General features: G+C 40.2%; 10 protein-coding genes across 22 annotated transcripts in view; 8 read left to right on the top strand and 2 right to left on the bottom strand.

Annotated features, from left to right (window-relative positions):
* The window catches only part of LOC119899641 (protein Wiz-like), a 7,874-nt gene extending 4,873 nt beyond the window's left edge, over positions 1–3,001 (top strand). For all 3 annotated transcript variants that reach the window (XM_038714276.1, XM_038714277.1, XM_038714278.1), the window contains 2 exons: positions 1–130; positions 1,480–3,001. The exon at positions 1–130 is cut by the window's left edge and continues 30 nt beyond it. In XM_038714276.1, the coding sequence (XP_038570204.1) occupies positions 1–130; positions 1,480–1,636 (287 nt within the window). In that variant the 3' untranslated portion in view covers positions 1,637–3,001. The remainder of the gene's footprint in view (positions 131–1,479) is intronic.
* A 27,378-nt stretch (positions 3,002–30,379) lies between these two features.
* Positions 30,380–36,312, top strand: ptger1a (prostaglandin E receptor 1a (subtype EP1)). The gene is made up of 3 exons (XM_038714275.1): positions 30,380–30,788; positions 31,923–32,833; positions 35,214–36,312. The coding sequence occupies exons 2-3, from the start codon at positions 31,964–31,966 to the stop codon at positions 35,481–35,483; spliced, it is 1,140 nt and encodes a 379-aa protein (XP_038570203.1). The 5' UTR covers positions 30,380–30,788; positions 31,923–31,963; the 3' UTR covers positions 35,484–36,312.
* A 1,504-nt stretch (positions 36,313–37,816) lies between these two features.
* On the top strand, positions 37,817–48,926 carry LOC119899638 (interleukin enhancer-binding factor 3-like). 4 transcript variants are annotated; one of them, XM_038714273.1, is made up of 20 exons: positions 37,817–37,967; positions 38,449–38,592; positions 39,309–39,420; positions 39,903–40,096; positions 40,180–40,348; positions 40,488–40,653; positions 43,176–43,267; positions 43,786–43,881; positions 44,020–44,131; positions 44,218–44,315; positions 44,400–44,508; positions 44,596–44,736; positions 45,375–45,553; positions 46,000–46,119; positions 46,265–46,396; positions 46,895–47,056; positions 47,225–47,351; positions 47,477–47,515; positions 47,900–48,235; positions 48,336–48,926. In XM_038714273.1, exons 2-20 carry the CDS (start codon positions 38,480–38,482, stop codon positions 48,443–48,445), a joined length of 2,607 nt encoding a protein of 868 aa, XP_038570201.1. In that variant the 5' UTR covers positions 37,817–37,967; positions 38,449–38,479; the 3' UTR covers positions 48,446–48,926. The 4 variants fall into 4 exon arrangements, with proteins under 4 accessions (XP_038570201.1, XP_038570199.1, XP_038570202.1 ...); XM_038714271.1 differs by having other exon boundaries at positions 45,375–45,565; XM_038714272.1 differs by lacking the exon at positions 37,817–37,967 and adding an exon at positions 38,172–38,325 and having other exon boundaries at positions 45,375–45,565.
* Positions 48,927–50,150: 1,224 nt separating this feature from the next.
* acp5a (acid phosphatase 5a, tartrate resistant) lies at positions 50,151–52,551 on the top strand. Of its 2 annotated transcripts, none has more exons than XM_038714269.1 (6): positions 50,151–50,288; positions 50,864–50,954; positions 51,045–51,244; positions 51,355–51,479; positions 51,571–51,916; positions 51,998–52,551. In XM_038714269.1, the coding sequence occupies exons 1-6, from the start codon at positions 50,166–50,168 to the stop codon at positions 52,235–52,237; spliced, it is 1,125 nt and encodes a 374-aa protein (XP_038570197.1). In that variant the 5' UTR covers positions 50,151–50,165; the 3' UTR covers positions 52,238–52,551. The 2 variants fall into 2 exon arrangements, with proteins under 2 accessions (XP_038570197.1, XP_038570198.1); XM_038714270.1 differs by lacking the exon at positions 50,151–50,288 and adding an exon at positions 50,662–50,715.
* Positions 52,552–61,397: 8,846 nt separating this feature from the next.
* syce2 (synaptonemal complex central element protein 2) lies at positions 61,398–62,876 on the top strand. The gene is made up of 5 exons (XM_038714749.1): positions 61,398–61,546; positions 61,716–61,806; positions 62,096–62,181; positions 62,348–62,462; positions 62,673–62,876. The coding sequence occupies exons 2-5, from the start codon at positions 61,732–61,734 to the stop codon at positions 62,874–62,876; spliced, it is 480 nt and encodes a 159-aa protein (XP_038570677.1). The 5' UTR covers positions 61,398–61,546; positions 61,716–61,731.
* On the bottom strand, positions 61,873–67,728 carry gcdha (glutaryl-CoA dehydrogenase a). The gene is made up of 12 exons (XM_038714268.1): positions 67,421–67,728; positions 66,820–66,929; positions 66,606–66,638; positions 66,338–66,478; positions 66,024–66,086; positions 65,637–65,807; positions 65,410–65,539; positions 64,616–64,832; positions 64,404–64,507; positions 64,095–64,220; positions 63,816–63,976; positions 61,873–63,477 (listed from the first exon to the last, which is right to left on the bottom strand). Exons 2-12 carry the CDS (start codon positions 66,920–66,922, stop codon positions 63,404–63,406), a joined length of 1,323 nt encoding a protein of 440 aa, XP_038570196.1. The 5' UTR covers positions 66,923–66,929; positions 67,421–67,728; the 3' UTR covers positions 61,873–63,403.
* A 1,960-nt stretch (positions 67,729–69,688) lies between these two features.
* On the top strand, positions 69,689–87,923 carry slc44a2 (solute carrier family 44 member 2). 4 transcript variants are annotated; one of them, XM_038714264.1, is made up of 22 exons: positions 69,689–69,843; positions 77,610–77,658; positions 77,731–77,804; positions 79,000–79,084; positions 79,249–79,333; positions 79,429–79,542; positions 79,658–79,718; positions 79,860–79,986; positions 80,791–80,874; positions 81,125–81,237; positions 81,321–81,452; positions 81,537–81,636; positions 81,757–81,849; positions 82,277–82,361; positions 82,548–82,810; positions 82,957–83,051; positions 83,606–83,709; positions 83,803–83,876; positions 84,024–84,094; positions 84,195–84,283; positions 84,377–84,461; positions 84,726–86,109. In XM_038714264.1, exons 1-22 carry the CDS (start codon positions 69,807–69,809, stop codon positions 85,205–85,207), a joined length of 2,502 nt encoding a protein of 833 aa, XP_038570192.1. In that variant the 5' UTR covers positions 69,689–69,806; the 3' UTR covers positions 85,208–86,109. The 4 variants fall into 4 exon arrangements, with proteins under 4 accessions (XP_038570192.1, XP_038570194.1, XP_038570191.1 ...); XM_038714266.1 differs by lacking the exon at positions 84,726–86,109 and adding an exon at positions 87,090–87,923 and having other exon boundaries at positions 69,690–69,843; XM_038714263.1 differs by lacking the exon at positions 69,689–69,843 and adding an exon at positions 75,745–76,080.
* A 161-nt stretch (positions 87,924–88,084) lies between these two features.
* On the top strand, positions 88,085–96,577 carry odad3 (outer dynein arm docking complex subunit 3). The gene is made up of 13 exons (XM_038714267.1): positions 88,085–88,703; positions 90,308–90,429; positions 90,542–90,619; positions 90,981–91,172; positions 91,308–91,409; positions 92,046–92,171; positions 92,875–92,997; positions 93,174–93,323; positions 93,453–93,613; positions 93,707–93,863; positions 94,051–94,200; positions 95,781–95,868; positions 95,974–96,577. Exons 1-13 carry the CDS (start codon positions 88,625–88,627, stop codon positions 96,096–96,098), a joined length of 1,653 nt encoding a protein of 550 aa, XP_038570195.1. The 5' UTR covers positions 88,085–88,624; the 3' UTR covers positions 96,099–96,577.
* Positions 96,578–98,600: 2,023 nt separating this feature from the next.
* rgl3a (ral guanine nucleotide dissociation stimulator-like 3a) lies at positions 98,601–117,173 on the top strand. Of its 4 annotated transcripts, XM_038714260.1 has the most exons (19): positions 98,601–98,715; positions 99,221–99,280; positions 100,096–100,351; positions 106,931–107,220; positions 108,703–108,747; positions 109,112–109,281; positions 109,764–109,924; positions 110,018–110,329; positions 110,450–110,553; positions 110,797–110,881; positions 111,889–111,963; positions 112,670–112,756; positions 112,875–112,907; positions 113,029–113,150; positions 113,268–113,351; positions 113,611–113,746; positions 113,945–114,211; positions 114,554–114,668; positions 115,143–117,173. In XM_038714260.1, the coding sequence occupies exons 3-19, from the start codon at positions 100,163–100,165 to the stop codon at positions 115,295–115,297; spliced, it is 2,430 nt and encodes an 809-aa protein (XP_038570188.1). In that variant the 5' UTR covers positions 98,601–98,715; positions 99,221–99,280; positions 100,096–100,162; the 3' UTR covers positions 115,298–117,173. The 4 variants fall into 4 exon arrangements, with proteins under 4 accessions (XP_038570188.1, XP_038570189.1, XP_038570187.1 ...); XM_038714261.1 differs by lacking the exon at positions 99,221–99,280 and having other exon boundaries at positions 98,621–98,715; XM_038714259.1 differs by lacking the exon at positions 98,601–98,715 and having other exon boundaries at positions 99,137–99,280.
* A 14,371-nt stretch (positions 117,174–131,544) lies between these two features.
* nfil3-5 (nuclear factor, interleukin 3 regulated, member 5) overlaps positions 131,545–136,179 on the bottom strand; it is a 9,773-nt gene continuing 5,138 nt past the window's right edge. The window contains exon 2 of the mRNA XM_038714257.1: positions 131,545–135,527. Within this exon, the coding sequence (XP_038570185.1) occupies positions 133,162–134,988 (1,827 nt within the window). The 5' untranslated portion in view covers positions 134,989–135,527 and the 3' untranslated portion in view covers positions 131,545–133,161. The remainder of the gene's footprint in view (positions 135,528–136,179) is intronic.

Genomic DNA, 136,179 nt, shown 5'->3' with positions numbered 1-136,179 from the left:
CACGGGGAAATAATCAGGACACCAATTCCCACCAACCATCACGGTCAGGCAGCATCCCGGCTATGCTGCCGAAGCCCCCACTAACACCACTGGTCAAACTGGTGGGCAAAATCTACTCCCTCAAGTGCAGGTCAGTCTAAAATATAAATTTACATAGATACTCATTAGGGTTTCGAATAACGGACCTTTACAGTTTATGTGTACAAAATAAAATGAATAAAAATACCTCAAACAAATCAAGTCAACTAATGTCCTTCATAATGGACGTATGTAATGCCAGTCATACTGTACCTACAGTACCATTTTCAGCAGCTTTCGTTGTCATGTATTCAAAAATCAATGTGTTTATGGCATTTTGACATTATTAAGTAGTAGTTGGTAGAGATGTGACAGGAAATGAGAGAAGAAAGACAGATAATCATTCTCAAATTAGCAAATTGCTTTGTGTTCATAACCACTGGTGGGTCGTTCTGTATTTTTGTCATTTAAGTTTTATTCATTTTAACACATTAACTTTGTACAACTGTACATAGTTAATATATATATATATATATATATACATATATATATAAAATCTGTATATCTATATCTGTCCAGGTTGCATAATACCAAACATAGACTTACTAAATACTAAAATAGTATTTAGCAGACAGAGATGTTATCTGGTATTACGTTACAAGACGTGGTGGATATTTTAAAAGCACAGACCAGGTAAAGCGAAAGTGAGTAAGTGAATACCACTGAAGATGTTATTGGGTACCACGTTGGATTTGATTGTTTCGATAGGCTGTGTCATTAACAAGCCTCCTACACATGCGGTGCACCACCTGCTGTAAGAGACCGGTTCTGTGTCTTTTTGGTGACTTAATTAAACATACTGCTTGTGGAGAAAGTCAGCAGAGCAGACACATAGAGACAGAGAGAGAGAATAAGAAATAGGTGGGGCAAGCCGGTATGTTTGCTGTAATTGTGCTTTTAGACCAAACGCGAATTTAATCCTTTGCGAGGCTTTCCTCGCGTGAGTACATTCGCTGCAAGTGTTCACACACAACACAAGAAGGCGATTTGAACCTGAAAAATTCGCTCGAGTTGGAAATTTTCAACTCACGTGAAGGCCTTCGCGTTGCTTTCGCGTCGCCGGCACCGCCCCCTTTGCGTCGCTTCGTGCCGCCCGACAGGAAATCGCGGCCCTAGGTGTCTTTGCATTGACTTCGTATGTAAACTTATCGCCACGAAAGCTCGCTTCGCTTTTGGTCTGAAAGCACAGTAAGAGACTAGAGGTGTAGCGTAGTGACAAGGGAGAACTGAAGGGAAAAGCAAGGTGAGCAGATTCAAGTACTGAGTAAACACGAAAATTAGGTGGAGAATGAAGAAGAATTGAAATGGTAAAATAAGAAACCTGCTAGAAATAGAAATATATCCCACTAACACAGTTAATGCAGCTGAGAACACACTCCCCTTCTCTGTCCTGCTGTTCAGGTTCTGTCAAGAAGTCTTTCATGGACCTCTGTCTGTTCAAGAGCAGTGGATCACACACCTGCAGAAACACATCCTGTCACTGGGCTACAAAGGCAAAGCATCTCCTCCAGCTGCACCAGTGGCTGCTCCAGCACTTGTCGACCCAGTAGCTGTCTAGTCCACGAAATCTTTTTGTAGTAAACATTAAAAAAGGTCGTCATTTTCCAGTGTCATGTCTGAGGATCGTCTTGATGTCTATTTTGAGGTGACAAATTGTGAGAAAATTTGATGTTCACTTTTTGTCCCAGAGAGGGCATACATGAGCCATATGAGGAAAGCAGCAGAACAAAATCCACTCAGGTAAAATCCAACAGAAACACTATATCACAATACTGATCACTTAGTTTTTTGGAAAGAATATCCAAAGACAGTTCATCTCTCATTTTGATGGTCAGTGCTTTTCTCCTCCTGCTCACAATTCCTTCCATTGTACCGATAATGTGTTGCTACGTGAGTCAGTGTTGGCGTTTCCCACACTGAGAGAACGTTCCTGGTCAGTGATTTTCACTTTTTATTTTAAATTTTAAATTTTTTTTGTCTTACTGAATAGACTGCCATGGTCGCCATTTTCACTGTGATATACTTTGTCTCCTTTATAAGCCTTTCAAGGGAGTCTTGTTTTATACGTTGCATATACAAGTGTTTTACTATAAATCAGGAAGGATTACATTTTCTTTTCACAAATGGTAATGTTTTTGAATGACACAACAATGATACCAGAAAGATGCATATAGTAATTTGAATCCAACTGGTGACAACTTGATTCAAACTAAGGCCATCGATAACATAAATGTCCTAAAAAGCATCAACCATCTTGAACACAGAGACATTGTGTTTCCGTTTGTTGCCATTTACTTCAGGTATAGCTACTAAACATGTACTGTTTTTCTGGTCTTTTTTACCTTTCTTTTTTAACACTTATTATGTAAATTAAAATATGTCTTATATATGGCCATATAGTGTGTGAAAGATTAAAATCAAAATCAATTTACTACAACCTGCGTTTCACCAGCAGCTGCGGCACTCACTGTGAGAATACAAATACAGTGTGTCCACATTGCAATTACATGTTACATGTCTATGAATATAATCCAATATATTGAGCAAGTTTCCATGTATTCTGCACAGTCTGTCACGTCTCCATTCACCAGCATTCATTGTTGTATCTCCTCATTTACATTGTGTTTTCCTTTTGCTGTGTCTGCTATCCCCTTTTATTTAAGATTTGTTTTTAAAGACATCTTTGGGGAGCTGACATAGATTTCTTTTACCACTTTTGTTTTTTTTTCTTCGCACCTGCTCATTAATAGCTCTCGTCTTTGGTCAATGTCTAGGCCACAAGAGCACCCTGTCAAATGTTTTTGTTGTTCAGCTTTGAGCTCTTGACAGCCATTGCAGTTGTGTCACACTCACCACTATATGTGTAAATTTAATTAATGTACAACAATAAATAAATTAGATGGCTTGTTTAGTCACAAAATGATTTTTCTTGCATCAGTTTGCTTTTGCTGGACATGTCAGCCGTCAGCACAGTGAAAATCAAAAAGAAACATGCAATTGTTGCGAAACGTTTGTTGTAAAAGTGAGTGTATCAATGATATTACATAACTGTCCACTTATGAGAAAACACTGCTGTCTCCATTTTCACTTGTCCTTTCCACTAAAAACTCATCATTGTATCTCAGGCTCGTTTAACATGTCAAGCTTTCATGCTTTGGCCTGCCAGGATGTAACTCCCTCTTTTGAAAGAATGTGGTGAGTATGTGTGAGTGTGTATTGTATCCACTGGATGTATTTCACAGTTTTCCATGCAGATTGCTTCTTTTCTGATGGTGCCTTTTTAAAAAGAAAAAGTTCCCGTGTTTACACAGTCCTTAAAACATCAAGGCCTAATGCCATTTTGTACTTAGTATCTCTCCTTTGTTTAAACAAACAATCTTCTGCTCGCAGTCATAAATAAGATTTTAGTTCTACACAGCACTGTAGTCTTACACGTATAAGAGTCATAAGGAGAAAAACTGCACATTCAGCATCAGAGTTCTACACACACACACACATTATGTTAAAAAATAATTTAATTGTTGAATAAAAAGATTTCAATATGTTTTTTTTTTTTTTAATATTCTTTATTACATAATATTACATTTCAACCCAGCGTATGTTACATCTAACCCAGACTATGGGCCGAATTGAAACGTTTTACTCTCTATGTTTGAAACTTAACCATGGATTTTCTGTCTGTGTTGCAGAGATAATTTTGAACACACTGGCCTAAAAGAGCTCCAAGATACAGACATAAATGTCAAAATGTTACAACCATGCCCTGTGTCCCCTAATATTATACAGGTCCATGAATAAAACAGCTGAGGTCAGATTGAAATGTACAAGACAGCTGAAGTGTGAGAATTTTTTTTTTTGTATTCAAAACAGGAAAATCCTTTTGTAAGTGTGATCTGAAGTATATACAGGTGCTGGTCATATAATTAGAATATCATCAAAAAGTTGATTTATTTCAGTAATTCCATTCAAAAAGTGAAACTTGGATATTATATTCATTCATTACACACAGACTGATATATTTCAAATGTTTATTTCATTTAATTGTGATGATTAAAACTGACAACTAATGAAAATCCCAAATTCAGTATCTCCGAAAATTTGAATATTACATAAGACCAATACAAATTTTTTTTTTAGAAATGTTGGCCAACTGAAAAGTATGAGCATGTACAGCACTCAATACTTAGTTGGGGCTCCTTTTGCCTGAATTACTGCAGCAATGTGGCGTGGCATGGAGTCGATCAGCCTGTGGCACTGCTCAGGTGTTATGAGAGCCCAGGTTGCTCTGATAGTGGCCTTCAGCTCTTCTGCATTGTTGGGTCTGGCGTATCGCATCTTCCTCTTCACAACACCCCATAGATTTTCTATAGGGTTACGGTCAGTCGAGTTTACTGGCCAATTAAGAACAGGGATACCATGGTCCTTAAACCAGGTACTGGTAGCTTTGGCACTGTGTGCAGGTGCCAAGTCCTGTTGGAAAATGAAATCTGTATCTCCATAAACTTGGTCAGCAGCAGGAAGCATGAAGTGCTCTAAAACTTCCTGGTAGACGGCTACGTTGACCTTGGACCTCAGAAAACACAGTGGACCAACACCAGCAGATGACATGGCGCCCCAAACCATCACTGACTGTGGAAAGATTTACACTGGACTTCAAGCAACGTGGATTCTGTGCCTCTCCTCTCTTCCTCCAGACCTTGATTTCCAAAGGAAATGCAAAATTTACTTTCATCAGAGAACATAACTTTGGACCACTCAGCAGCAGTCCAGTCCTTTTTGTCTTTAGCCCAGGCGAGACGCTTCTGACGCTGTGTCTTGTTCAAGAGTGGCTTGACACAAGGAATGCGACAGCTGAAACCCATGTCTTGCATACGTCTGTGCGTGGTGGTTTTTGAAGCACTGACTCCAGCTGCAGTCCACTCTTTGTGAATCTCCCCCACATTTTTGAATTGGTTTTGTTTCACAATCCTCTCCAGGGTGCGGTTATCCCTATTGCTTGTACACTTTTTTTCTACCACATCTTTTCTTTCCCTTCGCCTCTCTATTAATATGCTTGGACACAGAGCTCTGTGAACAGCCAGCCTCTTTAGCAATGACCTTTTGTGTCTCTTCCTTGTGCAAGGTGTCAATGGTCGTCTTTTGGACAGCTGTCAAGTCAGCAGTCTTCCCCATGATTGTATAGCCTACAGAACTAGACTGAGAGACCATTTAAAGGCCTTTTTGAGTTAATTAGCTGATTAGAGTGGCACCAGGTGTCTTCAATATTGAACCTTTTCACAATATTCTAATTTTCTGAGATACTGATTTTGGGGTTTTCATTAGTTGTCAGTTATAATCATCAAAATTAAAAGGAATGAACACTCGAAATATATCAGTCTGTGTAGAATGAATGTATACATTATACAAGTTTCACTTTTTGAATGGAATTACTGAAATAAATCAACTTTTTGATGATATTCTAATTATATGACCAGCACCTGTAGAATGGATGGATCCTCTGTTACCAGTGGTGGACATGTACACGTACTTTGCTACAGTCTTATCTTTTCGTGCCACTTTCTACTTCTACTCCACTATAATTCAGAAGGAAATATTGCACTTTTTACTGAACAATTCTTTGACAGCTTTAATTACAGCTGAAACAATTAGTCAATTAATCAATTAGCTGATTGATATTAATTACTATTATGTATGCGTGATTAATGAACAATTTTGATTGATTGATTTTGAATCATTTGAATCCCTTTTTTTATAAAAACTATATAATGAATGTATATTTAATGATATAACATATAAGGAAGTATTGCATTGAGTACTTCTATTTTTTCTGTTTCCTCCTCCACAATAGACAGTTTACTATATAGTCTCCACTTTCCTCTCTCAGTCTCCATCCCTGTACTATATATTCATATCACAATGATGATTCCTGCAGTCTCATTCTTTGCAATTCACTACCAGAGGGGGGCAGACAGTTTTTAAAGTCTGCCTTCAGCCACTGATGGCTAAACCTGATGTCTGCTCCTCTGTTGGTAAGCCAACTGCAAGGCATTTACAGAGAGATCCCACCTGACAGGATCTGAGCAGGCTGTTGCTCACAGCTATCAACACCGCACAAGACAGAAGGGACTTAGAGCAGCTATTTCAAAGCGTTCATTGAAGTGAGAGCCCAAATTAGCTATACATCTGTTTTCCAGGGCTGTGGGATTAGGAAGATCAGGTATAATAACGTTGTGTTTCTGACTGTGGTCTGTGGGTTTTAAAACTGGAAGCTGGACAGTCTCATTCAAATCATGTAGTCTATTACAATCCTTATTAGGCTGCTCTGGACCAGACTCCAGGCATGAATGTGGACTGAACAAATGAAAGGAGTTTTAAGACGGAAAACCTTATTTTTAAAAAACCTGAAAATACCATCATTTTCTCCCATTGATGATTTAATAAAAGTATATGGTTTTTTATGGGAAATTTGAGGAAATGAATAGATTCTAATTTCCTTTGGTTTTATAGGGGTTTTCATGGTTTAAAGGTTTTTAGCAGAGAAACCTCATGAAATTCATTATATTACATAATGTTTTAAAAAGGACCAGTGTGTAACATTTAGGATGATCTGCTGAAAATGTAATATAATGTACATAACTATGTTTTCAGTATTATATACAGACCTTACATAAAGAACCTTTGTGTTTTTATTACCTTAAAATGAGCCATTTCTATCTACATAGATCTCTTTACATGGAAGTCACCATGTTGCGTCGCCATGTTTCTACAGGAGCCCATGGACAGACTGCTCTACAGAGTGCGTTTCGTCACTACCAAGAAGAAGTAGTCTGGTTTATTAGAAGTAAGAAGAGAAGTGAAATTTGGACAAAAAGAGACCAACACAATTTATTTAGCACAAGCAGAGTGTGTCGGCCACCATAGCTTCTGCTGTGTGCTTGGAAAGGGAGGGGTGAACATTAAGTGAGAACACACTGAATCTTTAAATAATTGTAAAATTCAGGGGTCGGGGAAAACATAGATTGTAACCTGACTGCGTCTCCCTATACCTATTTGACATAGATCGTGGGAGCTTTGACCAGAATGAATGAATGAGGAATGTACAGATGTGTTGCCACTATATTGTTATTATTACGGCATTAGCCTACCACCTGAGGCACCAATTTAACTCGCAACACATTCTCATCTCAGTGCGTCAATTAGTGACGCTTTGAGACAGGCTAGTTCAAATGCGCCAAATAAACGTCCTCGTTGTGCGAACATTAGGTTTATATCTTGTGTGGTGTTTCGTAACACCGGCAGGAAAGGGGGGAGAAGACTGAAAGCAATCCTTGTGCACCTCTGTTTGAGGAGAGACCATAATTGTGTCCTTTTTTCAATGCATCTCTCAGTGCATTGGTTTGTTTCTGGTTTACACAGGAACCACCGAACTTCCTGTAAATAGTCTGAAAGTCGGAACCATCCAAAAAATGCTTTCACACTAGAAATGAACCGAACCATGGTTCAGTTTGATCCGGACTGAGACGACCTCTTTTTGTTGGATCAAATTTCGTCTGTTTGGTCCGGACCGTGGTCCGGGGGAGGTTTCACACCTGTAATTTTGGTTTGGATCAAACTGAAAAGTCCGGACCAGACAAGGAAGCTGTGAAAGCCCCCTAACACAGGACCAGTAACAGCTGGACTGTATTGCGTTAATTGCTGCAGCAGAGCCCTCTTAATATTACTGTCAAAATGCCTTATGCTAAAAATGGCTGTAGTTTTGTTTGGGAACAATAAGATAAATGCCAAAAGGGGGAAGTGATAGAGAAAGTTGAGGAACCACTGTTTTAGCTCATGGTTTTGGTTTTACAACCTGTATTTGCTGTGTGTTTCCATCTTACTGCTCTTATCAACACTATTTTCAGAAGCAGCAACAAACCGTTCTTGTAGCACTACCAAACGGACTATTACTCTACCTACTCAGCACCAACTAGGAAGCAAAGTTGACAAGGCGACAGAAGGTCAAGTTAAAAGTCAAATTAAAGGCAATGCAACTAGCTGCTACACCTAACAAGCTAAAGAACCAGAAGAATAGAGTTTAAAGGAGGGTGAGTGTGTGACTTAAATTTGTAAGGTAGCAGAGAAATATCATTATAGGTGTATGTTTGGATCTCAACTAGCAAGAAAGCTTGTTATCCAAAGAATGTAGGGACTATTAATTTAACCCTTATCCTGCTCCTCCTAATCTAACAATACTGGTGAGGGAGGTGGGGAACAGAACAAAAGTATTTGCTTAGCCACAATAGCTTTTTTACAATCCAGTGAAATTTCAAGGATTTGATTTGATCTTTAAACACCTGATAAATCACAGCATGCTAAGCAAACATATTAAGCATGAATTCCCTCATAATATCCAGTCATCAAGTGTAACACTGTGTTAAACAGTTTTGTCTTTCAGAGGTAAAGGCAGGAGTTTATTACTGTTGCTTGGGAGGAAGCAAGGGAGGGGATCAAGAAGGAATAAGGTTTTCTTTACTTCCTCGAGTTTGTCTATGACTCAGTGTCTTGGACTACATTCTTCCAGCATCTCCAGCATGATTTATAGTATGTTTTGGGGGCTTGGCAGAAGATGGAGTTTTATCACGCTACACACAACTTGTGTGTAGCAAACTTGTGGCCTTACAATCATGCCTCAGAGAGGGCCAATTCCCCAAGACTGTGCAACTCTGGCTGTGTATCTGTACTTTCCCTTTTCTGTTTTCTGGTTGTTTTTAGTTTTGTAGTTTGATATTTGCTGGTACTGCACATGGTCTGCACTACTGCATGTTTCAAAGATAGAAGTACACAATTTTCTTTCAGCACAGACCATATGTGCAAACATCATTGTATGCAAAAAGCCATCAGGTGTCATTTTCACACAGTGGGGTCATGATTAGGTCATCAGACCATACATGGCTGCAGTTGCAGTGTGTTGTTTTGCAACATTCAGACTCAAGTGACACTGGACACACGAGCAGAGACTTTGCCAGGGTTCTTGAGACTACTCAGATTATCTAGCATAACTTCTGTGTAGGGGTCACTACAGATCCTGAATCAGTCAAGCAGAATTTGAAACCTATTTGCCACAAGCAACTAATCACGCCAGCGATCTACAGTGGAACTACCTCTGACCCTCAGTAAAGAGCAGAGCAACATGAAAATAATGCAGTATGCACCATTGTCACACTGTTTTTGCAAGACAAGTGTCTCACAACATTATGGAAAGGAAACAGCCTCTATACCACTTGATTCAAAGACACCAGACTTTATTTTACATTTACAAAAGCAGTAATTTTACCTCTCTGGTCTACCGCTGCCTCGATCTGTCAGTTTGTTTGTGTTATCGTGTAACTTTGTTTGATTAACCCTTTAAAACACAGAATTAACATAATAACAAGAAAAAACAAAACACCAAAGCCGAAAGAAACAATAACACAAACAAACTAATAAAAAATAACTCTCGTCTTCTGCGAGGTAAAAGTACTGTTTTTTTCAAGGGAGTCTGGTGACTTTGAACAAAGCAATATAGTGGCTGTTTATGGTTAAAAAAAAAAAAATTCTCCTCGACTAACAATCTGACCAATTTCAAATAATGTTAGTCACATAGACACAAAAACATGGAAAAATAGGGTCCAACTCGAAAGATACCAAAGTTACCCTTTAACCTGGACATGATCCTGAAGATAGATAAAATAAATAAGCTAAAATATACTATACCCTATAATAATAATATTAAAAAAATTAAATGATAAAAAAAATCCTTCAAGAGTTCTTGCACCACCAGGGCCAATTTCACATACATTTCAAAATGATCTAAGAATACAACAATAAAAGTTATTTGAAGGGTAGCAGTTATTTCATACTAAACAACCTAATACCGGCAGGAAAGATTTATGATGCAGTTCAGTCTTACATTTTTCTTGGGATCACCCTGCTACTGAAAGTGCTCTTCCCAGACGCCTCTAAGGCATAAAGTGGGTGCATGTCATTGTTCATGATAACGTTAATTTTTCTCAGTATCCTCACCTCCGCCGCCTGCTCAACCCAGTCCTGCATTATGCCAATGATGGAGCTCACCTTTTTAATCAGTTTATTAAGTCTGTTCCTATCAGAAAGGCTAGTGCCCAACCCCCAGCACACCACACCAAAGAAAAGAGCACTGGCAACAACAGTCTTACAGAAGGTACTCCTAGATACTTATAGTTGGATATTAGCTCTACATCTGTTCCCTGAATGGAGTCTGGATTTGGTTTGGGCCTCTTCCTCCTAAAATCAATGACATGGTCTTTGTGATATTGAGCCTCAGGTGGTTATTCTTACTCCAGTCCACAAAGCCCCTGGTTGTGCCTCTGTATTCACCCTCACATTCTCTCCTGATGCAGCCCACAACAACTGAATCATGTATCTTAAATTCAATTTAAGAGAGGAAATATTTTCATCCTCTGTAGGTGACCTTTTATCATTATATCACTATGTTCGTTATATAAATGCTTTGTTTTGTCAAAATGTCAAAGGGGTATTCATATTCCAAAGTAACAAATTAGATACAGAGCTTGTTTATTTCATCCCTGCTTTCAATTTTCTACTGATGACTGATGCGTCATAATGATTGTTTCAGTGTTTTAGATCATTATTTTGCACCCAGACAGACCTGGCCATGAAAATATGTAGAGATTCAGAATAGATTGCCGTCACACTGCATTATGATTTCATGCAACTGCTTTGAGCCCTGTGTTTGTCTGGGTGGATACAGAGTGAAGCTCACATCTGGTCTGTGTACCTACAGGTGTTTGTGTGTGTAGTATTAGCCTATGTTTATGTGGATGCATATGTGTATATGTCTGTATGTCTGTGTCTGCGGGTCAGACAAATCTGTCCTGCCATGTGACGACAGTGTGTGTGTGTGAAGGCACACACCACTGCACGATCAACAAGCCAAACAAACACATAGCTGCACTGCAAGGAGGATTAGACCACCTTAAACACTGTTGATCTCCTATAGCACTCGATACAGCTATAGGAGATCAACAGAATCATCATCAGTCAATCAAAACTTTCCAGGTTAAAAAAAATAAAAATATTAATTATAGCCACTTCAAGAAAGAAAGGAGAATTCCTCTGCTGTAACAGGATTGACATGGGGCTAGGAGTTTCCCCTCACAATTTTACTGCAACATGAGTAAATCCCGTCACATCTTTCAACTCTGAAAAAATATCTCAAATCAAAAATAACCAGCGTCCCGTAAAGCAATGATGTAAAAAAACTAACTCTGCAGGAAAGTATGCTGGAAGTGTTATGCCCCCTTTATTTCCTGTTAGGAATGAATCACATGCATGAGTGCCAAATGACAACAAACCAAGGTGAGGATGAAAAGATTTGGCAGTGTAACAGCTTTCATCTGAGCAGCAGTGAGTTTTGCAGCAAGGCGAAATACCGTAAATGAAAATCGAAAGACAGGATTATGTGGCACGGGAGTGTATATGTTGCGTGCGACCGAGTGTAACTGGAATCTTTTAAGAATTGACTCAGTAGGAATGAAGGGGGACTAGTTACTGTCTATCCTACCTAGGTAGAAGAGACGGAGGAAAACAGGGCTGCAATTTTTATTATCTTGTCAGACAATACTCCTAATAACACCACATGCTATTTATAAAACTATTTGGCATTGACATAGTGGGCCATTTTAATCACTGGGCCATTTTAATCAATGCATATTTCTTTCAGGGAGTGGTTTTGGTTCCACAGATGAATTTTTTTGATTGATTTGTATTGACTTCAGTCCAATAACTGTTAACTGCCCATTTTCATTTAAGAGGAAACTATGTAAGTAATTGCAGTTGTCCCAGGTTGTTTCTCAGGAACACATGTCCACAGCTGAGGCTTTTGTCGCCATATTTCACTCACTGGAGATTATACTACTGAGCTAGCCACAGGGCACCAAAACAGAACTTCTTAAATTAGCTGCCATGCCTAAATAGCCCAAGGATGCTTTTCTGCTTTCAGTTTAGAACATGAACTTTATACCAGCACATTAATGTGCCAGTGAAATTATTTGCCCCACAGAATATTTCCTCTCTGTCAGAACTGGCCAGGGCTGATGTTGACTGTTTCACCATGCAAAGGCAAGAAAACATTTTGTGGCATTGAACTGGAAGCACGAGACGGAGCCAGGGCAGATTGCCAGTCTATCGCAACACTAACACAGATGGACAGTATGACTCACATATTCATACTCATATGGAATATAGAGAGAAGGGACGTGGCACAGCACCAAATTGCTTCTTTTAAGAAACAGGTGCTTGGTAAAAAAAATATATATTTGTCTAAATATAAAAAAATACCATAGAAAGGGGGACGCAGCAACTGAAGTGGTCTCAGGTGATTATGTGAAGTTGCTGTTTTCTAACATTTTTGTATATTTAAGGGGTATATAGAAACTCCAGTCCACCTGACTTTGTAGATTGATTGTAGATTGTGCAAGCCTTGTAGTTCTTGCTTTTGTTTAATACCTGTTGTGAGTGTCAAGTGGATCATGTAAACAAATGTGTTGCCAGAAATGCTGGGGCGCCCTGACAGCAGGTCTCAGCAGCTTTGACACAATGAATATCTTCTGCATAATCCCTGACATTTTCCAGGCCCCCTGTCCAGCTCTGAATCACAGACTCCTGATTTATTCATGGTTTTCCTCCCCTAACAGCACCCCATCACATTAACCATGCATGGAGTGAACGGGCCCAGGGAGAATACTACATTTCAGAATGAGCTGAGAGATCTTCGAAATTCAAAGCCAATCATCAATGGCCCTGAACTTCCATCCACTACCAATAGTTCAATGAAAAGTCCCCCCCCCCTCCCCCAACACATATAACCTTACATGAACCATTTTTAACTCAGTAAGATACTGTAACAGGACACAGGCAGACACTGCTCTCCTCATTACAGAGGAGCGCCTTGGCCAAAAAAAGTATGCTCCAAACCAGTGGCTCCTGTAATGTGGGACATTACAGTGTGTTATTAGGTATAAGCTATGCAAAATGGATATTTTACTACCAGTCCCAGAAACTGGAAGTCATGGGGTCTATTATTATTACTCTCATAGCAAACATGTATTTTGGGTTACTTTTCTTGATGTTTGGGGTCCTGCAGACTGTATTATTAATAGTAAAAATAATAATAATAATAATAAAGATTAGGACAGTGATTAAATGAAATGCTGCAGATTTGTTTTTTCCAGGTGTTTTTGTAGGTTGGCCTGTTCAGTAGTATTTATATCTGCGCTGACAGACAGATGGTGGCCACTATTTATACTTTTTAGATTCAAATCCACTGTGCACTGTGAAGTATCTGCCCGTAACTGATGCAAACTGAGCTGCTTTAACTCCACAGAACCAGTGAGGAATACACACTGACTCAACCAAGTGATGCAAGTAAATTGCAGGAAAGTCATACAGTACAGGGCAGTCGTCGGATGTGACTGTTTAAACCCTGAATGTTTTGCCTCTTTCAATCAACACTTCTGTATGGTTCATGCAAAAGTCTGCAGAGGGACATACAGACAGTTGAAGAAGTCCAGATGAAAAGATGAAACATGAGTCAGAAGGTGAACAAGTAACAAACACACATGTGCAAGGTATTCTGAGGTAAAGACCCAGCTTGAAATTTAATTGGTGTCTGATGTTCAACTTTGAAAATCAGCAGTCAAATATACAAGTCAAATATAACATTATCAGCATAGTGTTGTGATAAACACATTTTCTGTACATGCCGTATATACCAAAAATACATGCAGCACTATTTATAACACATCAGATAACAGCCGCCTCACGCAAAAGTAAGCATTACCCGTACTTTTGTGAATAATAACCTTGTGTGACATTTTTTGTAAGTCTCACATCATTTGCTGCAAAGAACAATGAAAGTATACATTTGGAGTTTGTACATAACATTCAGTGAGTCTTCGTTGTGTCACATAAACACATGACTCGTCCACGGGGCTCTGATGCTCAGCAGGGCAGCACAAGCTCCAAATATGGAACCAAAAATATTGGGGAGCGACCAAAATCTCTAAAAGCTTGCTGTATGATTTTATTTTGGTGGTGTTTATACTGATGCCTCCCTCAGCAGCTAATGTAGCCGCCTGATTCGTCTCGATCCCACGGAGGGAACAAGCAGAGTTTGGCTTCTGAACAGTGGTTGACTCATGTTGTTTCATAACGGATTGTTCACTCTCCTCTCCTCTTCGATTTGTCTCACCATGTTCCACTTCTGCTTTCTTGAGCTGAGAAGGAGACCCTTAAGAATTTATAACAGTTAAAAAGTTTACATGCAGTTTACATGCCCTAATTTGAGATTTAAACGTAAAAATAAGCTTTATATTTGATTTTTTCCCCCATTAATAGCTTTCACATACGTACCATTGCATGAGTAATTGTGCAGCATTGATGATACACATGTAAGAATAAACACACAGGGATTTATATCATAACTCACTGCCACCTACTAAATAAATTGTTTTTGAAGCCCCCTGAGGTTTCATGCAGACACTAATGACCTTTTCATGCTGAATCTTGTTTACTCCCATATGTGACAGATATATTGATAGACCTATTGAAGGAGTGTATGACGTGCTTCAGTGGCAGATGGTAAGAAACGGATCAATCTGAATGGACTTTGTATTAACTGTGTAGAAGGAACAAACAAATTGGCTAACATGTCAATTAGTCTTATTTTCTGTCAGTGTCCTCACACACTGTGCTGCCTGTATCTCTGTGTGAGGCATCTTTAGCTGCTACCCTTCAAATCTCTCATGAGCTGTTTATAGACGTCATGGAGGTCAGCCAGCAGACTCCACCCGCTCCCTTTGTGACTGGCTAACACCAGTCCGGTAATCCAGTGTCCTCTCCACCCAGTACATGGAGGTCAGTCAACGTGTCAGCGCTGAGGGTTTTTTATATCAATTCCTTGAGCTGGAAAGTACATCCACCCCATTTCTGGCTTGCATATAGTTTTTTGTGTATCCTAAATTTGTCTGTGAAGTTTCCCATAAATTCACACAATGGCCACTTAAGGACATCCCGACCTGTGAAGACTAAAAATATAGATGTGTAATGATTTAAAAAAACGGACCCACCCAGACCAATTCCGCTAGACAAAGAGAGAAAACATGATCTGACAGTACTGATCTCATGTGGATTGTTAAGAAACGGAATAGATAGTACAGCCAAAATGAATGTTCTAATCCGTGAACCTTTTTCAGCTTCACGCCCATTGGATCAACCCTGCATGTAGTTTCTTCATTTTCATCATCCCTTTTACCTCTTTGCTTTCCTCCCTCCACTGGGATCTGTGATTCATAGGTTCAAGCATTTCAGAAGCCCATGGAGCCGTTGTCTAAGGTAAAGTCATCGAAGTAGTTGAGCAATACGCTGCAGCGCTGCTGCCTCGTGGGGGAAATATTGTTGTTTAAATCGCAAAAGGACTGAAAATTCCCAGTAAGACAGAACAACGTACATTCCATCCTTGTTGCACCTGCTGCACACTTTCATGTGAGTTTAACTGGGGTTGGGATGCTTTCAGAAGGGGTTACGGATCTTAACTGACTGTTCGCTAAACCCTGCCCCCATCATTCACTTCCCAGGGCCCATGAAAACGCTGGCAGATCTTAACATCAAAATACATTGTTTTTTACAAATTCATCCACACACTCTTATTTGTTTGTATTTATTAAACAATGAGTCCTTGGTTTTAGACAGAGGTAGACATACGCAGGCTTCTCATTTCTAGCTGGACAGTCAATATCAGCTGTATCTAGCTGGCTAATTAAAGTAACATTACCTCGACATGTCCAGCTGACATGTTCCAAGCTGACTCATTTAAAACAGGAGTCCTGTCAAAAGGGGCCCCAAATATTCACTTTTTGGATTTGATATTGTGTTAAAAGACTATTTTTAGAATGATATGACCCTGCACTCTTTCTAATGGCCAGCAAGGGCGACTCAAAAAAGAGGTCAGATTGCATTGGAGTTAAGATGGCAACGGCTGAAGTGCCAAACTCGAGGCTTCAAAACGATAGTCCACAAACATCACAATGGCTACGTCTACTTTTTTTATACAGTTAAGATTCCACCCTCCAAACTCAAACACTGCAGAATACTGATCTTACTACAGCCACACTTCTTCAACATGTGGAGGAACTCAAAGCTGCAAGTCTGCCGTGCCCAGTTACAGTTTCTAAATTAGGATTAGACACATCTGGTAGAATGATTAACTTCTTCTTCTTTAAGTTCAGTCTCTAAGTTTGTCAACACAGCCACAAAGTGACAGTTGCTGTATATCAACAGGGATTTAACATCTAATTACATAAATATCTAATATAAATATCTAGTGGGTTTTCAAGGGTTTTGTAATAGTTTGGATATTTGGAAACCAACTACATTTCCTGATTGGGGGTAACTGCAAAGTTGGTTCATTCAGATCTCAAAATTAGCTTCATTTAGATTCCAGATTTGTAAATAAAACCAGACAGGCACAAGACCATACAAAAACAGCCATTAGCTGTACAGGTCATTTCCTGTTCTAACTGCTGATTTCTAGGAGGGTAATGGGTTTGCCCTCCAAGGCTTGTTTTTGTTTTTTAACACTAATTATTTCCAAAGTTGAACTTCCCAGCAACAAGATGGACATGCGTTCAAAGGAAAAAGAGAATCTGGTAGGAGAGTGCTGTAATGGTGTACAGATGCATATTACACAGCTGAGTTCAAAAGTCTGCTAAATGTCAGGGTCAACATTCACAGTCAGTTCTAGTTCTTATATTGAGTGTTTCTTTGGTATTTATTTCAACACTGCCCTGACAGCAACCACAGACATATTAAAGCCATCTTCTACTTCCCTGGCCTTCAATAATTTCTGTCTTCTCCATACGACTGGAGATGGACCCAAACTCAGAAACAGGCAATTGAAAGGAGTAACTTGCCAAAGCAGGTTCACTATACTACAAGTGATCAGAGACAAGCAAACAAATCCAGCAGAGAGTAGGCAAAAGATAAGGCAAAAAGAACAACAAGAAGAAGACAGACACAAGGAGCATGCTGGACCGCTAGACACAAGATACTGAGACGAAGTGCCACAGAGTAAGGGAAAACAGACAGAATAAATACACTAGAGTGGTGAGAATAACAGGTGCAACTGATCGACAAACAGGGGCAGTAAGTGTAGTGATCTGAAACGAGAGGAGGGGTGAGTGTGACGTAAAAACAGGAAACACAGACTGAATGAATGAGAAAGTGAAAACCTGACACACAGCCTGTCACATACTCTATCCAGCAGCATTTGAACAGCCACAGTGAATGACCATGCCAACACATTTAACAGGAACACTGGTTTGAACATCACAGAGAACTGCAGACTGACAGCTGGCACACAGGAACTGTTAAAAAACACACCACCAACATTCACCTAAGTGCTTTTACAAAACACATTAGCATTTAATGTGATTACACTAATGGCCGTCAATATTTCCCGGTTTTAGTTTGAAAGAGCACCTGACCATGTGCTCCAGGACGACCTTGTGGCTTAATGAAGCAATATAACCACACAGTTGGTTGGAATAACTCCTATTTATCTTACCTGTAAAGTTATTAATATACAGATTTAAGAATCATGATACATAATTGTGATGAATCCACATGGCATCTTATCCTATTTCTTGTTAACTTTCCCCCTAAGGTTAAGTGCAAAGAATGTCTCTGCATGTGAAGAAAAGCTTGAGCCCATATGATTTGGGCTGCATTCTTTTTCTATGATGTTTGTTGTTGCAAATATTTTCCTTCCGAAAACCATTTGGCCTTCAGCATGAACACATTTCAGACCAAATTCATTAAAAGTGCTAATTCAATAGTAGAGATGCTACAGGGCCATTTATTATCAGATTCTGGCAGAAAGTTGGCGCCTGTCAAGTCACTGGCCATATCTGGTTTAAACTACAACATCTGAGTCAGCAGTGCAGATGTGTGCTTTTCCTTTGTTCTTGTCCTTTTACAGCTTGTTTTAGACAAAGTTTTCATTTTTGTGAAGACAACCTTGATATTAGGTATATATTTCCTTTGTAACAAATTTTGCATCGGTTGGCTCATGAACTGCTTTTTAAAGTCTTTTTCCCCATTAGATAGCAACATTGAATTTTTGGCTAGGCATTAGGCAAATATAGTAACATAAACACAAACTTCAACAATAACTTTGCAATCTACCAATTTGATTAAATACGACCATTACTGACCATCTTAAAACCTATTCCCAAAACAATGGAGAATTGTAATCTCAATTCAATATCCATTTGTCTTACCCAAATCTCAAAACATCAATCTCTCTTCATCTCGTCCTTTTCTCCTAAGGGGTTTTAGGAGCAACAATTCAGATTGGAGTAATCTCAAAAAGATATACTATTGAGATCTTAGTGTTTTCTCAACAGTTAAAGAAAAGACCATTCTGAGCAAAAGATTTTTCTTCTGGGCAGTCTCCAGTCAAAACAGAGGAAGGTGAGGTTATCTCACACTAAGTTAAATAGCTACATGCTATCTTTTCACTTGAAATGCTGCCAAATGTTATACAGTATGCAGAGGACAAGGTAAAAGCCCTCTGATCACATGCATGTAAAAAAGAAGAAATGTAGGCCAACCTCTGGTGACCCTCATACAGTCATCTGATACACCATTTAGCTTCATCAGGGTTTATGAATCCAGAAAGTTGCCCAAGTTCATGTTTTGATTTTTGACCTTTCTGACTTTATTTGAACTGCTATCCATGCTAATATGTATTTGTAACTGACACCTGCTCACAGTATCTGTGAAATGTGAAAAATCTCAAATCTTGCCCAGATCTTGTAGGAAAAACGCACCATTATTTGTTCCAGATGTTTTGAAGTCTGGATCACCATTCTGTGCTTTGAACAACTTGGACCCGGACCTTTGTATGTTAAAAAAAACACTGGTTAGCCACTTACATGCTGTTTCTACCCTGATCTATAATGGGAAAATGTTAAAAACACTGGACAAATTCATTTGTTACACTAATACCATCTTATGACTAACAGCACAGTATTAAGCTTTGCTGAAACAACATCTTACCAACATAAAATGTGTCTTCGACTACCCCTATATGGATATAGCAGTGATTGGCTCAGAGTCTGGATGTGGTTTAGCTCTAGTGTGTGAGGATGCCAGGGTCCACCGAGATCCTGTAAGTTAATGTTAGTGAAATATGTATTCACTGATATTTTACTGAGGCAGAGTTAAGTTTGCTGTTTTGAGTTTGGAATATTAGAAAGACAAAATGACAGGATTCATTTGAATAATGTTTGTTTTGTGGGTAGCATAAAGGGAACTAAAAACTTAATCTTGTTATTCACCCACGTGTTGTAAAATAATAAATCTACCTTGTATAAAGTGCACAAAGTCAAATTACTCTTCTCTAAAATTTTTATTGCCAGTGGATCCACGTCTGGCCAGTTCACATCTGTTGAGTTTCTGTTGCACAAGTTGCAATAAATTTTTTATTCTGCAACAGAAGTGATTTTAAATGTAATGAAGTACCTTATTTATACTTCCTGATGTCTTGTCGTCACCGTGAGGTTACCAGGCAACCAGCCGAGACTCCACGAGACCTGCTGGTTGGTGGATTTTGTTGGACAGAGCCAGAGTTTGTTCTGGGCTAAGCTAACCAGCTGCTGAGTGTAGCTTCATATTTAAAGTAAAGATGTGTCAAACTATTTCTATAAAAAGTGCAAGTACATAAAAGTTACTAATTTACAAGAGGGACAGTTTCACCGTCACATGTAACACACACTCATGCACAAACACACACAAACGCATTTGATTGATTGATTCTTTATTAACTGTTTTTCAATCAAGCTCCAGCCCTTACACTATTATTATTGTAGTTATTTGGCATATGCTGCTTCAGGCCGCTACACAGAACTGGCTGCACTTTGCCAAAGTGATCATCACACACTGCAGCAAATTTACATCATTTTTTCTGTCAGACAAAGAAATGGAACAAATGTACTTTGAGCCACACTAAAGATCAATTAAACAATGTGTGTGGATGTTTGTGTCTGTGTGAATGAACATACTGGTGTGTGTTTGGTTCCCTGTACGAATGTGTGTGTATTTTAGAGAGCTTGCCAACAACAAAACATGTTTTGGTCATTAAAAATTAGGAGGTCTTAACGGATATTTCATAAAGGACTATAAAACAGGATTATGGGAAACAAATGATTTGTATTTTGGCATTTAGTGTCAACATTTTTAATGATGCCTAGATCTATTTACAGGTTAAATATTAGCGCTAATGTTTCATCATTCCTAATTCCATCATTCCCTGCATGACATAATGTTCCCGCTGTAAAACCTTTTATAGAAATGTCTAAGCACATTGTTTATCATCAGCTAAAGTGTCTCGTTTTGGCTCATAAAAACCTCTTTCATTATTAAGAAATGACGGGTTGCATAAGGAGCGTATGAAACTATAACTTATAAGTCGGAAATCTAAAGTAGACAAACAATGGCTTTACATTACATTTTAACAGCTCCATATTGTATCTACATTACAATTAACATAACAAAACTTAACATACAAATAAAACATGGGGCAATAAATAAATATAGAGCCAACAAAAATAAGATTAGAGTTTAATCACATCGCACCACATGTTATGAAGATGTTATTTAAAGGCATGTCATCTAAGGTAAATGAGACCAAAGCAGAAAGAACATCAGTGAAAGCGATGACAGCAACAGCAAACAAGTTAAACAGTTAAAATAAATTTCTTAAAATGTTCTGAGGATGGAATCAAGTGGAGCTTCAGACGATGTTGTTTCCAGTCTGTTGTACATAAAATACAGGGATCATGGAGCACTAACGAGTCTAGTAATAGTGGGTGGTGTAGTATTTTACTAGAAACATGATGGGAGGTAAGACAGCAATCTGGAAAACACATGGGTTTTCTGGAAACAGATGTGTCACAGTTCAGCTGTGATCCTCAAATCACACTTCAGACCACATTTATCTTTGAGATGCCATCACGCCACTTTGAGCCCGGACTGTAGAGATGCTGTCGGAAAAAGGCTCAGTGATGGGCCTTTGATCTTTTCATATAGCCTCAACCAGTCCTTGAAATAAGGGCAGCACACTGACTGATTCTGTTCCTGTCGATCTCGTACCCCATCCCAGCTGTTTGTCTTCCATCATCAATGACAGACTGAAACAGAGAGTACAAAACAGGATCCTTACGGCAATAACAGGGGAAACGATATCAGTACTCATTATTATGAACAATGCCCTCAGAATATTACTGACAAGACCTGTGTCCTTGGGCCCCAGAACATTAGGGGGATCCAGTTCTGTGTTTCCATTTTGCAGATTCCTAAATTGACTTGTGTTTAGCCAAATATACAGCAAACTTGGCACCAGGAATTCCATTAGATTTTATAAGCAGTGTATAAACACTTAATACAGTGCTTATAATACATTATGATGTATTTTTAAAACAGGTACAAGGACATTTTTAGTTTTATTTATATATTTTCAACAACTATAACTCCTCCTGTGAAGCAACCATAACCCATCTATAAACTATGTGACTACATCTATTAATGTATTAGTTAATAAATACTTGTTCTTCAATCTCCATAACAATTGAGCAAACATCTGCCAATAAAGGCCATGAGTGGCAGCTGACAGCAAATTACCTTGTTAAAAAGATTTGTCCATCAGTGTGTCAGTAGAGAGGGAATGTCAGATTGGTGGTAAACACAGTATGATTACTATGAGCCGTATTACCAAAATCAATGAGCTGGCATGTTACTTTCTCTGTGTCACCACAGTACAGTGTGTACCTTGGGGAGAACTATGCTGAGCAAGTCCAGTGTTGTGAACGCAGCAGAAGTTTTAAGGTCAGGCGTGTGAGTTATTTTGTCCATCTGCCTACACTGTCTCCCGTAGCGTCATGCAGCTGTGTGCGGCCTGTACTGAATCTGTCATACAGTACTGCACACTCATCCCTGCATAGCGGTTCAAGCTGAAGACAAATGCTGGGTAAGTAATGGGAGGCAAGTGTCCAGCGTCTTCTGAAAATCTTTTCCCAATCAGGCAAACCCCACTGGGCCATTTATTATAGAATATGAGGAACATGTTTAAGATTTTGCTGTTAGTGTTTGAGTTCAGTACCTTTTCACTACTAAACATTATGATGTATGATGAGAGCTACTACAAAAACACTTGAGTCCAGATGCATCTCATTGATTTCAGCCCTCAAGCCGCAGCATACTGCCACTGACATTTCATCAAGGCGGTGAGACTGATGATGAAATGGAAATGAAATGGAAGGAGGGAGGGAACTGGAGCAAAGAGATGGATGGCTACAAAATCCAAACCAACCCACAATTATAACTGCTCCTATTATTGTTGGTACTGTAAATCTCTTAAAGGAGAAACATCTACATCTAATTGTGGTCTTTGCTCCCTCAGTGTCTAAGGTTAAATGCTACCTAATCAATTCACCATCTGCCTGTCTCCAAACTGGTAACTTTTTTGTATCCGTGAACGGCAACCTGCCATTACAATCAATCTAACCTGTGCTAAAGACACACACAAAGATGGACAGCTGAATTTCTTTTTAGAAACAAGAACAAACATTAAAAATGTGTGATGCAAATGACCACAGTGCTGCACCAAATGAAAAAATGGTGGTGGAAAATTTTTTATTTATCAGTCTGGTCTGATATTTTCCATGGTTTGGTTTTGACAGATGAAAGATATGATGTGTGAGGGCATGAGTTGCCTTTTAGCCAGATAACAACTGTACACTATTTAGTGCCATTTAGCATGTCGTCTATGAAGATTCTCAGTCATCCAGGTCATAGTTATCCAACGAAGGTTAAAATGAAGGGCAACTGGACTTGGTTGAAGCTACTGGAAGACGTTTCGTCCCTTATCCAAAGGACTTCTTCAGTTCTGACTGACTGGCAGGGAAACTCAGCTATTTAACCTCAGTGGGGTCGTTATCTCGGGTCATCGATACCGCTGGTTCGTTAGTGTTCCTTGTTGCTGTGACGACAGTCGTTACAGTCGTTGAGACTGCCTGTGGCCAAGACTGAACGACCATCGTTGGTATCTTCACCTGAGGCCAATAGGTTACATTTGTTGAGTTTCCTGGGAAGTGATGAAAGGACAGCATTGTAAGTGGGGGATAAGTGGTGGCGTAGACCCCCTCCCCTGTTTAGCATGTCATTACAGGGTTTATGGGAGTTAAATGTTTCTCACTTGCTGTAGTGGCACAAGTCAGAAATAGACAGAAATAGAACAAAAATAGAGCCTATTGGATTTGTTTCATTTCCTGGTATAGCTCACTTCCATATGGCTCTGTGGATCAATTAATAGTATCATTGTTTCAGGCTAGATTCCGTTTGCATTCATTAGATGGTGTTTTATGTTCTCTGAGCTTCTCTTGCTGATTGTTCTGTGCTGATACAGTACCACTGTACCACTGCTTTAGGTAAATGTGAAGCTTGAGCAAGCAGATGAGTAGCTCAGCTTAGTTTAGCATACAACTAGCCTGTCCTCCAAAGGTAAAAAGAAGTCCACCTACCAGCACCTTTAAAGCTCACCAGTTGACATTTCTGTTTAATCATTGCTAAAACTGAAGTGTAAAAATGACAGTTTGCAGATTTATGTGATCAACTATTTTTTGGTTTTGTGCAGTTGCCAGGCAATATGGCAACAATGGTTCACAGCCCCACTTTAATTATCACTTCCCCTCTTTTATTCACACTTACAGGACCTCTCATTAATCACCACACAGAGGCGAGCCCATCAGTTTTATTACAGTTTTATTACGCAGACATCAGCAAAGCTACTACAGTAAGCACACGATCCATGGGAGCACTGTCATGGATCAAATATGTTGAGTCTCCTTACAAAATGTATGCATATTTATCTTCTCAACTCGCTAAATTGCATTGAAAATGTATTTGTCTTTATTCTTCCTTGACACAAATACAATTATGTCCCTAAACTCAGAATTTATGTTTTTCATTGCCATTCATGCATTTAAATTCTAATATCTATGCAACTAACCATCCAATTTAAACCATACCACAAGCCAAGCACATCAGCCAACACAGCCGGAGGCAGCAAGAGGCCCCTTATATATTTATTCAGATATTGACTAAACATTGGTTTAGTTTGGCCCAGGCAGTGTGCAGTGATACAGACCATTAAAAACTGATATGGAAAACGGTTTACTGGATTTCACCATAAAAACAAATGAGGAAAAAAAGAAACCACTTGTAAAGACATCAACAGGAAGAACGTTTGAAAAATGTCTCTTCTCAGAACTACATTTGGTTGAGAAACTGTCAGGAAATCCTGTACTGGATGTATTCCCTGGCACCTGCTGACTTTCAAGCTGTTGAATTACCTCATGACATTGGATTGAAGGTTAACTTTAAAAGGAAACACATCAAACATCTTTTCTGTCTTTAAGAAAAAGGTCACAGTTTCCTTCGTGTGAGCTTAAAGAGAATACACTGTATGATGATGAACCGAAATTAGAATAATTTGTTATTAGTGTGCTGTCATAACCAGTAACTAGTTTCATAAATGTTTAATACAAATAGAGCAGTTGTGGGAATGAGCGGAGGACATTTTAGAAGATGGTTTGTGACAGGAAAAGTGAAAGGGAAAAAGATGTTTGAGAAAATGAATGTCTAAAGCAAGCCAGACACTATGTTCAAAACAGCAGACATGTGTGCCTGGATAGCCACAGAGGTTGGGGTCGCAATCACTTTGATGTTTTTTCCTTTTTATACATTTATTTTATACATTTCATGACACCACTTCGTTACGCTGTCCTAACTGGAGTTCCCCGTGCCATCCAACTTCCTAAACTTCAATAATTAAATCCTGACAGATCGTACATTTTGACAAAACAATGAAGGATGTTCGTTTTGCTAATATCCAGTAACTGTGACATACTGCTCAATTTCAGAAAGCCTTTCTTACGGTGTCAGCCACTCTGGAGGCAGATAATGCTGATGCCTTGTCTTTGTCTTTGCTGTGCTGTTTTACTTTAGGGTCACACTATTTATGTATGTGGTGAAAGAAACAAAGATTAAGAAGGGACTTCATTATCCTGCATTACGGCCATATTTCAGAAAGACAAACACCAACATGCACATTTACATATTTCACTGTGCAGTGCAGTCACTGTCATTGGTTTGAAAACCTTTAACCACATGCATGTTGATGGACTTATAATAGAGGGAGAAACAGAATGGACGTCAATCAGTAAGACATTTTATTTGATTTTTTACACATTTGACAGCTGAGTACTGATGAAAAATTACATTGATTTGTTTATGAATATTGAGCCATGTGAACTTTATAACCATTCTCCATTTACATACAGTATTATATGATGTACCAGTATCAGACCACTGCTATAAACAGAGAGATGCGAATAACCAGAGAATCGTGCATCATCATTTCTATTTTGTGCTATTATGTTACAGGCAGTGATCAATAGAAACAGATGTCTGGCAGCCAAAGTGGTGTCTATCTCTTGTTTACATCTCTGATACAGAATAGATTCAACACAAGTCTACAGCCACATTAGCAGCTTGTGAGTCAATAACGCAGTGGTACTGTGAGCCAAATGCAATGCTAGCATGCTGGTGTTCAACAGGTAATGGCCACAATGTTAACCATCTTGGTTTAGCGTGTTAGCATGCTACTTTTTGCTAATTAGCATTAAACACAAAGAAGAACTGATGGGCTGATGTCATTCGTTTTGCAGGTATTCGACCATCCAACAGTCACTTCTGACCCGTTTACAAACTTTTGCGCAAACCTATAAATCAGATGTGAAGTATTTCACTGGATAAATGCAATTTTGACCTGATGATGCAAGATAAAAAAGGCACCAAAATCAGTGGGCTTCTTTCTCTATGGACCATGAATGACTATTAATGGCAATCCATGCAATAGATGTTGAGATATTTCAGTCTGGACCAAAGTGGTGGACCGACCGAACAAACAACATTGTCATCCATACAAAGTTGCTGTCAGGTCTGCAGTATAAATTATAGGAATGCACTGTATCTTTCTTCTTTTATATTAATTACAAACTCTTAATTTTGCATAAATGATCATTATTGTATTTCTCATTTAAATCCTTTATGAAAAAGACCGCAATTGTCTCAGCTCTAGATTTAAGATACATTTTTATGAATATCTTGGTAAATGTAGGCGTTTGGAGAAAGCGCAACACATCAAGGCCAAAGGTGAACAAGGCAACTGTTTTAGCACTGCAAGAGAAAATATTATGTCTGGACAAGCATCTGCAAGGTCTCAAAAAACAACTTGCAGAAAACACCCATTTGAAACTTGAAAGCCTTTTTTTTTTTTTTCATATTGTGTCACATCGGGGGGTTTCTCTGTGTTGCTGCGGAAATAGAGGCTGCAGTAGAGCAGTCCAATGAAGTTCTGCTGTCTAAACACTGTTTGTTCTGCTCAAACGCTCCAGCAATTATTCAGCTGTGTCAACACAGGACAGCTTATTAATACTGAAGGAACTATATCTGCTCATTTGGACTTCATTAAAGATAAAGTGTCTTCAATCAAGTCCAGTTGCTCTTGATTTAACCCTCCTTGGATAGCTATACCCGGAAGACTGAGAATCTTCACAGTCATCTGTGCTCATTTGGTTCTTTTTCCTCTCTAAAAATAAAGTGCAGTTTTATTGTATGAATCAAACTTCTTTTAGTTTGATGTTGAAAACACTGACAAGCTCCTTCCTCCTGAACAACCAATATTGTTCTCAGTCTTGTTTGCTTTGATTGAAAAGGCGTGTCATATCATTTCTAGCAAGTAGCTGTTGTACAATATTAATCAGTACTACGGAGGCGCAGCTATGTGTGAGAATACATATTCAGATGGCTCAGTGAGCACTCCCTTCCATTTTTGCAGAGTCTGAGACATACAGTAGGCTAAGTAACTGAATATTAGAAATGACCTCTGGGCTCCAGCTAGACAGTCAGACAGCAGTTTTCAAACAATTTGCACTACAAGGAGTGTGTGTTTCATCAGAGAAAAGGAGCTGAACTTGTTTCTGTCCCTGACAGCATGTTTGTCTCCTCTTCTCTCAGCTGAATATTCTCATGCAAACATTCCACTGTTTCATTTTTGGCCAGTTGCTTCTGAGGCGCCCAGACAAATAGCGTGTGGCTTTCCACTCATAATAGCCAGCATCTCCTTAAAATGTCAACATGGAATGCACAAGCACACGACCCCTTGGTTAGTATTGCCACACTGAATCCATTTACATGATGTCACAATGTTTGATTGAAACTAGCACACTGATATAGTGAAAATTACTGCCATAGGTCTGAATTTCCTTGCTGTAAAAAAAACCAATAATCATATTACTGGCAAGCCAAACGCCTGTCCGCTTCAAAGCTCCTCAAATGGTAAGAAATACTCAATCTCTCTGACATACAGGCATGTGCTCTGCAGAAAGATTTGGCAAAATCAATGGGAGATGAGAGGAACCGTTGAAGCCAAGATGAAATACTTGTGTGTACATGCAAAAAGAAGACTCACTGCATTTTCTTCAATATTACATTTCAAACTTCGAACAGATAGAGATCTTAATGTAAATTTTTCCAATCAGAAGAGCTCCTCTATTACAGAGTGCTTCAAAGATCACCAGGCATGTAGTTTTGGGTTTTTCACTCTGTGGTCAGTGGAAGGGGGTGTAGAAGGAGCCCCAAACTCATAAACCCCAGACTTAGTATTGGAAGAGCCAATGGGCCGCAGAGGCCAAATGGCACAATTTGTAAGAGAAAATAGAGGCAACAGGGTCTCCTCTCAGAGCTGGAGGAAAGGCACATGGCGGCCAAAAGCTTGATTGTTGCACTTACAGTCTAAATGGGCGCCAGGAAAAGAACATAATCAGACGGAAATTATTGACATTTTAGTCCAAGACCAGCACACTCCAAAACATGCAGATACTGAAGTGCTAATAAGATATACAAAGCCAATCAAATAGAGATCAATCTAATTCAGCATTGACTTCTCACTTTGACAGGAACTTTCTATCTGAATTCCTTCTGTGGTTTTTGAAATCAACAACAGTCTGGTCAGAACTGAATGTGTATAAATTAATTTGGTCTGTCAGTCTACTTTGCTCCTGACTAAAATATCTCAGCAACTATTGGATAAATTATATTACTCATCTGCTGCTACCTGACCATTTGCACTAAATGGTATACTGTATATATTCTTAATGGTGTGCTGTGTTTTGTGCATTGTATGTACCATTGGTGTATTTTGGAAGAAACCTGAGGGTGGTGATGGGGCAGTGGATAAAATACATGCCTTTTAGTGTGAGAGACCCGGGTTCAATTCCTTAAGTAACACATCAAACAATGTGTCCCTGAGCAAGACACTTGACCTCTAGTTGCTCCAGAGGTGTGCGACCTCTGACATACAGCAACTGTAAGTCGCTTTGGATAGTCAGCTAAATGTAAAATGTAGTCTATTGGCTTGAAATGCAGTACAGAGGTTCATGGTCCCCGCCTAGCGACGTTGATGATCCCCTGATTTTCTTCTAGTGCCACCAAGTTATTTTCTTCTTTCATAAGAGAGTCGTTTCATAAGAAAGTTTGTGTTTTGAGTTGACACTGTTGGACAGATAAAATGTTCGTGGTGCCTGGAGAATGAATGCAACCACTGCAATCCTCTATCCCAACCATGAGTTTGACATTTTTAAGTAAAATGTTTCTACAACTATTGGACAGGTTGCCGTCATATTTAGTACAAAAATTGTAATAACTTTAGTGATCCCTTAACTTTTCATCTTGTGCCATCCTCAGTTGGGCCACATCCCCATCAACCTCAGCTGTACTTTGTGTTTTTTCTTAATTAGCAAATGTTGGCATGCTAACAATGGTGAACATGGTAAACATCATACCTGCTAAATATCAACACATCAACATAGCCACTGTGAGCATGTTGACATTAACATTTTGCTCATTTAGCATTTAGTATAGCCTCACAGAGCTGCTAGCATGGCTGTAGAAGCTTGTTTAGTCAAAGTTAAAATCAGAAAAAAGACTTTCCAAAACAAATTCGTTTTTTATTCAGTGTTAGGTGAAACCCTCCTCACTTTCTGCCACAGTCAAATGTGTTTGTGTTTCTCCCTCTTTCAACAGACAGCTCTCTCCTTACAAATTAACAATGTTTCCCTACAAGACATTTTTGATATTTTGTCTGTTTAACATTTACATCTACAATGTATCTTCAAAAGACAGCTATCAGTAAATAGACTTATTACACTGTTTCCAACCAGAGGGCCTTTCTTCCAGGTGCCTCAATTAAACCAATTTATGTGTCAGTGCCCACCTCCGCTCTCTTTCCTGTGAAACACCAGCCAATTGAGATGTTGCTTTTACCCTGTTTCCAAACCACAACTTGTGCAAGTATGTGTCCGGCTGGGCTGCCAGGTCCCTGAAAAATGAAAACAAACATGACCACCTGTCCCCAGTATGCAGCGAGAGGACCAAAATCAGAGATACAGCATGCCTCCTCATAGTTTTTCCTCTCAGAGTGTCAATCAAACAGAAGAAAAACTGACATGTTTTCCGTAATGTGGCTGCTAAAACCCTCAGGACTATCATCAGACTCCTTGAGGAACATCTGGATCTTTCTTGAGGTTAAGCAGGACTTTCCCACACTTTTCCCGAGTTTTCATAAGATCTAGGTATGTGGATTATTATTTAACTCTAAATAATAGACCTACCTCCTTTTCACTGAGGTAATTTAGTCAGAGAAGTGAAACATAAAACTCCTGTAACAGCAGACTGATAAACAAAATATCCACCATGTACTGGATCTTTCTGGATAACTGATAGGCTACCTCTCAGGCTATTTTGGGCAGCATTGAGCATTAAACAGCCCAGAAAAAAACAAGAAAACCGAAATGTATGAAAGTGAATATGTTCACATCGATCCAGGCTGCAGGAAAAAAACGTTGGAACCATGTCTAATTTCCATCACAATTGAAATCCAACCATAACCTTGTGCAAATACAAACATGTTGTTAGAGTAATAACTGCAGCAATGTAAAGACAAAAAAGGCCAGCTGAGATCATTTCTAAGAAATGTAGGTGACACACACAAAGTGATTAACAGCATGAAAGTGCGCTTACTGGCCGTACCTTTAACGTAAACAGAGACAAGCGACAGACAGTGCAGGAGAGAGGTACGAGAGGTGAACTTGAGCCCGGGGGCGCACAGCAGCAGAGACGCCCACAGAGACTGAAGGCAGAAACACAAGCTATAAAACCGTGACTCGGTATTTGGGTGTCAGTGGAGATCCTGCACAATCTTCAAGCCACCGACAAACAACTAGACCGACTCAGCCATGGGAAATACTCCGCAAAGGACATCGATGCTTCGGACTTTATCAAAAGGAAACCTGATTTCTGATCTTCAGAAAAATGAATGTTTCCATCTTTGACTTTGCTGAATTTCTTTAATAGCCCGCGTCTTTTGCGCACCTCTGGATATCTGTTTGAGAAGGAAAACTATATCTTCTAAGTTGTTCAGCTGCACTGAGGGACATCTGAAATATGTAATGGTGAGGATTTCTTCATCTCAAATTTAATAATTCAAAAGTACACTTTTCACCCTAAGGGAACAAGAGACAGCCTAAATGTAAAATATGATGGATTGCATCTTTGTTCAAATATGTGGCAATGATTTTATAAATTACATTTATATTGTTTTACTACTGTGATCATAATTTTTCCTGTTCATACTTTCTAACACACTGTAAAGCTGCACAACATTCAGCAGTGAGGCATGGTGATACAGAAAGTCAAAAAATAAAAACAATAAGAATAACTAAACAACCTGATTATGACATCTACATATATAACTTCTCTGTTTAGGCACAGCGAATTAGTTGTTAGGTTTTCTTTAGTAGGTTTACATCTCATAATAACTTTGTCAGCAATTAATATTTTCAACAAAAAACAATAATCTTAAGGCATTCTGGGAGAAACCCCAGTAATTGCCTTGCAAGGTCAGTTTAGACACTAAAAGCATGTATGGGGATGCTTTACGTAAAAATTTAAATCTAAAAATATATATGTTTATGGTGATAACAGATGCTAAACAATGCACCATATTGCTCAGTCCTAGTATCATATTGATTTTTGTTAGTGTATGGCTGGGAGGACTGATCCATGACCTCTGTTTGACCTCCAGCTGAACTAAATCAGCTGAGTCCACTCTCCATCATGTAAACTTGTCAGCTCTGTAGTCATCTAAGAATAATTTGCAGGAGTACCTGTTTAACTCTTTTAGTTAGGCTGTTAGACATTCCAAAATCTTAAAAGGTCGGATGAAATTACACACATGGGCTACAAGTTAAATGAAAAGACAACTTAAAGTTTCTTAGTATGGTGTTACTGCCACGAGCTGCCAGAACAGCTTCAATGCTCCTTGTCATAGATTCTCCAGGTGTGTGGAGGGATTGAACGCCATTCTTTCAAAAGATATTCCTTCATTTGGTGTTTTGATGATATTCATTTAGATCCCTTGTGTCCTGTATGGAGACATTTGCATTCATTATGCTTCAGTTATTTAGTGAATTTTGTGTAACTAGTTTTTTAATCATTCTTTTCATCAGATCAACAGTATTTTTCTTGCATTAATCCTCAGCTCATCTGCTTTATACACATTTCTTCTACAAATCTTTCTTTTGCAGCCTTCCTTAACTATGGACCTTATGACCTTCAGGGTTCAGTGATGTTAGCTTTGAGCCACTTCAACTCCTCAGCCTCCCCGCTCTTCCCTCGTTTCTCTAATGACAGCGGAGGGAAGGTGGAGGCTATGGTGGCTGTTGAAGGGCTGTTGCAGCAGGGGAATCTCACCTTGGTGGAGCCAACCACCAGCGGCGTCATTGTTGTGATCCTGTCCATGACCCTGGGCATCATCTCCAACATTGTGGCGCTCTTCATCCTAGCCAATGCCTACTCCATCCAGCGCCGGCGCACGAAAGCCACATTCCTTCTGTTTGCCTCTTCACTGGTAGTGACAGATTTTATTGGCCATGTGATCCCTGGTGCTCTGGTTCTCCGACTTTACCTCTCTGGAGGTGTGCATCCCGAAGACTTCGACTCTGGTGATAGGATGTGTCAGTTCCTGGGTGGCAGCATGGTGTTTTTTGGCCTGTGCCCACTCTTCATGGGCTGTGCTATGGCTGCTGAGCGCTGCCTGGGTGTCACTAAGCCACTGCTGCACTCTTCCCTGGTCACCAAAACCCGCACAAAGATCTGCCTGACTGTCATCTGGCTGGCAGCTCTGTGTGTGGCCATGCTGCCGTGCTTTCAGCTGGGCTCTTACACCTATCAGGACCCAGGGACCTGGTGCTTCATCAAAGTGCTCAGTGACACTGAGGAGGTGGATGTGGCGTTTGTGGTGCTGTTCTCCGGACTAGGTCTGACCTCGCTAGCTGTGGCGCTGGTGTGTAACACCATCAGTGGACTGACGCTGGTGCTTGCTCGGCTTAGGAGGCAGCCCGGCTCCCATCACTCAGCCAAGTCCCATGACATAGAGATGGTGGTGCAGCTGGTTGGCATCATGGTCACCTCATGTATCTGCTGGAGCCCTCTGCTGGTGAGTATGAGGAATTACAATGAGAGGGAAGCATGCAGTCAGTCCATAATGGGATATGTGTGTACAGACTGTGCTTGATTGACAGCTCGCCCACTCCCTCAAACTACACCTTTCTTATTGTGGCATATAGTTTTGGTGACAGCAGGACTGTTTTATTTTTACTGCCCAACAGGATAATGTTGACACTTGTATACTTGTATTATATATATATATTTGCAAAAGCAAAAGTCAAGCAATAATAGTTTTCTCTCTTGTGTTTATGACTTCAGGACAGGTGAAAAAAAAAGTTTTTTAAAGAAAAAAAAAAGTTTAATCTGTAAAACAGGTTGAGAAAAAAATGTTTTAGCAGGTGAAAAATTATTTTTGTCAGGATCATGTGAGGATGAAGTGCACCACTACCCCGCGTTCTTAATAAATCTAAAAGCATTCATGATTGATGAACGTTGGCTAGAAATGTATTTTAATCAGTGCTTCAACTGGAAGAAAAAATGAATGCTTTTAGTCCTATTTCGAATAAGGGGCAGCAGTGCTTCTTATGGCCAAAATAATTATTATAACAAACAGTGGGCCGAAATGCACTGGTACGCAGTACTGGAACCTAGACATTTTACTCTTTGGTGTACCGGGACATTTTCTTGCATACCGGGACTTCTCCCAAGCTGCCGGTACTCTCCTCTGCCCTCTCCATATCAGGTTCTGTGGGCGCTACGTGGCGCTCACCTGTTCCCGTTCTCACCTGCCTGCTAATCTCTGTTGGCGGAGAGAGATGAGGGAGAAGAGAAGCTCTGGTGCTTTTGAAGCAGCCGTGTGCTGAATGTAGCTCGTCAATGTCACTTGTCGTAAACCGATAAATCACAGCCTGGATGGGGCGGGACATTTAAAATATTGACAGATCGGTCATTTACACTGGGGACGCTTCGGACAGGTCAGAATCAGAATGTCTCCATCACTTTTTTGATGTTTTTGTTAAAAATGTTCTGAAAAACAGCAACAAGACATGTTGAATAACAAACAAACAACAATGCACAATAGGGAAACATGCAATGCAAATGAAATATAGAGGAAATAAATGTGCATTGTCCAAAAGCTGATTACTGAATTATATTCCATTATATTTTAATATTTTGAATTGTCACCTGTCACCTAAATTTTGTTTCCCTTCATATAAATAAAGACATTTCCTCCATAAATTGGTGCAGAAAATGTGTTGAGAATGCAGGAAATTAAGTGGTTAATGCGCAAAGTCATTAATGTTATAATATTTACTAGTTTCTTCTTGTGGTATTGGCACCTATTCTTTTCCACTTCAAACACTGATAAGAAGCAAAAATGTTTCACCTGCCACAACTATTTTTTTTACACCTGTTTTACAGATAAAAGAATAATGTAAGGGACATAGAAAGATTATCCTGGAAAGCCCTGTTCTTAAGACAAAACAAAGGAGAGAAAACAATTTAGATCAGACTTGGATCTCCAGTGTACAATCACCAGGAGGAGAGGGTCACAGATGGCTGATTCTGCTGCATGCTCCCTCAAATATCAGTGGGCAGATCAATAACTACAGTATTAATACCACCACACAGTCCTCTTCTGAGTATCAGTTCTAGCGTCAACGACTGGATCAATTCTAAAAAACCTGATCCATCTCATATTAGATCACCTTCTAGGCACATGAATATGATACTCCATACATCAACACTTCTTGGTGCATTCACTCATTGTCTCTCTGCAGCTATCTCATTAGTTCAGAGAATTCATGTAATACACATTTGTTATTTACCGTTAAAACTGTCTTGTGTTTTAACAAGCATGTGATTTAGTATTAACACGACACATTGCTCTCCCTTACATGATAGTACATTACAGATATTAATAATAAATAATACCAGGCATTAATTTTTTTTTAGTGCAGCCATTCAGGACTAAAACTCTGGGGCATCTCCCAACGTACTTTAAATTAAAGGATAGCTGAGCCTGACGTGAGCCAGGCTTTTTATCAGTTCAGATGTTTTACATATCAGGTTGAGGTGGCCCATCTATGATCGGGCAAGGGGACGGATTATTAACAACAAAATTACTTTATCCTAGCTTATGTTTCAGACCTGCATCTGTGCTGTTACTCTTACAAAAATCAGGATCAGTCCTTGCCGATATGGATGCAACAACAATATTGAATCTGATAATATAAAAACATTAATGCTGCATCCATGTCACCAAGAATACCAAAATAAGAGTGCTTATTCAGATATCAATTTGTCGTGTTTTTTATCAAATAAACAGGATCACTTTAAGAAGTAGTTTGGTGTTTTTGCTGCAAAGCTTGCAGTGTTTTTGCTCTTTCATCATGTAATAAATGCAAAGTCATGTTTCATGCCTGCAGATCTTTGGCCTGATGTCGGTGATCCGCTCCTATACCGGCTCTGTTGGAGAGGACTTGTCCCACTATAAAACCCTGATGGTGATGGGTGTGAGGCTGGCCACATGGAACCAGATCCTTGACCCCTGGGTTTACATCCTGCTGCGCCGCACCGTCCTCCGCAAGATCTACCTCATCGCTAAGTGCCAGGCAGGCCTTAGGGGTAATATAACAGGCCGCTGGGAGCCCACGTCTTTTCCCAGCTCAGAGAAGAATGAAGTCAACCAAGTTTAAGCTGGGAGAAAGGCTTATATAGTACTTTGTGGATGTACTTTGTCACCAGGTCATTGAACACATGAAGAACTCGGGGTACAAAGACGTTTAGAAGGAGAGACCCAAAGAGAAGCATGTGGAAGGAACTTTGTGGCTGTGATGGTGGATCCGATCAGATTAGACATGCAGTTTGACATTTGTCGGCTGGTCCACTTTAGGAATGTTTAAAGGATTCAATCAAAATATCTCAGTTTCAAGTTTAGAGTTTACCAGTGACTTCATTGTCTGAACTTACAAATGGAAGCTAGCTAATGCTATTATTTTGCACAAAATATTATAAACTTTCTATTGTTTACTTATGATAAGTGAACATTCCTTGTTATCATTACATTCTCATTTGAAAAATCATGACCACAGCATATGAACGCAGTACTAACCATTCTCTGTTCTGAGATACTTTATAGTCTGCAGTTCCCATCCTCATTTGCACCAGCAATGAAAGTAAAGAAAATTATTTGCGCATTGACTTTCTCTTACATTAGGAAAATGTGAAAGAATTGAGTTGTGTCGGTATAACCGGAGGGAGCTCCAGAGTAAAACCAGAAGTATTCAGAGTGTTTTTGTAATGTTCATAATTCTGCTGAATGTATTTCATAAAGGACTGTTAATATTCAGATACTGTGGATTGTAGGTATGTTTAAGTGTAAATGTTTTCCATGTGTTTATACAGTGCTTTAAGTAAAATAATGTAAGATTTTATACGTTAATACTTGAATTGTAACCTCAATTTACTGAGGATATGTAAAGAACTTTAAATTGAATGTAAATAAAACAATGCAATGTGACCTTACTCTGAATGTTTGCATTTATTATTATTATGTATTTGATTGACTAATTGTGTTTTCCATTACTGTCCTAACACTAACTTGTGAATGGGTTTATTTGTGTGGTTAATAAATATGCTACACTGTCTGCAGTGGTGTAGCAAACTGTTAAATATATATTATATAGTGTATGTAATTATTCCGGGAGCTAAACTGCACTTTAAGTATTTTGGACTCCAATGAACACTGCCAGTATTAAATTCATCAGATAGTTTTGAATACTTCAGTATTCTCACAGAGCAGTCTGCTTTCCTGAGTATTAATGTTAAAAATCTGTGCTGTAGGGTTGTGCATGACTATGTTGTTCAGAATTTACCCTGAGGACAGTGTGATCTTCAGCAGGGATTTCCTGCAGGGTCATTCTAGACTTCAGTTTCCATAGCTGACAAAAATGACAAATCGAAAAGGATTATCTCACAAAGGTCATGCAGATAATAACATATTATATCAAGACTGTTGTCAGGTTTGACTCAGTTGCCATTTCAAGTGTCTAGGACGGTAGTCTGGATCTGATGTGAGTAAACTTTACATGAGGTGCAGCTTCAGTGAAATACCATTCTATTATTATCAGCTTCCTATTTTATCTGTTTCCTCCCCTGCATCATCTCTTTCCAGCCACATTCACGTTAACAACAGCTGTAACATTTTTTCCTTCTCACAGACATGCCAATTGCAACTAGTTGGACACAGCTTGAGTCTTTTCTTTTCATGCCACTTTCTACTTCTACTCCACTCTAATTCAGAGGGGAATATTGCACTTTTCACTGCACTAGAATTATTTGACCGCTTTAGTAACTAGTTACTTTACAAATTGACTTTACAAAGATTTTTGCATACAAAACATACAAAGAGATTATAAAATATGATATTTTGTTATAAATTAAACTACCCAACAGTTTATACAAGGACAGCTGAAACGGTAAGTCAAATGACAGAAAATAATTATTCGTTCAAAAACATTTCATGGTTCCAGCTTCACAAATACAAAGATTTGCTGCTTTTCCCTTTAATAATTTTACTAATTTTAATTTCTTTATTATAATTTTTATGTTTGGACTGCTGGATAGACAAAACAGGCATTGAGAAGGTGTCATTTTGGGCTCTGGGTACTTGTGAGGGCATTTTTTCCCCATTATTATTATTATTTTAACAAACAATCAGTTGATTAAGGAAGAAACACGAGCAGATTAATCCATTATGAAAATAATTATTAATTGCAGTCCAATAGTAAATAGTTAAAAAATGTGCTCCACATCAACCAACAATAGTAAAACCTGCTTTTGCATTAATGCATGAGTAATAATAATCTCATGTTATATAATATATAATACTATAACAGTCACAGGGTCCAGTTTTTTTTTTAAAGTGTGGTATTAGTACTTTTCCTGAAGGAAAGGATCTGAATACTTATTCCACCACTGCAGTGCACTGACGGTTAGCCTAATTCACTATGTTTTTACTATAATTTTACAAACAGCAAAAAATCCAGCTTCTGTTGGTTTTTAAAGGTCGTAGTGACGTCATCTCCAGGGGACCATTTGCTGGTTGACAGCAACAAAAAAAAGCTAGCTAACGTTACCGCGCAAAGGTCCACACCTGTTTATCTGCTCGGTGATAAAAGGTAAGCCCTAAATGCCGAAACGTAGACACAAGACATTGTGCGAAATCGACACCTCTAATGGCAAATTGGCAACAAAAAAAAATGTCCCTGGCATGCTGGAGAGCGTTAGCTAACATTAGCTCGCTAATATGAAGTGGGCGGTCAATGCTACAAACATTAGCTAACTTAGCTGTGTCATGGCTTATCGCAGTACCTTCGTTCAACATAGGATGGGACGGTGGACGACGTGATCGTTGGACAGCTGTATTAGATCATGAGTGTTTAGTTTGCACAGATCTTAATTACTAATGTACACTTTGCTTATTTGGAGCTTAGCCTGCTGAGCAAGTTTCCTGCGTAACGAGAGCTAACAACAGCGGTCAGCAGAACACGCATGGGGACAACCGAATCGTATTCATTACATTTGATTTGATTGGTCTTATACTGCCAGTTATCTGCCAACCGTGCGCTGAGTAACACTGTTTTTTTCCTTCTGAAACAGGCAGTAGCTTCGGTCTGGAAGTCGTGACAGCATGGCGGCCGCTGCAGCGCCAATGTGGGATGAGCACCAGGCCTATGAGGAGCTGCTGTACTGGGACAGCCTGATACAACAGGGGCACCGGCTCCTCCCACATGATTTTGACAGGTACACACACAGCATGTAGTGTATAGTCAACTAAACCATTGGTTCTCAAAGTGGGGTCCTTAAGGGGTCTTCAGGGGTGAGCATTTAGGTCGTGGTTTTATACACTTTCTGTAATAAGATATCTAAAAGCAACAATCCTATCAGTTGGGGGGTCCGTGGTCTAATTTGGGACAGTTTAGGGGTCCCTGACATGAAAAAGTTTGAGAACCACTGAACTAAGCAGTCAGAGAAATCACACATAAAGGCAAAGCAACTGATTTTGTATAGCACATTTCGAAATGAGCATTCAAATACATGCACATGTACAGGAGCATAACTGTTAAATTATTTTTTTAAAGTTCAATGATACAAAATAAAACGCACAGAAAAATCAATATGAATGACTAAGCCTGACAAAATAGACATTTTGAATGTATCTCACAGTTGTGATAGATCAGCTAATACTCAAGTTTACCAGTGAGCTGATCAGTAAATTCTGAAATCACTTTTATTGACCAGTCCCAGTCCATTGAATTAAATGTATGTGATGATACACACACTGGGCAGATCAAGCCATATAGGGTCTTGCTAACTGTTCAAAGTGTCATTAAAAAACGTTGCTTGTCGTGTCACTTGGCGCTCTGTTTCACACTTATGTCTTTGTTGTAGCACCTGCTTTTGGCTTGAACTCTGCTTGTCTTCAGAGCAGTCCTCATTTTGTCATTTCCTCCTTCCAGATATGAGGATCTGCGTTACTGGTACGACTGCCTGTGCTATGAGGAAGAGCTGAGACAATACCACGACTACATCGCTGCGATCGAGGAGATTGAGGGCGAACAGCATCATGAGGTTCTTGTTTCACCTGCTAAATCGTCCCCCAAACACTTTGTGATCCATATTTTTTTTTTTAAATTTTGAATCCTTTAACGCGCTTCTACAATTGTCCACATGAACGCTGAACATCTAATGTTTTCCATCACCATTTTGTTTCTCTTGTACTTCAAAAAGATTGTTCTTCCTCTTGCACGAAAGCTGTATGTGGTGCATGTGGATGTCTCTTTTTCCAAGTGCTTTTTTTGCACTTCCAAACTATTACAATTAATATTGTACTTCCCGGTTGTATTTTTACTTTACTTAATGAATGAGATCACTGGAATGCATCAATGTAGTACTGGAGAAGGAATACAAGAGCTGTTTTATATAGTCTTTAATAACTTTTTATTATATGAACATATGATTACTGTATAAACTAAAGATACATTTAGTCTCATCGACACTATGTTGTTCTGTTCTCCAACATAAACCTTAGCTTCTGTGATTTCCCAATTAAGGAAGCTGCAGCCCCCCGCGTGCACACAGGGCCGTATGATCGCCACGTGATGGCCAAACACTCTGAAGTGTATCCCACACCAGAGGAGCTGGAGGCGGTGCAGACTATCGTCTCCCACGTGGAGTGTGCCCTTAAGACTGTGTCTGACCAGATAGATGCTCCAAAAGATGACAAAGAAAATACAGAGGCTCGGAAGTAAGCAAGGCGTCCTAATGATTAAGAAGTATATCAAGTGGCTTTTGAGTCATTAACTCTGTTTTTCCTCTTTGCAATGCAAGTGTGGATTCACAAGAGCGTGTCCTGCGTGGGGTTATGAGGGTCGGCCTGGTGTCCAAGGGACTCCTGCTGAAGGGAGACAAGGACCTGGAGCTGGTGCTGCTTTGCTCCAACAAGCCTACTGTTACTCTGCTTAAACAAGTGGCTGAAAAGTTATCTGCACAGTTAGAGGTAGAACTGAGTCCCTTCAGATGCTTTGTGTAATTCCCCGTAAAAACATTTCACAGATTGAGAATGAGGTTATCTTTGTTGCTTACATATGAAAAGTCCCTTTTTACCTTCCTAATGTTTTTTTCCTCTTTTTAAATAGGCGAGTTCAGTGGGGACATACACAGTAAACCAGTGTCCAGAGAATGCAGCAGTTGTTGTGACAAGCAGCAAGGAGTCGGTCCTGACTCTCACTATCCACCTGACATCACCGCTTATCAGAACAGAGCAAGAGAGTAAAACAGAAGAAGAAGAAGAAGAGGAAGAAGGTACGTATGCTGGCTCTGCCTCCAACTAGACATCAGCTACCACAGGCCTGATCTGTGTGTTTTCAGTATGCAGACACTGTACTGCTCCGCTGATCTGCAACTCTGACAATTTGAAACGCCACACGTTGTCCATCTTCATCTCAGTAAACCTCAGTGGAGCTTGTACAGTGACTGTCTCAGACCGATGCCAGTGAACAACCAATGACTGTTGGCTCTTCACTCGCTCAGGAGTCCTATCGTCGTCTTGTGACAAACTGGCGTTTGCTGGCACTACATTTCCTCTGTGTTCGCTGATACATTATGCACATGTGGTTGATAACAATGCCAGTCATAGAAACAACTTTTTATTCTTGTTGAATGGTTTTCATGTTTTAAGTGAAGGCTTTCTAAGAATAACAAGTTAAAGCGCGCATTGCATGTACTTGATGCTGAACATGTACATTTGGCACCAGCTGCAGCAAAACTGATCAGCAATGGGCATATTTCTGTGGCTTCTCTTGGGAGAATTTGAATTAAAACAGACAGGAAACAACAAAATTATCGTTAGTTTGTTTACTGATGAATGTGTTGTTTGGTGGAGTGTTTGTCAAGCTTCTGTGTTTATCAGCATGAGCTGTATTTACACGGGAGTCTAAAGTTTCAGTGAGTTCATTTAAAGGTCACGGGGAGTTTGCTGATGCCCCACATATAGAACCATACCGGCCTCTGTGCAGTTTTAGTCCATTTACGACACTGCACACTGGAGCTGCTAAGTTAAAATAATCTAGCTGTCTTTATTAGCTAGGCTACTTGCTAATAACGTTTTTGAAGGTGGGTCTCCAACATTGACAGCATTGTGTTGAACAGATTTGTGCAGCAGTGTTCATGATACTAACCATTCAGTTCATACATGGGACGTTGTCAATGTGTCTGCGAGAGAGAGGGAGAGAGCGAGAGGAGGTGCTGAGCTAATATATGCGCTGTGCGCAGCTCTGTAATCAAATATGATTTTACCTATTTTAAATAGTAAAAAAAATAAATCCATAATCATTATTTGGCGATCAGCATTGATAATGTGGTGGGCCGCCACAAATAAATCAATGTGTGGGAAACAGTGTGTGGTTTACAGACAGTTACAAGACAAGAGTGGATGGTACAAAGACGTCTTTTGAATAAACTGAACTCGTTGTCCCGTTAGCTCAGAGAGCTTTATATTCCCTCCTTTTATAACTTTGTGTGCAATGGGGAGTAGCCCTGTGAGTATTCCCTGTCAACAAGCTTCTGCCCCAGTGTGTGAGATACATATTGAATTAACATTTTAAATAAATATGTATCGGACTCTGTATCGGTATCAGAGATACCCAGTAATAAAGGACTCTGATCGGGATAAAGGCCAATAAAAACCTTCAATGGGACATCCATGATTTAGGAAACTGTATCTGCATCTTATTGATAGGGCTGCTACTAATGAGTAGTTTCATTATCAACTAATCTGACAACTATTTTCATGATTAATCGACTAATCTTTAAGACTATAAAATGTCAAGAAATTGTGAAAAATGCTCTGAAACCAGTAAATATTTCACATTTGTGCTTAAACGATTAATCGATTGTCAAAATAGTTGTCAATTTTCTTTCTTTCAAATAATCGACTAATCGTTGCAGCTCTTCTTAATAATAAATGTTATTATATATAGTATTACTTTTTCAAATTTAGTATTAATTAATATAGGGGCAAGAAATCACAGGTTTCATGTGAAGACTTACTTTTATTTAAAGCTTTGAACATTTTTAATAAGGACGCATATTGCCGATAGTTATAATTTCAGTTAAATATTATTGTTATTATTATTATTATTGTGGTTTTGGCTATTACTGTGCAGCCCTTTTATCTGTTTTTCAGTTTTCAATCTGTCCTATTAGTCATGTAACCATTCATTGTGGCACAGAATGGAAAACAACACGCCGAAGCCTTAAACCTGCTGGGGATAGTGTGGAAAATGAGCTAAAACCTGCACAACGCTGGTATGGCCCTTTTGTGTTTTCGATCTTTCGAGCCACGTTTGGATCAGGGAGTCCATCAGTTTTGCTGCAGTGTGGGGCAGACGTGAAAATTCTCTAAATGCTTGTGATTTACAACTGATTGCCTTTTAGTTTGTGAAGTTTTTAGGATCGCTGGACCTTTGACCAACTGGACACACTGTCTCAGGAGGGGGGGAAAGCAGCAAACCCAAGCCGAGGGGCTGAGGGAAGGGGGCATTTATGGTAGTTTTCACACTGCATACATTAACAACATTCTATGCAGTAAATTCTACTTTGTTTCTATGAAAGTCATTACTTTCACACACTGTGGAAAGTTAGCTGGGATCTGTTACAGGTGACCATTATGCTTGTTGAGACCAAAGATTTACACATTAGGTACTTGGGACCCCCTTTCCCTGCTGCTGGTGGTTTGGGGAAAGCTGCTACTCCCTGAGCTGCAAGACAGAGCCGACCCCCTTGGTCAAACTGTACCTTCTCTTCTTACCCCACCTCGTCAATAGAAACGCGAACAGTCAACGATCCGCCGGACGTTCTGGACAGGCAGAAATGCCTATCTGCATTGGCGTCTCTCCGCCACGCCAAGTGGTTCCAGGTTTGCATCCACGTCCTTATTTGTACATAAGGTTGAACTGTTACTTTGAATGGTCTCTCTTTATTATTTTCTCTCCATTTAGACACAGTAACACTTTTTAACTGTGCTCTCAGTTGTTGATGTTGTCCATTAACCTATGAAAGGGGCAAGTGTGTCGGAAGTTTTAGAAGTTTTACTTACTAACTAATGAAAAGTGATGTGCTGGTCCATACCAATTACAGATTTGGATAAATCATCGGTATTGACACCAGCATATAATTTGATTTATCAAATGATGTCCTCTGTCTGACTGTCAGTGTGAACTCCACTAATGTTTTCTATTGACCACAACAAACAGCACGTTGACAAAATTGTGTGATAATGTGTATTAGTCTTGAAAGTTGTTGATCTGGAGATGACTCGGTTGTTCCGTGCTTTGTTTTTGGGGTCATATTGTGGAACCTAAGAGACCACAGGGTTGAGGTGACGTCGGAGGCGGCATCTCCTCTGACTGACGTGGCTTTTGTTTGTGTTTCCAGGCCAAAGTCAACGACCTGAGTTCAGCCGTCGTCGTGATCCGGATCATGAGAGACTTGTGTAACCGTGTTCCTACCTGGACGCCACTCTCAGGATGGGTGAGGAAACAGTTTGAACATGTTTGTTGTGTAGAAAACTAATTTTTGACAGCTTTTATTTAGCTCTGTGTTCAAAACCATGATTTTTATTTTAATGGAGCAGCAATGTCTAAACTCTGTGCTCCCATCTCCATGTAGCCTCTTGAGCTGCTGGTAGAGAAGGCTATTGGTACATCGGAGAGACCGATGGGAGCGGGCGAGTCATTCCGCAGGGTGCTGGAGTGTGTTGCATCTGGAATTCTCTTAGAAGGTGAATTCTTTTTTTATTGAGTTGTGAAACCAGCATGGATGTTTACACACTGGCTTTAACATTAATACAATAACTCTCTAACAAAGACGGCCCTGGAATGAAGGATCCATGTGAGAAGGAAACTGTCGACGCCACTGCAAATCTGACTCCGCAGCAGCGGGAAGACATCACGCAGAGTGCTCAGGTAAGATGAGGCTGCTAATACATGCTAACACACTGGTATTTTTTTAACCCTGAATATAGTACCTAACATTTTTTTTTTTCTTAGTTTGCCTTGAGGCTTTGTGCATTTGGACAGATGCACAAAGTGTTGGGGATGGACTTCAAACCTATAAGGCCACGGAAATCACTGGGAACCAGTAGCAAAGATGGCAAAGGTACCTAATGATCTGTGTCCTTTCCCCCCGTCTCTACATTTCATAAAAAGGATTTATTCTCAGACATGTTTCTGTTGGTTTATACAGCCCAGATACCACCTGCTCAACACTTCAGCCTGCCAGCCAAGAGACCTTACACAGAGGTGGAGAAAGGAGAGGAGGCACCCCATCTCAACAGCAAACAGAGGAAGTCTCTAAAGTTCCAGAAGCGCTTTCAGAGGAAATCATGTTAGTATGACTATCAGAGGCTTTGGGATAGGCTGAGCATTTTTACCGCTACATGAACCACTAATTCCAGTAATGCCTCAGAGCAATGAGGAGGTGATACTGGGACACAGAAGTAGAGTGTTTGGCTGTGTTGTGGATATCCTGAGTGTTTTAAACATACAGAACATGTGGATCAGTGGTAACATGCGGTGACACTTTTTTCCACCTTTCCTGTTTACAGGCGTTCATGATACTACTTTAAACATATCATTCAAATATTTGATAGTAGTACATTGTCTGAGGTGTGTCAACAGGATGTAGAGCGTGCTGCCCACTAATCAGAATGTCGGTGGTTCGATCCCCGGCTCCTCCAGTCTGCATGGGGAAGTGTCCTTGGGCAAGATAATTTCCATGAACCTGAATCAGAAATATTATGACTTATGGTAATAGAAAGTTGGTATGTTAATTCAAAACTATCTTCTGTAATTGCTTAAGAAATCTAGTTATTGGAGGTAACTGGTTTTGTGGAGAACAAGTAATGAAATGAGACAATGCTGCTGAATACCCAATTATTTTTATTGGGTCAATCTCCAAATGTATTGAATTCATTAATTTGATTCCTCATATTTCTATTTCTGCCTGCTCCTTTTTCTCCGTAGTCACAGATGATTTCAGCATGAATGCTGTGATGCGTCTGAACCAGTACAGACCTGGCCTGGAATACCGACTTACATCTCAAACTGGCCCGGTCCACGAGCCAGTCTTCACAATGGCCGTGGACTTAAATGGGAAGACCTACGAGGCAACGGGGCCCTCCAAACGAGCTGCCAAGCTTAATGTAGCCACCAAGGAAAGATTTGTGTATTTCTATCTGTATAAGTTGCCTTTAATTTCCTTTTATTATAAAAGCTAGTCTCCTAAGTAGCCTGCTTGGCAGCTCACTTATCTGCTACCCTGACAAAATCATTTTTGACTTCTTTGTTGGTCTGAGTTACTGTTGTAGTTTACTTATTGGCTCCCTGGCACAGTTTGTTTTTGATAAACCAACAGTAAACTCGTCAGTAACGTCTACCTACCTGTGCTCTGCTGTGTGTGTATAACAAGTGCATTGTTATTTAAACCTTGTTTTATGACAAAACACCTTGCTTATTCCTGAAACGTTTGCTTGTTGTGATTGTTGACAGTATGTTCAACCATTATGACCCACTCTGGGAATGTGACTGAAGCAAGAGTTGTTCCTTTTTCGATTTCCTGTTAGTTAATGTTTTTTTTTGTCATTCACAGGTCCTGCAGGATCTCGGTCTTCCAACAGGCTCAGAATCAAAATCAGAGTCCAGTGTTGAGGTTGAAGGAACCCAGGAATCAGTAAAAGCTGCTACCACGTCCTCTACTACATCAGAAGACGTACGTGCCTCAGTACCTCCCTCTGGAGTGATGTATTTAGAAGCCCTCCCACACAGGAAAGCAGTCTCAACATTTGAAATATGACTGTAAAGTGTTTATAGTCATGTGTAATTAACAACCTTTGTTGTCCACTTGCTATGAACAGAGTGGACAGGGTCCTATCTTGACCAAAAATGGCAAGAACCCCGTGATGGAGCTGAACGAAAAGCGCCGCAGCCTAAAGTACGAGCTGTCTGCCGAGACAGGGGGCTCCCATGAAAAGTGCTTTGTCATGGAGGTGAGTCAGCAGCTGCATCACATGCAAGAAAAGACTTAATATAATCAAAAGGTGTCTGTTGTTTTGTTTTTTCACCCTTTGCTTACCAAATCTGTACACTAAAATCACTTAAACCTTTAAAGATGCAATGTTTAAGATGTGGCCAGAACATTTTTCAAAATCACAAAATGAACAAACTATCAAAAAAATAAAGAAGTAGTAACCTTTCTGATACTATGTCAAAGATGTCTGTCTTGTTTTGCAGAGATATCTACTGTAGTTAGCATGCTAACCTGCTAGCCCCACTTTGTTGTAATACCACTTGCTAGAGGTGTAAACAAACGCCAACACTGGGATGTCTATCCCATAGAAACAGACCAGTGTAGAGTCCACTAAAGATTTTCACCTCATTGTGTAAAGTGTTAAACCTTCTTACTTTGCTGACTCTTAGATAGAATAAACACTGTCAGTTTTAAAAGGGCAAAAACCTTGATGCGTTGTCTTTGCCGTGTCTATCAGGTGGAGGTTGATGGGCAGAAGTTCAAAGGGAGAGGCTCCAATAAGAAGGAGGCAAAGGCCTACGCTGCCCTCGCTGCTCTGGAGAAGCTGTTCCCAGAAGACAATGGGGTGTCAAACGCCAATAGAAATTTTTCAAAGAAGAAGGTCACCTACACCGACATGGTAATACTGCTGGAATTTGACACATGTTGGTACAAAGTTTATTAATGTTTAATAAAAGATTCAGTTCATCATTGTCACACCCCTCAAAAAGACATGCTCACTTGGAGATGCAGTTATACATTAAGACAAAATTATTATTATTTTTAATTATTATTTCCTGTTCAACAGCACATCCCAGGGTTCGGCACTATCCGTGGCATTCCTTCAGACTCCGGGTCTCGTGGCTGGGGTCCCAACAGAGGTCGAGGCAGGGGCCGAGGCAAACCATTTCCTCCAGGACCTAGCTATAACAAGAGTAAGGAATTTTACACTCACTGTGTTGGCCTTATCTTATAAAGACAATACAGGATCCTTTAAATCCATTTCATACACCGGTGAGGAAATCATCTAAATAGTAATTTCTTTCTTTTATTTTAAAAGCCAACTACAGTTATGAGAGCAGCACTGGCACAGGCTATCGTAAGTATGCACTCTGCAGTGCAGACTGACTTTAGATTGTTGTGGTGTTTTTGTTTTGCCACCGGATAACACAAATTAGGAATTACAGTTTTGTTAAGCTTTACTTATTTTACAGGAGTTAAAAATTCCAAATACACCTACCTGTATGCCAACTAGATTCCTCTTTAGTCACCCTAATATAAGTAGAAAAGTCAACATATTTATGCTGAGCACATCATGCATGTCTGAAGTTACGCTGCTGCCACGTCTCCAATGACTCTCTTGATTGATGTGTTCATTTTAGTTTGAACCAAGCACATCTTTTTTTTTTCATCAATGAAGGAAATTAGACTGTGTAAGCAACAAAATATTTTATATAGCAGTGATATTGATCTTGTCTTTTAGATAAAATGTATGGTAATAGTGCAGCCAGCATCACACCCAAAGGCAATGGTCCTGCCGGATCAGGCAGCAACATAGGCTACGGCACCTTCTACCCGGAGAGCAGCACCTACTCCTCCCCACCCGTCTCCAGCGCCGACACCAGCACCACTAAAGGAGAAAGCTACCAGTCAATGCCTCCTCCCGCAGACCAGGAGAGTCCCTACAGCTATGGGTATGGAGATGAGAAGAAGAAGATGCTGACCCAAGGTCAGAATGAGGGACAGGGAGGAGAGTACTCTATGTACAGCACAGCTTACCCTAGCTCGGTGACAGGTGGCCAAGTGTATAATAATTACGGTGAGTAAAGTCTTGGCATGCCCTGTTTCAACATCCTGTTTTAAGAGAAACTGCATCACATAAAGGAAATAATGTCTTCTGGTTTGATCTCATTCCTCAGGTTGGGGAAACCAGTCGTCCTGGGGGAATCAGCAGGGGTATGGCATGTACCAGGGTTTTGGTGAACAAAACCAGGGTTCATACTCTGGATACAGTGACATGAATTACTAATCATCACATCTTGTACAGCCTTTCTCACCTCACTGCTCTATCTTGTGACTCTTTCCACCCTCAATTTTGATCCTGGGATACCACTTCTGAAAAGAAAAAAAAGTGCTTGTTTGTCTGAAACTGGAATTTTGCTGTTTTTTGTTTTCTTTTCACCACACTTGTTAGTTCTTGGACACTTTTCAGTGAGAAATGCAGGCTTATCATTTAATTAATGTCTACCTGTTTTCTTTTTAACTACAACAAGCTTCATCATGTCCATGTTGACATGTGTAAAAACCTACATGGTTCATCATTATGTCATCTGTCTGTTTCTAGGGTGGCTGTGTTTTTTTGTTTGTTTTTTTAATCGAGAGTACTGGTTCTGTATCAGTATGTTGTTTTTATTCAGAGCTGCTTGTAGTTTTGAACTGAAGATGTATTTGTTTCTGTCACATAAAATGCTCTAACCCTTCTTGTAAAATAAATTACTTTTATTTTGGAACAATGTTTCACACCATCAGTTTTCTAACTCACAGACATGTACAAAGTTGTCAAGTTTGAGATTTTATAGATTTACATTTTCAGTTACTGTGATGGATAAAGCTCTGATATTGAATGGTCTCTGACCTGAAGCCAGTGTAGCATGCTCGTAGTATGCACGGTCTGTATGCACAGCTACGTCGCTGCTGAAGATGATTGATCATGAAGATCATTGAACCCTGAGAGAAAATGAGGTCTGAATGCACCTAAACCTTAGCCCTAAAGTTCACAAACCTGAATGAATATTCCGAATTGTGAAACAGATTACAAAAAGAATGGTCAAAATCGAAGCAATACAGGCAGAGTGTTGCTGACTTAGTCCTTAGTAAAGATCCAAAAACACTGGATCCAACATTACCCATGATGCCACTTGATGGTGTCGTTCATTAAACAATCCTGTCTTATAAACAAGCACATCTTTCAAACTCCATGGCCCCAGTTTGTAACGCAATACAATCTAAGATGAGCCTTTTTTTCAGCATCCAGGCTGAGAAGCACTCCTCCTGTAAGTTAACAGAACTTGGTCCACACTGCCTCCCCTGGGCTTGTGTGTGACAGATACCTCTCTGAATTGCTGCGGCTTGCACTCATCTGGTGTAAATAGACAGCATTGCTACTGCCAGCCCCATCTTTCTACACTGAGTTTGTCTTTGATAAAGACAATACAATAAAAGCCTTGTTAACAAATGAAGGGATTCTGTCTGCAGAAACGCTAAAGGGCTTTTAATCTGAAATGGATACAGGAGGTGTTAAGTCAACAAATCATTTTCACAATTTTTGCTGAGATCTGCCTGTGGAAAGAATAGACCAGAGACCCAATCTCTAGATGACAAGCTGCTGCAGCCCACCTGAGCTGCACTGCTAGAGTTGCTCCAGCAGTCATGTCATGGCTCTGGAACACACATTTCATAGAACAAAAAAAATAAAACGAAGTACAAGACTGCATTCTGTAAGACACTATAATTTGGTCATGCCCTCAACATTTAATTATGCTTTTATTATATAGCATTAAGCCACTGATATAAACTCAGTAGGCTACAAATTCCCAAATTATCCAAAAAGATGGAAGGAAAACAGTGATTCACAGTCTGGACACCAGCTATAATAACCACTGTCGATCACATGTGGCCCAGATGACCCTCCAGTCCCAAGACTGAGTCAGGGTGTGAGCAATGATCATGGCCCTGCACTGTGTCCCTGCATGGGCTGGTCCTCCTGCAGCCTCTCCTCCGGGAATGCTGATAAAAGGTGGGCAGGAAGAACGCTGCAAGGACGGAGAGTGTCCCACCAGGTCGTCCTGAACATTCTTCACCAGTTATCAGCTGTAAGTGTTTTTTTGGTCTTTGGCCTCTTTTATCCCTGCATGCTGACTCATACTCCTGACAAATAGATTTTCTTGTCAGACAGCATTGTTTTCTTTTTGACGGAAAAGGAATGAGGAATTAGATACGGCTTCTGTGGTTCCGCTGCTGAGGCCAATGTAAGCAATTTGATCTGTGTGTTTCATAAATCACAGAGTTTCTTATTTAACTGAAGCAGACTGATATGCTTTGTCAGACATGAAATTGTGACCTCTCACTGGCTGCTTTTATTACCTTCTATTGGCTCCACCTGGGGTATGTCAGCTTCAGGCTGCAGCCAATCACAAATCACCTTTATGCATAAAGAGAGCAAGAGAGCATGTTGTTTAGTGAGGTAGGAGGGAGAGAGGAAGTGTAGGCTTACATGAGACACATACAGCAGTGGTTGTGGTTTGTAATGATTGTGTTATCTTCCACTTCTGGTTTCTTTGCATAGGCGTGTTTACTTTCAGTTCTGGCTATGGCTAAATGTCGTGTTCTCCATTTGCGCGTGTTTAGTTCTGCTGTTTACTGAACGTCTGATTCACTTTCTTTAAAGATGGCACTTACACTGGTATCCATCTTAATTGCTGTTGTCCCTGTGGCCTATTGCTATCCTACTGCCTTCCAAGACCTGGAGGAAACTAGCAGTGAGTATTGGCTTTTGTAAAGTACTTTGTCTATGAGGTCTTGCTCCTCAGACTCTACTCCTGAAATGTTGTTTCATGTTTATATTACAGAAAACAGAACCTCCATTAAGTTCCTGGCTGTAGGAGACTGGGGTGGAGTGCCTTATCCCCCCTACATCACTGCTGTGCAGAAGGCTACTGCTCGAGAAATGAGCAAAATAGCAGAACAGATGGGAGCTGACTTTATTCTGGCCCTTGGTGACAACTTCTACTACAAAGGTGTGGACAGTGTGGATTCTCCTCGATTTAAGGTCAGTTTAGCAAACTTGATGTGTCTTTAAAATGACAACTGGGGGAAACAAAACCTGATGTTAAAGTAACATTGTAGAGGTAAAACCCTGTTTTCTCAATCTTGTATAAGGACACATTTGAGTCTGTGTACACTGCGAAGTCTCTCAGAATCCCCTGGTATGTGATTGCTGGAAATCACGACCATGCAGGGAACGTCAAAGCCCAGATCGACTACAGCCACAAATCTGACATATGGTAAAGTGTTTAAAAAGATGTGTCTAAAGTTCAGACATCCTTTAAATCTTAAAGGGATGAACTTGTTGGCATTGTTGCGCTCTGTTCTTAGGAAGTTTCCCTCTTACTATTATGAGCTGGACTTCCACATCCCCAATACGGGGAAGACCTTGACCATCATCATGCTAGACACCATAATACTGTGCGGCAACTCCGACGACTTCGCAGATGAGAAGCCCAGAGGCCCCCTGCATGCAGTGGATGCCAACCGTCAGCTGACATGGCTGCAGGAGAGACTGGCTCTGTCAAAGGCAGACTTCCTGTTGGTGGCCGGCCACTACCCTGTGTGGTCTGTGTCCGAACACGGGCCCACAGAGTGCCTTCTTCAGAGGCTTAATCCTCTGCTCATCAAATACAAGGCCACTGCTTACCTCTGCGGCCATGACCACAATCTGCAGGTTTGTGTAAATATGAACACTCTTTGTATAAATCTGCATGGCCACCCTGCCTTCAATCCCATCTTGTCTTTGCCCCTACAGTACATAGAAGATTCTGGTTTGGGCTATGTTGTGAGCGGTGCTGGAAACTTCCTGGATCCTGATGTCACTCACTGGAACAGTGTTCCCAAAGGTTCTGTGAAGTTCTTCAGCGGCCAAGCTTCAACGCTGGGAGGCTTCGTCCATGCAGAAGTCACAAAGAACCAGATGATCGTGACCTTCTACCAGGCTAAAGGCACTTCTCTCTATCGCACGGTCCTCTCTGAAAGGAACTTTGAGTAGACTAGCTAACAAAGGAATTTAGTTCAAATTTAATTACATACAGCATTAGTAAGCAGTGTAGTGTGAGATTGGCGTAATGGCTGTTAATCCTGTGGGTTTTTAAGTTTGGCATTAATATTTCAAAGCAATTGCTGCGGCTTTTAAATTTGTTTTTACATGTAAATTTACTGTATGATAAAGGGATGTGGTTTTTATTTTTTTAAGAGTGTGGGGTTTTTGTTTTTTTTTTCATCTGCAATGGAAAACTAATCTGTTTCTGTACAGAAATCTGAAATAAATTTGGGTGCTGTAGTAAACTGTTTTGATCAATGTGATCGTTTGTCAGGTCTGGTATGTGAATCAATTGTGGCCTTAATTTAAACCCATCAGCACCTGGTGGCTGCTGCTCTTGTATTAAACTCTTAAGTTTGACTGGAAATGCCTTCACATTTCAAAAGATTATGGGCTCTGTTCCTCATCTGCACTTCATTCCCCCTGCGCTATACTTGAAATGCTACGTGTACACAACATTTCTCTGCAAAAACATTACAGGAGCCACAAAGCACATGAAATATGATGTGGTAGATTTGCTCACATGATTCTAGGTGGAATGCACAGAGTCTGCAGTCCATTCAAGTTTACTAGGATGTCTATTGGACAAACGGCGTCTTGCTTTGTCAGATGACTGCTTATTAAGCATATACCATGAACTTGCAGTTATGCACATCAAAGCCATAAAATGGATTACTGCAATTCCTTATCAGGCTGCTCAAAAGTCCATTAAGGCTCTTCAGCTGATCGAGAATGCTGCAGCACGTGTTCTGACAGGAACCAGGAAAAGTGTTCACATTTCTCCTTTTAGCTTCTCTGCATTGGCTTCCTGTAAAATCCAGAATAGAACTTAAAATTCTTCTTACCTACAAAGCTCTTGATGGTCAGGCTTATCTTAAAGAGCTCATAGTACCTTACTACCCCACCAGAGCACTGCACTCTCAGAATGCAGGGTTACTTGTTGTTCCTAGAGTCTCCCCCCTAGTTGCTGGAGAGGTGCCAGTTCACCTCCTGGGCACTGCCGAAGGAGGCCTTGAGCGAGCCCCTGAAACCCCAACTGCTCGGGGCGCTGCACTGAGTGGCAGCCCCCTCACTCTGACATGGGTCCCGTTTGTGCATGTGTGTGTATTTCGGACCTGTGTGTAAAAATACTTACAGTACTTATAATAGAGTGAAAACATTGAGTTTCCCCTCGCAGGATTAAATAAAGTATATCTTCTATCTTCTTCAAAAGTAGAATGGGTGCCAGAGCGTTCAGCTATCAAGCTCCTCTCCTGTGTAACCAGGTTCCGGTTTGGGTTCAGGAGGCAGACACCATCTCCACATTTAAGAGTTGGCTGAAGACTTTCCTCTTTGATAAAGCTTATAGTTAGGGCTTCTTCCTCTTAAAAGGAAGTTTTTCCTTGCCTCTGTCGCATAGTGCTTGCTCTTGGTGGGAACTGTTGGGTTTCTGTAAATAACATCACAGAATATGGTCTAGACCTGCTCTTTTATGAAAAGCGCTCTGAGATAACTGTTGAATTGAACTGAATTGAGCAAAATCCATGATGCAGGGATGAGAAATACATGAGAGCTGTATTTTAAAGAGGTGGTATTATGCTCATTTTCAGATTCAAAATCTTATTTAGGGGTTGTACCAGAACATGGTTAAATTTAAAAAAAAACACCATATTTTTTGTCACACTGCACATTGCTGCAGCTCCTCTTTTCACCCTGTGTGTTGAACGCTTCGTTTCAGCTATAGAGTGATACATCTTGTCTCTAAATTATCTTTGTAGGGAGTTGCGCAGTTCCTAATGAAGGACTACTAGCCAATCAGAAGCAGAGAAGTGCGGGTCAGTGAGAAGCCGGTAAACACGGATTCATTTCAGCTGTATATGTTGCCGACCAGCTTGGCAACATGGACTGGAGCAAGAGTTTCAGAGTGGTGAGTTGTTAATCTGTAACAAATGTATTTTTCATCCATAAAGTTTTAACTGTGCCTCTACATTACAGTAACAACTTTATGTCCCTTGACTGCCTGGAGGGTAGCTAGTGTTTGGAAGAGAGAGGAGAGGTGTGTGTTTTTTTGAGTGCGTGTCGGAGTAGCCGCTTGGTGAGTGTTATATGAGGCGCATTTAGCTTTCATCCCTGTGACGTCACAGGGATGAAAGCTAGAATACAAACGAGCTGTTTTCAGGCAGTTCAGAGCAGTGTATTCTGTGGGAGATGGGAACTCCCTTTGGGGTGGACTTTGGGCTTTTTCACTTTGCAAACCTATGACATGCACAAAAAAGGTATAACTCAAAAAAGGAGAGTTAAAAAGCCAAAAAGCATAATACCACCTTTAAAACCCATTTCAAAGTACACAATTTCATTGCTATTTGCAAATGTCTCAAACACAAGAACTATTGTAACAAATTTGGATGCTATTGCCCATAAATGTGCAGTTACATGCAGTAGTTTTATGCTTGCCATATTAGAAGCCTGTGTCCTGAGTTGACAGGGTTGGCTGCTGCTGACAGACAGGAGAGGTCAAGATTTGCACAGTCACTGCTTTTTTGTCCATCACAGAGAACCACCTGGCCTGCCAACAGAGGATTAGGCTGAATGACGGCAGATTGGCAGTGGCTGCAACCAGGATAAACTCAGTCAACCAATGACAATTAACCTGAGAAAGCAGGGAGCAGAGGTCTAGAACAGCTATTTTTCTCCTCCCTCCTGCTGACATGTTGAATTATTTAGCTTTTCTGCCTTTATTGTCTGTAGGATCTAAGCAGTTTTCACCTCCAAGCAGATCTCATCTTTTCATTCTGCATCAAGAAAATAAATGTACAGTATGTACACTTCACGCAAATAACAACTGTGTTGGTTAATAGGCTCACAAATACCCAAAAAGGCCAGGACACGCTGTAATGTCTTTTTGTATTATGCATTGAAATGCCATAGAGATTTGTTTTCCCTTGCGTTTTTCATGTCTTAACCACTGTCTGGCTACTGTAGCGTTACTGACTGGTGTGTTGTCCTGATCCTATTAGGATGAGCTACAGTCCGCTGGTGTCATGCTTCGTAAGACAGAGAGCTGGACTGACAGAACTGAGTCAATGCCAACAAGAAATCGGCAGATAAGCTGTCACCTGAGGATAAAGGACAGGTAAGGATCACTTAACCCTGACTGACTCCAGAGTCAGGTTAGGTCAGACAGACCAATGATTAAACACTATCTGAATTTACAGAAAGTGCATGACCTACCTACTCAGCACCAAATGGCAGACAAAGTCAGTGAGTGAACATAGTGGAGTGTTTAGCAGCTACAGAGACAAATATTACCCTCAGCAGTTTGGCGAGACCAAAACCAGAGCTAAAAGAGAGTGAACATTGGACTTACATTCTCCAGGTTGCCAGAAACAACTCCAGATGAATGATAATGTTGCTCCGTGACTGCTGGGTGTGTAAATAAGCAGCTGGTGTTGCTAACAATTTTATCAACTTAGAAAGTAATTTGTCAGTGTTATCAGTCAGTTACAATTTGTTACCGCTGCCCTCAAAGTGGCAAAAAAATCAGTTGTTGCAGGTTTAAATGTAAGCTGTGATCAGAAAATAGCTGCTACTGGTCATCGTTTTTATAGATGAGATTTCAAAGCAAAACGGGAAACCTTCCCACCTTCAGTAATCCTGCGCTCACATGTTCCACTTCAAATCCAGACAACAGCTAATCCTAAAATGTCTCTTGACACTGGTGAGCAGAAATGAATGGCTGATTTCACAAGCATCCATCCATCGTCAACCGCTTATTCTGCGTACAGGGTCGCGGGGGATTTCACAAGCAGTTATACTTAATTTTCTCATTTGCTTGTTGATTATGCTGTCATACAATGTGGAGTTATTATTCCAAGAATGTAGTGTAGGATATGCACGGGTACGTCCTGAGCTTTGGTTTGACCTAACTGACACTGAAACCTTAATATAACCTAAATATAACGTCTTTCTAAACTCCGCACCCAACACTAGACAAGCATTGCATCACATAATTTTTATAACCTGCAAGATTGCTTTTAATAGCACAGAAAAAATTAAACAAACTTTTAAACCTGGGGTCAACTAGTACACTGAGAAATCCTGCAACCCAAATACTAAAGGTCAGAAGCTACCTTAGAAAATAAATAAACATTGTGTGAAATGTGACATTATTACTCAGGGTTAAAGTGAGGGTCTGGAACATTCTGGTGTATCGCCTCCTCACAGTCTTCTTTGAGCTTATCTGGCTCCACCTTAAGCCATAACCCCTTTGCACCAATTAGAGAGCTCCAGTGCTACCAATGCATCTCCCACAGCATCAGTGTGGCGTTTAGAGTGCTATGATCTCCTGCCTCAGGAAATAAGATTAGTTAACTTATTATCTTCCCTCAAGTCAGAACTGAAAAATACATTTTTTTTAAACTAAATTTAAATAGAAACTTGATTTCTTAAAATAAAGAGTGCAGGTGTTGGTTTATTTGAAACCCACACATTGTTCCAAAGAACCAACTAAGTAAGAACTAATGGGAAGTAGAAGAAGAAATCTAATAAAGAGAGAGAGGAACTTCACTTTTGAAAATCACGCAGAAAACACAAAAAAAGATATTTCTCATGTGAAATAACCAAAACTGTTATAACTTGGCAGGAAAGTCCGTGTTGGATGTCATAAGTTGGATGTCAACATAGACCCCTCTGCCCAGATCTCCAATGCTGTCATGCAAGACCCACATCCCACACACAATACAATCATGCTGCTTTGGACTTAAATCAAACCCACTCTGCTGCACTGAGCTCTCCCTTCCCCACTTATCACTGACTCCACGCTTCCTTTCTACTCTTCACTCAACACTCTTCCCTCTTGAAACTCCTGGATACAGCCTGGATGCAATTAATCCTAAAACCAGAATAACCATGCACGTTTCTGAAGTTCGTCCACTGAGATTGGGCTGCTGCAACTCATTATCTAATTCCACAGCTCAAAAGTAATGAAAGGATGTTGTATTAAAGGCTAAGCTGCTCATGTAATCTTCTCTCCCTAATCTCTGTCCCTCACTGAATACAGGCGCTCGGGGTTTCACAGATGGAATAAACAGTGTTAACTCAATGCGACTGCCCCAAAATGATCTAATATAAAAAAGACAATGTTAATACTTTGATGTTTATCCAGAGATTGACAGTGAAGGTGGAACAATCTACTTTTTATCTATGGGCACAGCAAATAAAAAATAAATGAAGATGCATGTACTGTGTGTGTGTGTGTGTGTGTGTGTGTGTGTGTGTGTGTGTGTGTGTGTGTGTGTGACGTCACCGCCTTCATGTGCTTTTAATATCCCAGGATTTCTGCATCTTAGCCAATATCCTGCTTAAAATGGACCCTGGAATCTGTCTTTTTGAGTTGCGTAACAGTTTTTTTTAATGCCAACAAGCAAGAATAGAGTGCTACATGCCTTCTGCAGTTACACCCTAAACACACACTGTCATATTTTAACAGTTTAACAGAGATGACTCCAGTGAATCATATACCAATAATAGGCCATAATGCAGTACCTATGTCACACACAATGCTTTTTTTTCACCGATTTAATACAATTCACTTTCAAATACTCAGATTCTTAAAAAATAGGATTTTATTGCTGGATTTTAGTGGTTTACTTAGCCAAAAAAGATAAGCAGAGTTGATCACTCTATTTCTGAGCCTTCAATCACACAGTCACGTGAAAGCGGTCATCTCCAGTAATTGAATTAACTTCACCCTATTAGTTACTAAGTTAGGTCAATCCTCCAAGGGACTGGAAATACATTTAGCTTTGGAATAAGACACACAAGTGCTAGCAAGCATTATCTTAGTAGACACCAGTATTGAGCTTTATTTGACACAAGAACTCAACACAAAGACATGGTTCTCCTGTAATGTGCACACTGCTGCCTTCATTATTCCTCTTCAAGTCTGAATACTACATTGGGGAATCACTTAGTAAATCAGTGAAGCTTTAAGACATGATTTTGACTGTCTCTGTCATTGACTGGAGTTAAAGACACATGAAACCAAACATTTTAATTCTGCATTGTTTTATGTTTTACGTATCTGAAGTTCGTCGAATCATGGTAAAGAAGGTAAATAGTAATGACGCTAACTTGGCACAAATCCACAGGAAAAGTGAAGACCGTCTGTCCCAGTGTGTGTGCCAGGCCCTTGGTCAAGTAGACCCACCAGTTACTCCGAAAGAAGTAAATCCATTCAGGTTGGCCTTGATCGCTGCTTGTGTATGATTCCAGTCAGATTTGGATTTAATTCTCTGCAGGTCATATGATGTTGCTGGATTTGTGACACTCGCTGATTTTCATCAGATCTTCTCAGAAATTGCTACATTTTGTCAAATTTTTTCCTTTAAAAAGTAGATTGGGCTAAAATGGGGTTCAGAGGTGAAAACAAGGAGCTAAAGATGCTCAACTAAAGATGAAAAGCAAAGCAAGAGGGGGGGGAAAGAGCAGTTAAAAGGAGATGCACCATATAAAAACAGTTTGGGATCCTTTACTTTGCCTCATGCGTCACTCTCCCTGGGAATTGGATGACCGTAGGATGGGCTATTGTTGGTGAGGGAGGTGGGAAAAAATGAAGGTATGTACGGGATGACGGTCATCAGAGGGCTGGTCAGCGGGCTCTCATTTTGGTGACTCATGGGGATGATGACGTCGTCCTGGTCCCACACATGGAAGGCATTTGGGTGGGAGAGGCTGAGGGCAGGTGGCATATGCAGAGGGCTGACTCCTCCCCCCTCTCCATCTTTTTTCAGGTCCTCATCCACTGGGCCCAACAAACAGTCTGTGGACGGATAAAAGTCGAGGGATGATAATGTAACAATTTATCCCAACCACCCCAATCCCAGTTAATCTTTTTTTAAAAAGCCCATCTGTTTTTTGTTTAATCATGTCAAACACATTTGGTTAATTATTGCTGCACATTTGCTTCACCTCCTACGGGTATGATTCCCATTTAAATTTAACAAAATTCAACACATATCCACAATGTAATGACAAGCACGGTACATTTACCCTTTCTTAGAGGATATGTACCCACAGCACAGTTTGACAGGCTTTTGACAATCTGAAATACATTTTTGAGTACATAATCAAACAATAACATGTGTATGGAAGCTTCAGTGCATCATGTCATTGCAGATGTCACATTAATTTTGTCAAAATTCAGTCAGTGCAGATGTCTTGATGGTAGATGATGGATCAAATCCCATTACTATACCTCAACAGGTTAATTTTTTGCCTTCTCAACAAATATGTACTATATTGTCTATATTGTCGAACTTATATTATACTTTTTTACTTGATGAGTAAGACTAGACAGCACAAAATGACTAGATTGTTAAGCTTATGAAGAGGTCAAACAGAATTCTGATATATCTGATATATAGCTATATATATATATATATAAGACAGCTACATCTCATAGGTTTGAGTACCTGTTATATCCAGCATGAGCTCTTTGATGAGGTGACCCACGATAGCGTAAGCAACAGCAACCACGACCAGAGCAGCCATCAAGAGGTAGAGAACAGATTTAGGTAGCTGGATGAGGTCCCTGGGAGGAGGCTTGTACTCCTTGTACAGAGGCTCCCCATTATGAACCAAGTACATGAATGAAAGTCCGCCACCGTCTGTGTTGTTAAAGCTGTCCATATTCCCAGAGTTGGAAACTCCACTTCGCCCAGTGAGAAGTAGTTATTCCATTTTACTCAAAGTGAAAGAAATTTGATTGATCCACTTGCTGAGGTGTCACGCCCTATAATCCAGAGAGCCAAAGTCAAAGTCTACTGCTTACAGTAACATATTATATATTTATATCTGACCGTTTAATTAACTTTAATATTAGGCAGATGGAGTGCGATTATATTCAACTAGCCTTCTGAATTTACCCTTTTATTAACATACAATGGATACTTTTCTGACACTTTAGCAACATGAAAATAGGCCAGTACATTCACCCACCTGTACGCAAGCATTTGCAGCTTCCAGATTAAACACAGTTGGATCTTTGCAGTGCCGGTTCACCAACATGTTTCTACACAGCGGTTAATTGCTTTCATTAGTATCATACTGGATATCATCAGTTCATCCTCCACCAGACATCAGAACATTTCAGACAGCCTCTGCGCTTCTCTGCGGTTTGCTGTGTCCTCTATGCTGAAATAATCCAGACTAGTGGGTGGTGACACAGAGAGGCAGAGAGATGGGAAGGGAGAGATTACATGTCCAATCACAGCAGATCATCAACCCCTCATCCCATCCCACACAGAATACTTAATCCACCACAATCACTGAGTGAGTGTGTTCTCCCCTATAATGCTCATACCTATTAAACCACTCACACACATATATAAAAAGAAAAAGAAATCTCAACTGACTGGAAAGGCTTAAACTGCCCCACTTTTGGCTTTGTCTTTTTTCTACTAGGCCTAATATAATATCTCATATCCTCTCATTGGTCTGTGTAAAAAGATGATACAGGAGGTTTTCTGTCCATATTCTAAATATAATGGGTGCTACATTAGTTGAATTTGTTGAAAACATTGTTAGAAAGCAGCCAGTGCATTGAGGTACTCAAAATTAAGTATTTCCATTTTCTGCTAAACTTACTTTTCACCTAATTGATCTAATAACAATAGAAATTAAGTGAAAATTAGTTTAACGTTTAAAAAAAAAAATTTAATTAATTTCAATAACACAAAAATAAAACTGGTAAAGGGACTAGTACAGGGCTGTATATTGAGTGTTTTCATAATTTAACGTTAACAGTGTAACGTTATGCTTGTAACGTTAGTATTTGTACACTGAGTGTAGCAACTTTAACTTCTTCCACTAATTTACTGCTAACCAGGTGAGAAAACATCTAACTTCGTTTTAACCATACTGTATATAAATATATTATATGTAGTCTATGAGTTTTATAAAATAACGTAAAAAAACACAAAACATATAAAACAGGTTGCTTGGGTTCGGCTACTTTAACAACAGACAGTCACTGCCTAGCTACAGTAGTTATGTTAGCTGCACTTAACTAACGTTAGCTAGTGACTGCAGACGTTTGCTAAGTTACGCTTATTAAACAGCAATCACTAACGCAATGTTTGTGTTGGTGGCATTACAAGCATGTGTTTGCTGTGTTCTGTAACTACAAAACAGTTACCTATATATATTATGTGGTCTGTCAATGTGATGCTAAATGTAATGTTACATTTTACAGCCAAGTGGGATTAGCTAAAGGGAAAGGTGTGTGTAGCTAGACGTTAAGTGAGAACTGAGCCTTTTGCTAACGATACATTTTACTCAGAATGAGTTAATTATGTTCCTAGAAAATAATATTTTTTCACTAAGGTTACATGTGTTTACAGCTGTTTCTTTTTTTATTCAATTCACATTTAACTGCTGGCCCCTGCAGAGTCAAACTGATCAAAATGGATTTTTTCTTTGAGGACCTACCAACCACCTCACAGTCCACTCCCAACAGCGATCATGGAGAGTCACAATCGGTAACATTTATTAATAATACGGATGTCATAATGAATAAATGGGAAAATAGACCTTACAATAAATACTTGTTCACACAGCACATCTTGTGTGTTGCCACAGATTTTAATTGATTTCCCAGAAGTAACATTTTGTTCTCACAAGATCAACATACATTTTTATGGGGGCTGTTTTTTGGGATCTGTGAAATCATACTTGCACAGTAACGTTGAATGTTTACTGTCAGCCATTGCACACCTGTTGATGATGGAAAACTTTAGCTGTTTTTCCCCACTGTCTTTGGCAATACAGACAGAAGACATAGACTATGACTCATCAAGAGGGAAGTCATCAAGCTTGAGTTTGAGCATGACTAAGATTCAAGAGCAGCAAACCAGGTACACAGTTACCTATACTGTCCCTGAAGTGATCATTTATGTAGTGGCTGCTTTTTCCTGAGCAGTAACCTACTATCCACTTGCCCCAGGACGAACAGCACACTGTTCCTCAATAATTAAGCCATTTAAGTTATAGCCACATTTAGCATGTCAATATCTATTGTAGCTCAAGCATCGATGAAATCAGCAGGAGAGTGCAGGATCTGGTTGAAAAGGTCAATGACAGCCGCACTAGTGACCAGAAAGTGATGGACGGCTTTCAGGATAAGCTTGTGGAGAAGGTAAAATACTTATTTTGTGCTTCTGATCCTATTCTGCAATGTACATACTTACCAAACACTCCTTTAATGATGTGATGTTTGGCCTGAATGCACTTCATGCTTTTATAGTGAATTGATACTATTGTTCTTGTACTGTCCCTGTCCACAAATGTTGTAGTCTGGTAAATGGTTAGATTTACCCCCCCACACACACACATTTTTATTCCCTAGGTGTCCGAGATGTGCCAGCAGATGAAGGAGCACATGTACACAGTCTACGAAAAGAACAGTAATGACATGCAGGTGAAGCTGCAGGAGGTGTCAGAGGTGCTGGAGAGCTGCACTAAGCTCAACCAGGAGCTCCTGGAGGCCAGCCAGGCACTGACAGGTCTGAGAGAGGCCCTGGCCATAAGCCAGTCCTCAGAACCCTTATAAACCAGATATTGTCTCATGTCCGTATTATTTTGAACTAGTTAATGTGTCATTTTGTTTAATATTATATTGAGTATTCGGAATAGTTGACCTTGTCTAGATTACTCATTTTCCCTTCCTCTTTCTCCAAGAATACATGGTTGACTATATCTTTGTTTTCTGGACAGTAGTTCATGTTACAACCCATGACTGCAGTCGAAACCAAAAGCTGAATCCATGTTCCCTTTGTGTATCTGCTTATTCAATAAATAAAACTACAACATTTTATATTTGTTATGCTGACCTTACATATTGACCAGAGACATCAAATGGGGGCAGTAATAGATGACTCCCACCCATAATCTGAAAACATATGAGGTATTTGGGATTTATCCCACATGGCAAAGCTAATGCAAGGGCGATTGAGTGTACTGTGTGTTTTGACACTTATAAGTTTGCCCTGTGAGGCCATGATTCTCAGAGGGCAGTTGAACAGGTAGTACAGTACAAATCCACATAAATGTCCATTTCAAGTAGATGATCGAGAACATTTACTGTCCAACAGTGAAAGCCTGCAGTCCCGTGATAGCTCTGCCCAGGATCAAGGCATGAATGTCATGAGTTCCTAAAATGAACAATAAAAAAACATAAACAAGTTGTTTTCACATAACTTTCACAAGATACTTGTTAGTAAAAATCATGATATTCCTCAGAAGTTGTTTTTTCCAAATTTTCCTTTCTTTAACCATGCGATTTTCATGAATTTAATCAAAATGTAGACAGAGTTCTTGAATGTGTAAACCATAGGCGTCAACCTCTACTAATCTGTACACTGCTGACCTCTAGTGGTGGATAAATACAACTAAAGTTTGAAATCCTTTTCACTGCAATATAGCCTTCTGTTTGTACTTGGTACTTAAAATGGTGAAAAAAGACTAGGTGTATCCACTGATGCTTGCCTACCCTCGTATGTGTTCACGGCCTCCAGGTTCATGACGTGTCGGATGATGTGGTACTCATCTGCGATCCCATTTCCTCCCAGCATGTCTCTGGCTTGTCTGGCAATATCCAAAGCTTTGCCACAGCTATTCCTCTTTAGCAAGGAGATCATCTCTGGTGCTGCTCTATTAGGAGAATACATACATTAAAGGAAAAGCGATTTAGCAGAAGAGAGGACCTGTGGTTAACAGAGGCCAACACAAACACGTGAAGGACATTTAAAGACAGAAAGGGAAGACTCACTTCTTTTCATCAATAAGTCTTCCCAGGGCCAGACATGACTGCAGCCCGAGGGTAATCTCTGTCAGCATGTCAGCCATTTTCTTCTGCATCAGCTGATTCCTGGCCAGTGGCACCCCAAACTGGATTCTGATTGGAGGGTAGAGAGACTTGGAAATCAATCCTTCTCTTAAAAAAAGCTGAGGCTGGCATAACATGAGGAGACAATCTGGATATATGCGGTATGATAATGCTCATGTTCACACTTTTTCCACTGGATGTCTATAAGGTCCTGGGACCTTGACTTTATACTGTAGACAGAATATCAGGTACCTGTCCAGAGTGTACTGTCGGGCAGTGTGGAAGCAGAATTCAGCAGCTCCCAGAGCTCCCCATGCAATGCCATACCGGGCATTGTTCAGACAGCCAAAAGGACCCTGGTCACAAAGGTCAACACAACAAAAGGAGTGTAAGCACATAGTAACATTAACAGACAACATTTATTTGGTTTCAGTTAAACTTCATTTAACAGAGCAGCCACTTACAGCTAGACCAGAGACGTTGGGTAGTAGGTTCTCCTGGGGAACTTCCACTTCATCCATCAGGATCATGCCAGTGGCGGACGCCCTCAGTGAGAACTTGCCTTCGATCTTGGGGGTGGCAAAACCCTTCATTCCACGTTCCAAGATGAAACCCCGCACTCTGCCATCTTCACACTTAGCCCACACCACTGCGATGTCTGCCACGGGGGAATTTGTGATCCTAGCAGAGGAAGGAGTGAGTAACAAGACAAAAGACCTTTGGTAATGAAGAATCTCAAACATTAACTGCATGATTACACATTTTAGTAGTTGAATTTAGTTTAGTTTTAGGTTAAGTTTTCAGTTTTAACTGACCTCATATCTATTACTAACCTACCCCAAAAGACAGGAGCAGTAGTGTACCAGCAGCACTGAAGTAACACTTAACATTTTAAACTACCTTATAGTCCACAATTAAAGGCTACCCTGGGACAGCATGTTTTTTCCTTGTTCTCCATTGCAGCACTGAGTAAAATAGGACTTTTAAATTGGTAGTAGTAAAGTTAATTGTTCTTTATTTTGTTGACATATAATTAATTATTCCTATTATATATGTTTTCCATACTATATCAGAGTTCAAGTACAAGTTAAGTCAAGCTCAGCACTGAAACCAAACAACCATCTTCTATGGTGGCATCTAACACACAAATCAATGTCCAGGACGCAGTATCTTCATGTTTGTCCCATTCTAATAGAGATCTTTGAGAAAACACTCTATCAGGAAAGCCAGTGCTTCTTGTGTGCATCTGTGTACCTACCAGGTCTTGGCTCCACTGATGGTGAAGGTGCCACTGGATGGGTTGTATTTGGCCTTGGTCTCCATACTGCTGGGATCACTGCCGTGGTTGGGCTCTGTCAAGCCAAAGCAGCCCAGGATTTCTCCACGAGCTGCAAGACAAATGGAAACACAGGAGGGCAATCTTGACACCATGTTTTGCCATTTTTAAAATGTCATGTCCAAATGCAAAGAAAATATCGCTCTCACCAAGCCGTGGCAGGTATTTCTCCTTCTGGACCTCTGTCCCGTATGCATTGATAGGGTGCATGACCAGCGAAGACTGAACACTCATGACTGACCGATACCCACTGTCCACTCTCTCAACCTCTCTGGCAATCAAGCCGTATGCCACATAACTAGTGCCTGCACAGCCGTACCCTGCAGGGTAAATAAAACAGTGTAAAGCAAACTAATTCCAAACATGACGAAAAAGGTTGTAGTGTACTGAAGACGTTGGCAGAACTAAGACATAAAAACATACAGATGGCACATAAAGATCTTCATAATACTGCAGAACAAAGACATCCATTTTTAAGCAAATGTTTTGTATTATGTTGGACAAATGAATGATAACATACTTTTGTTTCTGTTTACCTTTAATAGTTGGGCCTAAGACGCCCAACTCTCCCATCTCTGAGACAATCTCACGGTGGAAATCTGTAGCATGGTGCATGTTGGGATAAAAGAAACTGAAAATCAAATATTTATCCAAAAATTTAATTACTCTGTGCTATGCGGATATTTTTCTCCATATTCTACATTATAAGAGACTTAATGCACAGACACAAGACTATAAACAACAAAAACTTCAGTTCAGGTTCTTTGAGCTTAACGGAAGTTAGTCTGTATAGTCCAACACAGACAGAACTCCTCTGTGTGATCTGATCATGGATGTGTGCTTTGCTTACGTTCATGTCTGTTGGCCATGAGGATACGGGGCATGAGTTTCTCCTGGCAGTAGTCGCGGAAGGAGTCCCGGATCATGATCTCCTCCTCAGTCAGCTGACCCTCCAGATTGAGGGCGTCCCGCCAGTTGAATGGCACCTTGGCTGAGGGCCAAAACATGTATCACACACACACACACACACACACACAGGTTATGTCATTGTGATGTGGTAACAGAATGTGTGAAGGTATCTGGACAGACCAGGCTCTCTCCATTAAAATTTCACTTACGTGCCTTTGCCGGCTTTTTGATTTTCTCAACATCTAAAGGAAGAAAAATACAAATGTTGAGTTTCGTGGGTCATCTTACACATACTTAAATAACTTATTTTCACCTCCTGTATGTTTCCTACATTGAGAGATTTCCTTAAAAACTGTCAGTCCAAACTTGGTCTTACCATTCTTTCTATACATTAAAAGAATGAATAAAGAATTTAAAATGTACCTTGGGGAGCTGCAGCAGCTGTGCCCTGGGCTCTGGACACTGTGACAGCAGCACATTTTTGGCTGTTTGAAAGCAAACAGGTGACAGCACCTCTGAGAGCCATATGTTTACTAAACATGAAGGAAATGAAAAAAATATATAGTTGTAATATTTTTTGCAGGCACATTTCCCAGTTTATGACAGTGTTATGTGACAATGTTATATGTTGAGTTGCCAGACCAAGCTTGTCAAAATATAACACATTACAATTTTCTTTTAATTTTTTATTTTCTTTGTTACATAATGTAAGGTGCTTTGTAGTTGGCTACACCATTTTTTATTATTATTGCATAATTATAATTCCATGCAGGACAGAAAATAAAAGTTTGGATATTGATTATACACTGTGTTAGAATACTATTTTACATGTTTTCTCAGCTCTTCTGGATACAGAGAAACAACTGTAGCCTCTTAATCATGTTTGACATGAACAAAAAACAAAGTAACAGCTCTTGTGAGCAATGTTTAAATATCCTAAATCAACTAGTCCAAGCAACAATGTAAACTTTTGGTAACTTTTTTTTAGGAAACCCTTAAGTCTAAACCTCCATTTGTACAGTACCTTTTTCTTCTGGGCTGGTTTGTCTGATGATCCGATGACTTTTTCCGCTGTGATGTGGGCGATCAAAGTTGCTTAAATAATATTTCGCCTGGTGCAACGTCATAGGGATACGTAACCTCCATGCTGGTGAGGCAAAAGACACTGGACCCGTGCACGACAGATAGTTGTGCAACGCATGAAAGTTATGCAACAAACCTCGAATTGCAAAATTAAATATATTAAATACACTTGGGGAGTTTAATTGTCTGTTGGGTGTATTTTATGCTGTTCCATGTACAGTGCACGGCATATTTTTTTAAGTTCTAGGAGGTGTGTGAACTAAACTTGCAACACATTTCCACACTCAAAATGGCGTTTATGGACGGCTGTGGGACCGGGGTGTGTCGGCCCACGCCCCTACAGCTCATTGGCTGGTATATTGAGGAAGTGTACCCAACTTTTGTAAGTGACACTGCACCTGACTGCGGCAGCAACAGCTATCAACAGTTTTTAGATCTACCAGTCTTAAAGTTGAGGTTATGGTTATTTAGTATACCTTTGATGTGCTGACATTGTGAGGGAAATGTTTTGTAGGTAATATATTTAAGGACAGAAAGAAAGCAAAGACAAAAATTGGCATTTTGTCTATAAAATGTGAAAACATTGGCCTCATAGCCCCTTGGATTTTAAAGAGAAAAGACAGATGACCTTTAGATATAACTTTGGTATTGTTCTGGATGAACAATGAACCAATTAAACCACTGACATTAAATCAGTTGACATTGTCAAGAATAATGTTACCAAGAAGCTCGGCAACATGTAGGCCTATTTGTTTGTTTGTTTGACTGATTGTCTGTTGTTTTAGATACCTAAAATGACTCTATTATTTTCTTAAGAAACCTGATAACATTTCATACCTTTAAATTATTCATTGCTTTACCGACACATCTACACATGACACTTTTGTGGTCAAAGGTGTGGCAGAGCTGTTACCTGCCACAGTTTCCCTTCCAGCCAGTTGAGTTACATAAAAATATGTGATAGTCTCTCCTAAATGTTTGTCTTTCAGAGACATTATTCATTTTGGTAGGAATCGAGTTTGTATATTTGTTTTGTTTTTGTACAGCACAGGTTGCTGTAGTGTCTGTAAGAGCTGAGTGGAAGACAGAAAATAGCAAGACAGTCTTTTCTGTGCTTTGGCCTGTTCCATCTCATGAAACTGTGTTTCCGGATGGTAGTCGGCTTAACTGTATGATTATCTATTGATTTCTGTAAGTAAATTACAGGGTATCCTGCTCCTGTGATCCACTGCTTATGAACTGAAAATGTGTTTCTTTTACAGTAAAATAAACACTTTCCCCTCAAAGCAGTGGAGATTTTGCTCCAGTGGTACATAAATGTGACAATAGCATGCAATAAAAACCTATAGGAACATTGAAAATTGTATTTAAGTCAATATACAGAAGTATAATATATATATCGTATTTAATAATGTCTATGTTAAATGTTGAGCCAATTTTGACTACGTTATATAGGCTTATATTACCACTGAGCAGTGATCAGTGAACACACTGATCATATGCTTTGTGTGAAAAAACCTTAATCATCAAAGTAGCTGTAGGCCTACATGCGATTTTGTAGCCTATACAGTGGTGTAGAGGACATTTCCCTCTCAATTGTAGAGAAGTATAATATGGCAGAAAATACTTACCCTGAGTAACAAGAATCTCTAATTTGTTCTCAAGTAGCCTATAATTATAGATGAGCCGATTTGATTAGCCTTTATTGTCCCCAAGGGACAATTTCTTTTGCAACAGTCGTTAAAACACATAAAACATACAATAGGTGTTGTCAGCATACAGTAAAGCCATGAAGACCATGAAATTTAGAGCACTATATATCCTTAACTCCAGTATTACAATATATGTGCAGCAACCAGGCATACAGTTTGTTTAAAAACCCAACAGCTGATGCAACCTACTTTGTTATTTTTCACCACTCCTTTGTCTCACAAAAAACAAACAAAACATGTAAACTATCTGAATGAGTGTTGATCATAAAAACCGGTTATTTTAAACGTCTTTCTAGACGCATAAAATGTTCATTAGACTATAGAAACACGCCTTCACAAACACGCTACACATTCCATTGAAGTAGCGGCGAGAGAAATGTGTTTGTCCCGCTAAGGAGCACTGTGATTGGCTGTGGCAGCTGTCTGTTTCCCTTCTCTGCGCTGTCATTGGCTGGATTTCCTCTCCGTTAACCTGGAGTCTAAATGCGCCGTGCTTCACTTCGGTTTTCAGCACTGTAGCAGCCACTGTTATTGATGTTTTTTCCTTCGACATGTCCATGGTAACTGCTCTGTCTAAGATCTGACCAGCAGCGAGGAGCCGAGCAGCGTGTGAGAATGGAGCTGGAGGAAAAAAATCCGGACCCTAAATACGGTAAGAATAGGTTTATGTTACTGTTTTCTCCTCGATCTTTGTTTTTTTTTCTCCAAACGGGCAAAGAAATGGAAACAATGACTGCAAGGGATGGATGGGTGTGGACCTCATGGGTCTTATGCAGATCTGGAGTCATCTCTTCTGTCGGGTTATTTTCGAAGGAGTTCTCATCTTTTATGTCAGAAAATGTAGGCTACATTTCATTAGTCTTATTTTTTTACATTTTACAATAAACAGTGAATGAAGGCAGCATAATGTAAATGAATGGTTAGCAGCATACAAACCAAATATAGCTTCAAATGGAACCAAAACTACACAGCTCTTGTTGCTATATGGCTAAATTTTACTGATAACATAGGCTGACAAAGAAAAGTAGGTTGCCTTCTATTAAAACAAGGCCTATCTTGATGGGAATTAAATTGCCTTCATATTCTGGTTATTCTGTATCGCAGGAACCCACATTAAACATACCACATAGAAGGAGTAGATATTGTATTTGGTTGTTTTCCCCTGGGCTTTGTAGATTGGCATATGGTCATTTCATCCACAGATGCACACAGATGATTACACATGCACACTCATGCAGTTGACAGATGTAAATTGTTTTTGTTCACTCAGATTTTTTTTTGCATTCACATATTATGGAAAATCCATTCCCTAAACCAGCCTAAGACATGACTCATCACTGATTATTATGTGTGACACACGTGCATTTTCTCCACCAGCACCAACTTAGCAGCCTGGCGTGGTCTTCTTGTGTCTGGGCTGGGTTGTTGTTCATATGGACTGTTGAGTCATGAAGTTTTCATAACCGGTGTTATTCTTTCATTAAGACCCCATGTCAGTGTTGTCACATGGGAGGACAGCCATACACAGCTCAAAAGCAAACCGCAGTCTTCACACTGGTATTTAACTGGGAAGACAACACTAACGCTGTTTGACAGATGAGTTGTTGCTTCTTTCACAATGAACGATGCTCCCAACAGCCCACACCCACAATGCACATCCTCATCAATCAATCCATGGAGCTCCCACTGTGGAGCATTTCCTTGTTGCTTTCCTGTTACCATGTAAAAAGCTATTTTTCCATAGCTCCCCTCCCCATGAAAGGTAAAAAACCACAGCCCATTTAAACTGGAGATAGGTTTATACGATTCAAGCACACAATACAGATTCCAGCTCACCAGTATTCTGAAACAGCAGTTTGTATTAGCAGTTTGACCTGTGAGCTGTCCCTGGTTGCCTACTAGTACTACTACAATTTACGTCTGTCTAGGCCTGTGTGTATACAGGCAGGCAGGCTGCAGCCTGCACCGCCTGGACTGTGTTCAGCCTTGCCTGCTCTACATACTCAGTAGACACAGTCAAGAGGCTTCCAGTTAATATCAATCTGGCAAACTATCAGATTCATTACCACACACACTACGTGCACTGCACACACACATGCACGCAGAGACAATGCGAAATGTTAAACAATAAGAGCTTGTCATTTGGACTTTGGTAACTGATGGTTTGGAAAAATCAGACAAACGTTTGCTGTTTGATCCAAGCAGTTTCTGTGAGGAGTAGAGAGAGACAGAGAGAGAGAGTGATCTGAGCCAGTGGTAGTCAGAGTTTAAGAATTTAACCCTGCAAAAATAGACTTTAATGTGTTCTCTCCTGTCCTTTTTAAGAGTATGTGGGCCAATGACTTCATTAATAGCTGTAAAAGGGGAGTTTTTGTGAAGCATGAACAGCTGTTGATGCATCCGCATACAGTAGTTTCTGTGACTAAATATAAAGATAAAAATGTCATGAAAAATAGCAAGGGAGACCAAAAGGAATATAAATGTCTCCGTGCATGTACAGTCCTCATCTGCGCACACACACAAATACACACACACACCAAACAACCACAGTTGCTGCTAACCCATTAAGGTAGCCAGGGAAGGGCTCATCTGATAACCCCTCTGGGCCCATTAGTCAATCACATCACTCATGACATCATCACTTCCTTTAAAACACACACACACACACACACACACACACACACACACACACACACACACACACATATATATACATACATATATATATATATACAGACACACAACCATGACACATATTTTCAGCAGAAGAAGCCATATTACTCCACTTTTAGTATTCACATTTGTTTCCATTCACTTTTTAAAAATCACGCAGACTAGTCTGTTAGGCCCTGTGGGTTTTCAGCACCAGCGCCCATCAAGTATGTATTGACGTACCTGAGGATCCCAGGCTAAAAAACCTAATGTCTATTTACTAAAACATTTTCTTAAAGTTTCTACATTTACATTTGCATTTACATTTACTCATTTGGCACTTTTATCCAAAGTGACTTACATTTGAGGAACAACATACAAGCATCAACAGAGCATCAAATACAGATCTACAACTGACAATACTTACTAGTAAGAGCAGCAATAAGTACTAGTAAGAGCTCATAGTACATATCACATCAATGGGGTAAATACCTAGGGAAGGAAGTAAGAGTTAACAAAAAGTGCAATCAAAACAAGATAATTGTAAGGGGATAGAAAGAGAAGAGCACAGGACGTGCATGTTAGAGGTTAGGAGTTAGAGAAGAGGAAGTGTTCTTGGAAGAGATGAGTTTTCAAGAGCTTCTTGAAGTTAGAGAGGGACGTCCCTGCTCTGATGGCGTGTGGTAGTTCGTTCCACCATCGTGGTGTCACAGATGAGAATAGCCGGGACTGGGATTGCTTTGTGTGAAGTGATGACAGAGCCAGGCAGCGTTCGTTGGAGGAGCGTAGCGGCCGAGAAGGAACGTAAGTTTGTGTTATGGTGTTTAGGTAGATGGGTGCAGACCCAGTAGTCACTCTGTATGCAAGCATTAGTGACTTGAATTTGATTCTGGAGGCCACAGGGAGCCAGTGGAGGTCACTGAGTAATGGAGTGACATGAGTCTTTTTGGGCTGATCAAAAACCAGACATGCTGCTGCGTTCTGAACCATTTGTAAGGGTTTCACTGCACAAACTGGAAGACTTGCTAGGAGGGCATTGCAATAGTTGAGGCGAGAGATAACCATGGCCTGTACCAGAAGCTGGGTGGCGTACTGAGTGAGGTAGGGCCTGATTTTCCTTATGTTGTATAGAGCAAAGCGGCATGACCGAGAGACAACAGCAACATGGTCTGAAAAGGACAGCTGGTCATCGATCATGACACCCAAGTTTCTCAGCACCTTGGTTGGAGTGATGGTTGAGGAGTCAATTTGTAGTTTGATGTTATGGTGGATAGATTGCTTGGCTGGAATGACCAAGAGTTCAGTCTTGGAGAAGTTTAGTTGAAGGTGGCAAGCCTTCATCCATGCATATATGTCCGAGAGACAGTCCGTGATCCACGCCCAGACGGTGGGATCGCCTGGCAGGAAGGATAGGTAGAGTTGCGTATCGTCTGTGTAGCAGTGGTAAGAGAAGCCGTACGACTGAATGATCAGCCCTAGTGAGGTGGTGTAGATTGAGAAGAGAAGGGGCCCTAGCACTGAGCCTTGGGGTACCCCTGTGGAGAGGCAGTGGGAGGAGGATAATTGTCCTTGCCACAAAACATTGTAGGAACGCCCCGAGAGGTAGGATTCGAACCACAGGAGTGCTTTACTCAAGATGCCCATTGCTGAGAGAGCGGATAGCAGGATCCTGTGGTTGACTGTGTCAAAGGCAGCTGAAAGGTCAAGCAGGATAAGAACCGTGGATTGGGCTGCAGCTTTAGCTGACCTTAGGGCTTCTGTTACAGACAGAAGAGCCGTTTTCAGTAGAGTGGGCACTCTTAAAACCAGACTGGTATGGATCTAGGAGGTCATTCCGTGAGAGGAATTCTGAGACCTGTTTGAATACTGCCCGTTCAGTAGTTTTGGATAAAAATGGTAGAAGAGACACTGGTTGACATTTACTGAGACCAACATTAGTAAACCAGTCACATTAATTTTGGACATTACATAAAAAAACTATTAAAGACAATTAACAAGACATTTGAAGGCCTTTACACAACAAATCTACTCAGAGATTGTTTTGTGGCACAACGCAGGCAAAAAGCCGCCTGTTTCTCCAGCTGGAATGGAGCTGTGGCTCTCACGTTCACAGATGGTCCTACATACAAATGAAAGGCTGATAAAAAAAAATCACCTTCAATGTTTACCCTCTTCAGTAAGGAGAAAAGGAAATGTATACATACCGTGTCACCCAGGGGGAGCTGGCAGGGAGTAAGACCAAACAGAAACAACAAATCCTTTTAACTTTGTATATAAATACTATGCAAACAATCGCTAATATCCCTGAGTCTAACTGCAGCCAGGATAGTAGACAATACAGCACCCTGTTATTTTATGCAACTCTTATGTGAGAGAATTATTATGGTTAACAATAACATGTCAGTTCTTGAAGTCTAAAACTGAATTGAAATACACAATATTTCTTGAATTAAAAACACATATCACAAACATAGACTGTGTATAAGAAGTTTACGTAGTCATTGTGTAGTCACCCGTTGGTTCGTGGACTGCCGTTTTGAAGCCTTGAGTTTGGCTGATAGGGCGTTGCCATGTTGATATTTTTTTTTGCAACCAGCTGCAACGGACGTATGGATATTTGGACGAGATGGTGGAGTTAACGGCCGTGTGTGGCCGTGAGCTAGGTACATCTGTAATTCATGTTAACTGTCATTTTAACAGAGATTATTGTGATTGTGATTGAAATTATATGTACTCACCAGAGAAAGTGAACAGTCAACTCCTAATACACTTTTTCAGCAGCGCTGGTTAAATTTACACTGTGTCTAGGGTACGAGTCACTCTAGCCTGATTGACAAGTCACCATGGTAACGACTTGTCACTCATAGATAATCCCACCCTGAAGCATACTCTGCTTTATAGTCTATTTTCCTCTAAATGGGACCATAATTTACCAGAAGAGTCGTCCTCTTATGGCCATTAAATAAAATGCTGGTTTAAGGGACTTATGCGTTGGCGTCGCGTCTCAGACCGGAAGCTTCTCGCCTGATCACAAAACATGTCTTTTTCAAACATTTTTAATAAAACAAATTGGCAGTTGTACAGCTCTTTCAAAAACAACTATACAGGCAACAATCTTGACTTGTTTTAAAATAACAGCTTACTGTTTAGAGGCTAATCAGTACATAGATATGGATGTCATCTGTTATGTCTGCATGAATATGGCCTCATATATCATTATAATTTTTTTTTTAAAGGCATAGTTTGGCATTTTGGGAAATATGCTTATTCATGTTCTTACCGAAGAAGTAAGCAAATAAGTGCCATTCCCAAAACTATTCCTTGTTGATTTCAGCCTCAAACATCCAGTATCTGTTGGGCTGCAAGTTTGAAAGTTTGTATGGTGAAGGACATGGCATTGTGTATGAAACAACAGGAAGTGTATTTCATGTCTCAGTCTATCACATGACAGCAGTGGGCAGACCAGTCTGCAGTCATGTGCCACCAGAGAGCATGTAGGATGGTCTTATCTTTGATGAACAGTTCAGCTCACTGCCTCGTATGTGTATCAGACACGCACAATTCTTCATAACCAAATCATTGTCTTAGCAATGCATAAAACCATTGTTTATGAAAAACACATGGGGGGGGGGGGGGCTGGGTGCTAAATGCTGGAAGATGCAGCTTAAAGTAGAAACAGGAAGCTGAGAAAACATTGAAAGCTATAATTCTTACTAGACAAGGGTTAAAGAGAGAGATAAACCAATTATAGCAGAGAGTGCTATTTATTTTGGTCATGTGACTACTTTGAGGCAGAGTTTAGCTGTAACAAGGAAACAGTTCTGTTGATTCAGCCTAAAATAATTGTTGTGATGCCAGAGTGAAAGACAGCTTTAATTTCAAAACATATCCCTGTAGTCAGATGTCTTTAGTCAGTTTTGGAAGCAGCAGGTTGACAAGCGCCACAAGTCTTTGTTGCTTTTGCTGCTTCTCTCTCATTTCCCCCCATCAACGCGTTTTTTTTTGCTGCAACCCCCCTGAGAAGTCTTTAGCCAAGAGAGTGACCAAAGAGGGAGTAGCAGGTGAAGGCAGACAGCTGAATAGACTGAAAGAAGGAAGTGAAGAGGTTGAGGTCACACAGGAAGGAGATGTAAAGAAACAACTGCTATTCACAACGCACGGAGAAAATCTATAAACACGTCCATGAGAGAAAACTGGGAGAGAAAGAACGACAGAATGACAAAATACGAAAGACACGGTACTGTAACAGTCTGCCTGGGCTAGATTTGATGAACCTAAAAATGAAGTTGTAGCTGAATGTCGTATTAACATTATTCAAGCTTGTCAGACTGCTGCTGCATTGACTAATGTCTCATGTGTATCTACTAAATGTCATGTTAGTGGACTGTTTTAAGTCCCATATTACCCACAGCAGTCCAATTATGTCTTTGTGGTGGTGCAAGTTGCGTCTCTGCAAATTGTTAACGCAGACTCTTAACAGTAATGTGACAGGATGTGTAATAACTCAGAGTATGGTTATGGTACAAAAGGATGTTGGTGAGAGAGATTGTTTACACACAGCTGAATTCTTTCCTAAGCTGATTTCCTGTGTAAAATATATTTCAATGTGCAATTCAGAAGTCTGAAAATGGCAGATGAGAATATTCATTATTCTTTGGAAATGTTGACTGGCAGTGTTAGCTCATGATGAGCTCACTGTAAGCAGAGTGGCTCTGGTTGATGTTTCTCCTCTGCTGTGTCTGAGGTGTTTCCATGGCTGTTAGAGATGTCCATGGGGAGCTCACAACCGCCAGGGAGCCATTTTGTGGGTTGCTAGGCATGACTGTCGGGCAGAATAATTCTTTTGTTCTAGAAAATATCCTGTCTTGTCAATACATGGGATTAAACTTATTGTACTGTATATATTGTACTCGTGTATCTCCCGTATGCAGAGTGTTCTGTGTGCGCACGTACATTTAACTTATTCATACACCTTACTGTAGTTACTAATAACTTAATAATTTCAAATAAAGTGTAAATTATTGAGGAGAAAAAAACATTTCCCAGTTCCCTGGGGCTTTATTGTCATGGGAAACAAGCCTTTACATTGCCAAAATGTAATGTGAAGTCAATAAATTCTTTTAAGTGTGATATCTGTGTCACTAAGCAATGTACTGAAATGGATTTATAGCTGTGTTTCAGTTTTGATTGAACTATTAGGGATACATATATTGCCATAGCCACCCTCACACAATAAGCACTTCAGAAGTACTGTTGGAAAAGCTATTGAACAATGTATTTTGCCTTTTTATATATCATAATGACGGTAAAGATACCAACAGGAAATGGAGATAGAAAAATATGTTAATTATAAGACCATATGAACGATACAGTTGCATATTCACATTATTTGCCATTGTACTGTGCTCCTGCAGTGACATTTACAATATACAGTTTTGCTTTCATGACATAGACCGATGGTCACAGAGTGGCAAAGGACAAAATTTAAGAACAGCAAAGAACTTTTAATATTGTGATGTTTCAATGCAGTTATCTGGCCAGCAAAAACTACTTTTTTTCCTCTTCTTATTTTGCATGGTTAATAGGGTTGCGGTTTAACAGCTCTCTTCATTACTATTATAAGTGGCTAGCAAAGAGAGTCCCTGAAGTGACACCACTAGTTTTTGATGATCTAGTCTTAATGCATGTGTTTGACTTATCAGAAGTCTGAAATTAATTTTATAGGAGAAAACACTTACAAGCCTGTTGTCTTTTTTATATCCCCAGGGGAGTCCAGGAAGTTTGACCCAAACTTCAAAGGGCCGATTCACAACAGGTGAGATCACTGATCACAATTGTTTTCTTTCTGTAGTACAGGACACCAATATCAATATTCTCCTCTTCTCAGGGGCTGCACAGATGTCCTCTGCTGTATTCTCTTCATCTTAGCCCTGTTGGGGTACTTTGCTGTGGGAATCCTTGGTAAGATTGAGCTGTCATTACTACAATATGCACTGTTTCATTGCTTAGACGCATGATTTTAGAGAAATCCTGCTTTTATTATTGTGCATTATCTACTTTTATATTTGAGACTGTCTAAACATGTACAGCATGGTTTACTTGCCACACATTTTGGGCTGTCTTGACTTCATCAGGATGTATAAGGCTGTTCCCAGATTATTTAGAAGCAGCCTAACATAGATATTAAGTACAACATTAGTACAAAACATGCAGTACATTTGTAAAACCACACCACCCTGATGCAGGCAAGAAAAGAAAGACATTAGGTTAAGAAAGACAAAGAGGTACCCATGTTGGTTTTTTTATGTAAGCCATAAAGGATTTGCAAAACTTAAGGCAACTACATTAACAGAGTTGGAGTCTGTGACTGCAATTTGAGAGTAACTGAACATGTGCTAATTAACAATAATGCTAACAGGTTAGGTGGATAACAAGGGATAAGACCCAATTGCAGAAGAGGTACAGTTAAAAGATTTAATAAAAGGCACAAAACAAACATGAACAAAAGGCTTACAATGTGGAAAGGCAGGCAAGGGTCATAGCCAGGTAAACAGCCCAACACAGGCAAAAAAATCTAACAAGGGCTGGAACGTAAGGTCTATCGACAAAGATAAACCGGGACAGACTGAGGGTAACAAACCAACTAAATACACTACAGTGGTGAGCATAATGAAGGGTATAACTAATCAGACAATCACACAGGTGGGAAAACATAAAAAGATAGGAAGTGAAGTTAACAAAGACACATCAGGACGGATTCAATACACAATATAACAGGAAATACACAACTATAACCCAAACCATGACAGTTATGATGTGGGTTAGTTTGTGAAACTAAATTGTTTGGCTGTGGCCACGGCCGTCAATCACACTGGTCTGCACCTCACTGTGTGTGTGTGTGTGTACGGCAAACCTTTTTCCATGTCTTTGCTGCAGTATGAGTTTACTTTTCGTCACATATCGTCAACAAAGAGGTAATTCATACATCCGAAATTACAAATATGTCAGAAAACATACAGTTTGTTTAATTTAGCATTTATAGGAAGATCTGGTGATAGCCAAGAGCAGCATGTGCAACACTCCAGCTTTAATATTTATTTTTGTTTGATTTAATGTCCACCTTTGTTCTGAATTATGTAAATTATTTTCCATGTAGCCTGGTCTCAGGGTGACCCAAGGAAAGTGATCTATCCAACAGACAGCAGGGGGCAGTTCTGCGGACAAGCTGGAACACCTCTGGAGTGAGTCACCTGACAATATGAACATGATCTTTCACATAAAGACTGTGTTGTGTATTTCAGATAATGATAGGTACTACTGTATCATTAGCCCTCATTTGGAACTTTATTATTTGTTCTGTATCATAAATAAACATCAGTTTTGTTTTACTGTTCTTACACAACAGGAAGAAACCTTTTCTGTTTTACTTCAACATCCTGAAATGTGCAAGTCCCCTGGTGCTGCTGGAGTTCCAGTGTCCCACCACACAGGTTAGAAATTATATTTGCTTGTGTTTTATTGCAACATTTATCCTTTGTAACAGTCACATTAATTGTCATGATTGTATGTTGTTATTTGTGCCTAGTTATGTGTGGAAAGCTGTCCTGACAGGCCTCTGACATTGGTGAAAGCAAAAGGCAGCGGAGAAGACCGTAAATATTATCAACAATTCTGTAAGGAAGGAGTGGACATCAGTTTGGTACATATTCAAATACTTTGATTATTCACATTGTATAGATACTTACTGTGAAATGTACATTACAGTGTGACAAAAGATGTTTTTGAAAGTACATTGAATGTTTTACATGATTCAGAGTGCTCCCGAGATCCTGAAGGAAAAATTGTGTCCTGCTATGCTGATGCCCAGTAAAGCCTGTAAGTGAGAAGCTTGTTCTTCTTCACCTAAAGTTACTTAATTTTCTCCCACACTACAAGCTGTTTATTTGTCTTTAGCTCTGTTGTTTTTGTGTGAAATTGAAACAAACCATATTAATGGATCATCTCTTCCCTCCACAGTCACGCGTCGCTGCCTCCCCGCCTTGGGAACTTTGAAAGATGGGGTGGTGGTGGTGGGAAATGCGACCACTGTTGATAATGGAAGGGGCGTCAGTGTCAATGCCACAGATGTGCTGGAGGCATCAAAGTGAGTCCTTATCACTGTATGGCAACACACATATACACAAAATATGATTATATTATATTAAGAACATTTTTCAACACGTCTCTTAGTGTTTTACAACTTGATTAAAACACCGGTACAATTCTGTTATACTTCTAACTTGCTTGATAAATCAGCACGGGTCTCCCAGATGCAATGGGCCAGTAACTGTGTGATAGAATTAGTGCTGAAACAATTATTCATGTAATGGATTAGTTGATTAATACACCAATCAGCCATAACATAATGACCAAGGACAAGTTACCATGGCATCTGTCAGTGGGTGTGATATATTAGGCAGCAAGTGAACATTTTGTCCTCATAGTTGATGTTTTAGAAGCAGGAAAAATGGATTTGAGTGACTTTGACAAGGGCCAAATTGTAATGGCTAGACAACTGGGTCAGAGCATCTCCAAAACGGTCTGCAGGGGTCAGTACCTATCAAAATTGGTCCAAGGAAGGCAAACAGGATCATGGGCGGCCAAGGATCACTGATGCACATGGGGAGAGAAGACTGGCCTGTGTAGTCTGATCCAACAGTTGAGCTGCTGTAGGTCAAATTGTTGAAAAAGTTGATGCTGGTTCTGATTGAAAGGTGTCAGAATACACGATGCTTATACAGTGTTAGTTAGTTAGTTAGTTAGTTAGTGTAGTTTTATAATGTTAGCTACCAAAGTTTTCAGCTAAACGAGACACACAGTCTTCTTAATTGTTCCACCGTTTCTCAAACCTTTTACTAAGTTTCTGGACAGTGGTAGTTTGTTTTTAACTTATTTACTTTTGTTAAAGGAAATCAAATGTGGTTGTTGAAGCTCGTCAGGTGGCCATGAGAATCTTTGAGGACTACACTCAGTCTTGGCACTGGATATTGCTGTAAGTCTGTCCACTTTCTACTTACAGTAACAGAATAGTGTTGTTTAGAACTTCAGTACAACACAAGACAAAACGACTTTTTATAGCCACTAAACAGATGACCTACTGTAATTATCAAAACACATACAGTTATCATAGCTGTGAAATATGATTATGACTGCGACTGTTAAGATCACAGGCATAAATGCTTAAAGACTGTTGTTGTTAACTCTCAGTATGTTAAAATGTTTGATGTGTCTACCTCCTCCAGTGGTCTGGTGATTGCCATGGTCGTCAGCTTGATTTTCATCGTCTTGCTGCGATTCCTGGCTGGCGTCATGGTCTGGGTCATGATTGTTTTGGTTATTCTAGTCATTGGATATGGTAAGTCTTCAGCCTGTATAAATTATAAAGTTGCTGCTTTTATTAAAATGAAAAACTTCTAAATATTTGAACGATTCTTTTAGGGATTTTTCACTGTTACATGGAGTATGCAAGTCTGAAGGGAGAGGCAGGCGCTGACGTCACCATACGTGACCTGGGACTGCAGACAGACTTCTCTGTCTACCTGCAGATCAGACAGACCTGGCTGGCCTTCAGTACGCACAAACACACTTTCAGTCTTAATTAGATGTCAGTATGGAGTATAATCCTGTTAATTCAATGCCTTCACTGTTTTGCAGTGATCATCCTGGCTATTGTGGAGGTCATCATCATCCTGCTACTCATCTTCCTCAGGAAAAGAATCATGATTGCCATCGCCCTCATCAAAGAGGCCAGCAGGTCAGTCTGGCAACGTGCATTGTAAACATGTAAATGTAACATGTTTAGCATAACAATATTAAATGGTAATAATATGTCAATGTTGTATTTACAGCTTTCGATTAATGTTTTCTTTTTCAGAGCTGTTGGTCACGTGATGTCTTCGCTGTTCTACCCACTGCTGACCTTTGCCCTCCTGGCTGTGGTGATTGCTTACTGGGCCATCACTGCTGTGTATCCTTTTATTTTTCCAGATGATGGACGAAACACTAATATGTCAATGTGTCACTTTTCTTTTTTGATTGGACAAATTAAATTCCCAATCCTACACTGCATAGTTCTTTTATTGATACTTTATATATTTGAAAATAAATCAAGTAAATATGCTAAGATATAAAAAAAGATAAAAATAAGACAAACCAAAAGCAAAAAAATCTTTTAAATTACCTAAATTAATTAAATGCTTAACCTGTTAATTTGAATAATGATCTATGTTAATTAGCCAATTCAGTAAAACTTTCAGTCCATTATATTTTCTACTTCTGAAGACTGTACCCTTTGTATCCATATATTTATAAACAGATGCAGATGTCTCTTGATAGTGACCTTTTCAGAGATATCCTCCCTTTGTTGACATAATCTCCTTGACCGTTCTGACCAGTTTCTTATCCACCTCTAATGAGCAGGTGTATAAAGTGTTCAACAACTCTGAGTGTGAGTACGCACTAGAGACCTGTGATCCCAAGGTACGCTTGTAAATGTCACTGCCACATTATATGAACTGAATGAAGGTGTGTGTGCGTGAAGTTCAGCCAAAAAGCCAAACAAATATTCAGCTCATTCAGCTTGACACCTTTTAAGAAGAAACTGTTTGAGAATGTCCTGATGATGATCAATAACTCCTGAGGTGTTACACTTCTCTCATTCCCCAGACGTTTAACATCTCCAACGCTTCAGCACAGTGTCCGGATGCAGAGTGCCTGTTTGCCTTTTATGGTGGAGAGACGCTCTACCACAAATACCTCATCCTGTTCCAGTTCTACAATGTCTTCCTCTTCTTCTGGTGTGCCAACTTCGTGACGGCCCTGGGCCAGGTCACTCTGTCAGGGGCCTTCGCCTCGTATTACTGGGCCTTCAAGAAGCCTGAGGATATTCCTGCATTCCCCATCTTCTCCTCGCTGGGACGGGCCCTCCGGTTAGAGGCTGAATTTGTATTTGTGTGTGCAGTCTGTCCACTTACGTGTATCTGTGTAATTTTAAAACGTGTGTGTGAGGCTTACCCTGCCTGAGTAAGTAGTGGTTCATGCTCACAGATGGCTTCTGTTACCTCCTCCTGTCCAGATACCACACAGGCTCCCTGGCTTTTGGCTCTCTGATCCTGTCTATAGTCCAGGTTATCAGGGTCTTTCTGGAGTACCTGGATCAAAAATTGAAAGGTCAGAAGATATAACTTTAGAACAAGATGACTGAATTCTTAAATTACTTGGGTGCTGACTGTGCATCTTCATCATTGTCATATATTTATCAGTGACTGTGTGTGTTTGCACTTTGGATATTGTTAAGCTGGTTTGTCTTGAATCCTGGTTTTGCATAGATGCAAGTGTAATGCCGAAGGTCAGAATAATGCAGGTTATCTAATACAACAATCATAAAAGACCTGGTTAAGATGCCTGTACACACTGATATTCAAACCTTGTACAATATTACTGCTATTGGTGCAAACATTTATTTATTTATTTATTTTTCCCACCTACTTTATGTAGTTTGCACCTTTCATGCAAGTAACTGTTACTTATATCCTCCACCTTACAGGTGCACAAAATATCATATCTGATTTATTTATAGCAACAGGGACACTTACAGGGTATCAAACTTGGTTTAACCCAAGTAAGACCTGAACACAGGAAATAATCAGATTATTGTGCTTATGTAAACATTTCCGGTCATAGTTTGTTCCTGTAATTGAAACATTCTCGCTCTCATCCTTCAGGTGCTCAGAACAGGTTTGCTAAATTCCTGCTAAGCTGCATGAAGTGCTGCTTCTGGTGTCTGGAGAAATGTATCAAGTTCCTTAACAGAAATGCCTACATCATGGTGAGTTCTTGTAACTGGACACCGCTGCATGAGAGATCTTGGGTCTGGTCAGGTTTTAAAGTGGTAAATTGTTATTGGTGTTCTTTTCTCCAGATTGCCATCTATGGAAAAAGTTTCTGTCCCTCAGCTCGAGATGCCTTCTTCCTTCTCATGAGGAACATTATCAGGTGGGATTTCATTATATTAATATCCACAATGTTTAAATCTATAAGCCTTACACTACAACATGTATATTATAATATTTAAGCTATTCTTAGCCTAGTTTAATTTGCTAATTTACTTTCATATTCTCTAATGTGCCCATTTCATCACAGGGTGGCTGTTTTAGATAAAGTGACCGACTTCCTGCTGTTTCTTGGGAAACTCCTAATCGTTGGAATTGTTGGTAGGAGAGATTTTATTTTTAGACCCAAACTGGAGAGAGATCAGTCTGGACGTCTTGTTTAAATTCACCAATTCACGTCTTTGTTTTTTTTTCTGCACAGGTATCTTCTCTTTCTTCTTTTTCTCTGGAAGAATCAAAGCAGTAGAAGACGCTGCTCCATCTCTGAACTACTACTGGGTGCCCATACTGGTGAGAGACAGTTTGTATAACTTAGTTTTGAGCTCACCTCTGGGCTTTGACACCCCAGCAGAGACCTTGATGTATGTGATTTTCTTCACCTAGACAGTGATAGTGGGATCCTACCTCATCGCCCATGGATTCTTCAGCGTGTACGCCATGTGTGTGGACACACTGTTCCTCTGCTTCTGTAAGTACCTTCATTCGGTAACGTTCTGCCAGATCTCCTGCAAATCTCTCTTCTTTCAAGCACTCATACAACTGTCTCAAGCTGAGATGCTGGTTTCTTCTTCCAGCCATGTTTCTAACTCCTCTTCTCTTTGTCTCATTCCTCCCATTAATTTCACTTTACTTTATTTTCACACATTCCCTTTATTTCATGTTTTCATTTTCCCCTAATTTTCCAATAACCCAACCAAAAACGCAAAATATGCATTCCCCACACACGCAAAAGGTGAGGACTTGGAAAGAAATGATGGCTCGTCTGAAAAGCCTTACTTCATGTCCCCCGAGCTGCACGAGATCCTCTCCAAAACAAAGAGGCTGGAGGAAGATGGCGTTGAGCAGGTTGATTCTGTGAAGCTCGCAGACGAGGTGAAACTGGAAGAGGAAACCCCTCTTCAGCAGCAACATGATGGAGAGATCCAACTGAAACAGCAGACGGTGCTCAAGCAGGACAACGAGGAGGAGCAGCCTCTGCAGTCCAAGACAGATGCTGAAGAGCCAAAGGAGGAGAAAAATGAAGAACAAAAAGTTGGTGAGGCAGAGGAGGCTGAAAAGAAAGAAGAAGCTGAGGTGGGCGAAAAGCAGGAGTTGAAGCAGGAGGGAAAGACCGAGGAGGCTCCGCTTCCAGCTGTGGAGGCTGAGAAAGAGGAGACTGGTGAAAAGAAAGAGGAATTGCAGGAAGAAAATTCTCCGTCTGCACCACATGAGTAGATAGAAAGAATGAAAGAACTACAACTTTTTGACATGTTAAATGTACAGCACACAACACGCTAAAATTTCAGATCGCCTTGCTGTGTGGGTGATGTGATGTCCAGCTGGGGAAAATTGTGGTCGCCATGTGAAGGTTGAAGCAGGTCAAAAAGCCCAGTGCATCTCTGTAGCTTGAAAACAAATCTCTTGTGTTGGTTTTAGAACAGTGTTGGTTTTTATATTGTGAAGATCTGTAGAATATTGTGAGTGCTGAACCTGTGCCTGATTACTGTCACTAATATTTGTTGTCTTAATCCTGTTAACGAATGCACTACAGAACCACTAAGTACCCTGTTTACAGCCAGAACAAACACGTCATTCGATGGTGAATCTCTTTCACTATTTACAACAATACCAGCTGACGCCAAAATGTTTCAGACATATTTGATATACTGTATGAATATTGGATCTTTTTTTCCTATGGAACTTATATATACAATAGTGTCTATTATTTTTTGGCTTTGGCCTTGTAGAGATCCTCGACAAGATGGGATCCCATGTATTGTAATGCCACCTACTTGCCTTGGTATTTCGGACTGGCGTAAGTGCAGTGATTGTGTCGCCATGACCCAGCCATCGTGACCTCTCTACGGGCCCCTCCAGTTGTTCACTGATCCCACCTGCCTTGCTCTGTCCTCTCTCTCGCTCTCTCGCTCTCTCTTTCTCTCTCTCTCTAAGTGCTGCATGGTGTAGACATGGCCTTCTGAATGCTCGCAACTAACATCTTAAATATCTGGATGCTTTTGTACCTTTTTTGTCTTGTCACCTTGTGAAAGATGTTGAGAGTTGATTTTCACTGAAAGTAACTGATGACATTCCATATTTATTGGATGTAAATCTTGATTAAAGGTGATTGTATTTAATCAGCGTAGTTCTGTTATGGGTATACACACGGATTTCAAGGTGGTTTGGCATTTGGAAGCAGGTGAGTATTCATGTCCAACAAAGTCAGCCAGAACGATCCAAACATTTTACATATTAAAGTCACTTGTCATGGAGAGTACTACTCAGCCAACAGTTGTGAAATGCTTTCTGTGGAAATTACTCTGTTGACATACCTTGATTTATCACAGGCTGGGATTTGAGACTCCAAATTTTAGACATAAAGTCTGTGTTACAAAGCTGTGGGCATTTGCTAACAAACAGATTCAGTTACTGTTACATTATGGGAAGTGTAGTATCCTGGGTTTTTGTAACTTGATGCATGTAAGGGACTAAAATCAGAACAACTCTCCCTCTGCTGCATTGATATAGAACAGAGGGTCCCAGAGTTTTTGGCCTGTGACCCCTTAAAATTAAACAATGTCTACTTGTGGCCCCAATCACAGGTTATGGACTGTGTGATTTGTAAACTGTGCAGCCAAAGAGCGATTTTTGCTTCTCAGAAGGAAGGCCCCAGGTGGGGAACCACTGATTTGGAGCATTATTTTATTTTCTTTAGTTAGAGAGTAAGTTAAGACCTCCTGAAAATATTGTTTTTCCTGACCTCTAGTGGTTTATCTTCTCACCTTGCTGGAGTGATGTACCGGTGTACTCCAGGACCCGGTAACATCACTGTTGGGTGTGGTTACAGGTACAACAGAGCACACTTCTAACCAAACCCAGCGGACTTGAAACTTTCGAACAAAGGGGGCAGCAACACACTGCTTGTCAGCCTGGTGTTAAGTTACTCTGTAACTGTCTCTTGCAAGACTCCTTATTATATAGAAGTGCTGTAATAGCCCTTTAATTCTTAATGAGCTGAAAGGCAAAACAGACAATAGATAGACAATGCATCACTATTCAGTGTAAGTGTGCTGACACTGAAAATGTTGTTCCTCAACTGTTTCTGTCCATGTCACAGTGGAGGATCTGGAGCGCAATGATGGATCAGCAGAGAGGCCATATTTCATGTCGCAGAACCTGCTCTCCCTCCTGAACAAGTCCAATGAAGGGCCCAAATCTGTAGATTAAGTCACTGATGTGTGTGTGTTTGTGTATATATGGTGAACAAAGGGAGGATTACAGTGCCATTTTCTGTGCTACATTATGTATGAACAGTATGTTTGTTTGTTTGTTTTGCTGTGAGATTCATTTATCTTGTCTGTATGATATTATTGGTCATTTTGTGTGTTGTTACAAAGCCTTAAAACCATTCTCTCCCTGTGCTTGCCCACCAAGTGTGATTTTATTACAGAAAGAACATGCGAGCTTGAGTTACAGATGATAACTGTAGTTCATTTAAGTAAACCGTTTACCTTAAAAACTAATGTTTTTCTTTTTGACTGTACGTTTTGTTCTTTTTTGTTGTGTTCTGTCACACAGTTTCAAGCTTTGAAGGGTCCAATATATTTCAATGATACTGCCACTTTATGGCTGTTGATACGTGAGTAAAGCTGTGCTTTATCAGTTTAACTATAGGCTATTGCACTGTTTTAAATCAGCTCACCAAAGTAAAGTTGCTAAACTGTAGGCAAAAGGGTTAGTATGATACTGAAAGCCTTAAGAGATTACAAATGACCCAAGTGGTTTAACTTTGCACTTGCAGTTTTTATTTTTTTAATGACTTGTGTTTTTTGTTGTTCATATTCTTCACTGAATTTAAACATATCCATGATTAATGTCCCCATTTTGAGTTTGTAGACGTTTTACATTACCTTCTGAGTTTGTTGTAAACCAATTAAAGTTTGTGTTGTCATATCTGTGTTCAAAAAACCAAAAGCCCACTGCTTCTTAGGTTTATTTAGATTGTTATTTTCTTTTATCAGTTTATCAGGGTAAATTGTTTGGTAATGCTGACAAAAAAAAATTAGAAGAATGGACAAAGTCATTTAAAATCTAAGAGCATCTGTTAGATCTACTCATTGAACAATCTTTAGGAATCCATCTACAATTTATAAACATTCAAACATGAACATTTGTTGTGTTGCTACAATCATACAAATAGTTTCAGCTATGAAAGCTGTTAACTCATCATAATCAGGCAATATAGGCCTAATAGCTATACAAAGTTTACTACATTCAGGCTGTATGCTTCCTGTGTCTGTAAGAAAACTTTATATTAGTTTTTTACTTGGTAGTTTGTAACATTTGGTGACATTTCTGCGTTCAGTGGTGCAATAAAATATTTAGTGAATATACCAAAAAGTCCTATTTATCACATAAATACAGTTTTGAATGAAAACTAATTGAGCACACGCTTCTAACAGTCACTCTGAGACCAGAGTGTATTTTTCACCAGTAGCTCGACAGGGTTCAATTGAAACTGAGCCCCACGCTGGTCTAAGTGTACAGGTTGCTTGGCAACGCTGGAGGCTACAGGCGAAGCTAACACTGACTGTGGGGATTTTTCTCTTTGCTAATTGTGTACAGCAGTAACGTTAACACAGCACAAAAAAAATGCCGTTCAGTGCCGATACAATGAAACCTCCGCTTCATGACCAAATTATGCAGATGCAGCGTAAAATCCAACTACTGGGTAAGTTTGTTTCAAAGTAGTCTGAGCGTTGATTTCAGTTACTGCTGAAGGACGTGAACTTTGCTACAGTTAGCTAGCCGTCATGTTTAGGTGGAAATCCATCAGAAACAGCAGTTAGCTAATGTAACTTGGATTTTTAGTCAATAATTATCTGACGGTAACGGTGTACATGTGTTATGTCGAGTTTTGCCTGCCTGCAGAGAATTGCATGCACTTCCAAATAACTGAAGTCAGATGGAAGATGGAAGTATACGTGTATGTAGGATATTTATGTAGCCTATATAAATAGCCTAATTGTAGCCTATATATTGATTTATTTTAATTAATATATTACCATATTTTAATATAGGCCTACACTTAAATATATGTTGTGTGTGTATCATGAATGAACTACAAATTTCGTTTTTTTATGCAGCCTAGTGCTGTAAAATGACTAATAAACAACCTTGTACCTTTTCTTTAACACTATGAAAGTGTCTCAGTCAAAATGTAATTCAATGTTTGTAACGTTAATATATTATTGTCGCATATGTTGACATCCTTGGAAGTATACAGATGAAATAACCTTTAAGGATAAGGCACATGACTTTGGTGTCTATACACATACATGTGTATATATAGCTGGAAAATAATGTGCAGTATCTGTGTGTTTATATGTGTATACATTTAGAAAATGGACATGCGACTGCTTTGATATTGGCTGTTATTCTCTGGTGGTCAGGGTCTCCCTGAGGTGGTCTGCTGTTACTGTGAATTGAAATAAGTCAGTGGAAACAGGAAGTTTCCTTTTTACGTCAGTTTGACTCTTGGCGAATAGCGAAAATATTACACACTTTCAAGGGCTGTAACTTTAAAAACCTACATCAGATTACTCTGATATTGACAGAGGGTCTCCCTGAGGTGGTCTGCTGTCACTGTGAAGTTAAATGACTTAGTGGAAACAGAAGGTTTTCTTTTTACATGAGTTTGAATCTTGGCTGAATGTAGTAAGCTTTCTGTGAGACTGTAATATTTTCTTTAGATACTTGTGGTGTCTTAAGCATTTATTTATTTATTCAATCGTTTCTGACACATCAATTGCATTATGTTCAGCAGAAGCTCACTTTTATTTTGAAATGTGCTGCGACACGATGTTACCGTAATGCCTAGAAAAAACACGCATAGCAAAACAGCGCGAGGGCTGGCTTGACTGTTGTTTTCTAAGCGGAGGCTGGCTTGACTTCAGTTCCAAATAACGCTTTTAAACGCTGTAATATTCTTTGTGGGCTTCATCAATGGTGATAAATGATTCGAAGTATATATTTTATGAACGTTTAGAGTCTTTAATATTTTAATACACTTAGTAGAAGTACCATTCCTTGACATTCAGTAAGTAAATGTGGTGATAATGCTGTTTGATCAATGAGCACAGCAAAGTGTCTGAGAAGGACCCAAAGAGGTGGATGCATAATTCGGCAGATCAAATTTTGCGGGCTAGCTGCTGAGATTTCCACCTCTTTTCTCAGCATAAATGGCCGTTATCACCCATGAGGTGGATGCAATTCTCGGCAGGCAGGCAGACAGACACGGCCCATCTCGGTGTAACTATTAAATGTGTCCACCAGAGGGCGAGAGGGCTGCATACTATGAGAGCTCTCAGTCCGCCATCAAGAGGAACAGAGAGTCCATCCGCCAGCTGAGGCAGGAGAACAAGAAGCTGTACAGAAAACTGGCAGAAGCTAATGCTGTAAGCCCCCATAAAATAGAGGCGACTTTACCAGCTATGTGTTGCTTCTTTCTTTGTCCTCACTTATTCCTTATGTCCTCATTCGCACTTCATTTGGTGTCTGGCCTCCCAGGGTGATGAGAATATCATCAAAGTGGCCTTTCATAACAGAGGCCTGGAGAAGGATGCCTACCGCAACATGACGGGGAAGGTGAGAGGAAGGAGCATAAATACTTATTTAGGTTCATAGCATCATTGTGTCGTTGTTGTTCATTCTTACTATTAATTTAAGATAATTCATAGAAGATTCATATAGTGGACTACAAAATAATATTGTTGGACTATTTTCACCTTAGGTTTTACTTTTCCCACTGTTGACACCTCACCTGTTGTTGATTGCTGTAACAGCAACGTTTGAATTGGAAAAAGTCTTGTGTCTAACTATTTAAGTGACATAAATAATAGTTTGAGACTGCTTGCAAGTATATAACTCTGTCTGTCCCCACTCAATGTCAGCATTTGTGTCTTTGTTTTGCTCAAACACACTCTCCCTGTCATTACCCTTTTCTCAGGCAGCCCTGACAGTGCTAGACCAGAAGGTGCTGGCCAAGATGAAGCGTCTCAATGCCCTAAAACACACCACCCAGACTCACCAGCGCCGCCTGGAAGACCTGAAGATGGAATACCAGAGAATGAAACCAGAGGGCAGCAGTGGAGCACAGTCTGCTGATGCTCGCACTCGGAAAAAAGAGGAAGATGCCATGGTAGTTACCTCTGAGGCTCATGTAGAGATGTGGAAAACATGGAAAACACTGTTTTTCTTTTCACTCTCAATGAAATACACAAGAATAGTACATAAGTACATGCTCTATAAACAATGTTGTGTGTTGTGTCTTCAGAATCGGCGGGCGTTGGAGAACAGCCTGGAGAAGACCCAGTTTAAGTGCAAGGAGGCTGAGAACATCATGGCTAATTACCTGAAACTCAAAAGTCATCTGCAGGTTATTCAAGCATAAACATTTTTAGCCTCAAAATAATGTTTTGTACTCATCTTCACTTGGTGGACATGTTGCCAGAGTATGGTTGACACGCGCATTCAGCTATTATAATTTATGTAGTTGTTTTTTCACTCTAGGCTTAATGGATTAATAGAAGTACAAATATGGAAACTGTTTGCAGTTCTGGTTCTTTGCAGTGCTGTGGCACTTTGTTTGTCATATGTAAACGTTGATTGAAACTGACACTATGGTACAGCACTTCCTGTTCCAGGCTCACTTTACCTTTCTTTGCACTTAACTTGACCTCCCTTCTTTATTTTCAGGTAATGTGATAGTCTCTTTAAATTACAGTTCTAGACAATGCACATACATTCATTGATATTTTAGACATTTTGTTAAAGTTATTATCTGGATGCAACCTAAGTGCATTAATAGATCAAGCTTCAATTTCTGGACCACAACCTAATGCTTAGCAAGTAATATTTTATACAAAGGTCTAGGTCATAGTGTCACAATAGTATTCTTATGATCTTCTCATTTCAATATCCTAAAACTCAACGTAACTCTCACTCTTTACATCCATATTTTTTGTCCTCTGTTCTCTTTCTTTCTGTCACTTTTCCACTGTCACCACTTCAGGAGGAGAGTCTGACTTTCCAGGGTCAATTGGACAGTCTGGAAGCCGAAATCCTGAAGCACAGAGATGAGCTACACAACATGCAGATCATGAACAACAACGCCCAGCTCTCTAAAGAAGCTGCTAAGGTGACCTGCAGCCTCCTTTGCTATGAGTTTACAACATGCATGTTGCCAGTGAAATGCCAGAGGGATGATTCATTCACTCTGTCATTACTAATGATATAAGATAAATGAGTCACAAGTAAAACAGCTACAAAGTCTTTTTCAGTGTTTATTCATCTGTGTCCTTTTCATTTTGATGCACGTGAATAACTCGCAAGTACACATACAATAGCTCAGGTTCTCAAAGTGGGGGCCAGGGTTCTTGAGGGTACCTTGAGGGGGTCCCCAGCGAAAAGAAAAATAATTTATTTTCAGTCCATCCATAAGTAACACAATGACAAAATGTATGAATATGTTGGCCATGAATTTTATACACTTCCTGTAATAAAACATCTAAAAGCAAAAATCTTATCAAATGGAGGTCCGTGGTCTAATCTGTGTCAGTTTAGGCGTCCTTGGCATGAAAAAGTTTGAGAACCACTGCGTTAGCCTACCTCATCACTATACATTGTGCATACAGATTAATTTCCACCAAATCAGTGTTGCTCTCTCTTCTATGTCTTTTTTTTAATTAATTATTAAGTTCTTTCTTGTATCTGATTTATAGTCCTCAAATTTCCCTGCTTTCTTTATAACATTTTGTTTGTCTCCCTCTGTTGTCTCACCTGTTTCCCTCCCTCCCATTCCATCTTCCCTTCCCTTCCCTTCCCTTTCTTCTTCCTGCCAGGCTGAGTTACAGCAGCAAGAGGAATTGCTCTACAAGGAGCGCAAGGAGAGAGAGCGGATAATAGCAAGCTACAGGAAAAAGGTTGAGGAGCGCAGGGCCCACGCTGAAAAAGTCGATAGAAGGGTGAGACACATATGGTGGTGTATATAAATGTACACTTCAAGATTGTAGTGGATGGTTTTATTTTGATGTTGTTCCCTCCTTTGATCACCTGCTTTCTCACTGGCTACGCGCACTAATCATGTTTCGCAAGATTAAACATGCAATTGCTATTTATTCATTATTGTCAAATTTTCTAGGCTCAGAGAACAGCTATGCAGCCAGATGAGCTGAGCAGTGAGGCCCAGCGCAGCACCCCCAGGATGGCAGGTGAAGAGGAGAAGGCCATCTCCACTTTTGAGGAGGCCTTCCGACGCATCAAAGAGGCCACTGGAGTCACAAATATACAGGTATAGACGTGGAAAGAGAAGGATTTGCTACACCTGCTGTGTGTGTGTGAGTGTGTGTGTGGCTCGTCTATGCATGTACATTAATGTGGTTTCTATTAGTGCTTACACATTTTTATTTCATGTGTGTAGGAGATAGTGGATCGCTTCATCTCACAAAAAGAGACACATGAACATCTGGAAAGTCTGAAGGCAGAGAATGAGAAGGTTCTGCAGCAGCTGAAGGAGCAGAGGGAGCTCCTGAACCAGGAGTTCCAGGATATGAAATATTCTGGAGAGGCTAAATTCTCCAGGTGAGACAGTAGCAGAGGAACAAAGGCCTTAGCATAAGCAGCTGTGTAATGCTCATTTTCAAGGCTCTGCTATTTCTCTTTGGTTTTTATTAGTGACCAACAGATGCTGGAGGAATGTGAGAAGCAACTGCAGGCTCAGCAACAGAGGTGTGACGCAGGTAAAGAGCACTTGGATTGGCTTGTTAAAGCCCTCAATACTGTCCGAGCCGGAGTGGAGCATCTCGCAGACAAACTTCAGCACATCACACTGGTAAATTCGACCTCAAGTTGTCCAACTATAGGTTTAACTGATAACTCCCATGGTCTGGCTTAGTCGTAATGCGTGTAAATTTTCTTTTTCCCCCACCAACACATCCATCGTTGATTTTAATTCCTTTTCTTTAAAAATGTCTGATGCCAGCCAGGCTTATGTCTGTTGACCTTCTGTTTCTCTCCAGAATGAGGACACTGTGGCTGAGGTGTCTCCAGACTCAGATGAGTTTGTGATGGAGCTGATGACCCAGTGTGAGCTGAAGTTGCAGTTGCTGCACGAGGAGTTTCAGGGGAAAGATATAGCTGCTGTTATGAAAGAGATGGAAGAGGAGGAGGTGAGTCAACAGCTCCACAATATATTCAAACTGTGTCATTTGCAGTGCTCATAAACTTGAACAGAAGGTTTGTGCACAGATAGATGAATGACGTACATACTGTCCTCATTAACGGAGAATGTTGGCATTACACGCGTAAATAGGTGTCGCCGATGAGATGCCCGATGAAGGTCATTTGTTCAGCATAATCTACCAATAATATATCTCTCTAACTGGTTTGGGAACATCATTAAAGAGTAGTATGTGTTCCTCCTGTAAGGGTTGTGCGTCAGCTTGAACTTTCAATGATAAATGCAGTTTTGGTAAAGGGCATGTTGGGCCTCTCGTTTAAGCCTACATAGCACAGTGCGACAAATGAACACAGCATGGCTGAGCATGTGAGCATGCATGCTGCAGCGCTTGCATAGCTTATCTGAATGGAAATTAGAGCCACCTGAAGTGTTTGTTTGTGATTAATAACGCTCAGCAGCACCTTCTCTGTTTGAGAACATAGGATATCAGAGTGTACCATAGGAAACACGTAACAGTCTGTAGGCCTTTTACTAATGACATTGACTATTTTACTCTCAGATCCCTTTTAGACGGCATAATCTTTGCAATTGACGTAACTCTGAGCTGATAATTTCAAAATGAGTCCAGCCTTGTTTGCATGGCTGCTACTGCAAACTGCTTGGCTGTCCTGGTTAAGTTACGTTGTGTAAGGCCTAAAAATAAAATCAGTTGCGTACAGATGAAAAGTAAGCTTAATACTGGCATTAAACTAAAAATTACAATAATAATATTAATAATTGTATTTATATAGCACTTTTCAAATAATAAAAGTAAATAAAATCTAAAACATAAAATACCTAACAAATACCATCAGTTAAGGATAAGCTGTAAGATAAAAGTTAACATTAAGAAGAGATTTAAAAGAGGATACCGAGTTTGTCTGCCTGAGATCTCCAGGCAGGGAGTTCCACAGACAGCAAAGGCCCGGTCACCTTTAGTGACAAATCGGGATTCTGGAGCCATTAGTAGGGCCCTACCAGAGGATCTCAAGCAGCGATCAGCTCATCGGGAGATAGCAGATCACAGATATAGGCCGGAGCCAGACCATTAAAGGCTTTAAAATCAAGGAGTAAAATGTTAAATTCTAAAACTCACGGGTGAGAGGCAACAAGGACGGGTGTGATGTGGTCGCTTCTCTTAGTACATGCTAAAAGCCTGCCAGCTGAGCTTTGTAGAAGTTGTAGTCTTTGGATGTTTCACCTGCTGATACCAGAATAAAGTGTGTTGCAAAAGTAAAGTCAGGAGGAGATGAAAGCATGGATGGCCTTTTCAAGATCAGGAATGACTTGATCTTGGTTAATGTTAATATTTTCCCATCAATATTGTCATTGACAAGGAATATTATTGATCAGTTTTGTAAGATTTCAGAATCACATTTCATTCTGTTTTGGGCATTAAAAAAGACCAGATTACATGGAAATATGGTCTGTTAAGGATTAACGTTAAATATAGAAAATCACCATTGGCAAAAATAAATGTTTTACTGCTGAGTCAGAATATTCAATGTCTCTTTATTTTGCCCTGAGCAGTTCTATGTCAGGATTGAGAAGAAACTGCCAGCTTACAACACCCGTGTCAAGCTGCCTGAAGACCCAAGACAAGACCTCTTCAATGACGGTGAGTTTGGAGACACACACACACACACACACACACACACACACCAGTACAAGCACACAATCTAAATTGGTCTTCGTTTTCAAAATGTCGCCGTTTGTGTCTCAGAGGAGGAGAGTGAAGAGGACGAGGCTGACATCATCTCACGGGAGGCGCTGAAGCGTCAGTCTCAGCTGATCATTGACTCCAAGTCCAAGAAGAAGTCTTGGAAGAAGAAGAAGGGCAAGTTCTGATCCAGCACCACAGTCTCAAGACTCAAGGAAAATAAATGCTCTGACCCCAAAACTGATTTGAGAGGAAAATTAGCTTACTGTGAGTTGAAGACGAAGAAGCTATATGGACCATCCAAGGTTTCTCTTTGCTATTTTAACCATTTATTGTTTGATCTCTACAAATATTATTATGTGTCCTCGCAGTCGCTAAAAAGATTCTTATATTTTAGGTAAATTGTTGACTGAAAATACAAATGAAAATGTATTTTTTAGATGACAAAAGATGAGCACAATTTAACACTTTCAAGATGATAATTTATTTTATATGAATGGATATCTTTGTGCCTTGGAAGCGGGTTACTTGTTGCGTAGCTGTGTTTGTTTTGACGTGTTCTCTGTCTGGTGTCACTGTTGCACCAACACTCGTTTCTCCGTTTCTTTTTCACAGTTCAGTTCCACCCTCTGCTTCATGGAAAGCCAATAAAAAATGAAAACATTTATTATGCTTTTTATCATATTTTATCTTTTACCGTAAATGGGTGTATACAGATGAAACTGGTAACTTGTGCACAAAGGTTTTCTCTGTCATTGTCCCACTGATTGCAACCTATTCACCGTGAATATAATAGATTTTATCTCACGTATATGATGCACTGCAACCTAAAGCCCACTGAAAGCCAACACTGGTGATGATTCCAGCCTTTATTTAATGGATGAATCAAATCAACAATATCGATGCACCTGTTTTGTCCCAGTAGAAGGTGTGATACAGAGCCGCGTGTGAAACCTTCCCTGCTTGCAGACGTGTAGCACCAACACCCGAGCTATCTCTGCTATGTGTAGCATCTCAAAAATGGTTCTTGCCTCTATGCTCAAATTCTTTGATGGTGACGGAGCCAGCTCTTGGACGTTAGAGAGGTGGATTGTCTTGTTGTATGAGCGTTATTAGCAGAACAATAATTCTTCATACCAAAATGTCTAGGGTGTCACCTTAATGATGTTTAGTTGTCTATCTGACAAACTCACAGGTGGTTACCATGGCAGGTGATTTTGAATGAATAACTTGTTTTAAACAGACCTACAACTTATGGCTGCAGACAAAAGCTCTTTGATGGATCCAGTGAACCAAAAGAGTTAGGTGTTCATTTGTGCATGTGTGTGGTAAGTTCCAGGGAAGGATATAATAAGAGTCGGTGTAACCTCATCTGCAGCAGGATTCATGTCGCATGCATTTTCTAAATGTCATTTACAACATTGACTGTTGGTTCTCTCCTGTCAGATACTGGTGTGTCCATTGCTGTCTAAACTCTACAGAAACGGTTCTTTTTTTAATTGTAGCAGTTTTGTAGGCCTCTGTAAATTACATAAGTTAATAGTAGCCATGGGGACTTTAACAGTATGAAGTTTTAAAGGTCATTACAGAGGCAGATGTGTGATCTTGGACAATATAAATAAAGTTGATTTAACTTAGACTACACTTGTCAATTAGCCCGCATTCAAGATATTTAAATTTGACAGCTTTTTTGATCCCAAACAAATTACAACTGTTGTTTAGACTTTAGGTTTTGCAATTGCGCATAAATAAATAAAAGCCACTGAGTACTTGTGACTGCTTCTAGTGAAGTCACAAGTCTATGTGTGACCTCATGTCACAGGTATTTGCCTTACCACGGATGTGAGTTATGAGCATTTCAGTGATGTTTTTGTTCTCAGATTGATTCATTTGAAGGGTTTTTACAGTCCTGAAGACTTTAATGTTTTAAGTATTTCACATAAAGAAAAGCAAAGATCAGAGAAATAATTCTGTTCTTTTTGGACCCCATGTGTGGACCCAGCCCCTAGGTTTGGAATTACTGATTCAAACCATTATCAGGCACTAAAACTCCACCAAGGTGTTTTTGCAGATACTGTAGCAGCTATTGAAAACCTGATGAAATTTTAGGCTCTGACATCAATAAAAAGGTAATCATTCTGTGGTGTACGCAAAGGGGCCAATCAAAATTACATTAATTTTATTAAGGATGGGGGCTAGTTCTTAGACATGCTGCTCACTTTAGGTCTCAGAATGAAGAATTAATTTACAGCAAGCCTCCATAAAATGATCCCCTAAATCAGCACATAAGATAAAAACAACTTAATGAAACAATGACATTTGATTGGATTTGATTTCATAATCATACACACGTGACCTTCTTTTATACAGTCTCTACACGTGACACATCAAATATTCACAAGGGGGGATAAAACAGATTCAATCCAATGCAGGACAAAAATATAAAATTTAAAAAAACAAACTATAAACAACATGTATCACAAAAGTGTGATTGAATGTTCCACAGTCTGGAAGGAACATCCATCATGTTGCACATTGATTGGCTAATATACAGGCCAACATAAATCAATATATCCGTGTTTATATCTAGTAAGTGACAAGCTTTCGTTTTATTGGTGTTTTTTTCCACAGCTGATCGACCAATCAGTGAGAGGAGGCGGACCTGCGGCTTGGTGCTAGATTTTGAATCGCTGCCAGCAGCGTGAGCGTGTTTCCTCAACATCTCCTGCCACCAGACTTCCATACCAACATGTATCAGCGGTCTGAATAGAGTTCAAATCGTGTCACGTTGTCACGTTTTTGTAGGTAAGAAACATTTCAGCCCTTGGCCGCTTGTCAGCAAGCTCATCAACAAGTTCAGTTCAAATGAGCTAAATGGATACACTGAAAAGGAATGTGGATGAGTCTGCATTTCTGTGAGCTTCCTTTAAGCATAATCAATCATCCATACATATGTTTGAGTGTGTATCACTCTGAGGTCAAGGTGAAATGAGGGCAGGGAGGTTGTGCTTTATTCTAATGAGGCGGCTAGTGAACTGGAATGATGATATGAAATGCAATCAAAATGGGACATGATTATATATTTCAGTGTAGAGGCAAAAAGGGGGGAGGCCATTCCAGCACACACACACACACACACACACACACACACACACACACACACACACACACACACACAGAAACATGCACGCAGAGCATCATCCACCCACAAACACAAAGAACAATCAGTCCTCAGTTATAAATGCCAGAGTCTCTTCCATCCAAGTTTCACACTGTCTCCACATGAATATTCTGGCTGGACAAAATGCAGCTCTGAACATGGTTTTCGTCAGGATTCAAGAGACGCAGATTCAAGAAGATCACGATTACGGTAATAATCTTTTTTAGATTAATGGGTTTTAGATTGTAGTATTCAAAGTGTCTTTTGAATGCTAAAATATCCAGGTTTTCTTGGGGGTGTTGTAGAAGAAATATTACTCTCAATAGCTTAGGCTTAGGTTGTTTGCAAATTGTGTATGTATGCAATTGAATATGTGAACATTTATAGAGAAATATGTTATGGTTATATTATTGAGCATTGACCAGAACTCTGTGTGTGTGTGTGTGTGTGTATACAGTCTTCAGATTTTCATTCGCTGTTTTTATGATGTGGCCATTATGACTGTATTAACGATCAAACCAATGAACTTTACACAACGGACTCTATATATTAATACACTTTGCCAGTATTGTCATTTCAGTAGTAACAATACTGGCAAAGTAACAGTCATCTATATGCTTGACTTTTTGGTAACATAGATTGTTGCCAGCTACAAAGTTGCATCAATTCTATAGCAGATTCCTCAATTAGTTTAGACAAAATGACTTGTTATATGTCAGTTTAGGGGTTTATGTGCCCTTTTTATTATGAAGGGAATTCATTGACATTATTGTGCTGTGCTGCTCCATTAAGTAAGGCTGAAATGTTAACCCCATTTCTGTCCAAGCATGGTAAATCTACTTGTGCTTTTTATTCAAATTCAATTTGTTTAATGAAATACAAAAGAGGTGGAGGTTTAAAAGTGTAACCTGCTATGACTTACAGCAGACCTGGAGTAACCACCTTCTGATGAAACATAAAATTGCAAGAAAACAATACAGCAAGGGACTATACCTAATGTTTTTATGCTGTCCTCCCTGGCACAGATGAGGCAGCAGGTGTGGGAGAGATCTGACGAGGTGTGTGGGCCCATAGCGTGACACCGAGCGAGTGATGAGGGCCATTCTTCCTGTGTGTGGAGGTGGCGATGGAGGGGAGTACCGCGGCCTCCGCAGTAGAGTGGGCAGGATGAAGAAGCTGCTGTGGCTCAGGCCCAGACACTGCGTGGATGTCCACATGGACACGGATCCCAGCGTGTGGCTCACGAGCTTCCAGTTGTTGGACACTGATGGGCAGTATGAGGTAAGTTGGAACAAAACTACACAAGGTTTCTATGATCAACAGCCTGTTATGTTCATTTGCTGCATTTTACTGTAATAGCTGTTCTTTTTTGTCCTAAAACCTCACTTCAATTTCATATCAAAATTGTAACTTAGTTCAGAGGTTGTGGGATATTTCCTCAAATCAGGGTCAGTTGTCAAAATGTCATGCACGGAAATAATGCTAAGTCAAAAAGTCAAAGCATCAATACACTTCTCTCTACTGTAAACACTCAGTTTATTGTCCAACAGAGTGTGATAACAAACACACACAGAATAAATCTACAAGGGTTCATCAATGAAATATGGAAATAATCAGAATCAGCTTTATTGCCAGGTATGTGTACACACACAAGGAACTTGACTCAGGATTGTACATTGCTCACGATGTGCTTACTCATACAAAAATACAAAATCACAATAATAAAAATTAAATAGACACAGACTTCAGTGTAGACAACACAAATATACACACTATGAACAAAAAAATATATAGACATATTGACAAATAGTGCAGTGAGCAGAGTGCAAAGAATGCAGGAGTATGTACATGTCGGAGGTGGATGTGATATACAGGTACATATACACGCATACATGTACACAGTGCCATGAAGCATAGTGCAAAGGATGCTGGAATAAATAAGTATTTTGTGCAGGAGTTATGACTTGAGGTAGGTGGATTGGTATACAGTATCTACAATATGACAATATTGCCCCGGCCTTTTTGTGTGGAGTTTGCATGTTCTCCCCGTGTCTGTGTGGGTTCTCTCCGGGTGCTCCGGCTTCCTCCCACCATCCAAAGCATGCGGGCTAGGTTAATTGGTGACCCTAAATTGTCCTTAGGTGTGTCCTTGTCTATGTGTGGCCCTGTGATGGACTGGCGACCTGTCCAGGGCTTACCCCGCCTTTCGCCCGATGTCAGCTGGGATTGGGTCCAGCCCCCAGCGACCCTGTACACAGGATAAGCAGTTGATGATGGATGGATGAACTGCACTGAAATAGAGAATGGTGAATAAATAATAAGTGTTAGCCAGTAAAAAGGTGGTTGATTAGAGATTCTGAGGTATCCCACCTAGAGCTAGGAGATGTTAGTATAATTTTCACATTGTGATATCACATTAGATGTTGCCTGGGAATTGGGTTATAATAATTTATGGCTTAAATGTTGTCCTTGTTTGCTGCTTGAGAGATTTGGCTGTTATAGTGTAGAGAAAAGACCAATTTTGGCTGTCATATCAGCATTCATAACGATGAAGGCCAGGAGTATGTACATGTCGGAGGTGGTCACCCACATCGAGGGGTGCAAGTGATGATTGTTTCCATTTTGATTAATCTGTCACTTATTTTACAGGTTAATTGTTTGCTCCATAAAACTGTTTAGTAACAAAATGAAAATAAAAAATAAACGCCACAACTCAAAGGACATTCATACCATTAGGCACTCTAAAACACTACAACACAAACATTACTTTTCATACCCTTTATTACTGTGTATCCATCTCCTCAAGAGGATCTCCTTCTCATGCCAGGCCATGGTTGTAAATGAGCATTTTGTTCTGAACTAACTTGCCTGGTTAAATATAGGTTAAATAAAATAAAAAAGACTCCAATCTGATTGGATTTTGGCTTTTAGTTGTTTTATTACAGAAAGTGTTTGAAACACATGACCATAATGGTCATACGTTCTCTCTTGTGTTACTTACGGATGGAATTAAAGTAAAAATAAGTAATTCTCCATTTTGCTTGAGCATCCTCAAGGACCCCTAGGGGTCCCCGGACCCCACTTTGAGAACCACTGCTCTAAAAGACATAGAAACCAGATTATGTTCATATTTGTGAAGCATGAATCACTAATTTCTGGTTAAAAATTATTCTTTTTAAATGAATGAAATAAGAATTAGGATGAATCAATAATAAAAATAGTGATTAATCTTTTTCCTGGTCAGCTGAGTATTTGTTGACAAATCGCTCTAGCCCTAACATAAGCAATGTGTGTGTAATGAAGCCAGGTGTGTGTGTTGGCATTCTTGAAGCAGGCTACCGTTCAGTCAGCCGGGAGCCTTTTAATAGTGTTATTTTAAACTGACATCTCAGATTTAAGTGTTGTAGAGTAACCCTTTCCTACATTGGATTTATTATTGTATTTATTATCCTCTGATATATAAATCATTACATCGTGAAATATTGTTATAATATTGCTGTAATTGTGCTACTGGTGCAATCATAACACATCTGTGACAGAACAGCTGTCATATAATCAGTCATTGAATTTTTTTGACACTGAGGAGGAACTACAGCAGGCTCTCCAGGAAGTATATCATATTCCTGTGGGTGTTTCTTGCATATTTACAGCTAGAACAAGCCTTTTAATCATGTGAGGTTTTAACTTCAACCGGCATGTTTCGGCTTCATCCCACATGCATGCTTCCGCTTGTTGCTCGCCTGCCATCCCATCACCCATTTATGTGTCTAATGAGTACTAATTGGGGTTTCTCCTGGCACTGTTTCTCTGCTCTTTGTTGAATAAGGGTGGGTGGCATGGCCAAACATGGAAGAGTGATGGTAGATTTTCATTTCAGAGAGAGATAGAAGCTCATTAGAGAAACAAAAGGCTCATTATTTTCTGAGCTGAAAGCGCAGCAGGCAGCCTGATTTAAAGATTTCACTACTGCTCAGCTTCTCAGTGTCAACATAATATGTTGCTGCCAGTCAATTTGACTGTAATAAAGTGTAGTGTTTTCACTAATACTGATAGCTCTTAATTCGTACCTTTTTTCTTATTATTTACTTCCTTGAATAAGATATGTTTTAGGAACAGAACAGACCTGTTTTTATGTGGTATGTCCCCACCACGCCCCTGACACCATGGGCGGTAACATAAGCTAGAGGCTGTCGAGCAAAACTGTCACGTCAGGTTTCTTTACAGGCAAAGGCACTGAAATGCGCTAATCCCAACATGTTGATATTGGCCATTTCCTTTTGCATCTTGCATTTAAGCTCGTCCTGTTAAATGTCACTGGTGTTTTTAAAAAACTGAAAATAAACATTTTCTGATGAGAATGTGGAGCAGATTTAAAGCTGGCAAACCTGTTCTTTATCCAGGGAGAGACCCTGAGGACATTTGAAATAACTGAAAATTCATCTTTTTAATGTTTACAGTTTACACACCACAGACGTCACAGTATTGTCTCTGCCATTCATTTCTGTAAGCACATATGCTCACAATGCAATATGTCTACAATGATCAAATCTATGACTGTCATTAGGTGGACTGAAAGCTGGAATACAACCACACTTGATGTTTTAGATTCACTATCACACATTGATATGAATGCACCATAAAAATGCTGTAAAGCCTCATCCTGTAATGCATTATGTGTTGTATGCGCTTTTTAGTGTCTGCGTCAACAAAAGTGAGGCTGTATTCATATCCAGCAAACATACTGTTGGGCTCCGAGAGAGGCAGGATATGGACCGTCACACCATTTGCTGATCCTGACACCAGAGCCCACAGCATTTATCTCTTGACTAAGTGGGAATACTGGCTCTGCACCACAGAGGTGGATGCTTTTTATTAAACAAAATATCACAAGCCCTAGTATCAATAAATTACTGGCTTTTATAACCTTTCATGCCACATTTTGTAAAAAAGAAAAAATTAAAAAAGAAGATTTTAAATTTTGTGCATTTTGATTTACAACAACATTTGAAACTTTTACTGTAGCGGTGACGTAGTTAGACCTAGCGCCATGTGGACTGGCTACAAAATCAGTTAGATTCATAAATCAGTTGCTAAACACGACCCTGAATGGGTTTTATTCTTTAGGATTTCACTAAAATGTTTTTACTTTTATTTAAATACAGCATTTAAAATGAATGACCTTTATTGATGGAGAATGTTTACAGTGTGAAATAGTTACTGCACATTTTTAAGAGTTTGAATATTGTTAAACCACTGGGCACATAGGTTGACCCCCACATGTATACTACTAACACTACTTATAATGTAAGTAGTAGTGTGGTTATGCCAGGCAGCTGGTTCTACTCCTCCCACTGTTTTAATAGTACTTATGAAAAAAAGAAAATTGTCTGAAAATATATTATATAATTCTCCAGGCAATGTCAACTATAACTATAAAATGTATATCATAGGTAAAAAATTCACATATTGAATATATTTCAAAAAACAACCTTTACAGCATCTCCAAGAAAAATCTATGTTACTCAGCATTCAAAAGACACTGAATTCAATCCAATACCCATGAAGCAAAGAATATATAGTTACTTACTGTAATTGAAGTAAAAGGGACAATTTATTTTTATTTTATTTTAATTTTTAGGTAGCCAACTACATTACTACTTACAGCAGCAATATAATCAGTGTCAATAGCAATTTTTCATGTTTAAAATCTGCATAATAATGTTTGATGCCTTTCATCCCCGTATCCTCATTGGTCAATAGCATTAGCCCCGCCCACACCTGTCTCAGTAGCCCCGCCCAGTGAGAGACTGCACGCCCCCTGTCCTCGCCTAGACTCAAACAAGTCCATCCACTGACACACGGTCGCGTCTAACTCCGACGTCAGGACCTTTTTATATACAGTCTGTAGTCAGGACGCAATTCAAACTTTTGGCCTATGTTTGTCGCATGAATGAGATATAATGTCCGATATAATTCAAACCGAAGTGAACTGTGGGAAGACTGAGCTGAATCCTTAGTTTCTGCCTGCGCTGCGGACCAATCAGCTGTAGCAAGAGGAGTTTACACACAGACGATTTGGGGATTTATTCACTCCAAGAGCAAAACAAGCATGGGAAAATGGCAGTTATCGATGGTAGGTTAAATTAAGTTATCTGCTTTTTTTGTGAAGGCCACAAACTCGTTTGAATATACGGTAACACACGATGTTGTCTGCACAGTATAATTTTGTGAAAACATTTGATTCGCTTGGCAAGTCTAAGTTGCATGTGAACCTTATTCTCTCGTTGTCTCTGGTCACCAGAACAAACCTATTGATATAATGGTTTAATTCAGTGCAGTGTCTCATTGTGTCTGGCAGCTAGCACACTGTTTTTTGTCTGAGTTTCTGTCATGTGGTGTTTTTAAACATGCTCTGCTTCTATTCTATTGTTTATATGGCAGATAACATTGTGATTATAAATAGGCTGTATGTTTTCTACCAGTTCTGCCATGGAGCCTGATTCCAGAGCAATGACTAATTGTTGAGGAGGTGGTTATATGTTCATCATGCTTGAACAACCCACAGTTTTTTTTTTTACTTTTATGACTTTATTATTTATTTTAGGATTTTTTTAAATATAATTTTTAATCTGTGCCAATAGCATTTCAAGATGTGTGTGTGTGTGTGTGTGTGTGTGTGTGTGTGTGTGTGTGTGTGTACTACTAATGAAACACTTGCAACAGCACATTGTGAGGGGCTAATGTATCTAACTGGGTTGCGACAAATAATCAGTGATCTGCGATTGAAAGTCGATACCGTTCTAGTATCACAAGAATAACTCTGCAATTTAATGCAGTCATAATGCAATGTATTCTTAGTGATGCAATCCAACTTTATTTATATATTGCCTGTTCGTAATAAAAGTTATCTCATTACAGTTTTCATTTAGAGCAGGTCTAGACTGCGATGACTTGATGTATCGTACAGGATTTTCTGGCTGTGACATGTCACCTTCTTTTTCCACTATGTTGCCATGTGGTGAGACAGTAAAAATCTTATAATAATAATATTAATTATTAATATTATTGTTTATCTTCACTCCAAATATGATGAAATTCTTAAATGGATTTGTTTTCTCAGTTCTCATATATATAATAATAAGTTTAAATGTATGTGTCACATCTATTCAGTACGTGAGAATCTTCAGGTTATTTCTTGAAAATGGAACGATTTTGTAAAATACAGCATAAAACAATATCACTTAAGGAGATGTACTTAATATAGCACGTGTTCACTTCAGAACCTGGCCTCATCTCCTGATTGTTTTCCTAATGTCTGCAATTTTGTAACATGTACTGTAGTGTGAGGGGAAACTTATTGCTGCTGCTGTGTACAAAGAGTTCTGTACATTGTCCCTGTGTTTGTGGACAAACACAACTATGCCAGTGAAGGCCTCTTTGCCTGCTCATCGGTCCAGTCACCAGGTGGCTGTCTGCGTCAGAGTTCAAGGCTGGGTCACAAGCAGAATCCCGAGAATGAGATTAAATGGCACTGAGATTGAACCTTTTTAATGAAATGAGTCTAAAGGCTTATTGTGATTCAGATTTGTAAGATTGTCCCAGTAATTCAGTTAAGCAGCCATGGTCGAAAGAGCTCCATTACTGTTGGGGATTAAGAAGAAGTTTCAGGTTTCTTGTTGTGCAGTGTTTTTATACATTTCTCTCAAAGAAAATCAGTAAATTATTCTATTTGTTTCCCTTTTCAAATACATTAAAGTATGTATTATCCATTATATGATGAAGAAAGGAGCAGACTAGAAGGCTGCATCGTGTGCTTGGGTTATTTGCCAGATCTCGATGACCTTGCATTCTCCCACGCAGGACCCGGTGCAGGAGTGGGGGGAGGAGGTGGAGGACGGGGCCGTGTTTGGCATCACACTACGTAGGGAGCCCATCCTGCCAAGCTCAGACACGGGAGAGTTCCCTACAGCCCTCAGCTTCGTCCAGTACCACACAGTGAAGGTGCGCAGGCTGAAGGCCGCCACCCTGGATCGTCTGGTCACCCACCTGCTGGACCTTGAGCACCAGGAGCCCAACTTCATCCATGTCTTCCTCTCCACCTACAGGGCCTTCACCTCCGCCAGCACCCTCATCAAGCTGCTGTTTCAGAGGTGAGAAACCACACCAAGGCACTGCAGACCCTCTGTTGTACTGAGACACGTTAACAAAAACCATGAGGGATAAAATCAACAAGGCTGTCTGTGTCGCATGCCAACTGTAAAATTATTTTTATTTAAACTTACTTAACCTACATATTCTCTTTTTAAAATGTTAAGTAAGTCAGAAGTTCTTGGTCTCAGTGACACCTCTCTTTATTGGATACAGATTTGAAGGCTTTAATATTTTCTTCCTACCTTATTGACACTGATTTGTTATTCCAGTGTGTCCTATTTTTAGGACCATATGCGTCACCACTTTTTTCAACATGCCAAACAACAAATCAATTTCCAAAGAAGACCGCTATATGACACCCTTTTTACGCAGCCTCAGCTATTCACAAAGAAAATCTCTATTGACACTCGGCAAGCTTTGACAACAGGTATCATCGTCACAAACTAGACAATGCAGCCAGGAGCTTTCGTTCCATTCCACAGTGCTCATGGCTACACCCTCCACACCCAGCAGAGGTGCTTCTTCACCTAACTGAGGCTCAGTGAGCTCACAGAGATTTAATTTGGCTGATTGAGGAATGCTCTTCTGCAACTAATCCATTTCGGGAGTTAGACACAGGAAGTCTCTTTGGTTTTTAATCCTCCCTGGTGCATGGAGGCCATTTGTACGAATAAGTAGACGTTTCAGATCCAGTCTGCTGGCTGGCCTTTTATCTCTCTCAGGTTCTTCAGGCTCACCTTGCTGAATGTACAGCAAATGGCTGCCTGTGTGAAACTCTGGCCATTAGTGCTGTTCACTTGATATATTATATGTCAAACAGTCGCCCTCATGTCTGTGGTGCTGGTGGCAACCTTTAATGAGGTCAGTCTCAGGACAACCTGGGAAGTGTTTTCCCTCCATTGCCTTTCAGGATTTTGTACAGGATGTATTGTTTTCTTGCTCTCATTAACGTGTAAACCACCTGTGCTGTAAACTTGATAGCTGCTGATAACTACTAAATACTTATCTATTTGGGTTTTTTTTTTATCAAACACAACTTTCAGCTTTGCTTTGCTCCCTAAATGGGACATATTACTATGATCATAATTTTACATCTCTGACTCCTCTGTGATGCAGCAAAGATAATTTCCCTGTCATAAAACTTGTTCCTCCCTACAAATTTGACAACATGGCAATATGCTTTATTTATACTGTATATATATTTTTATGATGCCGTTATTAATCCTCGAGGGACACATTTGTCTCTTTACACATGTCACTCTGTAACAGGCAAGGCCAAACTGTCTCGGCAGGCATTCAGTTGTGTTGTAAGACATTTCCACAGGATGAACATAGCCGTAGGGGATCAATCCTGGGGCCTTTTGTTGTTTACAGGATGTGTTCTTTCACCACTAGGCCACCATTTCGCCCCTCCATGTGGCGATTAACATTGAACATTTAGTTCTCAGCTGATAGGTAATTGTGTTTACCTTTTTTCACAGAGATGACTCAGTCGCCAACCTGGATAACAGTGTTTGCCCACGCAGGTGAGTTTGATCACTCCTCCATTTACAAAGATTAGTATGGATCAGCCAAAATGGGGTTTTATAATTGGGTTTGATGGACTGGAATTAGAGCTTAACTTCATGAGACTTTGTTCCACAAATTAATATTTTTTTTGATTAATAATTATTATTTGTCTGTCACAATTTATGACAATTTGTCCAGGCCTTCCTTAATCTCAATAAAGGATTAACCTGAACGACTAAAGAACTAAAACTATAATTAACTTTAGTTATTTGTGTGTGAAGATTCTCAGTTATCAAGTTTGTAGTTATCCAAGCAGGTTTATATCAAATGCAGTTGGACTTGGTTGAAGGTACTTATTAATTTCCCTGATCCTCCCCTCAGTACATTACCCCCCGTGATCCGACTGTGGCTGGAGGAGTACAGTGAAGACTTCCATGAGCCCCCTCAGTACAAGGCCCTCCGGCTGTTGTGTGTCCACTTGCGGCGTCGCCTCTGCTTCAGACGCTTGGCTAACACTGCAGAGACCCTCCTCAAGAGGCTCCAGGAACAAGGTACCGAGGAATGGGAGATGTGATCATGTAGGATTGTTTATATCCTGCCACCACAAAGCATGACCATCCATCTGTTATACTCAACTGCATCTATGATCAGTTATCCATCTTTTTATTCACAGCGGCTCCAGATTATCAGGTCTACAGTTTTCAATTTTCAGTCAGTACAAAACAATTAACCATATTTCAGTAAAAATGTGCACTCGATGTTTATTGCTATTATTATGAACTGCGAGAAGATAGTGGCATAGTGTACATAGGAACATTATTTAGCATTAAAAGATTGACAAATATTTTTTACAAACCCACAAACTATTCACTACAATAGACTGCTGTAGTGTCATGTTGACCTCGACTGAACTGTGAGACGATTTTTGGCCGAGAACAAGGACTGTAGAATTGTCCCCATTGAACTGTAGGTAATCTAAAATCCTTTTAGCAACCCGATTCATTGTCATTTCTTATTTGCTATTGTTTGACAGATTGTAGCCAGGCTGCGTCAGAGCACAACAATGAGCCGTTGCAGCAGGAGGACACAGATCAGGAGGACGGAGGAAAGATGTCCACTAAGGAGGAAGACAAATGCAACTTTATGGACTTCCCTGTGTCAGAAGTGGCAGAGCAGCTGACCCGATTGGACGCTGTAGGTTTCACTGACAAAAATCTCAAAGTGTTTTTACTGTCACTGTGGGTCACTCACTTATGAATTGTCTCCCTATCATCCTGTCTCCCTCAGGAACTGTTTGTCAGGGTGGTGCCCTTCCACTGTCTGGGCTGTGTCTGGTCCCAGCGTGACAAGAAGGAAAACCAAAACCTGGCGCCAACCGTCCGCGCCACCATCTCCCAGTTCAACGCTGTCACTAACCGTGTCATCACCTCCCTCCTCTGCCCGCCCTCTACCAGCCCTTCCACTTCCTCTCCCATATCATCACCCGGCTCCACCTCTAACTTCCCGTACCCCTCCACTGCCCCGAGCTCACCTCGCTGCACGCACACCAGCCCTGCCCACAGAGCCCGCATCATTGAGAGATGGATCGCTATTGCTCAGGTCAGCGTTAAAAATTATCTTAAATGGCATTCACGTTTAGAATCAAGTGACATACAGTATATAAACAGGCCTTTTGTCAAACCAGCATATTGAAACAAGTAGTTTTGTTTCTCTCTGCAGGAATGCAGACAGCTGAGGAATTTCTCCTCTTTGAGGGCCATACTTTCAGCCCTGCAGTCCAACGCTGTGTATCGCCTCAAGAAGACGTGGGCTGCTGTCAGCAGGTCAGCAAACAATATTAAGACACTAGACTTACTTTACTCATAATTTATAAAACAGAGTTGTGTATACCATTGAGTTACTGTTTAGAGCACAAAATGAAAAATGGCAGGTGTAAAAAGTGAATTAAGATTGATAAGAATTCCACAGTGGGTTTCCCTGAATTAATCTTTTTGTAGCTTTGTTCAAGATGAATATTGACTCAACAAAAATAACTGTCTTAACATATTGAATTTGTTTGGTTTCAGGGAAAGCATGGCAACCTTTGACCACTTGTGTGAGACTTTCCCTGATGAGAACTGTGGGCTAATCAGCAGAGAGATCCTGGCGGAGGTAACTTCTTCCAGAGGTGGAGTTTTCATGGTTGAATTGGGTTAAAATGCACTGGCCCGTTCACTCCAATACAAAATAAATCACTGAAGAAACTGCTGGGTGCACTGCAGTAAAAAGAATAGGTTACTTCTTGGTATGCAGCGCAGCAGCGTTGTTTGACTTCTTGATGCTTGTTTAGCTTCCATATGGTTTCGTTCTTGGTGTTCTGCATGGTTAAAATAGTACACACTGTAATTCCCCTTACCAGAAACAATAAGTTAATTTGGCAACTATTTTGATAATCAATAATAATTTTGGTTGTATAACCAATAAAAAAAACTCTGAACTGTCCATGGTTATAGTTTATCCAATGTGAGAGTTAATGAAAGAAAATATAATTATCAATAACACATAATTAGCAATAATGAAAAGAATCACTCGTGTACTTAATGTATTATGAAAAGTGCTATACTCACAAATGTTAACATGTCAGTATCAGCATCTCAGAAAACATCTATAAATATACTTACTGAATGTATTGTGCACAAATTACCTCTAATACTTGGTTAATTAGTTGTCCTATAAAACTGAATACATGCTCAGTCTCGAGCTCACCTGTGTCCTTTGTTCCCTTGAGAAAACAGTTGATATGAATGTGTATTTAGCGATATTGCTGTTATGAGCAGCCCAGTTTTTTATACAATAATGAAAAGGCCATTGTTAGCCAACACAAATAAAAGTGGCTGGCAGTCATTCATTTTATTGAGTACATACTGTCTAATATGCTTCTTGTAAACACACACACTGCAAACCTGAGGGCATCAACAGCACAGTAGGCTGTAACTGTGTCGCTAAAGCACACAGTTGTCATGTAGCCTGCACTGTAGGTGCTCAACCCTGAAAAGAACATTTATATAACGTTTCTGCTTTGTTGTTATCTCACACCCGGCACTCTCACATTATCACCCTGAATTAGAGCTTTTTTGTTTTTTTTCAAAGTTGACAGGACTGTTGTCTATTTTCTGCAGCATGGGAGTCACCCAGATGGCAGTGGCAGCCCGGGCTCCAAATCACCCCAGCTCTGCTCAGCGTCCGGACGGATGGTAAGAAAGTAGTCATCATTTTGTTTGGAAATAACCTGACACTTCCTCATTTGCAGGTTTGACCACCAAAATGAAGTGAATATGTCAGCTATGCCAGCCATTAAAAAAGGAAAGCCAGGGTCTTTTTTTTTCAGCCTGGATCATCAATTCTACTTCCCTAAAAGTCACATGTTGTCAAGCTGGTTATAACTTTCGAAAATAGACACCAGAGTTCCAGTTCCCACTTCTTTTTCGATCTGTTCATTTGATAGAAAAAGTTTACACGCACACGACTGTTTGTTTTGCCCCTTATGTTGGGAGGGATATAAAAGCTAACGTGTGCAGTGTTTCCCACAGATTGGCAGTTTACCTGTCTCTCGGTGGGGTGTGTGTAAACTGTTTTATATCCCCATATTCACTAGTGATGATCTTGTGTTTTCAGTTGTCTGTGTATATTTCTACTTCACTTACAATATATTTTATTTTCATTGGCATTACATTTAAATTCACTCATTTGATTCTTACTCCTTTCTTACTGCAAGCTAATGAGGCTAAATTGACATTAGAATATTCTCTATTAGAGCAACATGAAGGAGTTCACCACTCCAACAGCTTCTTCCAAATATATTAAATTAGATATTTGTAAGAAATGAATCAGATGTTTATTCTCTATTTCTGTCAATTGGGCAGCTAAAATGTAAAAATGTTGCTTGATTTGTTTCCTCAGAACTTCAGCAGAGGTGCGGTGCCGTACCTGGGCACTTACCTGACCGTCCTCACCATGCTGGATACAGCACTGACCGACACTGTAGAGGTGAGTACACATCCCACCCACAGACCCACCTGTTGATTTAGTTTGGTGCTTTGTTATGGTGCTTTAGCAGATTTATGATGCCACATATGTAACAACAGTTGTCTTCCTTTTTTCGCAGGGTGGACTCATCAATTTTGAGAAGCGCAGACGGGTAGGTGTCGCTTCCTAGTGGTGTCTTACATGAATGACTATAATAGTTTTCGTAGCCAGTGCTGGCTTCTATGATATTCTTATGTTCTTCTGTATTATTTTCCATTGTGTTTCTCTTGTAGGAGTTTGAGATTATCTCTCAGATTCGGCAGCTTCAGGCTTCCTGTTCCCACTACAGCCTTCTGGTCAACTCTCATATCACCACCTGGCTGCAGGCACATATAGTGCTGACGGACCAGGAGAGGTGAGAAGCACACTGAAACCACTGCATCACAATACAAAGACAGACAGCTGGATTGGAGGAGTTTTGCAAAGCCATTTGCGTCATTTCTTAATTTAGCTTTTTATTTGTCTCTTGAAGCTATGAGCTGTCACGTGACCTGGAGCCTCCAGTTGACCCCTGTCCCAGCTCTCCCAACTCATGGAGCAGTCGTCTGCTCATCTCGTAAGTACCACCTCTAGCCTGTAACAAATAACCACAGCTGTCCTGATATGACAGTGACTCAGCACTACTTGTATGTAAGCTGTGTCAGACCCAGAAGTCAGAACCCAGATTTTATTTTTAATTTACGCAAATAATGTTCATGAGGAAATAACAAACCTTTAAAGACTCCTGGATCTGTACCAAAAAGATACTTGTCCGAATATTAAAATTAGATTTCAGTTGCTTTTTTGTGAAAAGGTCTGCATTTGTGTGCGTGCAGGTTGCGACCAGCCAGTGACATCTCCCTCAGGAAGACCCAAGCTGACCAGATCAGTGTGTCGTCCTCTGGATCCAGCAGTTCGGACATGGAAGACCTCGCTGCCCCTCAGCCCTCCCCCCTCAGACTCAAACTGAAGGTATGATCAGCACTGACAGTTTCCTGCGTTTATAGTCTGAGTGTATGAAGGTCAGCAGTGACATAGTTTAAATAACATAAAACAACCAAAGACAATTTCACAGGGATTTGCTACTTAATTGGTTTAAAAATCTGGGGAAATTGATTGCTAATTGAAACAGAATTTTCATATTTTCTCCTCCGCCTTTCCCTCTCTCAGTCTCTCTCAGGGTCTCTCCACAATGTTGCAGAGGACTTCTCCTCCAGCTCCATGTCCTCCTCCTCTCCTACTCTTTCCAATTCTTCCTGCAGCTCCTCACATCCAGACCTCAGCTCGTCTTCTCTGGTTCTGAACCCAGAGTCGTCATCGTCCTGCTGCTCTCCTCTGGCCAAGCTGCCCCTCTACAACAAACAGGTCGCTGACTCATGTATCATCAGGGTCAGTGTGGAGTGCATCAGCAATGGGAACATCTACAAGAGCATACTGGTAAGGACAGTGGATTTGTAGTCTTGTATTTCTGAGGACAGCGAGCCTGTTTTTGTGTTGATTTCACAGTCGAGGATTCATGAAGCTGAAACCAGCAAATATCTGCAACTTCTACTTGAAATAATTACCAGATTGTTGTGTTTTCACTCACATAATGTCATAATGTAATAGTTTACGGCGGATCTCCTTATTGTCACTGGTATCTCTGAAAATAAAAACTGTATTCTAAATAAAATTACAGGCTTTCAAATGAAGGTAATTGCCACGTTTATAGGTATTCTGAAGAGTTACAGTGTCGACTTTGGTTGTATTTTGACATCTGGCTGTCTGCTTCATCTCCAGCTGACAAGTCAGGACCACACACCTCAGGTGATTCAGAGGGCTCTTGAAAAACACCACATGGAGGATGTCAGCTGTCATGATTTCAGCCTCTGCCAGATGCTCAACAATGGAAAAGGTGAATTTCCTCCCCTCAGGCCTCCTCTAGCAGTCTGGTCCAGTTTAACTTGCTCAGAACAGGATTGAATTAAACACCAAATTTCTATAACTTTGAGCCCAATAGGCTGAAGTCATTCCTCTGTGTTCTTTCTTTCTGTTCAACATTTTTGTGTAAACTGTGTAAACTGGTTCCTTCACTGCCGCTGCCTTTCATAAACTATGCAATGCAAATGAACCGTTAGACGTTGTGATTTGAAGGAATACAACTCAAGTTTTTTCAGCTGGAAAACAGCTCTTGCTCTTATTACGTTTTCCTCTCTTTCAATGATGCAAACATTCTTTCGAAGTAGATTTGAAATGCCGAAAATTACTTTCCAGATCATTCTGAGAATTATCATCATCATTAATCATTGACTGTAATATAAGCACATAAAGTAGGCTAACATAAAATAAATTGCAGCACTTCATCACTCTATACCTCTTTCTGCCTCAGAGCTCCAGATCCCAGACAAAGCCAATGTGTTTTATGCCATGAGCACTTCTGCCAACTATGACTTTGTGCTGCATCAGCGCTGGAGGAGCCACGGGAGAAATCTGGGCTCCTTCTCCAGTCCTGGGGCTCAACCCAAGAGCCGCCAAGCCAAGTGAAAAGCATCAGTCCTGGCTGAATGTTGGGAGTATATGTAGAAGTCAGAGGAGCTGCTCATCTGCAACGACAGCCCAACCACAAATCTGTGGCCATTTGTAACTGCTCATCACCACGAGGTTGTTGCTGTGCAGCAGGTCCGAGCCGCTCTGCCATAGAGGCCCCCGAGAAACCACAGGGCTATGACTGAAAAATAAGGTTGAGGAGCTCTGATCAAGACATAGTCTTCAACGAGAATTCATCAAGAATTACTCTGGACTGTTTAAAGAGTAACGCAAGAAGAGAGAAATGTCCAGGTACACAGAATAGAAACACCAAGAAGAAATCAGGATTTTGTGTTCTCATATTTTTCTCTATCATCTGAAACATCAACATATTTGGATAAATGAACCACATTTTACCAAATTTTCCTAAGATATACACTTGTGTTATTGTGGACATGCATGTTATATTGTGGTTTATTGCGCATCATATACTTCATAGCACTTCAGGTTTCACTACAGCTAAATAGAAACTTCAGGAGCAGCTATTCTGGGGAAACAGTCATGTGTCATGACGGAGGAAATGTGGCTGCAGAATAAGCAGGCAGACCTGGCTGCAGTTTATTTTCTGTGGTACAGCAGACGTGGGATTTTTCCTTCAGCCTGTGTGGCTGAGTGACTTACTGACTTTTTTAACCACACAAAGCTAAGTGACTAAGTAGGAATGCTCATTGTTAGATGATGAGTAAGCATTCCCAAACATATCTGGGTCAAATGTGAAATCGGTCAGATTTCAGTCGAGCGCATTGAAGAAAAAAAGACTCTGTTTGGACCCAGGCCTGACACTCCTGACACAGATTTTATTTGTCGGGAGAGTCATTAATAAGTATTCAGTTGTCTTCTAGATGAGAATTTAAATGTTTTAATGTAACTTCATGTAATTTTATCAACTTAAATTATTTAATGCATTTCAGTATTCATCTTTCCGGGCAAAAGTGGCATGATGAAAATGTTAGTTTCTGTTTGTTTTTTGGTTCATTTTGGATCCTATCTTCAGTCTTTGCTACACTGTTTTCAGACATAAATGTACTGAACAAAGCTGACTTTTTACTGTCCGCTGATATTAAATGAAGGATGTATGTGAGCATAATGTACACATGTTACAAATGCTTATACTCTGGTCTCTCCTGTACTGTAATTCATTCATTCAAAGGGTTTAAAGAGGAGTAGAATAGCTGAATGTTTGTTGAATGATTCAGGAGAGGCTGCAGTTAAAGAACAGGTATTTTACATTGAGTGGTATATAGCTCACTACGCGTTTGTCACACTGTGAATGAATGGTTCATGTATGTGAAAATGAAGTGTCTCAGTATGTGAATTTAATTGGGCAAATAAGATCATCTCAATGATGTGAAATCCCTAACAAAACTCTAAGGCAGATTTCTGCAAGTATTAAAAGTGAAAGCTGGTTTGAAGTTAAAGTTTGAAATAATTAGATGATGAGCACACAGGTAATGAACAAAATGAACAAAAAAACAAAACACTGGTGAAGTTTCTCCTCAGATTTGTGCAGGATTTTGCATCTCTGGGTGCATCTTTAATACAGCTGTGGTTTGTTAAAATTCAGGTGTGAGGTTGGTAACAAAGGTCTGGCAGCTGCAGTATACAATTTGAAGGAGCGTGACTTCTGCTGTCTGTCTGTCGACTGTATTATTAGTAGGCTTTCATGTTCATTCTCTCCAAATGTGTCAACATAACTGCATGCAAGCCTACATGTCTGTGTTCTAATATTTTCTTTCAACATAACACATTTTTCTTTATTTTTAAAGTTTAAACTAAGCACTTGCTGTTTATATTTAGTATTAAATGTCCACTAATAAAGCTAATTTACTATTAATATTGTTTTTATTTATTGTATTGCTTATGACTTAGGAATTTTTTGGGTCCAGAAAAACGGAGAAAGGCTGATATTTGGTTTGTTGACATCAGCTGAAGGTCCACTGTTGTACTGAATTTAGGTTTGAGTTTGTAATTATCTGAATTCTGTCTTAGTAGGTTGTCTAGGGACCTACGCTAAAAATAATACATATTGGTGGTAGCTGACCACTAGGTGGCGCCAAACACAAATACTTTGAATGTTTTGTCCTACTTTGCTCATCTTGGTGTTTCCATTCAAAGACAAACAAGTGGTTTATCCTTCAGTCAAACATCAAGTCTTTTCACGAGTGACCTACGTTTTGTTCAATTTCAGAGACAAAAAAATATACCGTCTCTTTTATTTCCTCTCCTCTGCTTATCTTTTTTAACCTTGTTTTGGAGTTCTGACCTCTACTCTCTACCTATGATGTGTTGTAACAGTACTACTGCTCATCTAGCCTGTTATTACCCATATGTGGTGTTGAGCAATGATGTGTGTTGATAGTTTATCTACATCAAATGTTAAACAGACCCATCTTTCATTTGTGTGTTATTAGTTTCAACTGACACAACATCACTACTTTCGCAGGATGTCACAGTGACACTTTAGTCGCATGCTCCCCTCAACTGACCACTAAGGTTTCATTGAGGCCTCCGTGTGTGTGAGAGAGCTGCTGTCCTCCTCTGCCCTGGGGCCTGTGGCCAATTGAGTCTTAATGACTTTCAGTGTGTACGGGACCAAATCAGGCCACTTTTCTGACATGAACTTACAAACTATTCAATCAACCGACAGGCTTGACTAATTTTCAGTCAACGGGTATCATGTGAGAGCCGATTAAAAATTATTCTTGTATCACAGAAGAGTCACTATGAGCTGCTGAATTTAGTTTTACACGTTTAGGGTTTCATGGCGCATTTGTTGTTTTTGGTGGCAGAAATTACGCCCGCAGCAAAAATAAATTCGCTTAGTTCGCAGTAGTTCGCTTTAGCAGCAGCTCAGATGTTTGGGTTAGAACTTTTTGAATTGTTTCATCTAAACATAGAAATGTTTAATGAGTCAGACGCCCTAGGCACCGACCATGAACTGCAACATTACTGGGTTTGCTTTCACATGAAGACATAAAATGCCAAAAAAATAGTAATTAAGTTTAATGAATACCTAACAGTTATCCATCTGGTTAAGCAGCAACACAGTAAGAAACAGAAAGTACTCAACAAGCATGTATTTCTATCAGGGCTGTTTGATCTTCTAAATTTCTTAGTTTAACAACAGAGGTTTTTCATGTACTTCTGGGTGCAGCTGAAGTTAGGCTAGAGATTATAGAATTTAGCAGATTGCTGTAAATGCTAGCAGGATCAATATTTATATGTATTTATAAGTGTACTTGTAATAAATCATCACATTACACAATTTGCTGAGTTATGATGGTGGTTAATATCAAATAGGCCTCACATATAAAATTCGTAAATCAATTATAATTAAATATCCTACCCTAAAAATAAAACTTTTTTTTTTTTTTATTAAACAATTTGTTTAATTTTTACTTTTTGTAGTGTTTTGCATATATTACTAGCAGATATCAGACACCAAATTTGGTGAAGGTTGGATGAAATTTGTAACATGAGTCATTTTTTAAAAAAGGTGCTGAACTAAAAATATGCAAAAGCTGTGTATGCTCAAAAGAGTGTGTCCTATTTGCAGCCACAGGCAAAATCCAGGAAAAGATTATTTTGCATCTACTCATCACGTTAGACATGAACTTTATGACTTGCAGCATGGTGGTGCTATCCACACCAAAAACTAATTAGTTGTATCTTGACTGTAATCATGGCCCAACTAAGCTTTCATGTAATCCAATCCTTATTTCATGAATTTAATTTAATCTCTAACTATTTTGCTGCCAATCAGGAGATCACATTACAAGCAACATTTAAATAAGGTAGGTATAAAGCAGGAAAAAAATCAAAAAGGTATTACAATATGTAAGACAGCCAATCATATAAATCTACACACACATATCAGCCAATGGAGCCATACAAAGGGGGGTTAGGTATACAGTCATGTGGCTTCTTTTCCTGTTCCATGCACCATGGAAGTAGGTGAAGTTGTGCCAGAAACCCTACCCTGCACTTTGAGTTGTAACTTTAACAGTAAGGCCAAGAGATATGGCCAGGGGTGGAATCTGGACAGTTTGCCCCCCTACCAGAGTCAGATGTTGATGACGGTAGTTGTTGTTTTTTAGTGTCATGGATGGACTACTAAACGGACTTACCAGGTACAGGCCCAGTGCCCCTGGATCAGAGCCTCCGTATGAAGTGACTGTTAACATTTCTAGTTGTAAAGTCAATCAAACGATTCCATAAGGATGCAAAATGAACACAAAGAAATACAAAACAACTAATAAGAACACAAACTGATTACACAGGGTGCCTACAGTGTATCATGGATGTGTCCTTACCTCAGTGACCTGGGTTCAAGTCCAGTACACTTGCACAAAATTATTTAAGGACCTCAGCAGGTAGGTTTTCCCAAACATCTTAGAGAACTACCCACCGTCCTTTTGTGGATTTAGGCACCCTCAGTTGCATCTATTGTTTACAATTTATTTCATTTTAACTACTTCTATTGCTCCCTTAATTTTTATTCATGTTAATTCTTTTCATCATATTATTTTAACATGTAACCTTTACTTTTTATATAAAGCACATTGAATTGCACGTGTATGAAATGCACTCTATGAATAAATTTGCCTTGCCTTATCTCTCTTCATGTAATCCCAGACAGACTGGGTGATGTTGAGATCAGGGCTCTTTGGGGTCTGTACCATCACTTCTTGTTCTTCTTTACACTGAAGATGGTTCTTAATGACTTTCACTGTATGTTTGGGGTTGTTGTCATGCTGCAGAAAAAAATGTGTGGCCAATCAGATGCCTCCTTGATAGTATTGAATGATGAATAAGTATCTGCCTGTACTTCTCAGCCTTAAGGAGACCATTAATTCTGACCAAATCCCCAACTCTGTGTGCAGAAATGCAGCTCCAAACCTGTAACGTGCCTCCTCCATGCTTCACTGTCGCTTGCAGACACTTATTCTACCACTTCCAGCCCTTCAACGAACAAACTGCCTTCTGCTACGGCCAAATATTAAAATATTTGACTCATCAGTCCAAAGCACCTTCTGGCATTTTTCTGCACCCCGGTTCCTGTGTTTCTCTGCATAGTTGAGTCGCCTGGACCTGAGTTCTTATGTCAGAGGTATGGCTTTTTGATCGTCTCCATTAAGGCCACTTCTGATCAGACTTCTCCGCATAGTAGATGGTGTACCTGGGTCCCAGTGTTTTCTGCAGCTCTGAGCTGATGACCAGTGTGGTCAGCCACAACCGACTACAAGGAGACATGCAAAACAACTTCAAAGAGATGCAAAGCCGCCACCAAGAGACACAAAACAACTACAAAGACATGCAAATACATCTATTAAAGTTGCAAGCAGCGTTAAATGGGCCCTCACACCGTGACGCGTATCAGTGCAGTTTCCAGAGGTCATCGATGCTGCTCTAAATTATCATGTGCTTTGGACGCCTCATAAAGGAGTTAAGCGTCACTTCCTGTGTCCCATATGTGGCACTAGAGAACACTTGCTAATTACACGTTATGTCCCAGTCATTGTCAAAATTAGCCTACATATAAATTAAATGATTACAACACAAGGCTTACTTCCTGTTGCCAGTAGGTTGCGGTATGACATTGAGTGATTTTTAGCATACAGATGTATTCAGGGCAAGAATGTCAATAAACCTTTAAAATATGGTGGTGATTTGAGCATGTACACAGAAGTTATAACAACTTTTTGTTTCATGGTGGAATCATTGATTCCACGCCATTTGACGAAAACTCACAGACAGCACTAGTTTTAATCGTAGATTGCAGTGAAAACATTTTTAAGTCAATTGGAGTAATTCTCTAGGAGGAGTTTGTTAAAAAAAACAAAACAGTATCTGGCATAGTCAGAGATCATCAAATATCAGTGCTAACAGGAAACGGAGCACATACGCTTTAGTAAGAAGAAAATAAATTAAAAGAGAAGAAAATATGTACATAATAGTACAAATAAAATACAAAATAAATAAAAACAGGATAAAGAAACAGTAGTAAAACAGTTATGGGGCTTCAGATAATTTTAAGGCATCAATAAAATCAAGAAGTTTCTTTGCTGTTTTCTTCTTCATGAACAACAGGGACTTGTAGTATAATGCAAATTCTTTCTTGAAGACAGTAAAAAGAGGCTATGTTTTCAAACATTTACATTTGTGGATGAAAAATTTACCCGAGATAAAAGTGTTTAAAAGCAGTTCATAGTTTTTGTCCTTCATTATAATTCCAAATGTGATGTTATCTCTAGTGAAATTGGAGAGAGACTGGAGATAAGGTTCCAGCCAATCATACATGTCATACCAAAATGTGTTACTGTAAGGACAGAAGAAAAACAAATGATCCGTGGTCTCTATGTCCTCATCACAGAATATACAGTTAGTTGGATCAATGTTAAATCTATGTGAGGGGAGATCTCTTGAAGGATATATGTCATTAAATACTTTGAAGTGAAGCTCTTTAGCTTTTGGTGATAAAGGTAACTTTAAGAAATCTGTGCGTAGTTTCTTCAGAGAAGAATGATTGAAAATAAGAGAAGCAGCATTTGACGTGGAAGGAAGAAGAGGGGGTTGAACATATGAGGTAGTTCATTTTTTGCCATCAAAAGGAAGGCAGATGGGATGCTTTGGATAACCATATCATAATGTTTACGATTGCACTGAAAATTAAGTTTTGTACTGAGATCTTCAAAGGATAAAACATTTCCATAGTTGTCCAGTAAATGTGTGATAGACCAAATATTGTTTTCCAACCATTCGTTGAGATACAGGGACTTATTTCTAAAGAGAATGAATCTGCAGTTCCAGATGGGTATGTTATGGGGAGTAAAATTGTGTTTGTACAGGAGTTTCCAATATAACAGAACTTGTGAATGAAACGCAGACAGTTTTATAGAAAGTTTTGGAACATCAAAATCACAGCGTAAAAGTAAATCAATACCTTCAATTTTTTAAACAATTCCCTGGACACACAATACCAGAAGCTTCCAATGTTTGCTAGAAGGCATATTAACCATTTAATCTTTAAGGTTCCATTTATACAATCAAAGTCTAGGAGTTTGTTAAAGTACAGAACCTGTAAATCGCCAAAATCACCATTAAATTCAAAATGGCCGACTTCCGTTTGGGTTTAGGGAACCGCTCCCAGAGGCTTTTTTGTAGGTCTGGACGCATTGAGATGAGAATGTGTTGGAGCGCCACAAAAATTAGTTGGCTGTTTAGGGGGCGCTAGCGAGCCATTTTGTCCCACCCATGCATGGGGGACATGGGTGGTCTTAACACATTCTTACACATTTAAAATTGTTTCCTTCTTTAAAACTGTGCCCAAGTCTCCCCCATTCAAACGTTTCTAAACCTGCCCCCGACAACAGTGTCACACTCACACACAGTGACACACTTTACATACTTTACATTTAACATTTAGTCTAAATCCCTCCACACAGACAGCTGCGTCCCAAGTCATGCGTCACTAAGTCCACCTCGTTGTGTCAGTACTGTACATGAGTTGCATGTCTCCTGTTCACTCAACTGAGAATAATTACCAACGACTAATAAATTAGTTGCATGTGAGGCAGAGGTCACTCTAAGTGTCTCTAACAGTAAGCATGTGAGCAAGAGGATGTGCTCAGTGTGTGTGTGTCTGCGTTGTGTGCCTCTCCAGTTACATGCAGATATACAGTACAGTAGGCCAGTGGTAGAAGATTTGCTCACATACAATGTGTAAGCATATTTCTAATGCCTCTTGTGTATTTTGCAGGTCTGTGGTGTAACTAGAGACAGATGGGAGAAATGGCTGAGACTAATCTAAAGAGGTTAATCCACTTAATAACCACCACTAAGGGCTGCAGGTTACCTCACTCACCCCAACTCCAACATGTTTGTCTGTCAGGTTGCTGGAGCTCCAGTAATGTTGGCTTACATGGAAAATGTTGACTGTGCATTATTCCTGATGAAAGAGAATCAACTGTGTGTACTGTATGTATAACTTAAGATTGATTTGTATGTTGAAGGATAAGATTTAAACAATCTACTTACACAGTCATATGTACATCTTTGTAATAATTTGCACATACTGGCCCTGAAGAGTTCCCATACTGAAGAGAAATGTAGTGATGAGGGACAAAATCCAGTCCTGGTTATGTGTAAAAATGCTTTCTAAAAAGGTAGGTGAAGCTCATACAAGGCTTCATCACTGTGTCAGCCAAATTAAGTAAGTATCTTCCAAATTTACAGGCCTTTTAGTACAAAATCCCTTCTTTGGGAGTTTCCTTACTGAGCAGAGCAGCAGAGTGGAGGAATACTAACATAAAAAGGGGATTTATTTCTTTAAAAAGAGCATAAGTTGGAAGATTTGGAGGACCTGCTTGATTTGGAAAACCCAGACTGCTGAAGCGTCATATTAACTTAGCTAGCTCGGATTTACACTGGAGTTGGCAAGGGATCTCTACATGTACGCATTGCAAATAGGAGGAGTGATTAGCGAGCAATAACTCTTTCAATGTACATATGGCATGCGAGGATAGACTTGAAAAAAAATTGGAACCTGTCCTTGAAGACACATGCTAAACGTATGTTTTGTTCAGCTGCTCAGCCGAAAATAAATATTCAGTTGTATTTTTTTGTAATTATATGACACTAGTCAAGTCAGAGGTCAGTGTCACATTAGGGTTTTGGGAGAATATCCCATGAAGAACATGCATCCTTTTAACTGTCGATGTGTTTCACTCTACCTCAAAACAATAAGTTATATCAACATCGTGTTAGGAGACGGGACAGAAAGGACCCAAACGCAACGCTCAGAGGGAAGGAGGTTTTCTTGAGGGTTCACGGAGGGGGCTAGGGAAGAGGTGAGGGAGGAGAGGTGGACGCAGGTGAGGCGCAGGTGGTGAGGCGAGGAGCGGGAAGGAGCCGGGAGGGCGCCGTGGAGGAAGCCCGAGAGGAGAGGACCGGAGGATGAGCCCAGCCGACTGAACAGATGACGAGGATGAGTGAACCTGGGAGGGAAAACAGACAGAAAGACAGGGTTAGTGACTGGAGCGACAAAATACAGGGAAAAAGAGAAAAAAACAAGAAACATGAGAGCCTGAACGTAGAGGCGGCACCGGGTATGGAGCAACGACGATCAAGCGAGGATGGTGTGGAGAACCGGGGTTAAAATACGGGCAGGGATGAGGTTGATTACTGGCAGGTGTGGCAGGCTGACGAGGTGGCTGATGAGGTGCAGGTGCAGGTCCAGCTGGGCTCAGGAGCAGAGGGAGAGAGGAGGAGAACACAGGGAGGCAGGCAGAGCAAAACAATGGGTGAAATAAAGTGAGAAAAAAAAAGGGAAATCAGGACACTCACCGTCAGCTGGGCTGTCCTTACAACACATCGAGCGTCCATGAGTGTTTCTCCTGATGAGCCAAGAGCTAATAGGACAAATCAGGCCAAGTTAACATAGGAAAGTACAACAAAAAGCCATCCTTCACTTATACCCTGCAGCTGCAAGGTTTAACTAAATGGTTTCCTGAATGTGTACACTGAGTTTTTTATAAAGGCGGGTTGCCTAGCCTACTTCCTTTCTGTGTTTATTTAACTTTATTGATCTCCAGTGATTTTCCAGTTAAAATAGGGTAAGTAAAATATCTGTAGTGTACACATGCATCGCAAATATGAATCTTATAGTATAAGTAAGTATAACACTTACTCATAACACATGAGTTCTCTCAGCTATGTGGGAAACTTATGAATATGGACTGAATCAGTATTCATGATAATATCAAATAGCATGCAGTTGTTCTTTGGTTGTGTTTAGATTTCTATTAGACCAGTTGGATAGCTTTTAAGGAGGCACTGAAGTAGTTACTCACAATATCACCTTCCGTGAGGATATGATTGTTCCCACAAAAATTGTAAAAGACATTCTCTAACAATAAACCCTGGATTAGAAAAACCCTGAAAACTCTGAATGAAAAGAAAATATCAATTCAACTCAGGAAACAGAATTAAGTCCAAATCCATTCAAAACAGGCTGAATAAGGAAACAGAAGCAGCAAAGAGAGGGTACAGGGAGAGAGTCGAGACACTCTTTCGGGAAGGCAAAGCTAGGGATGCCTGGCGAGGTGTTAAAACACTGGCTGTCCTACCCATTAACAACTCAGCATCATCAAATGCTGGGACAAAAGACAACATGGGAGAGGACTTCAGTCAATTCTACTCCAGATTTGACCAGAACTAATAGCTGAGCTCACTCCTATGGTACCTGCCCAAGCAAATCTGGAGCTGCGGCAGGAGGAGGTGGAACTCATGCTGAAGAGGATGAAATCAAACAAACCAGGACCTGACCAGATCTGTGGCCGCTTGCTGAAATCCTGTTGCGGCCAGCTGTCTGACTGTCATCTGTTCAGCTGCTCCCTGTCAGAACATTCAAACATCAATCTGGAAATCCTCAGTCATCTGTCCAGTAGCCAAAAAGAGCAATCCTACCTGCGACAATGACTACCGGCCTGTGGCATTAACATCTCTGGTCATGAAAGGCTTTGAACATTAAACATAATCATAATAATGAGCAGTAAAATAATTTCACAGGTGTAGGAACCGCTTATCAGTATTTTCATCCGAAGGACTAAACTAAAAGGAACACAAAAAGCCTCAGACACCACTCACACACTGAACAGTCATTACAGTCTTCTGCCCTTAGGCCAGAAATACAGATTCAGGACTAAGAGAGCCATGACATGTTTTGTGCCCACGTCCATCAGAAACATGAATGGTTGATTTACTCATTTATTTACAGTATAGTCACAATAGTGAGTACCGCTCTCACATTTTTGTAAATATTTCTTCAGTGTTACATGAAAAGATATAAATCTCTTCATGTAACACTGAAGAAATTACACTATGCTACAATGTAAAGTAGTGAGTGTACAGCTTGTGTAACAGTGTAAATTTGCTGTCCCCTCAAAATAACACATCACACAGCTATTAATGTCTAAACCGCTAGCCACAAAAGTGAGTACACCCCTAAGTGAAAATGTCCAAACCATTATTTTCCAGCACTGCCTTAACCCTCTGGGGCATGGAGTTAACCAGAGCTTCACAGGTTGCCACAAGAGTCCTCATCCACTCCTCCATGATGACATCACGGAGCTGGTGAATGTTAGAGACCTTGTGCTCCTCCACCTTCCGTTTGAGGATGCCCCAAAGATGCTCAATAGGGTTTAGGTCTGGAGACATGCTTGGTCAGTCCATCACCTTTAACCTCTGCAGCAATGCTGGCAGCACTCATACGTCTATTTCCCAAAGACCACCTCTGGATATGACGCTGAGCACGTGCACTCAACTTCTTTTGTCGACCATGGCGAGGCCTGTTCTGAGTGGAACCTGTACTGTTGAACCGCTGTATGGTCTTGGCCACTGTACTGCAGCTCAGTTTCAGGGTCATGACAATCTTCTTACAGCCTAGGCTATCTTTATGTGGAGCAACCATTCGTAAAGGTAAAATGGCTAATTTTCATTTAGGGGTGTACTCACTTTTGTTGCCAGCGGGTTAGACATTAATGGCTGTGTGATGTGTTATTTGGAGGGGACAGCAAATTTACACTGTTATACAAGCTGTACACTCAATACTTTACATTTTAGCTAAGTGTAATTTCTTCAGTGTTGTCACATGAAAAGATATAATCAAATATTTACTAAAATGTGAGGGCTTAACTCAACAGTTCCAAGAAGATTTTTCATAAATCTCCAATGCAGAAACAGAAAACAAGTGATGGTACAGCAGGCGGACAATTTCAATAGGCAGAATGTGGATTGTTAAAGTCAGATGAAAGGGCATTGCTCTCTCCACACACACACATGCACCAAAAGGATACTTCCTGTAGCACAAGGGCACATGATATGGTAATGGGACCCAAGGGTGGTTTAGCATTGCATAACATGGAGCTGATTCATCTCTCTCGCGCGCACTTGTGTGCGCACACACACATACTTCTTCCAAGTGGCCTAGTTTCATTTGAAAAGTGCACTTGGTTGTGGCCTATTCTTACATTGTGATGTAAATGCTCTGTGTGTGTCACAATGTGTCACTGAAGTTGGCAGTTCTTAAATCATTGTTGTTCACACATCTGTAGCAGTTCACACAAGCTCACACACAGGCATGCACTGACCTATTTTACATTGCTGTGTAGGACAGAGGCAGCCGGGATTGAATGGGTCATGGTAGGCAACATAGCTCTCTCCTGAACCACAGCCAACCAAGCATGTTAAATAGTGGAGTTGTTTTTCTCCCTTGCTGTGTTTTCTCTCTCAGGCTTCCTGCAGGCTTGCACCGAATCTGAGCCTCATTTGTGGTGGTGGAAATAAAACATATAACTTTTATTATTTGTACTGATACAATATCAGCCTGGGCAGTGGTACTGTATATAATGTTTGGCTTGATTTTGTTTATTTGAGATTATGAAATTGTCCGAAAGTTACCAAACATCTAGAAGTATAGAAATATACACTTAAAATAAACATGCTTTGCAAAAATATTAAGGTGTGAAAAACATCAAATACGTAAGAACTTGCAGCCTTGAAATAAACAATTAAGTCAGGAAGGACACAGACGGTAAGCCACAACACCAACATTATTACAATAATGATCACAGGAAATGAAGGATGAAATTCAAAGGATGCACCCAAGGTTTAATAATAGCTCTAATAAACATCACTGAGGGAACTTGAGAGTCTGGAGTAGCACCATGTCCAGTCATGTTGCAAAGTGTTTAATAATTGATTAACTGCAATCCAGTTATTTATTCTTTAACTGGAGAAGTTCTCCATGTCCATTATTCATGTGCCTCAAACCTGTGTATAACATTTGCAATATCAGATTATTTTCATCATGATTAGCATCATCCTGACTGATCCTGATCAAATCCAGACTTTTATTTGCCTTTTAGTGCATGCTGGCTCTAACAAGCTTGGTTTTTATTTGGATCAGTTGAGGAAAATACTCCCAAATCTTTTCTTTACACATCAGAAGGGGCAAAACCTTGCGATTTAAACTTTATGCAGGTTGGATTGTGAAAAGCAAACATCTACTACATATACACCAAGTTAATGTTTAAAGCTGGGTCAGTTTAACTTTATTGCACAATGAGTATCTACAGCATCGAGCTACTGATTTTTTCCCCCTCAGCCTTTGAATTTAAGTCTGCTTCAGCATAGACATCTGCAGTGAGTGATGGTATTTGCCATCTGCTTGGCATGATATAAGCTGTACATTGTCGGTGTGAGGACATCTAGCTAAAATGACTCAAACCTGAACACACACTTATACAACACACAGTCGAACACACTCCTCAGCTTCATCCTCCTTACCCCAGCCCTGCCTCTCCCTGTGCTGCTGACCTACTTATTGCAGCATCCCAGTTACATAACCAGCCAGGGCTGTTGATCACCGCAGGCAGAGCAGGGCCAACAACCCCCTCTCTATCACACACACACACACACACTCCTCGCTATGACTTACAAGCTTTCGTTAACGTCCTTAAACTGTCGGAAGTTAAAATCCACGATCATACCCCCTCTGCTCTATGCACACCTGAGAGACAGGTCGATTGAAATGGTGTGTGTGTGTGTGTGTGTTTGTGTGTGTGTGTGTTTTGGGCAAACATTGAGAAAATTAGGTCAAACTAAAATGTCTAGAGTTTTGTATTAAAAGGAAAACTGGCAGCTGGTAATGTCATGAGTCACCGCCCCACTGTGCGTGCACACACACACACACACACCAATTCCATTACATTAATGAACATATATCATCAGTTTCCATCTTTGATAAGAAGTCACTAAAAGTTGAACCCATATCATAATAATTATGATAAAAATAATTATCTTCAATCAAATGAAAATGTCATGGAGCTTTTCTAATAGACAATCAGTCCGTTTGTGTAATTTCTTTTTATAAATGTCAACTTGATGCAAACTGATACTTCTGTGTAACCCAAGTGTGTGTGTGCTACTGGCTTGCTCCCTCAGGCAGCAACAAGAGAGAGCTTCTTTCTGAGTAGTTCAAGTTTACACTGTAGAGGCATGTGACGTAACCCTGCCTCCCTCCCTCCCTCCTCTCACTTGTTCTCTCAGCCCTTCACTCTGAATAAACTCCCCCCCCCCCCCCCCCCCTCTCTCTCCTCACCCCTCCTCCCTCCTTTCCTATTCCCTCCTCACTGACCTACTTTTACTCTCCTGGCCCGTTTTCACAAGCCTCCGCACAATACAAAGCTGCTTTTACAGCTCAAAGATGGGTCTGGAAAAAATGGGGATGAGTGAGAGAGAGAACAAGTTATACTGAGAAGAGGGAGCAGGAAGGGAAGGGGAAAAAGGTGTATGGGAGAGGGAATGAGGAATGGATAGTGCGGTACAAAACACTGCAGTCTCCTCAGGAATGCCACCTTGTGACAGCTGGCTGGTTGACGGCAGAAGTGAAAACATATTAGAGTTTCATATGTCTGACAAAAATCAGTGGGTCTCTCTGCGGTCAGCTGTTTCCACACATATTCATCCTTCCTCTGAAAGGAAGATGCAGAAACAAGCTACCGTTAGTGTATACAAGAAGTGCTGTGGATCCATTTCATGTGAATAAAAAAAAATCTAAATGGAAAGCACTCTGGGAATAAACTGAGAATGAAAACACATCCATGAGCGTTTCTTTGGTCCTCCTGTCCCCTGACCAGATCCACAATCATGAGATTCTCAAGAAACATGGGTGTTTCCTTGAAATTGCGACACCTCTCTATCAGATGGGCTTTCATTCCTGTAATGGCTGTTACGTAACCCTCGTCAGTGGCACACTCTGCCCATGCAGACTTGCTGTTCCTATCAGCTATTGCTTCATTAACAGCAGGGTCAGGTGGAGTCTGCTACACTCTGTGTTCACAGTCTGACGCAGTTTTCTCACAAGACTCTTGTGTAACTTGTTTTTGCTTGTTGCACTCGGATACATTCAGCCATTTTTCTCTCTTTGTTTGTCCAACTGCAGCACTGTAGTGGTTCATGGCATTGAGCAATTCTGGACTACATCAGAAACAGAATGCAAAACATGTGCTTATGTGTAACTACTACTTGATGTAACATTACTTAAAGGTGTGAGCATTTATTTCAGGCATAAAAGCTTAGCTTTGGATTTTATTTCAACTAACTTTTATTATGAACTTCCAGATGATCTTATACCCCATGTTGGCACCTAACCCTCCTGTTCTTGAATCTTTTATTAATTAAAGCAGTATTAATTGTTTTTTGTTTTGGCCACTTCAGGGCAGCGCAACAAGCTGGAAATGCAAAATTGTAGCAAAGGTGTTGCTTTTTTACACATTCAGCAGATTCTGGCTACTTAAGTCCATTCAGTTCATTCACTTTCATTTTAGCTCCGTTTTGGTCCCATCCAACTCCTGAGGGAAATCTATATAACAATAAATAAAGTTGATGAAAGCAGTGAGAATGAACCAAAACAGTTGTGGGCCATAAAACAAAAACAATGAGCTTAAAGATGCTAAAAATGCTTAGAAGAGCTGCGGGGAACTGCAGAGTTGATGATAACTCTTAGTGGGTTCATCTCTACAACTGACTTCTTTTATATTGCACATCACAGTAAAGCATAGTTAGTATAAAAGTATTGATTTATGAATCTTTAATGTTCTCTACAAGATTATTTCCTACAGTATGTTAAAAATGTATTTTTACTGTCTTTGCATTATGTAAAGCTCTTTGAATTGACCTGTGACGTGCGTTGCCCTGCTCGCAATTTTATGTCATATTTTATTTAGTCCCTTTCTATTTGAGCTAACTACTCAACCTTTGAGTTTTAACGCTTATTTTATGTTTATGTCTTTTTATATATATTACATGAATTTTCAGACTGAGGTTGAGTTTAGCCAACAGATTCCCTTCTGTACTGCTGCACCACACAGTCTGTGTGTTGTTCTGATTTGTTTCTTTTCAGTGAATCTCTGCCAGTAGGCGGTATTAAGTGATGACGTGGTGAACCAGTTAAGTTATTCTGGCTGTATTGGCTCTCACTGAGCTGTATTGGCAGACAGGGATGTTGCTGTCTGTGAGCTGTGAATCAGCAAGTTGGTCTTCTGCTAGAAAAAGACTGGTGTGTGTGTGTGTGTGTGTGTGTGTGTGCGGTTGTGTCACTTTCACCATGCATTTTTATAAGAAAGACTAAAAAAGTTCAGACATAAATTCAACAACCTTTTATTTTTTCCCCATTTAAAATCTTTCACAATCAAAAATGAGTGTTTTTGAAACCATTTTGCATATCCACATGAAGTTTAGCAATACATAATCACTTCTGGACAAGCCTTATTCAATTTTTTTTCTCCATTTTTCGGAAAGCCTTTCGGCAAACAACAAAGGTTATACGGTAACACAGAGTACGAATGGTAACTGGGGCAAGGGGTAGCATGGGTAAATACACAGCACAACCAGGAAGAGCATTTAGCAAAATGACACAACAGGATAACAGAAAAATACACATAATAGCCAAAATAATAACCAAATATAATAGAAAATAACAATATTAATAAAATAATAATAAAATAATGACAGCAGTATACAAGAGATAGAGAGACAACTTTACATTTATACATAGTGGCCAGAGGCAGGCACCAGGAAGTGAAACAGTTAAACTTGTACAGACTGTATGATCTACTTTAGCTAAAACAACTCAGTGCAGAGGTGAGTGGGATCATTAAGACATTGGCCAAAGTGGGGACAAGGGACAACACAATAAAGAGGCACCTTATGAAGAGAGAGCAGCTTTGCTGGTTTTGCGACTGAAGAGCCATTTCATTTATTAGACAGACAATTTTTGTCTGGAAATGAAGATGTATTGATTTTTTTTTGTATGGCTGGCAAACGAGGCTTGCCTTGTGCTTGTCAGGTTTTGCCAACAGCAATGTGTGACTTAGCCTTGACTGATATGTGGATAACTGGCCTTGACTGTTTTGACAGGTTTGACTGTTGAAGAGCTCAGAACACCTGAATGAGCCCCCTGATCTGATCCATAAATCTGAAAAAAATTACTGTACTTTTCCTTTGTCAAGTTGTGGCTCATACTTTTAGTTGAAAGAAAATCTTTGAGGCATTTTCTAGACAAAGAGGGACTGTACAAGGTGTCTTAACAAGAACAAACTGATCACTTTTAAGTCTACGAACATCCGCATCCCAGTGCTTTATTTTTTGTTGTTTTTGCCACATTTTTCTTCTTAAAATATATATTCAATTTATGCAAATTTATATATCACAGTAATATACAATCTAAGTGCTTCAGAAGTGGAGGGGACTTGTGTGCTGAGGGTGGAGGATCAAATGTTACAGACGTGTTCAGAGGGAGGAGAATGTAACTCTTTGCCCAAAAGGGAGATGCTAAAGGAGGAAAGTGTATTCTTTGGTCAAAGGAATGTTCCCATAATGCCACAATAAATGCTGGCCAGCCACCAAGGCAGTTTACAATGATGAATAATTGAATAATGTTTGAATTTTACACAATGTAAATTTCCCAGACTCCAGCTCTGGAGAGTTTCATTCCGTCCCCTCCCTCGTTAAGTGACCTGTTATTTTAATTGGAGGGATAGGTGGGAGGTAGGAGAGAGTAAAGGGAAGGGGGAACAGGTGACACAGTGAAACTTGATGGTGAAATCACATCCTAACTACACCTCACACAGATCACTGGCTTCTTCTCGGTCTTGTAAGGTGCTGATGTGAGTCATAGTTGTAGTTGTCGTAGACAACAAAGAGGTGACAGAAAAGGCTTAACAGTCTCTTTTGAATACTCAAGCTGCTCTTATTTGTCCTTAATCTCGCCTCTTATTGCGTCCACCCCTGCTGCTGCTGGATACCCTCTTCCCTCCCTCCTTTTTAGCCTCCACCCTCTCATTCACCTGAGGCTTCTCCTCTTCTGCATACTCAGTCTCGTTCTCCACCTCTCTGCTCTCCCCGTTGGCCTGGCCATTGTGAGGGTTGCTGGGTAGAGCTAAGTAAGGGTGTTGAGGCAAATTGGGAGAGGGGGACATGGAGGTGTTGACCGGTCCCTCCAGTAGCGTTCCTGCTGCCCCACTGGACAACGCTCTGTACTTGAGGCGGAGCTTGTGCGGCAGGGCAGTGGCTTTGACCTCGGTTTGGCACTCGCCATGCGAACCAGCAGCTCCCACTGCCTTCTGGTGATAGCTGCTGATGTCTGAGGAGGATGAGGAGGGGGACTCGTCATCAGTGGAGCCCTCTTTGTCAGAGCTACGAAGGTCCCCATCACTGGATGAGGTGTCTTTAGCGGAGGAGTTCTCCTGGTAGAAACCGTCGGCCCGGGGGCCTCCCTCGTATGTGAGCACCGGGGGCTCTTCATCCAGTGTGTTGAGGTAGCCGTTGTGCTGTGGGCAGGGGGACTTCCCCTCCTCGGTGTTATGGATCAGATCAGGAGCAAAGGGGTTCTGGTGGTTTTCTTCATGCTGAAGACTGCTCTCCTGACCGTGGTAGCTGTAGTGCCCATGCTGCTGTTGGGCATTGGCTTTGTACCTTTGTTGCAGCTCCTCTGCTGACTCAGCATGACCATTAGTGTATTCATACTGAGGCGAGTCCAAGGTCTTTGTCCTCTCCAGCTTCTCAGCGACCTCTGTGATGGTCACTGAGCAGTCAGAGAACTTGGAGGTGGAGGTGTGCTGGCCATGCTGCAGCAGTCTGCTCTGCTGGGACTGATGGTCCTCCGGCCTCTGGTTCTCCATGGGGTAGCAGCCACTGCTGGAGCGGTACAAGATGACACTCCTCTGTGCAGAGGTGGCCTGAGGAGCTGGGCTGGAGGCCTCCATGTGGCATTGCTGGTAGTCCATGGCACTTTCGGCCAATGGGGTGTTCTGCTGGTGAGGAGAAACCAGAGCAGTGTGGTTACCATGGTATGCCCCACTTGGGATACCATTGGGCATCCTGTTGCTTTCAAGTCTGGCCATCTCCATACTTGAGGGCTCCTCCTTTATGTTGTAGCCCATGGGCTCTGGGCTGTCTCTGGAGGAGCCGTCAGACATGTCAGAGATGGAGCCTCGGGGAGAGTAACTGTGGAGCGTGGTGTGGCGCTCGCCACGGCTTGACTGTTCTGTTTCAGATGAGTCAGAATTCAGCATCACCTGGGATGCACTGGAGTAGCCGCTGCTGGAGAGGTAGGCGTTACTATTTGGGGTGCCATTGGTGCTGCTCCCATTGCTACTATTGTTGCCACCGGCATCACTATTAGAGATCTGCTGACTTTTCTCCATGTAGGAGGCTGTGCTGATGAGGCCAAAGCGCAACTTGAGCTGAAGGAGTTCTGTTTTCAGACGAACATTCTCCTCATTCAGCGCCATGACCCGGTTCTCAAGCACCATGTCATTGAGGCGACGCTTTTCCCTTGAGCGCTTGGCTGCTTCATTGTTCTTCCTCCGTTTTTCCCAATAGGAAGCATCTTTCTTCTCGTCAGAAATAAACTCTCGCTTGCGACGGCCGGACATATTAGGCTTGTTTCCCTTAGCCTGGCGGCTGATCCGCGCTCCGCCTTCAGGATTAGGTGATGGGATGCTCCCACTGTAGGAAGAAAAAGTGTCTACCTCCATGGCATTTTTGTTGCTGGTGGATGGGAGGTGTAGACTCAGACTTTCCATTTTTCCTTAGCTGGGAGCTAGAGTGTAACTCTAGCAAAGGGCAAAGGGGGAAAGGGAAAAGATGTAAAACTATATGAGCCTTCTGCTTTGTCACTAGGGAGTTTGAATTATGTCGCAGGATCTGCAAAAACTTCTTGATGAGGTATTTGTGCTCCTTGAAGGGATGGCCTCATTGATACTTATTTTTCAAGATTAAAATGTTCAAGTGTCCATATTAGCCAAGAAGATTAAAAAGAGGTGGAACTCCACAAAAACCTCAGACATTGAACTAGTGTTCTGAACGAGTAAACCAAAAAAATAAGATATTTTGAGCAAAGAGTCTTCCAGCTGTCTTGGCAAATACTTCGAAGCAGTCTCTGGAGTCTCACTGGAGGTGATTTTGAGTTTATTGGCGTCTTCCTCAATCTTCAGCAGAGCTGTGATGCCTGTCGGGCCGCTGCACTGCTTCTCTCAGTGTCTTACAGAGGATGTAGGTCAGTCCGTCTACTTCGGGGCTCCCTGAGGATCCAGCTTCAGTGCTGCTGTTTGCTGACCACTAACTGGGTTACGGAGAGGGAGAAAGAGGGAGGAGGGGAGACAGAGAGAGAGAGAGAGCATTAGAATCGCTGTAAAACCACTGTAGTTCATTGTGCCATATATTTACATTTCATTCAGGTCAAATCACATTTATGAACTATTGTACAAAGCTTTAACGTGGGTCCCTTGAGTGTATCCTCTGAGGCTTGAGATCAATACAGTCTGTTTACCACAATTTAACGTGCGCCAAAAATCTATCACATAACTCCCAAATGTTACACAATGTTTGTCTTTCTTTTCTTTTCATACAGTAGGTGCTGCTGCTGCTGCTGGTGCAGAGCTCTTTTGTAAGACAGGGCGCTGTCATAGTCACATAACAAGGACTGAGGCAGGCTGACCTGGTGCCAGCTCTGCAGAAACTGACAGATAAAGGGCTGAGGGAGGGAGGGACTGGACGGAGATGCATTTGATATATCATCACATTCTACGACATATTACTGTAATTATAGTATAGGGTATGATGAAATAAGTTATGTGTAACTATAATTTCTGCTTTTGTATTTGATTTTCTAAAATGCATCAAACCGAAAGTAGTGCATCAAACATCATTTCAAGGATCTGGAATGAGCTCATGAGAGTGAACACACAATCTGTGTGTGTATATGTATCTCTGTC

Source organism: Micropterus salmoides, unplaced genomic scaffold (assembly GCF_014851395.1).
Source record: "Micropterus salmoides isolate LMB-PRFRI ecotype aquatic unplaced genomic scaffold, ASM1485139v1 Ms_hic_scaffold_12, whole genome shotgun sequence".
In the NCBI taxonomy this organism is placed as follows: domain Eukaryota; kingdom Metazoa; phylum Chordata; class Actinopteri; order Centrarchiformes; family Centrarchidae; genus Micropterus; species Micropterus salmoides.
Note: the sequence above shows the minus strand (reverse complement) of the source record. Positions and strands in the feature narration are given on the sequence as shown.

Excerpts from the sequence above, each read along its gene's own strand:
- ptger1a (XM_038714275.1), top strand. The coding sequence starts at position 31,964 with ATGTTAGCTTTGAGCCACTTCAACTCCTCAGCCTCCCCGCTCTTCCCT. Across the intron at positions 32,834-35,213 it reads TCTGCTGGAGCCCTCTGCTG|ATCTTTGGCCTGATGTCGGT; the intron begins GTGAGTATGAGG and ends TCATGCCTGCAG.
- LOC119899638 (XM_038714271.1), top strand. The coding sequence starts at position 38,480 with ATGGCGGCCGCTGCAGCGCCAATGTGGGATGAGCACCAGGCCTATGAG. Across the intron at positions 43,268-43,785 it reads GCCACGCCAAGTGGTTCCAG|GCCAAAGTCAACGACCTGAG; the intron begins GTTTGCATCCAC and ends TTGTGTTTCCAG. Across the intron at positions 48,236-48,335 it reads CCAAGTGTATAATAATTACG|GTTGGGGAAACCAGTCGTCC; the intron begins GTGAGTAAAGTC and ends CTCATTCCTCAG.
- acp5a (XM_038714269.1), top strand. The coding sequence starts at position 50,166 with ATGGGCTGGTCCTCCTGCAGCCTCTCCTCCGGGAATGCTGATAAAAGG. Across the intron at positions 50,955-51,044 it reads AGACCTGGAGGAAACTAGCA|AAAACAGAACCTCCATTAAG; the intron begins GTGAGTATTGGC and ends TTTATATTACAG. Across the intron at positions 51,917-51,997 it reads GCCATGACCACAATCTGCAG|TACATAGAAGATTCTGGTTT; the intron begins GTTTGTGTAAAT and ends TTGCCCCTACAG.
- syce2 (XM_038714749.1), top strand. The coding sequence starts at position 61,732 with ATGGATTTTTTCTTTGAGGACCTACCAACCACCTCACAGTCCACTCCC. Across the intron at positions 62,182-62,347 it reads ATTCAAGAGCAGCAAACCAG|CTCAAGCATCGATGAAATCA; the intron begins GTACACAGTTAC and ends TATCTATTGTAG. Across the intron at positions 62,463-62,672 it reads AGGATAAGCTTGTGGAGAAG|GTGTCCGAGATGTGCCAGCA; the intron begins GTAAAATACTTA and ends TTTATTCCCTAG.
- gcdha (XM_038714268.1), bottom strand. The coding sequence starts at position 66,922 with ATGGCTCTCAGAGGTGCTGTCACCTGTTTGCTTTCAAACAGCCAAAAA. Across the intron at positions 66,639-66,819 it reads AGCTGCTGCAGCTCCCCAAG|ATGTTGAGAAAATCAAAAAG; the intron begins GTACATTTTAAA and ends TTCTTCCTTTAG. Across the intron at positions 66,087-66,337 it reads CATGGCCAACAGACATGAAC|ATTTCCACCGTGAGATTGTC; the intron begins GTAAGCAAAGCA and ends ACCATGCTACAG.
- slc44a2 (XM_038714263.1), top strand. The coding sequence starts at position 76,026 with ATGAGAGAAAACTGGGAGAGAAAGAACGACAGAATGACAAAATACGAA. Across the intron at positions 79,543-79,657 it reads AAGGAGTGGACATCAGTTTG|AGTGCTCCCGAGATCCTGAA; the intron begins GTACATATTCAA and ends TACATGATTCAG. Across the intron at positions 84,095-84,194 it reads CCTAATCGTTGGAATTGTTG|GTATCTTCTCTTTCTTCTTT; the intron begins GTAGGAGAGATT and ends TTTTCTGCACAG.
- odad3 (XM_038714267.1), top strand. The coding sequence starts at position 88,625 with ATGCCGTTCAGTGCCGATACAATGAAACCTCCGCTTCATGACCAAATT. Across the intron at positions 90,430-90,541 it reads AACTGGCAGAAGCTAATGCT|GGTGATGAGAATATCATCAA; the intron begins GTAAGCCCCCAT and ends CTGGCCTCCCAG. Across the intron at positions 94,201-95,780 it reads AAGAGATGGAAGAGGAGGAG|TTCTATGTCAGGATTGAGAA; the intron begins GTGAGTCAACAG and ends TGCCCTGAGCAG.
- rgl3a (XM_038714260.1), top strand. The coding sequence starts at position 100,163 with ATGAGGGCCATTCTTCCTGTGTGTGGAGGTGGCGATGGAGGGGAGTAC. Across the intron at positions 113,352-113,610 it reads AGCAGTCGTCTGCTCATCTC|GTTGCGACCAGCCAGTGACA; the intron begins GTAAGTACCACC and ends GTGTGCGTGCAG. Across the intron at positions 113,747-113,944 it reads CCCTCAGACTCAAACTGAAG|TCTCTCTCAGGGTCTCTCCA; the intron begins GTATGATCAGCA and ends TCCCTCTCTCAG.